This window comes from Sarcophilus harrisii, chromosome 4, assembly GCF_902635505.1.
Source record: "Sarcophilus harrisii chromosome 4, mSarHar1.11, whole genome shotgun sequence".
In the NCBI taxonomy this organism is placed as follows: domain Eukaryota; kingdom Metazoa; phylum Chordata; class Mammalia; order Dasyuromorphia; family Dasyuridae; genus Sarcophilus; species Sarcophilus harrisii.
In genome coordinates this window covers 345973666-346117844 of record NC_045429.1, presented here as the reverse complement: position 1 = coordinate 346117844, position 144179 = coordinate 345973666, and the positions used below count along the sequence as shown (strand labels likewise).

The 144179-nt window shown below is 35.0% G+C and overlaps 2 protein-coding genes across 3 annotated transcripts in view; one reads left to right on the top strand and one right to left on the bottom strand.

Moving 5' to 3' along the window:
* Window positions 1-52546: 52546 nt before the first annotated feature.
* PCTP (phosphatidylcholine transfer protein) lies at window positions 52547-102234 on the bottom strand. The gene is made up of 6 exons (XM_003767967.4): window positions 102048-102234; window positions 77465-77582; window positions 65511-65590; window positions 61618-61789; window positions 57178-57245; window positions 52547-53794 (listed from the first exon to the last, which is right to left on the bottom strand). The coding sequence occupies exons 1-6, from the start codon at window positions 102183-102185 to the stop codon at window positions 53729-53731; spliced, it is 642 nt and encodes a 213-aa protein (XP_003768015.1). The 5' UTR covers window positions 102186-102234; the 3' UTR covers window positions 52547-53728.
* A 35643-nt stretch (window positions 102235-137877) lies between these two features.
* The window catches only part of TMEM100 (transmembrane protein 100), a 6900-nt gene continuing 598 nt past the window's right edge, over window positions 137878-144179 (top strand). Inside the window, exons 1-3 of one of the 2 annotated variants that reach the window (XM_031966440.1) lie at window positions 137878-137962; window positions 141221-141378; window positions 143977-144179. The exon at window positions 143977-144179 is cut by the window's right edge and continues 598 nt beyond it. In XM_031966440.1, the coding sequence (XP_031822300.1) occupies window positions 144044-144179 (136 nt within the window). In that variant the 5' untranslated portion in view covers window positions 137878-137962; window positions 141221-141378; window positions 143977-144043. Of the gene's footprint in view, window positions 137963-141024; window positions 141379-143976 lie in introns of those variants that run through there. The other variant, XM_003767968.3, reaches the window with a different exon arrangement.

Here is a 144179-nt window from a genome sequence, read left to right as displayed (position 1 = left end):
AGGAAATTATTTATAGACAAATGAAAAAATGTTCTAAATTACTACTAATTAGAGAAATACTAATTAAAAGAATGCTGAGGTACCACTTCGCACTCATATCAGATTAACTAATATGACAGAAAAACAAATTAACAAATGTTGAAGCAGGTATGCAAAAATAGGGACACATGTACTGTTCTGAACAGATCTAACCATAGGGAAGACCAATTTGGAACTATGCATACCCTTTGACCTAGCAGTACCTGGATGCTAGAGACTTGGTATTACTAAATCTGTATTGTAAAGAGATCAAATAAAAAAGAAAGGGGCCTATAAAAATATTGTAGGATGATTTTTTTTTTGTGGTGGAAAACAATTGGAAATTGAGGGAATGCCTGTCAATTTGGGAATGCCTGAATAAGTTGTGATATATGTTAATAATGGAATACTTTGTACTATAAGAAATAATTATCAGGATGCTCTCAAAAAATCTATGAAGGCTTATATGAACTGATATAAAATAAAAAAAGCAGAATCAGGAAAACACTGTAATAGCAACATTTTAAGAGTGATCAGCTATGACTGACTCAGCTATTCTCCTCAATACAATGTCCAAAACAATTCTGAAGTATTTATGATGAACATCTCCAGAACAATAACAGCTAAAATTTGAATTCAAATTAAAGCATTTTTTTACTTCCTTTAACATTCTAGAGGGGGTTGCCTATGTTTTCTTTTACAACATGGCTAATACTGGAAATGTTTTGCACTGTTACATATGTATAACCTATGTCAATTACTTGCTTTCCCAAGGTGGGGAAGTGGTAGAGTTTGGAATGAAAGGAGAGAGACATTTAGAACTTAGTCATTTTTAATGAACTTAATTGTTTTAAATTTCAAAACTTTAAGTTTAAAGAATTTTAAAATTTAAAATTTAGAATTTTTGTTCGTATATAATTGAAAACAAATAAAATAAAAATCAAATGTAAAGAACAAAATATAAAGTATTTCAAAAGGTATATGTTGCTTACATTCTCCTCTCCCCCATATATTCATGAAATTTACCAACACCTCATTGTAAACAATGCATACACATAAAAACAAAACATATACAAAGCAAATGTAGAGAAATTTCAAGAAGGATACTAATAATTCCAAAATATATACAAAGCAAATGTAGAGAAATTTCAAGAAGGATACTAATAATTCTTAGTGGAAGTATCAGGCAATATTTCCTGTATAAAAGAGTGCTTTGGATGAGCTTTGAATGAAGCCAGGGGTATTAAGAGGCAGAACAGAGGAGAGTGCCCTATGCAAAGGTACAGCAACAAGAAATGAAATGTTCATCTGTGAAGAAATAAACAAAATGGGTTCAGTTTTTATTCTTGCAATCTGGTACATTATGACCTCACCCAGGAGTTCTAGGAAAAATCTTTTAAAGCTTAAGTATGACTTATTCCCAGGTTATATATTTTATTTTGTAAAAGAATAACAGTTATAGATAGCTATTTCTTACACAAATGCTTAAACACACAAAAAAACAAAAAAAAATGAACAAATACTTTTAAAATACAAAAAATAACTCTCTACCAATTATACTCTTTTGAGACGTAAACTTTTCAGACTGCTCAACAACTATTAGGTTTCTGCAGTTGCCTTCTTATTGGCAACCAAATAAATAATTTCCAGCCTCTAGAAAAAGTTAACTTCTCAGAATCCCTAGGTTCAGGGAAGCAAACAAGCAAGCAAAAAAAAAAAAAATCAGCTATATTCTTTAGGTCCAAGCAGGTATTCTCCTTGCCATGTGCATGCAGAAAGGAAGGAAGGACAACCCCCAACACTATTCTGTTAGTGATCTTCCCCTATTCTTTTGTATTTTTAGGCCTATTTGACTATTTATCAGCTTATCTTACATCATTCATCTCTTATAGATCACCTATCTGCTATATGCATGGATTTTGCCAATTCCAAGTTGTTTTGCTGTCTAATATTTTAATGTCTTGATTTCTGTTGCTTATATGATTCATCCTTGTCAAGGTTCTTGCATTTCGTGAATATTTGGTCTCTTGATTCTATTGCCATACACAACTTGACAACTCCTTACCATGTCAACAGCGACCACTATGAATTAAGCTCTTTATATATGATCCAGGAAGAAATTGAAGCTCTGATATATGATATAGATGGGATAAGAAAAGAAAATTGACTATTGGGGTCAGAATACCCAATTTGGAACTCCAGCTTTGCCACTTAAAAGTTAATGTTTTTGAGCAAATCATTCACTTCTCTGGACTTGTTTCTTTATCTGGAATATGAGAAAATTAGTCTATATGATTTCTAATATTCCCCTACTCAGAGGATATAATACATAAGAAAACTAGGATTATAAAATCTAGAGTCAATAAAATGGATACCCCATTTGCAATGACTATATACCATGCTTGGAATGTTTTCCCTTCTTACCTCTAGCTCCTGAATTCCCTAGATTCCTCCTACCTTCTGCAGGAGAGTTTTCTTAGTCTTCCCACCTTCCCTTATCAACCAGTTTTTTTGCTCTGAGATTACCTTCAAGTTATACTGTTTCATCTTATAGAGAGGTATTTATTTGCAAGTTGTCTCATCCATTTGATTGTGAGTTCTTGATAGAATAGATTATGCTTTTTATTTTTGGGGGGAGGGGGATCAGTATTCTCAGCATTTAGAATAGTGCTTGGTACACAGTAAGTAATTGAAAAATGCTTGTTGACGTCATAACAAGTAAAAGGGAAGGAAATGACAACTGATGCCAGTTATTCTCTTGCTGACATTCCAAACCAAGTCACATTCTATTGGATTTAAGACTTTGAAAATTTACCTTTCTTTTTGCAAAATAGCCTTTTTGTTTATAGTGGGAGCAGCAGCAACACAGAATTGAATTTTCCCTTCATTCTTGGTTTGGGAGTTGATAAGGTCACAAACCTTGCACAGATCTCACACAATATGCAAGAGAGGGCGACTTCTTTCTTTTTTTAAAATTTAGTATTTAATTTTTCCCCAGTTAGATGCAAAACAAATTTTAACATTTGTTTTTTAAAACTTTAAGTTCCATATTTTCTCCTTTCCATTCTCCCCATTCCCATTCATTGAGAATACAAGCAATTCAATAGAGGCTGTACATGTGTACCCATGCAAAATGTTTCCATAATAGTCATCTTCTGAAAGAAAACATAAACAAAAGAACAAGAAAGCCCTCAAGAAAAGTAAAAGAAGTTTTAAAAAGTAAGCTTCAATTTATATTTAGATACTATCTGTTCTTTCTCAGGGTATGGATAGCATTTTTCATCATAAATCCTTCAGTGTTGTCTTGAATCATTATATTGTTGAGATAGTTATACCATTCACAGATTCACATCTTATGATATTGCTGTTACTTTGTACACAGTACATTTTACTTTGCGTCAGTTCACGGAAGTCTTTTCAGGTTTTTCTTAGAGGATCCTGCTCACCATTTCTTATAGCACAACAACATTCCATCATAATCACATACCATGATTTATTCAGCCATTCCCCAATTGATTGGGATTACCCCAATTTCCAGTTCTTTGCTCCCTCTTCCCCCCCACAAAAAAGATGCTCTAAGTATTTTTGTGCATATAGAAGCTTTTCCTTTTGGGTTTTTTATCTCTTTTGGGATACAGACCTAGGAATAGCGTTGCTAGTTCCAAGGCAATGCATGATTTTATAGCCCTTTGGGCATAGTTCCAAATTGTTCTACAGATTCAGTTCACAACCTCACCAAAAATGTTTTAATATCTCATTTTTCCCAGATCCCAAAGGAAGTTACTTCTTAAACAGCCATAAGACAACCTAACAATAGCATTGCAGAAATCAAGACATAGTTCCTTTTCTATTCATCTGCCCTCAAATGTTATACATTATGTAGTCAATAACTTGCGTGCTAGGCAAATACTGGGGAGCATAACCCAAGGTCTCATGTTCTTGATGCACAAGTGTGGGAGGATGTGGTTTGGGTTTATTGATATATTCCATGTTATTTGTCATTTTATATTTTGTTGATTTCACAATGATTTCTATTTTAAGTGATTTTAAATAATAATAACTATGAAGTTAAATAGCAATTTCTAAGTTATCTAAAAAGAGAAGATTTGCTGAGATTGGAAACTCATGAACATTAACTAAAATAATTTGAAATTGAAATAAGTTTTAAGAGCTTGAGAGATAAGGAGGCCATACTTGCCATAACCAGGACTGGCCTAAAGAAATCACAGACTATTTCCAAAATACAGGAGAGGAGACCGGAGAAGAGCAGAGAATTAAACTTTCATATTTCTCTTCAACCATAAAACCCCAAAACTTATATGACAACTTCTGGCTACGTGACAGGTTAGTGAAGTGAATCCATATGGGCAGAAGAGAGACTCATTGGGACCTTTGTTATAAACCCAACAGTCTAGTTTCAGCCTAAAGCCTGTGTGTTTCCTGCCCTATTAGAGGTCTGTAAAATCAAATGCCTGATGATAATGCTGACAGCTCCTGAAAGCAGTTCCCTCACGGAAGAATATTGCCAAGCCTGCTCCAAGCACCATGAATTTTCTGAGTAGGCCCCTATGTGTTATTTTCATTTCAAGATGAACACTAAATGACTGGATAATTTTTTGCTGGGCATTCTGATAAGTCCATCTTTAAAATGTGGTTTAGAAAAGTTACTCTAGGTCACTTGTCCAACAGTGTACTTACCTTCTTGTTCTCCAATCTTCTGCAGCTTTCTCATTCTGTTAAAATTCGATCTTTTACCAGGAAATTCACTCAGACAGGGAAGTTCATTTGAGGTTAAAACTGTAAAGTGGCCAATTATCTTTCATTCATTGGTTGCATATGATCTTTAGTCCAAACTCTGGAAATAAGGACAGCATTTTGCAAAGTCTCTGCTCCAAAGCTAATGTTTTGGAAAGAAAAACAGCATATTGGGAATAAATTACATGGTCTTTAATCCATTTTAGTATTATTGCCTGTTAACACACAGTGTCGCTTGCCAACACATGAGAAAGCTACAGTCTTCTTAGCAACCAGCTTTCTGATTTGCTGAATTTATAGCATCTATGTCATATCCTTGAACTGACCAGGGCTAGAGAGCACAGCAGCCTAGGGCATGCAGCCTCCCTGGTAAGATGACCCAAAGGAAATCATAAATCACATGGCTACAATTCTAGTTTGGTCACATCATAGACCTTAACAGAAGGGTCAGGTGATGTATATAATGACCACAGATTATGAGCTAAAAAGGATTTTCAAGGTCATTCAGTTCAAGCCTTTCATTTTGCAAATGAGGAAACTGAGGCTTAAATAAGGTAAGTGACTTGTTCAAGGTTATACAATCATAGAATTAGAGTAGAAAACTAAAATTTTTAAAATTAAATAATATCATTTTAATTGAAGTTTTTTTTATTATTTTCAGAACATATACAGGGATAATTTTTTCAATATTGACCTTGAAAAATCTTGTGTTCCAATTCCCCCCCCCCTTCCCTGCAACCCTTCCTCTAGATGTTATGTAATACAATAAATTTAACTACCATTCATTAAGCACTTACTGTATATATCAGAAACTGTGCTGAGTTATGGGATTACAAAAAAAAAAAGAAAGAAAGAAAAAGAAAAGAAACAGGCAAAAGACTGTCCTTGCCCTCAAGGAGCTCACAGTCTAGTGGGAAAGGCATCGAGAAAACAATGTTACAAACAAGCAATAAACCAGATAGCAAATAAACATATGGAAAGCACTAGAATTAAGAAGGTTTGAGAAAGGCTTACTGTAGAGGATGGGACTTTAATTATTAATTAGAAAAATGCAAATTAAAAATACTCTGAGGTATAATCTTACAACTATCATCTAATATGACAAAAAAGGAAAATGCTGGATGTTGGAAGGGATATCGGAAAAGCAGGATACTAAAGCATTATTGGTGGAACTATGAACTGATACAATTATTCTGGAGAGCAATTTGGAGGAAGAGATACAATGAGATGAGAAGTCACTGGAGTTATTAAATGGGAACAGGAGGAAGCAGTGATGGTGATGGTGGGGGGAACTGACATGATTAGAACTGTGCTTTAGGAAAATCCTGTTAATGAAAAATGGAACATATATTGGAATGAGAAGTGATTTGAGGCAGGTAGACCCAGCAATCAGCTATTGCTGTAGCCCAGATATGAGGGAGTGAGGGCTTGTACCAGAGTGGTGGCAGAGTCAGAGAAGAGAATGGGACATATTTGAGAAACTGCAAAGGTAAAATGTAAAATCAAGAGTTTGGGGTTGTTGGGTTTTTTGTTTGTTTTTTTTGCTTTGTTTTTTGGTTTTTTGGGGGTTTTTTTAGATGTGGGTAGTGAGAGATAGTCAGAATTTGAGGATTACACCTAGCTTGTGAACTTGGGGAAACAATAAAGATGGTGATGTCATTGACAGTTTTGGAAAAGTTTGAAAGGGGAGAGGTTTTAGGTAGAAAGATAACTTTAGTATTGGACATGTAGAATATAAGATGCTTCTTAAATAGACATACAGTTTGAGATGTTTGAAGGACAGATGTGAGATTGAGGGACTGGAAAAACAAGTTTATCTATTTTATCTCTTTCTTCCTACAGATGAGGAAAGTGAGGCTCGAGTTAAGTGGCTTGCCTAAAGTTACCAAAGTAGTAACAGAAGAAGGCTTTGAATTTAGATGCTCTACTTCCAAATCCAGGGCTCTTTCACTGAGCCATGCTGCCCCCTCTTGAAGAGCAAAGCCCTGGCTCAGAAATGCCTATTTTGTTCCTGAGGTGTTAAATGTATTTGTAATGTCTCCCCTCCCTTCCTCCTTCAGCTTCTGCCACTTCCCCCACCCTTCTTTGAATGGAGTGGAAGGGAAATAGGAAAGGGGTGGAGAGGGAAGGAGATCTTTAGTAAAGTTAATAAAAGTGAAAATTAAGGGGCGGGAGGCATTTCTTAAGGCAGGAAATACATCAGAGTCAAGTTCACATTTAGTCCTTCTACATATGCATACAAGGGTAGATTCCAGAATGAAGTGTGAGAGATTGCTGTTTGAGAATAAAATTGTTATGAATTATATGAAATCATCTGCAGGCTCTCTTGTTCATTCATCATTGCCTCAGGAAAAAGGTCATTAATAAAGGACAAGTGGACAAAATTGTTCAGTTGTTTTAATCACCTTTGATGCTTCATGATCCTGTATGGTTTGTGTTTTTGTTGTTGTTGTCGTTTGGTTTGTGTGGCAAAATTACTGGAATGATTTACCATTTCCTTCTCCAATGCATTAAGGCAAACACACAGTCACACAGTTAATGAGTGTCTGAGGCAGCATTTGAACACAGTTCTTCCTGACTCTAAAGTCCAGCACTCTATATACCAAGCCATTCAGCTGCTTCCAAATGGACGATACAAAAGAGAAATTTAAAAAAAAAAAACACGACAATGTTCAATTGTGCTTAAGTCTTTTTTTTAATATAGATTTTAACAATAAAACAAACACATGATATGGGCAAATGAAGCAATAGAACGAATGCTGGATTTGAAATCAAAGTATTTAGATTCAATATTGCCTCTGCCACTTATTATCTTCATGATAATGGACAAGTTATTCAACTGTTCTGGACTCTAATTATCGAATATGTAAAATGAGAGGTGACCTCTAACCTTTCTTTTAGCTCTAAATGTATGATCTATTATCTTATGGATTATGTTGTACTTCATTACAGAAATCATATTTTAGCACTGAGTTCTTCATGAGTTTGTTTAAAGGGGTCTCCGATATGTTACTGAACACTTGAGTAAAGAAAGTGTTAGGAAGTTTTCCTGCAACCTCAAAATAAAGCATGGGAGTGTATAAAGGCCATATTGCTTTAAAAAGTTAGAACTCCTTTGAGTTTGAAAAAAGCATTTTGACCATAGGGCTTGACATAAAATACATGCTTAATAAATGTTGACTAAGTTTAATTAAACTGCATTGTATCTGTATAAGGGAAATAATAATATTTTGAAAATGTAATAGACCTGGAGTCAAAGGTCTTGGTTTGAATTCTGGCTTTTATTATTATGTATGAAATCCTGGATTCATTATTTCCTTCTCTCAGACAGTTTCCTTATCTGTAGAAGTGTAAGAATTGGTTGAGAGTCTGTTAATGTACTTTCCAGTTTTAGGACTTCACAGAGTTATGGCGAGAGAACTCCATAAAAAGCATTATAAATTGAAATTACCATCTAGATCATAAACTTTAAAGAGAAGGAATCTTTAAAAATCATCTAACTTTCCTACACAAGTAAAGGGACTTACCTAGAGTCATACTACCATTAAGTCACAGAGATTCAAGTGCAGGACCTCTGATTCCAGATACTGCATTCTTTTATAATGCTAGGTTGATGAGCAAAGAATATAGTATAAAATAATTCCTAAAGTTACTTTCAACATTGTAGACCTAAGTCTGACCTTCCATTCTTTACAATTTTCATGAGCTAGTCGTCCTTACTCCTTCTGCATATATCACATTTTTGGGAAGATAACTTCATACAAGTTTGGTCAATAACCTATGGCCTAAAGTCAACAGGTTATCAGGTATTATCTTGGCTCTCCAGAACTAATCAGAGCCAGGGTGGGAGGGCCCTTTTCCCAGGACAAGCCCCCACTTACTTCCCTTCTGTTGCAGAAGCAGGGAGAACTGGCTTTGGAAGGATGCCTAATCTCCAGTGTGGGACTTGAACCTTTGGCCTTGAGACCAGAGGCAACAGAACTACCAGCTGGGTGACACTGACCTATTTCCTGATTTGGCAACTAAATGGAGGCAAAAGTATGTGAGGCATTTCATTTCTCTCCACCTAGCCTGCCTCAGTAGGACCAGGAAAATCAAAAACGGACTTCCCCAAAGGACAATTTCAGAGCTGGCTCCCAAAGAAAGTGGTGTGTCTTATTTGTTTGTTTTGGATTGCACAGCATTCAGTGCAGTACTTCTCAAATACAAAAACATATATATACACATTCACACACACACATATATATATATGTGTGTGTGTGTGTGTGTGTGTGTGTGTGTGTGTAGAGAGAGAGAAAGAGACAGAGACAAAGAAAAAAAGAGAGGAGGAGAAAGAGAGACCTAGAAGCACAGAGAGAGAAAAAAGATTAGTTGTTATAAGTAATAAGGACTTAAACCCAGTTTCACTAAACTATAAATTCATCACTCTTTTCACTAAAAAAAATTATAAACTTACTAATATTCTCCTAGATGCTACACTATATTGGTTACAATTACATTGTATACTACATTGGTTACAAATCCTTGCAAATTTCTGGAGTAAGATTTTTACTTGGTAGTGCTCATAGAGAGGAAAACATCTAGTATATATCCTCTTGAAAGTCTATTTAAATTGGCAGTGTTCTTGCACCCTGTTTGTAGCTTTTCTTTCTCTCCTGTTCAATATTCCCTTTGAAATTGTTGGCTACAAGTTTAGTTATGAAAATAAGTCCACACAGGGAAGTTGAAACTATTTAGTAAAATGAAATATTTCATCCTAATCATTCTGAACCCAAGGTAGCTGGAAGTGACACCATATTGAGTAGATCTAAAGCAGGTCATAACTTTTGCATTCTAATATATGTTGATCCTTTCCATTCATTATTAAAACCTTATTTAAAAAATACATAAAAATAAGAGTCTGGGGGTGGTGACTCTGAAATAAAATGTACATCAAAAGTATTTAATGTATACCCACAGATCTCTTGTAGCCCTCCAACAATGAAAAGTGCTGCTAAAAACAGATTAACATATAATTGGGAATTTTTTTAACAAATTAGCAAAAATAAAATAAAACAGATAATTTAAAATTTTGAAACTTAAAGCAACATACATCCTGAAAGGATCGTTTTAAATGAATTAATCGCCCCCATTTCTGTTTGAATTTGGCACTACTGATCTACATTTGTATCACTGTTTGAGTGTTATTAATTCATTATAACTATTATATAACTCCCAATTTATCATTATCCCTACATTCTCTCCTTTAAACATCATCCCAAGGCCATAAAAATTAGATTATAGTAGTCCATATTGCACTATGGAAACAATCTCCCATGGGACTCCATTGAAAGAGCTTATTTTATACAAAAAGGTGAGACTCAGAGAGTTTTAAATAACCTGCCCAAGATTAAATCTAGTTATAACAGAACAAAGACTTGAACAGAAGCCTTGAATCAGGCAAGTGTTCTTTTTTGTGGCAATTGGGGTTAAGTGACATGCTTAGAGTAATACATCTAGTAAATATCTGAGAGTGGATTGGAACTCAAGTTCTCCTAACTTCAGGACTGGTACTCTTCATTGTGTCATCTAGCTGCTTAGATTAAGTCAAGTATTCTAAGATAGTCCCACTAAAACAATTTGAGCTGTTGTAAAAATAGCTTATGTTTATAAAATGCTCTAAGTTTTCCAAATGTTTTTCTCACAACATCCCTGTGAGGTATGTGTTTCAGGTATTATTATCTCAGTTTTACAGCTACCAAACTTTAAGCCTAGAACAGCTAAATGACTTACTTATAGTTATATAGTTTGGCATCAGAGCTGGTAGCAGAGCCCAACTCTCCTAAATCAAAACCCTAGCTCCCTGGAGGTCAGTTATACATTTCCTTCATGATGAAAGCTATTTTCCCTGATTCCTTTAGGACTCTGGTTTTTGGCTATTCAGCTTATCACTTAGCCCTAGACCCCAACATAAAACATAAAGCACCCTTAACACCCTAAACAACCTCATTTCTAGCAAAGAGTATTGGGATTTTGAGCCAAAACATTACCTAGTTCTTGGCAGACTCTGGAGAGGACTTGTGGTCACAAGACCACCATGCAGGACTCTCACAGCTGAATGTGAACATTCTGCTTATTCAAACTGCAATACCATCCAATAACATTTTGGAGCCATTCTACTCATGTTCCAGCTGGATCAGGGAAGTCAAGCTGTCTGTCCAGCTGGGTTTTCATTATTTTTATTTGAAAGTCTGAATCATCAACCGGCATCACTCTCCAGCCAGGTGGCCTGTTAGGATTCAACGTCAATGTCTGGCTCTTTGAGAGTGAGTCAAAGGTACCTCTGAGAAATTCTAGTAGAGCTGACTATTTCCTCAGTTTTCAGTCAGTCCGCATCTTGAGTTATGTCATCCTCACATGGCAAAGTGGAGGAAGATATTTCCCACCAATAACTGATTGAAAACACTGTTGAAGCCAATTAAAGATTCTGGAAACCATCTATATATCCAGCAATTGAAAAAAAAATAACTGAATAAGCTATATTATACTGATGCAATAGAAGGTAATGATGCCATAAAGAATGATATAGGCATACAAAGAAGTATGAAAAGATCTATATGAAGTGAGGCAAAAAAAAAATACCCAGTAGAATTAGAATTGTAGACATCTTGACAAAAAGAAAGAAATATGGAAAGAAAGAAGAGAGAAAAAGAAAGAAAAAAAAAGAAAGAGGAAGAAAGAATAAAAAGAGATAAGAGGGGAAGAGAAATAGAGGAAGAAGAAGAACTAAGCAAAGAAAAGAAGAGAGACAAAGACACAAAGACAGACAGACAGACAGAGACAGAGAAGAGAGACAGAGACAGAGAGAAAGACAGAGATAGAGAGACAGGCAGAAAGAGACAGACAGAGACAGAGAGAGCAAGACAGAGAGACAGACAGAGAGAGAAAGAAAGAGACAGAGACAAACAGAGAGACAGACAAAAAGAGAGAGAGAAAGAGAAAGACAGAGAGAGACAGACACAGAGAGAGATAGAGAGAGAGGCAGTGAAAGAGAAAGAGACAGAGAGATAGAGAGATAGAAACAGAGAGGCCAATGGGTAGTAGAACTTCAGACAAAATAACATGGAACAAAAATATCTTTTTTGCTTACTGCTTATTTGTTTATTAACTCATTCATTTCAATTTGTTAAATTCCAGGAGTTTTCTGTTATTTCTATGTATTTGGTTGAATTTTTGTTGATGTCTGTTAAACTTATGCTGTTTTTTTAAAGAAGAAGAAATCATTCAGAGGGCGATGAGAAATACCAGGCACAAGCTAAAGAGACTGAGCTCATCATCAGTCAACATTTGGGGACACAAACATGTAAGAATTCCTAGAGACAGAGAGAATTCTAAAGCTTAATTCATGCCTTTATAGAGTCTATTATCCAGTTGGAGAGATAAGACAAAGATGTGAAAAAAGAAAAATCATGATGTCAATCAGTATATGTTAAGTGTTAAATGAGGAATACTTAGATATTGAGAATTCAATTAAGGAAGAGATCAGCATTGGCTAAAAAAGTCAGGGAAAACTTTGGGCAGGAAGAGAGATTTGAGCTAGTAACTGTAGGAAAGACAGGCAAAGAAGAGGAAGGAGTGTCTTCAAGGGAGGTAAACTTGAACAAAGCTTTAAAGTAAAGATTATGTTTACTTACTCTCTGAGGTTGATGAATAGGCCTATTTGGCTGGAATGGGTGATTTGTGGTGACTGCAATAGAATAGTGATGAATAATTTACTCACTGTAGTCCTAGCCAAATATTGTACTTTTTGATAGAGAATAGCATTCACAAGCTCTCATGTGCATAAAAAAGCCTATGCAGAGATCAATCAAGACTCAATCTAGTCCTCTAATGTTGGAATCGTAGTGTTAACTCAACTTAAAGGGAGATGTTAGAATCTAGTGTTAACTCAATGGAATTGATACAATGCTTGTGTTCACACCTTTAGAGAGCTCATATAAGCAAGAAGTATTTAAGTATGCATTGGAGTTCACATGTTTAGGAGATTTCAGTGTTTAGTATGAGATATCTAAATTCACACCTTCCTTGAAGCTCTTAGGGCCAGAGAGCACTCTGGGAGAAACCCATAATCCCACTCTCTCAGAGGAAATCATATATAAGAAGCAGACAGAGGCTTTCTCAGGGAGTTCAATTGAAAAGATTGAGAGTGGAGGAGCGTCAGTTGGAAGATTGCCAGGAGTCAGAGTTGAAGCCGAGGCAGAAGCAAAGGGCTAGCAACAAGAGCTCTTGGAACCAAGCAGAGACATAGGCTTCTAAGAATCTAGCTATCCAGGCCCAAGGAAAGAGATAAGACTTGGAAGGAGGAAATAAATGTTTGCATTTTATCAGCTGGCTGTATTTTGGGTGATTATTACTTTTAACTGAAACTAAGGCTGCCTCCAGAAAACCTCCCCAAGAAACCCTCTCCCAGAGAATCATTTATTATTATAAAGAAAAAAAAAAAAAAAAACACCACACTCTAAGAAAAGAAGAGTGATAGAAATTAAATGTAATGAAAAAAATTATCCAATGAGGTTCCTGTCCCAGAATCATATAAGAGATTCCTTGACTGTTGACAACCCTCATGAAAGGACTGATGAGCCTGATTCTGAATGTGTGCATTGATATGGAATGGGCAAAGCCTTGTCCCATTTCAGAGCATGGGTAGGTATTCTGTGACTATTTTCCATTTATTTTGTGTAATAACAATGGCCTTTTGGTTGGCCACAGAGCTGAAACAGTGCATAAAAATGCTCCAGAAGTGAGATTCTTCTTCTATCCATGAGGTATAAGTGGATTCTCAATTTGTCACCTTTATGTAGATAATTCTCAGATCTTCTTATCCAACTCTAACCTCTTTTTTGACCTTCAGCCTCACATCCCCAACTTTTTTCTGGACTTCTCAAACTGAACATTCTGAAGATATCTTATACTCAACTTGTCCACAACTAGATCTCCAAGCCCTCTCTCTTTTGAACTTTTCTATAATAATGAGGAGAACCATTGTACATATTCATAACATCTCTTACATGTGGCTCCTTCTCTGACATTGTCAATACCTGGTTCAGGCTCTCATCATGTCATGCTTGGACTATTGCTATTTCCTAGAGACCTTATTTGTTTTCCACAAGTTTCTTCTACTCCAATCCATCCTCCACATATCTATAAAAGTGATCTTCCTAAAAACACAGGTCACCACCTACTCAATAAGTTTCAGTGGCTCCCTATTACCTACAGAATCAAATAAAAAAATCTTTAGTTTGGTATTCAAAATCACTCATAATTTTACCTCTTCTCACCTTGCAGGACTTACAACTTATTCTCCTCAAACTATAAAATCCAGTAACTCACTCCTTGTTGTTCCTCAAATAAAATTATCCTCCAACTCCATCTTTTTGTGCTGGCTGCCTCTCAGACCTGGAATTCTCTTTCCTCTTCTCTTTTTCCTGGCTTTCCTGGATTTTTCCAAGTATCAGATGAAAATCTGCTTTCTACAAATAGCTTTTCCCAGTCTTTCTTAATACTAGTGTCTTTCCTTTGTGATTACTTCCCATCTATTCTGTATATCTGCATAAATTCCTTATTGTTTCCTCTACATAGAAACTATTTTTGCTCTTTCATCTTTCTTTATATCTCCACTGTTTAGCAGTACTTGACATATGTGCTGTATTAATAACAGTGTATTTAAAATGTTAGTTGAATGACTAATTAGAGAAATATTCTCTCTACTCATCATCAGTCTGACTCACATGCTCATGGTCTCTTAGACCAGGCAGACAAATTGAACTAAACTTCAGTTTGTGCCTTCATTCCTTTGGTACAAGACATTGTAAGGTCTTGAAAGTTAGAAGAGCCACCAGAGATGTAATTACTGAGTTTAGGAAGGAACCATGCTTGAGGAATGACTACCTACTTCACCCAGCTCAGCAGCCAAGATGCCATGTCCTGAAAACTAAAAGTGCACCTGCATCCATCTGGTTCTTCTGTGCTTGGAAGTGAACTTGGTAGGGGTAAATGGTTGTAGCAGCCCCTTAAATTTGAAGCTACTGTTAGCTGTCACTAGATAGGCAGGAACTGAAAATAGAAACACATATTAGAGTTTCATATTTTCCCATCATGCCTGCAACTGCAGGGTTCTCTTGCTCCCCAAAGTCTGCACCTTCCCATTCACTATGAGATTTGAGAAATTGATATTTGTAGTCTGGGAAGCCTAAGTATAGAGTGATACATCAACTTTTCCATTAAAAGTGATGAGGAGGTTTAAGTTTGTTATAAATGTAGAATACATTCCGATCTAGACAGAATTAGAGAGGAAAATTAAGGAGACTTATGATGTTAAAAGGAAATAGATTAGAAAACAAGGAAAACCATGGTTGTACTCTGCCCTGCTTGACTAAGTCACATACATTGGGGTAAGAGACATGTAAAACTGTGGTATTCTTGATTCTACTTAGAGGAAATTTGTATCCTCTAAAAAATGCTGAAATCTCAGAGCTGAATTCATTGGTTCATTTATTGGTTGATCACCAATTTTGTGTAAGGCACTGTCATAGATGAATATGTGTACGAAGAATAGAATTTAATTGAACAGATGTTAGGCAGCTACCACATACAGGTTATTTATTATGTGTGCTCAATGCTGAGAATCCAAACAAAGTCATGACATAGTTTGTTCTCAGGGCTTGCAGCTTAATGGAGTTAAGACATATACAACTATGATACTGGGGAAAGTAATTTAATTGCAATGGAGAAATCCAAGAAAAATGCCATGAAAATTTTAGGACATGGATCGTTTTCAGAAGAATGGGGGAAATTTTTAAAGAACAATCATAGGATCATAGATTTAAAGTTGGAAAGATCCATAGATATCTTAAAGGTTAAGAATCTCATTTTATAGTAAATGGAGGCACAGAATCATACAGCTAGTAATTATTTAAGGTGGAATTTGAACTCAGAACTACTTCAGCTTATTCACTTGCAGGTGAGGAAACTGAGGCCTAGGGATGTTAATTAACTTGTCAAAAGTAATTCAGGACCTACATGAGTCAACATTTGAACTTCAGGCCCCTGACTCAAAAAGATCTTTATGGAGTAGATGGCATCAGAATTGAGTCTTGAAGAAAAGTAGGAGACTTCAATTGAAAAGGATGAGAATCCACTCCAAGAATGGAGAAAAAAACCAACAATTCTATGAAGATGAAAGAAAACAGGACAAGAAATAGAGGTAGACAAAGAGTAATCCAAGTTAGATACAGTCCTTCTTCTCAAAGTAAATACAATCTAAAAGCATAGAACAATAGAATGTCAGGGTTAAAAAGGCCTTGATAAATAGTTCAGACTTCCTCATTTTATAGGAAAGAAATTCTGGTCTAGAAAGGGAAAATAATGCCCAAATCTAATCATTTAATAGAAGAGTTATGACTAGGATGGCATTCTCCTGATGGCATTTTAACTGTGGAGCCAGCTAGTTCCACACACAGAGTGTAGAGCCCTGATCCTGGAGCTAATAAGATCTGAGTTCACATCTAGCCTTAGATTCTAAGTAGCCACAAATTCAATAAACATTTGTTAGACATCTAATGTGTACCAGTTATTAGGAATACAACTAAGATAAAGAAAGACTGGCTATATCTTCAAGGAGTTTACAATCTAATTGGGGAATACAACATACATAAGGAAGTTAGAAAGGAGAAAGAGAAACCATCAAGAAGTAGCAGGAATCATGTTTCTTAGAGTCCAAGCAAAGCTGTGGATGAAAAGTAAAAGGTTAGCTGCAGAATCCAGGGTCCAGGGTCATCTTCTATAAGGAAAGTTTGAGGAGATCAGTATTCTACCCTCTAGTCTTTTAATCATAGAGTAGAGGAAGCTTGGGAATTGGAAAAATATTGGACATCTCTGAGTACTTCAGTTTCCCAATTGTAAAGTGGGGACAATAATAGTAGTTACCTCAGAGTTGTTACAATAATATTAAGTTGTATTTATGTGGTAATTCAAGGCAATTCCAATAGACTTGGGATGAATAGTACTGAGAATTATAAAGACTAAATGTGGATCAAAGTATAGTATTTTCATCTTCTGGTTTGTTTGTTTGCTTGGTATTTTTTCTTTCTCCTGGTTTTTCCCCTTTTGATCTGATTTTTCTTACACAGCATGAGGAATACAGAAATGTGTTTAGAAGCATTGCATGTGTTTAACCTATATTGGATTGCTTGCTGTCTTGAGGAGGGAGGAGGCAGGGAAGGGAGGAAGAAAATTTTGGAACACAAAAGTTTTACAAGAGTAATACTAAAAACTATCTTGGAATATATTTGGGAAAATAGAATACTATTAAAAATGAAATAAAGAAATTCAAATAGATGAAAAAATTAATTTGTATTAAATATTTGCAGAGCACTTAGTATAATTCCTGACGCATAGTAGAAATTTAATAAATATTTGTTCCCATCCCTTTCCCATTTTGTCACATCAAGGGGATATAATTCTGCTCATCCCATGATTTTTAAGTGGTGGTAATACTAGAGATTGTTGTCTTGTTTATTGGTGGGGCAAGTTTATCCCTAGCAATTCATTTCAGAGACAAAATTTAGCTCTACCCTTTGTGAGAAGGGAGTTTCTATAAAAGTCTCAGTCAAACATAGAAACAGGCAAATCTACTGACTTCCTTCACACAATATCTGGTACCACTTCTAAACTTTAACCTAATCACAAGGGCAGAATGATGTGATAGTGAATGTTGTGTTCAGTTGTATTTGATTCTTTGTGACCTCATTTGTGGTTTTCTTGGCAAAGTTATTGGAGTGGCTTGTCATTTCCTTCAACATCTTCTTCTATACTTAAGGAAACTGAGGCGAACAATGTTAAGTAATCTGCCCAGGATCACACATTTAGTGTCTGAGGCTATATTTGAATTCATGAAAACAATTCTTCCTGATTCCACGTCCTGTGCTCTATCCACTGTACTTCCTAGTTTTCTGATGTATAAGAAAAGTATTATATGAAAAAGAACAAAAGAGGAGTTGTATAAAAGAATAACTATGTTGAAACATTACTTTTAGCAAACAAACAAAAAAAAAAAGACTTCTGATGTCACAAGATCCCACTACTATGAGGAATATTCCTATTGCAGCAGGATTTCCAAATAATGGTAACATGATAAAATGGAGACAGCCTGACTTACAGTAAGGGGACCCAGGTCTGTTACCAGCTCTGCCACAAATTAGTTTGGTGATTTGGGACATGTTACTTCATTTTGGATGTCAGTGTTCTTTTTTGGAGATTTTTTAAATAACTTTTTATTGGCGGAACCCATGCCAGTGTAATTTTTTACAACATTATCCCTTGCACTCACTTCTGTTCCGATTTTCCCCCTCTCTCCTTCCACCCCCTCCCCTAGATGGAAAGCAGTCCTATATATGTTAAATATGTCACAGTATATCCTAGATACAATATATGTATGCAGAACCAAACAGTTCTCTTGTTGCACAGGAAGAATTGGATTCAGAAGGTAGAAATAACCCAAGAAGAAAAACAAAAATGCAAACAGTTTACATTCATTTCCCAGTGTTCTTTCTTTGGGTGTTGCTGCTTCTGTCCATCATTGATCAATTGAAACTGAATTAGATCTTCTCTTTGTCAAAGAGACCCACTTCTATCAGAATACATCCTCATACAGTATCATTGTTGAAGTATATAATGATCTCCTGGTTCTGCTCATTTCACTCAGCATCAGTTCATGTAAGTCTCTCCAAGCCTCTCTGTATTCATCCTGCTGGTCATTTCTTACAGAACAATAATATTCCATAACATTCATATGCCACAATTTACTCAACCATTCTCCAATTGATGGGTATCCATTCATTTTCCAGCTTCTAGCCACTACAAACAGGGCTGCCACAAACATTTTGGCACATACAGGTCCCTTTCCCTTCTTTAAACTCTCTTTGGGATGTAAGTCCAGTAGTAGCACTGCTGAATCAAAGGGTATGCACAATTTGATAACTTTTTGGGCATAATTCCAGATTGCTCACCAGAATGGTTGGATTCATTCACTACTCCACCAACAATGCTTCAGTGTCCCAGTTTTCCCGCATTCCCTCCAACATTCATCATTATTTTTTCCTATCATCTTGGCCAATCTGACAGATATGTAGTGGTATCTCAGAGTTGTCTTAATTCGCATTTCTCTGATCAATAGTGATTTGGAACACTCTTTCATATGAGTGGAAATAGTTTCAATTTCATTATTTGAAAATTGTCTACTCATATCATTTGACCATTTATCAATTGGAGAATGGCTTGATTTATTATAAATTAGAGACAATTCTCTATATATTTTGGGAATGAGGCCTTTATCAGAACCTTTAACTGTGAACATGTTTTCCCAGTTTGTTACTTCCCTTCTAATCTTGTTTGCATTAGTTTTGTTTGTACAAAGGCTTTTTAATTTGATGTAATCAAAATTTTCTATTTTACGATCAATAATGGTCTCTAGTTCATCTTTGGTCACAAATTTCTTCCTCCTCCACAAGTCTGAGAGATAAACTATCCTATGTTCCTCTAATTTATTTATAATCTCATTCTTTATGCCTAAATTGTGAACCTATTTTGATCTTATCTTGGTATATGGTGTTAAGTGTGGGCCCATGCCTAATTTCTGCCATACTAATTTCCAGTTTTCCCAGAAGTTTTTGTCAAATAATGAATTTTTATCCCCAAAGTTAGGATCTTTGGGTTTGCCCTTTTTTGGAGATTAACCAGAGCCAAGAGCAAAATGGTTAGAAATTGCCAAGAAATAGTAGTTCTGTTTTACGCATAGGCCAATTGGTCTCTGATAAATACCCTACTCCCTAATCCAGGAAGGCAAGAAATTAATCACAGAAAGTAAGCAACTGATAAAGTGTTAAACAACTGAAAAAAAAAATTTATTCTAGTGACCTTTTTTTATGAAGCATGAAGTTCCTTGAGTGAATTACAAAGCAAACTTGTCCACTATTTTGTCAGTAGTTAGTTATGCACCCAGATGGCCATTTAAAGATAATCAGTGATGTTCAAGACAGACTTTGCAATACCATGACTAGGCATGTATACAAAAAGAGATTAAACAAAAAACAAAAAACAAAATAAAAGGAAAAGAATCTATATGTACAAAAATATTTATAGCAGGTTTTTTTCCTCAGGACAAACATTTGGAAATTGAGGAGATGTTTATCAACTGGAGATTAACTGGATAAATTGTCATATGTGATTACAATGGAATACCATTTTTCTATAAGATATGATAGTCAGTATGCTCTCAGGAAAACTTTGAAAAAGTCCTTCATGAGCTCATGAAAAGTGAAATGTACTGTGTCCAAAGTAATAACAATGTTGTGGGATTATTAGTTGTGAATGACTTTGTTATTCTCAGCAATACAATGATCAAGACTACTCTAAAGGATTTATGATGAAAAATGCTATCCAAACCCAAAGAACTGATTGTGTCTGAATAAAAATTGAAGCATATTTCTCCCTTTATTTTTCTTGAGAGCCTTTTTCTTTTGCAGGGAGAGGCAATCTATATTTTCTTTTACAACATGACTGATGGAAATGTTTTGCATAACTTCACATGTGCCTTCTTAATGTAGGGGAGATAGGAAGAGAGGAAGAAAGAGAATGTGTAACTCAAAGTTTTAAAAAGAAATGTAAAAATTGTTTTACATTTAACTGATTAAAAAATAAAATATTAAATTAAACAGAAAGAGGGAGAGTCATTACCAGGAGCAAATTATGGAGTGTGACCCAAAACTATATATTAATCAAAAGGATAGATTTTTTTTTCTCTCTTCTCCCCTCTTCTACTTGCTTAATAGGAAACATCTCATTCATTAGTTTAAAAATTTGACAGTTCAGGAGTGTCTAGGCATGAACCCACAGCTGTGTAAAGGCTTATACTTTTCAGATAGACGTAGACCCAAGAAAGGTAGTCATTTGAGAGGGGTAACATGACCTTTAAGAAACACGACCCTTGGAAAAAGAAAAAAAAGAGTTAATGATGGAGTCATGGGAGACCTAGCTTTGATAACTCAGAGAATAGCTGAGTCAGAAAAAGAAAAAAAAGAGTTAATGATGGAGTCATGGGAGACCTATCTTTGATAACTCAGAGAATAGCTGAGTCAGAACTCTAGAAAGAAAGAAAAGATCATTTAGATCCTGTGTGCCAGAACCACACATTGCCTTGCTTGTATTTCCCATGTATGCCTGCTCTCCCCACAGACACTGTGTCTATATGTGGGAGACTGTATCTTCAGTTTCCAGTGAAGGCGTATTTTGTAAACATGTTTGTTATTCTTCCATCACAGGAAATCCTTTTGCTTTGAGTTAATTGTATCTACTGGTTACTATAAATATGAAACATACAGAAGGCAGTTTTAACAATAGGAATGCCCATAGATTATCCCTCGAAAATCGATATGGTAGCTGTCCACTGGAGAAGTAAGTCAGAGGCAATGCTGGATAAGGAAAAACTCTAGCAATTAGAGTTTTTGTTGTTGTTGTTTTGTTTTGTTTTTTTTTTTTTACTGGAGGTTGTCAAGAAAAAAAATGATAACCACTTGTTAGGGGAATGATAGAAAAGATTCTTTGTCAGACAGTTGGATGTTTGGTCTCTGCAGATTCTATTACGCTAAGATTCTATAGCTAGAAGACATCCAAGATATTTAAGAGTCTCAGTTTCTATGACATTAGAGACAGTCTATTTGACTTGGGCATATCCTTGAAGAGAATCATGGAATGTTGACCTCAAAGGTAAGACTCCATCATTACTGATATGGAAAATGATGTCTACATCTTATATAACTTTATGCTAAGGTAATGCTTAATTAAAGTAGAATAATAGATTTTGAACTGGGAATGATCACAAAAACATTCTAGTCCAACTCATTTATCTTACAGAGGACCTGGGGCTTAGAGGAATTAAGGGATTCACCCAAGATCACATAGATAAAAATAAATAGCAAAGCCAGGAGTTAGATCTTGGCTCTCTGATTCCAAATCCTATCAATCATGGTCTCTATTCTATCTCATTCCCTCCTAAATAAACCTAGCTTTACCTCCATTACTAATTAACCTACTACCACTATTTTGCAAATAGAGTTCCCCCTTTACATTGTGCATGATTCAACAAATTAATTGATGTGTTATCTGAATATCTGAAAATGCATACTTCCATCTGAATTTCTTGTCCATCACAGCTTTGCCAAAGAGTAGATGGTATGTTTATCCTCTGTCTTTTGAAATCACTATTTCAGATGAGAGTACTGGGATCCTTCAAAGTTATTTTCCTTCACATATTTATGGGTCATCTTTCAAATTTTCTCCAGGCTTTGTGTACATGTCCGTGTGTTTATTATGTATATACAAGTGCATGCATGTGCTGTGCCTATATAACACTCTATGTGCATGTGTGTTGATACGTATTTGCAGATATGCTCATATATGTACATCTAAAATAAAAATGATATATACATAAATGTGTTTATATGTTACACATCCTTGTGTATTCATAGCATGTGTTCCACATCTAACAAAATGGTAAGAAAATTGTTCTTGCCACACACACAGATATAGTTTATAGTCTATGCATAATGTTATTATATATGATGTGATTATAATAGAACAGAAAATAGTATAATGTATGCATATGACATATACATATATGTATATACACAATTCTTAAAAGAGAGACAGATATTTATATAGAAAGAGAGATGTGACATATATAGCAAATATCAAGCAAATATTTGTCAAATTCCAAATTCCAGCTTTGTAATCCCAGGCAAGTCATTTAAAATGTCAATATTCTAGTAAATTCTTTAAGACCAGGAGTTGAAGAAAAAATGCAAATATTCATTGATAGATGAAGTTTCTTTATCCAGGATTTCACTATGCTATATGAAATCATAGGTCCATTCCCTATCTTTATATACTTATTAAAAAAAAAGACTATAGATAACAGAAACTCACAGTTTCTTATGCAATCCTTTTTCTTTGCAAAACAAAATGTTTGTTGGTAATTAAATTCCCATTTAAAAAAGAAAAATAAATGACCTCTCAATCTCATTGGGAATTTCTTTCCTAGAACACACTTTCAGTTCATGGATACAGCTCCCTCAAAGAGTTGCTATCCTCTTTAGCAATTTTGTACATGTGACTTGTCAGACCTTAGCTTGAGCTCTCAGATGATCCTTTCTTCTCTCTCAATTTCATGCTCTTTTTGGTCTTGCAGACTATGTATCACTGAATACTCCACGAGTTACTCCACAATAGCTGGGTCACTTTGATAAATATTGACCTTGTATAAATTTCATGAGTGAGGTAGATGATGGCTCTCAGGGCAGCTTGCACAAAAATCCCCCTTTATGCAAAGTCATAAATCACTTATGAATAGAGCCCCACATGTTTGATGAATAAGTCTCTTGGATTCAAATGATGACTGATTCTCCAGTATTTTTTTTTCCTAAGCTGCAGTGCAAACTTTAATTCAAGCAGGCAGTCACCCTCCCTGAAGCTACAATGTCTTTTTGTTGCTGAGTAAGGTGAGAAGCCCATAATAGGATTTCAAATGTAAACATATCATGTCTTAAAACAAACAACACTCAGTGTCATTGCATATTTATACCTCGAATTAGCCTGACCTAGAGGAAAACCTCCAGAAACTTCTTATGTTATGTTCACTTAACTTGAGGGTTTAGGTGCTTGGTAGTGGAGAGAAGTAAGGTTATTAGAGACTAGAAGTGTGGAATCCATTTTCTCTAACCACATTTTAATCAACTCTTTGGTTTCATTTGGAAAATTGTTTATTCCACAAAGAAGGGTCTGTGTAGGGGGCAGAGATTTAAACAAGGAGACTATTGGGGGTGAGGGTGCTGACCAGTGGACAATGAAAGCTTTTAACCTTTTATGGTTTCACAGAATCTCAGAGCTGGAAGGAATTTTTTTGTTTTATTAATGTTTTAGTCTTTTTCCTACATCACAATTTTATTCTTCAACTGCTTATAACACATAAGTACAACTAGGCAAGGGAAATCATTATATTGGTCATGTTTAAAAAATATGTACCCAAATTCACATCTGGAGACAACCGCTTCCCTATTGAAAGAAAGGAGACATAATTTATTGTTAGTCTTCTGAGGACATTACTAGTCACTTCAGTGATCATTGATGTTCCAATGTCATTTTTCTTTAAGTTATTATGGTTTAAATTATTATTTAAATAATTATTAAATTATATTTAAATTATTTATATTAAATACTTTTCAATTATTCTGTTAAATTATTTAAGTTAAATAATAGTAAATTATTACATTATCAGAATCTCCTAATTCTGATCATTTTTTCTATATCAATTTATGATGTAAATTTCCAGCTTTCTTTGAATTCTTTGAGAGTAACATTGGTTAGAGTGTTAAGTATGGAGTTAGGAAGACAAATTTGACCTCAAACACTTACTAACTATGTGAACCTTGGGAATGTCACTTTAACCTCTGCTTGCCTCATCTGTAAAAAAGGGGATAATAATAGAACCTACCTCCCATATCTGTTGGCACCAAAAGAGATAATTGTAAAGTGCTGATAGTGCCTAGCACATAAGAAGCCCTATATAAATGTTAATTATTACTATTATTTTTAGAGCAATGATATCTTTTCATTACATTCATTTACCACAATTTATAATGCAATTAAGTCATTCCATAATTGATTGGGAATCTACTTTGTTTCCATATCTTTGCCTCCAGACACCCCAAAAAATGCTGCTATAAACATGCCTTCTTTGGGATATAGGCTTACTAATAGTACCATGGGAGACTTCAAAAGATATATAGAACAAATCATAACTAAGGAATCATTCCATAAGAATCTCATCTTTGGAAGGCTCCTCAGAGACCATTTGTTCTAATTTATATATCTGAACAATATCTAGTAAATAAACTTGAAAAATCATCATCCAGCTTCCTTTGGAGAGCTTCAATAATGGAAAATCCATTGCCTCTCATGATACTGTCCATTCTAATTTGGCATGATTCTCAAGTTTAGGAAGTATTTCCTTATATCAATCTGCGTACTTCTATGCCAACTTCACCAATTGCTCCTGGTTCTGTCCTTTGTGGGAAAGAAGAACAAGTCCAAATATCTTCTATGTGAAGATCTAAAGACAAAGTCATCTTTCTTCACAAACAAAGCTAAAAAGATGGGTGCAAGAGAAATTCAAAAGATGTTATAGTTTGGTTGTTTTTTATTGGATGTGGAAACTGGATTATAAAAGAGAAAATAAAACTTGGGATCCATCTGAGAAAACAATAGATCATTTCTTGTGCTTTCCTATCTAAAGATATTTCCATATTTGTCATGCTGTGCAAGAAATTTAAAATCAAATTCGGGGGGGGGGGGAACCATGAGAAAGAAAGAAAAACAAACAAACATCAATGATACAAAAAAGGTGAAAATGCTATACTTTTCTCCACATTCAGTCCCCATATTTTTCTCTCTGGATGTGGATGGCTCTAAGAATTGGAAAATGAATAAATGCCCATCAGTTAGGGAATCCAGGCTAATAAATTATGGTTCATGAAAGTAATAGAAAATTATTGTTCTATAAAAATGATGAACAAGCTGATTTTAGAAAGGCCTGGAAAGGTTTACACAAACTGATGTTGAACAAAACAAAAAGAAGCAGTAATACATTGTACACAATAACAACACAATCGTGTGATGATCAACTATGAAAAACTTGGTTCTTCTCAGAAGTTCAATGATCCAAAGCAATGCCCAACTTTAGACAGAAAATATCATCTGCATCCAGAGAAAAAACTATAGAGAATGAATATAAATCAACACATGCTGTGTTCACTTTTTTCTTTTTCTTCTTTTTTTTCCTTTTGTAGTTTTTCTCTTTTATTTTGATTTTTCTCTCCCAACATGATTCATAAAAAAATCTGTATTAAGAATAAAATTATGCATATTTATATTGAAAAACAATAAAATACGCATTTAAAAAAGAAGCACTATGACAAACATTGTTGGCTTCACTGTAATGTGAAGAATCTGTGATTTTTATCACAAAGAAATTACCTGCAGAAACACCTTCTGTCAACACAGATTGCAACCTATCAAAACAGATGGCAATCTATGACTTGTTATATGTGTCCCAGGAGAATTGCCAGAAACATTTAAATTACAAGGCAATTCAGTGGATGCAGTGCTGGGCCTGGAATCAGGAAGACTTATCTTGCTAAGTTTGAATCTGGCCTCAGATACTTACCAACTGTGTAACCCTGAGCAAGTCGCTTAATCCTGTTTGTCTCAGATTCCTCATCTATAAAATGAACTGAAGAAGGAAATGGAACTGATCAATAGCTTTACCAAGAACACTAACAAAGTGGGGTCATTACTGAAATTACTCAATAACAACAAATACAAAGTGATCATTTTCAAATGTTGTTTAATCATTAAGTCCAACATGACTAAACAACAGAAAGAGAAAGAGAAGCTTCTTAAAGGTAGGGACTTTTTTCATTTTTGTCTTTATATTCCTAAATCTAGCAAGTTACATGTAGTAGATCCTCAACAAATTCTTGTTAATCAGTTCATTAACTTAATACAAATAATCAGCATTTACATAAATTTTTTTAAGATTTGTGAAGCATTTTATGTACATTATCTCACTTGACTCTAACAACTTTGTGAATTGGGTGCTACTATTATCCCTGTTTTGCCTTTGTTTTGTAGCTTCAGTCAGGTCTGACTCTGAGGTTTTCTTGGCAAAAATATGGGAGTGATTTATCATTTCATTCTCTAGCTCAAAATAGGAAACTGAGACTGAAAGAAATTGAGTGACTTCCTCAGAATTAGCTAGTAAGTATGGAAGGCAGGATTTGAATTTAGTTCTTCCTGGTTCTAATCTAAAAATAGATTTCTTGAATACTATTCAAAACTAAGAACAGGACATTTTTGGATGAAACTTCACTAAATGGCAGAAGAGTTTGAGTAAATAAAATCATATTTTTAAATAGACACCTACCTATAACAGATCAAAATAAGTTTTAAGATAATTTGCAAAACTGTCTTATATTTTGCTAACATTCTCTATCAGTCTTTGTTAGTTACTTAGATTTAAATCTGAGCAAATCTACCTTGCCCTAGTCAGATCCTCCTCCTGAAAATTAGGAAACAGAAATTTGTAAACTTGCTATATCTTGGATGCAATAACAACGTTATCATATCTTGGGTACAAACCAACAAGGAAAGTAGAAGAAAAATAGTCATAAGGGTGCAGCTTACATTTATCATACAATTTGGTTGCCCAGCCAGCATTATTCAAGTCCCTGACATCACCTCTTTCCTGGACTATTGCATTAGCCTTTTAATTCATGTACTTCATCTCCCCTCTTCTCTACATTTCATTCTCTATACAACTACAAAATAATTTCCCAGAAGTGCAGGTCTTATAATGATCATCTCCTACTAGAAAATGGCTCTTGGTATTATAAATTTGTAAATATTTTCCGTTTTCTTAAATAAAACCTTTTTATCAGTCATATCTGATTTGATTATTTTTTCTACTTCACAGGTTTTTTTTTTTTAAATTCTACCTTCAGTAGTTTTATCCCTGAAAAATATTAATTTTGTGATCAAAATGTGTCTTTAATTCTTTTTTTTTTTGGTTAAAAATTCTTCCCCTAACACTAATAAATTGTTGGTGAAGTTGTAAACTAATCCAGCCATTCTGGAGAACAATATGGAATTATGCCCAAAGGGCTATCAAACTATGTATATCTTTTGATCCAGCACTCTTTCTACTGGGCCTATATCCCAAAGAGATAATAAAAAAATGAAAAGGACTCACTTGTGCAAAAATGTTTGTAGCAGCCCTTTTGGTAATGGCAAGGAACTGGAAACTGAGTGGATGCCCATCAGTTAGGGAATGGCCAAACAAGTTGTAGTATAGGAATATTATGGAATATTATTGTTCTATAAGAAACTATCAGCAAAATGATTTTAGCAAAATGAACTAAGGCTAAATAAAGTGAGTTAGAACCAAGAGAGCATTCAACATAATAGCAAAATTATACAACGATAAACTCTTTTTTTCCCCCTGAGGCAATTAGGGTTAAGTGACTTGCCCAGGGTCACACAGCTAGGGAGTGATATGTGTCTGAGGCCAGATTTGAACTCTGTTATCCTGACATTAGGGCTGGTGCACTATTCACTGTGTCACATAGTTGCTCCCAGGATGATCAAGCATTATGGATGTGACTCTTTTTTTTTAAACAATTATAACTTTTTATTGACAGAACCCTTGCCTGGTAATTTTTTTTACAACATTATGCCTTGCACTCACTTCTGTTCTGACTTTTACCCTCCCTCTTTTCACCCCCTCCCCCAGATAGCAAGCAGTCCTATACATGTTAAATATGTCACAGTATACAATATATGTGTGCAGAACCGAACAGTTCTCTTGTTGCATAGGGAGAATTGGATTCAGAAGGTAAAAATAACCCAGGAAGAAAAACAAAAATGCAAAGAGTTTGCATTCATTTCCCAATGTTCTTTCTTTGGGGGTAGCTGCTTCTGTCCATCATTGATCAATTGAAACTGAATTAAATCTTCTCTTTGTCAAAGAGATCCACTTCTATCAGAATACATCCTCATACAGTATTATTGTTGAAGTATATAATGATCTCCTGGTTCTGCTCATTTCACTCAGCATCAGTTCATGTAAGTCTCTCCAAGCCTCTCTGTATTCATCCTGCTGGTCATTTCTTACAGAACAATAATATTCCATAACATTCATATGCCACAATTTACTCAACCATTCTCCAACTGATGGGCATCCATTCATTTTCCAGTTTCTAGTCACTACAAACAGGACTGCCACAAACATTTTGGCACATACAGGTCCCTTTCCCTTCTTTAAGCTCTCTTTGGGATGTAAGTCCAGTAGTAGCACTGCTGAATCAAAGGGTATGCACAATTTGATAACTTTTTGGGCATAATTCCAGATGGCTCACCAGAATGGTTGGATTCGTTCACAACTCCACCAACAATGCATCAGTGTCCCAGTTTTCCTGCATCCCCTCCAACATTCATCATTATTTTTTCCTGTCATCTTAGCCAATCTGACAGGTGTGTAGTGGTATCTCAGAGCTGTCTTAATTTGCATTTCTCTGATCAATAGTGATTTGGAACACTCTTTCATATGAGTGGTAATAGTTTCAATTTCATTATCTAAAAATTTTCTGTTCATATCCTTTTATCATTTATCAGGAGAATGGCTTGATTTCTTATAAATTAGAGTCAATTCTCTATATATTTTGGAAATGAGGTCTTTATCAGAACCTTTAACTGTGAAAATGTTTTCCCATTTTGTTGCTTCTCTTCTAATCTTGTTTGCATTAGTTTTGTTTGTATAAAGGCTTTTTAATTTGATATAATCAAAATTTTCTATATTGTGGTCAGTAATGATCTCTAGTTCATCTTTGGTCACAAATTTCTTCCTCCTCCACAAGTCTATGAGGTAAACTATCCTATGTTCCTCTAACTTATTTATAATCTCATTCTTTATGCCTAAATCATGACCCATTTTGATCTTATCTTGGTATATGGTGTTAAGTGTGGGTCCATGCCTAATTTCTGCCATACTAATTTCCAGTTTTCCCAGCAGCTTTTGTCAAATAATGAATTCTTATCCCAAAAGTTAGGATCTTTGGGTTTGTCAAACACTAGATTGCTATAGTTGACTATTTTGTATTGTGAACCTAACCTATTTCACTGATTAACTAATCTATTTCTTAGCCAATACCAAATAGTTTTGATGACTGCTGCTTTATAATATAGTGTTAGATCAGGTACAGCTAGGTCACTTTCATTTGTTTTTTTTTTTTTTCATTAATTCACTTGAGATTCGCGAGCTTTTGTTGCTCCATATGAATTTTGTTGTTATTTTTTCAAGATCATTAAAATATTTTCTTGGGAGACTGACTGGTATAGCACTAAATAAATAGATTAGTTTAGGGAGTATTATCATCTTCATTATATTCGCTTGACCTATCCAAGAGCACTTAATATTTTTCCAATTATTTAAATCTGACTTTATTTGTGTGGAAAGTTTTTTGTAATTTTGCTCATGTAACTCCTGACTTTCCTTTGGTAGATAGATTCCCAAATATTTTATGCTATTGACAGTTATTTTAAATGGAATTTCTCTTTTTTATCTCTTGCTGTTGGATTTTGTTGGTGATGTATAAAAATGCTGATGATTTATGGAGATTTATTTTGTATCCTGCAACTTTGCTAAAGTTATGAATTATTTCTAATAGCTTTTTAGTAGAATCTCTGGGATTCTCTAAGTATACCATCATATCATCTTCAAAGAGTGATAGTTTGGTTTCCTCATTACCTACTCTAATTCCTTTAATCTCTTTCTCAGTTCTTATTGCCGAGGCTAGAGTTTTTAATACAATATTGAATAATAATGGTGATAGTGACCTTGCTTCACTCCAGATCTTACTGGGAAAGGTTCCAGTTTTTCCCCATTGCATATGATGCTTCTAATGGTTTTAAATATATGGTCCGGACTATTTTAAGAAAAAGTCCATTTATTCCTATACTCTCAAGTGTTTTTATTAGGAATGGATGCTGGATTTTATCAAATGCTTTTTCTGCATCTATTGAGATGATCATATGGTTTTTGTTAGTTTGGTTATTGATATAGTTGATTATGCTAATAGTTTTCCTAATATTGAACCAGCCCTGCATTCCTGGTATAAATCCTACTTGGTCATAGTGTATTATCCTGGGGATGATTTTCTGTAATCTTTTTGCTAATATTTTATTTAAGATTTTGGCATCAATATTCATTAGGGAGATTGGTCTATAATTTTCTTTCTCTCTTTTCAGCCTATCTGGTTTAGGTATCAGTACCATGTCTGTGTCGTAAAAAGAGTTTGGTAGGACTCCTTCAATCCCTATTTTTTCAAATAGTTTATATAGCATTGGAGTTAATTGTTCTTTAAATGTTTGGTAGAATTCACATGTAAATCCATCTGGTCCTGGGGATTTTTTCTTAGGGAGTTGGTTAATAGCTTGTTCTATTTCTTTTTCTAAGATGGGACTGTTTAAGATATTTACTTCTTCCTCTGTTAATCTGGGCAAGCTATATTTTTGAAGGTATTCTTCCATTTCATTTAAGTTGTCAAATTTATTGGCATAAAGTTGGGCAAAGTAATTCCTAATTATTGCTCTAATTTCCTCTTCGTTAGTGGTGAGTTCTCCCTTTTCATTTTTAAGACTAACAATTTGATTTTCCTCTTTCCTTTTTTAAATCAGATTTACTAAGGGTTTGTCTATTTTGTTGGTTTTTTCATAGAACCAACTCTTAGTTTTATTAATTAATTCAATAGTTTTTTTACTTTCAATTTTATTGATCTCTCCTTTTATTTTTAGAATTTCAAGTTTAGTGTTTGACTGGGGGTTTTTAATTTGTTCCTTTTCTAGCATTTTTAATTGCAAGCCCAATTCATTGACCTTCTCTTTCTCTATTTTATGCAAGTAGGCCTCTAGAGATATGAAATTTCCCCTTATTACCACTTTGGCTGCATCCCACACATTTTGGTATGATGTCTCATTATTGTCATTTTCTTGGGTGAAGTTATTAATTATATCTATGATTTGCTGTTTCACCCAATCATTCTTTAGTATGAGATTATTTAGTTTCCAATTATTTTTTGGTCTATTTTCCCCTGACTTTTTGTTGAATGTAATTTTCATTGCATTGTGGTCTGAAAAGGATGCATTTACTATTTCTGCCTTACTGCATTTGAGTTTGAGGTTTTTATGTCCTAATATATGGTCAATATTTGTATAGGTTCCATGAACTGCTGAGAAGAAAGTGTACTCCTTTCTGTCTCCATTTAGTTTTCTCCAAAGATCCATCATATCTAACTTTTCTAGTGTTCTATTTACCTCTTTGACTGCTTTCTTATTTATTTTGTGGTTTGATTTATCTAATTCTGAGAGTGCAAGGTTGAGATCTCCCATTATTATAGTTTGGCTGTCTATTTCTTCTTGCAGCTCTCTTAATTTCTCTTTTAAGAATTTAGATGCTACACCACTTGATGCATATATGTTTAATATTGCTATTGCTTCATTATCTATGCTACCCTTTAGCAAGATATAGTGCCCTTTCTTATCTCTTTTAATAGATCATTTTTTTGCTTTTGCTTGATCTGAGTTGAGGTTGGCTATCCCTGCTTTTTTGACTTCACCTGAAGTATAGTAGATTCTGCTCCATCCTTTTACCTTTATGTATCTCCCTGCTTCAGGTGTATTTCTGTAAACAACATATTGTAGGATTCTGGCTTTTAATCCAGTCTATTAACCACTTCCCTTTTTATGGGGGAGTTTACCCCATTCACATTTATGGTTAAAATTACAAATTCTGTATTACTTGCCATCTTGTTAACCCCTGTTTACACTTTTCTCCCTTCCTTCCCTTTTACTCCTCTCCTTAGTATTAAACTTGTGAGCACCACTTGCTTCTCACAGCCCACCCTTTTTAGTATCCTTCTCCCCACCTTAGAGTTCCTCCCCCTATTTTACTCCTTTTCCTCACAGTTTCTGCATTCCCTTCCGCTTAGCTTATTCTTTCCCTTTTCACTTTCCCCTTCCCACTTTTCAATGAGGTGGGAGAAATTTCACCATAAATCAAATATGTCTAAAATTTTTCTCTTTAAGCCATTTCTGATGGCAGTAAGATACACACTATATTCATCCCCCTCCATTATTCCTCTCAGATATAATAGGTTTCCTTTGACTCTTCATGAGAAGTAGTACCCCCACTTTACCCTTTTTCTGGTACAATTTCCTTTCCACCTCTGCTTTCTAGAACAAAGTATACATGTATTCTTTATATATCTTTATAGCAGAAATGTAGTTCCCAAGATTTCTTTTTTACCTTTTTAGGTTTCTCTTGAGTTCTATATTTATAGATCAAACTTTTTGTTAAGTTCTGGTTTTTTCATCAAAAATAGGTGAAATTCGCTTATTTTGTTGAATGTCCATCTTCTTCCCTGGAAAAAGATGCTCATTCTGGCTGGTAAGTTATTTTTGGTTGCATACCAAATTCCTTAGCCTTTCGGAATATCATATTCCAGGCCCTTTGATCTTTTAATGTAGATGCTGCTAGATCCTGAGTGATCCTTATTGTAGCTCCTCTATATTTGAATTGATTTTTTCTAGCAGCTAACAGTATTTTTTTCCTTCGTCTGATAGTTCTGGCATTTGGCCACTATATTTCTTGGTGTTTTGATTTTAGGATCCCTTTTAGTAGGTGATTGATGAATTCTTTCAATGTCTATTTTACCCTCTGCTTCTATTACTTCTGGGCAGTTCTCTTCGATAATTTCCTGCAAAACAGTGTCCAGGCTCTTTTTTTCATCATATTTTTCTGGGAATCCAATAATTCTCAGATTGTCTCTCCTAAATCTATTTTCCAGGTCTATTGTTTTCCCAAGGAGGTAGCTGACATTTTTTTCCCATTGTTTTATTTTTTTGGTTTTGCTTGACTAATTCTTGGTGTCTCCTTGAGTCATTCAATTCCATTTGTTCAATTCTGATTTTCAATGAAGTATTTTCTTCACTCACTTTTTAAATATCTTTTTCTAATTGTCCAATTGAGTTTTTAAGTGAGTTGTTTTGTTCTATGGAATTTTTTTTTTCCATTTTGCCAATTTTATTTTTTAAAGAGCTATTTTCTATTTCCAGTTCACTAATTCTATTTTTCAAGGATTTGATTTCTTTATCCACACTATCTTTAAATTAGTGGGATGACTTCTCCAGACTCTCTTGCCAAATCTCCCTTTCCTTTTCCTATTTTTTTTCTAGCTCTCTTGTGAGAGCCTTTTTAATTTCTTCTATGAGAGTCATCTGGATTGAGGACCAGATGATATCCTCCTTTGGGGATTCACCTGGGACAGTCTGTTTTTAGTCTCCTCAGAGTTTAAAGTCTGCTCTCCTCAGAGTTTAAAGTCTGCTCTCTATCCGTATAGAAGCTATCAATGGTTAAGGTCTGTTTAAATTTTTTGCTCATTTTGTCAGAGAAGAATCAAAGAAGGCAAACTAGCAAAGAAAAAAAACCCAAATGGAATCTGCTTTTTTGGGGGACTGGTGGTGTTACCAAGCTTCCTCTACAGACTGCAGGGGGAGCAACAGCAAGGTACTAGCAGGACAGCAATGCTTGTGCTGTACTTGTGCTCTGAGACTCCGAGAGGGGGCTGAGACACTGTGGGGAAAGGGGTGGCCAGGTCCCGAGGGACCCTAGCTGTTCGGGGTTGTATTCTTCACCCCCTGTGTTTTTAGCTTCTCTGCTTGTCTACTGGCTTGCTGCCAGGGCAAAGTATCCAATATTGTAGTAAAGCTCTCCTCGCAGAGATGGCTGAGATCACACCCCACCCCCCTCCTGTCTGCTTGGCTGTGAACTGCCTGCCTCGTTCTCACTGCCACTGCCTGGCTTCAGCCTGTGCCTGATCTAAAACTGTCCCCACCCTTGAGCAAAAACAGATCTTTCCTGGTGAATTTCAAGGATGTCTTCTCTTAGTAATTATTTGTGGGTTTTTTTTTTCAGTCAAGCATTAATTCAGAGGCTTGTCATGAAATGAATTCTGAGAGAAAACAATGGATCTTATGTAGATGTGTGCCCCCCTCTGCCATCTTGGCCAGACAGTGACATGATTCAGGATAATTCCAATGATCTTGTGATGGAGAGAGCCATTTGCATCCAGAGAAAGGATTATGGGGACTGAGTGTGGATCACAACATAGCATTTTCACTTTTTTGTGGTGGTTGTTTCCTTGCATTTTTTTCTTTCTCATTTTTTCTTTGATCTGATTTTTCTTGTGCAGTATGATAATTGTGGAAATATGTATAGAAGAATTGCAAATGCTTAACACATATTGGATTACTTGAAGTCTAGGGGAAAGGAAAGGGGAAGAGAAGGAGAAAAAATTTGGAACACAAGGTTTTTCAAGAGTGAATGTTGAAAATTATGCGTGTGTTTGAAAATTAAAAAAAACTTTATGAAAGAAAGAAAGAAGGAAGGAAGGAAAGAAAGGAGGAAGGAAAGGAAGAAAGAAAGAGTGGGAAAGAGGGAGGGGGAGGAAGGAAGGAAGGAAGGGACGGAGGGAGGGAGGGAGAACAAAGGAAGGAAGAAAGGAAGGAAGGAAGGAAGGAAGGAAGGAAGGAAGGAAGGAAGGAAGGAAGGAAGGAAGGAAGAAAAAATTATCCACCTACTTTTAGCTGTATAAAAAACTGCCCTCATTTTCTTTTGATTTTTTATTGATATGCATTCTTATTCAGGTTGTCTATTTTGAAACTATTCCTTGGTATAGATACTTATCAAGCAATTTATATGTTTTAAACCTAATTTGTGCCAAACTATTTTTTCCCAATAATTCCTGTCAAAAAAGGGAACCTTTCCCCAAATGTTTTGTTCTTTGGACTTTTTCTGGTTTTTGCCTCTCTCATCTGTACTACTAATGTGCTTTAATTTTTTTTATCCAATATGAAATAATTTTGATGATTGCAATTATGAAAGCTAGATATTGCACCTACTGAATTGTACTTACAGAGCAACAAACATCCCCACAAAGACTTGTGGGTAGACTGGCAATGTTAACATGAACAAACTATGACAAAAGGTTTTGTCTTGGAGGCTACCTTTGGTCAGAACAATGGGAAGCACATAATTAACTTACAATATTTATTCCTATAATGTTGCAATTTGGTCACTCTATATACATCCCCTTCTAAATCTTTACTAATATCTATTGTATTTCCCTCTCCCAACACCATGGTATGCCCATTTATTTTTCAATTTTGTGCCACCCCTAATTTATTCTTTGACTTCTCAAAAAATTGAAATAAAAAACAACTCAATAATATTCATACAACCAAATGATAAGAAATCAGTAGCATAGACATTTTAATAGTATTTTATTTTTCCAAATACATATAAAGATACTTTTCTTTTTTTATAGCCTTTTATTTACAGGTTATATGCATGGGTAACTTTACAACATTAACAACTGGCAAACCTCTTGTTCCAATTTTTCACCTCTTACCCCCAACCCCCTCCCCCAGATGGCAGGATGACCAGTAGATGTTAAATATATTAAAATATAAATTAGATACACAATAAGTATACATGACCAAACCATTATTTTGCTGTACAAAAAGAATCAGACTCTGAAATATTGTACAATTAGCTTGTGAAGGAAATCAAAAATGCAGGTGGACATAAATATAGGGATTGGGAGTTCAATGTAATGGTTTTTAGTCATCACCCAGAGTTCTTTCTCTGGGCGTAGCTGGTTCAGTTCATTACTGCTCCATTGGAAATGATTTGGTTGATCTCCTTGCTGAGGATGGCCAGGTCCATCAAAACTGGTCATCATATAGTATTGTTGTTGAAGATATAATGATCTCCTGGTCCTGCTCATTTCACTCAGCATCAGTTCGTGTAAGTCTCTCCAGGCCTTTCTGAAATCATCCTGTTGGTCATTTCTTACAGAACAATAATATTCAACATATATTTTTATAATATGTATTCCTCCCTCTCTTACCTCCTCTTCCCCAAGACTGCAAATAATCTGAAATGGGTAAGATATGTGCTATCCTTTTCAATATATTTCCATATTTATCATGTACAAAAAAAATCAGACCAAAAAGAAAAAAAAAAAGAACAGGTGAAAGAAAACAAAGAAAAAGGTGAAAATTCCAAGTTTCAATTCATATTCAGATTCCATAGTTCTCTCTCTGGATGTGATTGGCATTTTTCATTCCAAGTTATTGGAATTGCATTGAATCATGGCATTGTTGAGAAGAACTAAGTATCATTAGTTGGTTATCACATAATCTTGTTGTTCCTGTGAACAATCGTGCTTTTTTTTTCCCCCAGAAAGCCTACTTTTAGAAAGTTATTTTCTCATACTGTTTTCTAGTTTCCTATTAGATTTATTAATTTTTTAAATCTAATTACATTATCAAATGACAACATTTGGAAGCAAAAAGGAAAAAATGTTTCATATTTTAAGAAAAATTAATAAAAAGAGCACTGGATTACCCTGCATTTATAGTAAATAAAAAGAAAATACAATATTATATTCTGAGAAACAAAAAAATATTGGGAGTCACCCAGAGTAGCACATCCTATAACTTAGAGCCTAAGTATTAACGAAACTAATTGGGTGCAGCTAGATGGCACAGTGGATAGAGCGCGGGCCCTGAAGTTATGAGGACCTGAGTTCAAATGTGGCCTCAGACACTTAATACTTCCTGGTTGTGTGACCCTGGGCAAGTCACTTAACCCCAATTGCCTCAGGGAAAAAATTATTGCTTAACAAACAATAAGATTCAAATCATTGTTCTATAAGAATTCAGAACTTACCAGTATATTCAGCATATAAAGTAAGCAAACAGAATAAAGATAAGTACTTTAAATAGAAATTAAAGCACAAGAAATAAAATGTGCATCTTCATGTGCTCAGGAATAAAAAAGACAAGGAATGTGGGATGAAGGGGTGTTTATATTTGTTTAATTTTCTTGGGGAAGAAAAAATATTACATAGTTTTAAGTGACATGAAAAGGCAAAGAAAACATCATTATGCTAAAGACTCTAAAGAGCAAAAGTCATGATGGTAAATATTAGAAGGAAATTTAATGGAAAAAATAAATCAGTACTTTAGGGGTAAAATCTCATTCTTTCATTGGTAAAGCAGTATTATAGGATATATTAGGTATAATATAGATCATCTCAAATACGAAGTCGGGTGAGGAAAGGATAGGTTGAGTGGGAAGTGAAGTGAAGTGAAGACTTAAGGTGAGAGTTCAAGGATAGGCTTTGAGATTTCCCTCCCATATCTTTGTGCTGGTGAAAGAGTAAAGATGAAACATCAATTTCCAGAGATAGGACTGGGAAATATATAATACCATTTCATCAGATGAAAGATCAGATTCCAGAAGTAGGATTGGGAAATATGTAAACCAGCAGAAAAGGAGTAACATGACAGTATTGTAAAACAAAGTCAGAGAGGAAGAATGGGGTAAAACAGAAATCTTGTCATAAACTCTGCTGAGAGGTAACAGTGTAGATAGGTCACTTCAGGAAACCAGCTTCTACAGACAGATTCATAAATCTTGCCAAGTCCTGTCAGGAGGAAGGAGGAGTTAAGACCCCTAGCAAACTCAGAGAAGTTTGAATGGGAATCATAGGCTCAAAAAGTATAACATGGGGGAAAAGAGGGATGCATGATGAGAGGAAAGGCAAAGAATTAGATCCTCAGTCCCTTTAATCTCTCCCCCTCCCCATTAGAGTTATAAAACTTTTCCTACTGCACCCTGCTGCTTTTGTAGAGAACTAATATTTCTGAAAATAACTTCTAGAGTCACTTAGAAGGTTAAAAAAGAAAGGAATCTTCATGAAAATTATTCCAAACAATTTCATTGAATGAGAAAAATAGATGAACTGGGGGAGCCAGGAGGAGAAAGGAAGTTATAACACTTTATCTGAAATCAAAAAAAGGAAGGATAAAATGAACTAGGAGCTTAAAATTGCAGTCATCATGAAGGATTCAGGACCCACCTGGTATTTCCTGGGAGCTGGAGAAGAAGATATACTGGGACACAAAAGGTTTTAACCTATCCTGATAGCAGGCTTCCTTTTGGTACACTTTCAAGAGGTTAACCTGGTTCTTAAATTCCAAAGATTCTTAGATTTCAGAAGTTCTATAGTTATGGATAGGGAAAATTATACATATTTTTATTAACTTCTAACTGAAATTTAGCTGTTCCTTCAATTATGCAATAAATATTCTGAGAAGGAGTCCACAGCCTTCACCAGAATGCCAAAGGGGCCTATAATATAAAAAAGAATTAAGCACTCTTTTGCTGTTATTCAGTCATGTTTGATTCTGTATGTCCCCATTTGAGATTTTCTTGGCAAAGATACTGGAGGTTTGCCATTTGTTTCTCCATTCTGTTATACAGATAAGGAAACTGAGTCAAACTGAGTTAAGTGACTTGTCATACAGCTCATAAGTGTCTACAAATTTGATTTCAGGTCTGGTACTCTATGGACTGCAGCACCCTAGCTGTCCCTTCTTAAGCACTCCTAGGTTAACAAAAAGCTGGTGCTTATAACTGCAGTAGGCATGAGGGATAAAGGTCCAACTCTCGTCAGCATGTCCAATGGAGAAGGAAAGGAAGGAGCACCAGGAGTAATAGGTTGCTAAATGGGCAATCATTTCTTTTTTTGAATTACAATATGGCATGTTATCTCAAATTTTCCTTTTCCTGGGTATCATTTATTTGCTGATATTGAATTTGATGGCTCTCTTTAATTTGTGGATTTGGGGGTGGAAGTAAGGTGGGGGGGGAGTTTTGTATCAGATTATCTTTTACAATGCCATCTTCATAGTACCTTCACTTCAGGCTTATTCCTGTTATTTTTGAAGTTTATCATTTTCACTTTTTGTTTGATTATTATCATAGAACCATTATTTATTTATGTGTGAAAGAGAAAAAAAAGAGAGACAGACAGACAGACAGAGAGAGAGAGAGACAGAGAGAGAGAGGAGAAAGGAAAGAGGAAAGAGAGAGAAAGCGGAGAGAGTGAGAAGGAAAAAAATTAGGGAACCAGTGGTCTGATTAGTATCCAAAGCTACTGTTCTATAACTGTGTAAGGAATCATGATGGGTGGTCCTGGAATGCCAAAATGACTCATTAAAAGAAACCCACAAACAGCTCAACTTGTCACTTGACAACTTGTCTCAATAGTGACCCATCTTGCAATTCCTGGTTAGTGGCCACATAACCACCAAACCACTGTCTTGGGTTTTGTTTTTCCCTTTCATCTGCCCACTCAGCATATGTCAATTTGACTTGGATCAGAATCATATATCCTGATTAAGCCCCTTGGATTTGTTGCCTCAATTTCCCCCTGAGTTTGATACTCTCCACCAGACATCCTAGTAATGAAACAGCTAGTAAACTTGTTCCTCTGTGGTTTCAGCACCAGCACCAGCTGTTAGGAATGCTTACCCAGCTGGCCTCAATTACCATCTTGCCATGGCTCTCATTCCTCTAAATCCTCTGCCCTCTAATTGTCAGAATCACCCTTTCACTTCCCACCACCACTCACTAGGTTTTGATAAAATCAAAAGAAATCTGGAGTACATCTCTAGAAATTCTAAAGTGGCAGGTAAAAAATGAGTGTTGTATTTCCCTCTCTATAAAAGATACATTTGGACTAGAAGATGATAGATTTAGGAGTTTGAAGCCATAAAAACCCATCTAGTCCAATTCTCATATTTTAAAGATGTGGAAATGGCCCAGAGTGTGTGATTGTCAAGCCCAAGGTCACATAGTGTGAGAACTGGAAGATTGTAAGTGATCAGCTAGTCCATAGGACTAACTTCACTGGCAAGAAAACTAAGCTATTTGCCTGAGCCACACAAATAATAAGTGATAAGAGTTCAGTTTTAAACCCAAGCCTTATGAAAGCACAGAACTTTTATTATACCATAGAACCTTCTATTGGTAATGTCATAAAGATCTCCTTCCAGTTCTAACATTTTGTGGTTCCATGATTTGGGAAAGTAGGTAACATTGTGACCTCAAAAGAGGCATGTGACAAGAGAATGGTTTGTTCCATAGATGGTTGGCAGTGAGAATGATTTGTCTTCCTGTATTATGGACCATGTATATAAAATAACAGATTCTTGACAGAGGACCAGAATTTCTCCCAGGAAGAAAGAAAAGAATATGTTAGGCTGCAGATTTATGGATCTTACCAAGATAGTCTTACTCTGACTTTTAGACAGTTCTGTGATACAGTGGATAGAATCCTAGGCCTGGAATCAGGAGTCATTGCTATTCAGTCATATCTAATTCTCCATAATCCCATTTAGGGTTTTCTTGGCAAAGATACTGAGGTGGTTTGCCATTTCCATCTCCAGCTTATTTTATGGAAAAGGAAAACAGGGTTAAGTGACTTACACAAGGTCACACAGTGATTATGTGGCCAGATTTGAATTCAGGAAAATGAGTCTACCTGAATCCAAAACCAGAGACCTATCTACTGTACCAACTATATGCCTTAGAGATTTATGTTTAAATCTGGCCTCCTAATCTCTCTATCTTTCTTGTCTTGTCTTGTCTTTCTGTCTCCCTCTCTCTTCCTCCCTTCTCTTTGTTTCTCTCATCTCCCCCTATTCCCTCTCTATCTGTCTCAATTTCTTTATATGTAAAATGGGTGTAATTATAGCACCTATTTACCAGGGTTGATGTAAGGATAAAATGAGATAATATTTGTAAGGTGTTTTGCAAATCTTGAAGAGTTATATAAATGTGGTGGTGATGATGATGATGGTAGTGGTGGTGGTGGTAGTAGTGATGAAAAATATGGACAGAGAAAACTGCAAAACAATATATTCTAGAGAATGTGTGAAACTTAGAAAGAAAAATCAGAGAGCAAAAAGTGTCCTATTATTCTCAAATACAGATTGAGAAACTGAGTCAGGAACAATCTCAAGAAGAATTTCTTACTCTTTTCTATGCCATAGACCATTTTGGCAGTCTAATAAATCTTTTGGACCCCTTCTCAGAATAATGTTTTTAAATGTATAAAATAATATGCATAAGATTACAAAGGAAAATAATTATGTTAAAATCTAGTTATGAAAAAAATTGTTGAGCTCCAGTTTGGAACCCCCAGTCTATGATCTCATGTGTCTATCATTATACAAACATGGAGAACATAGATAATAAACAAATAGCAATATATCAAGGATCTTGGATTTTGTAGGCATGGGAATTCATTTCGTCAATGCGGTTATTAATCTGCTTGTAACTACTAAGATAAATATAGTTTCTTGGGATTTAGAGATGTTAGTTGACTTTTTCAGGGCTACGGATCAAATTTGGTTTCACTGAGAAGATATGGCAAATGAAACATTCCGCTTTTTAAAAGATTTTACTCTCAGGGAATGTCATAGGGTCTGATGCATAAATGTGGAAATATTTTTATTCTGACTTTTCAGTTTTAAAATCAAGAGTTCACAGACACACACCCACATACATTTCAGTAATCAGAAATCTCTAGATGGATGATTAGAAATATTCTATTAGAGCTTTTTAAAATTTGAAGAAGGCAACAATGGAAAGAGTTTAATATAAAAGATTTTGGATCTGGCTTCATCTTTGCCAACCCTCTCTTTCCCCCATACACATGTACTGCTCTCTCCAAGCTCCTCTTTCTGTAATTCATTGAGCACGGTTTGGTTTTCATTTTAAACCCAACTTTAGCAAAGGAAAGATGAGAAGAGGAAATGGTCAATGGTGATGCTTCCCTTATCAAGCATAACATCCACCATTCATAATTATTAAACTCATTTACCTACAATCTGAATTCAAATCCCCTCTCTGCTTTACATAGGTGAAAACATAAATGGAATGTTGACAAAAATCTGTAGGTGAATCAAAGCTGGGAGGCTAATTATGTACATACTAAAGCAAAATTTAGAATTATGTCTAGAAATTGAAACTTGGAACTCAATCCATTTAAGAGATAGATATAAATTTGAAGTCTAATATTTGAGGCATATTTAAGGAAATAGCTGATATGAAAAAGACTTGGAAGGGGATCAGTAGACTACATAAAACAGGAGGCAAGAATGTGACCCATCTACTCATATGTGTCAACAATGTGATATGGTTACTAAAATAAATAAGGCTCTCAAGTTAAATTAATTAAGTTAAAATAAGCTTAGTGCCCATTATCATGAGAATGAGCATCCCTCTCTATCTGTACTGGTAAGATCATGTCTAGAGTATATACTCAATTCTAAGAGTTACATTCTAAGAGTACCATAGAGCATATCCATGTAGATACCTGAAAAGTTGTTGTTTGTCCTTCCTTTGGAAGAAGACCAATCGGATTTAAGTGATGTAGAGTTCCACAAAGTCATTAGCTTCATTCTCTCTTTCAGAGCCATCAAAGACTAGTGGCAAGACAAAAGTCAAAATTACTGGCAATGACTGTGGATACAATGGATGACTTTGGCATCTTTGATGTTTCCATAAGTGTTCCATAATGCCTACCTCAACTGCCCATGTGGAAATAAAAATAAATTGTTCTCATCAGTCCATTCTTTTAGGTAAGTCTTTGTATGCTTGGAGTAGACATCCCCCTAAGTAACTGATGAGTTTGAGGCCTGTTGATTTACCACAACATGGTTTATCCCATTTGCTAAGACAGCTTTTAGCAGTATTTAGCCACTATGCATGCTATAGCTTCTTGGAACACTAGGTGAGAACTGGGTGATAGGTGGACATCAAAGGTGAAAAAGAAGCCCTGAAAAGTGCTCAACAACTGTCACATCAAAGATAATATTCCTCCCTGAATAAGTAAAAATACATAAATAACTATGGTACACATGTAAAGGAGATGTTTAAGCAAAGTCCTAAGAGGAAATGAGAGAGATCATTTTTACCTAGAGGAGGAGGCTTTAGAAAAGACTTCATGGGTAAGGAGGCATCTGAGCTGACCTGAGATTTTTAGATTTCCATGATCTTTCAACTAATTCAGCCCTTTCATCTGGATACTGATAAAAGGCATAAGATACTAGAGGGGACAGGGGAACAATATAGCTGATAAACTGAATTGGCAGCATACCTGCCTATACATGCAGAGACCCTCAATGCTTTAAAATATCCTTTTACGCCCCAAATATTTGAATGGCTGCAGATGACATTGTAATCACCCTTGTGACTAACACTCCAAATAGGAGAAGTTACTTGTTCTTTCTGTAGAGTTTATTTGGCTCCTTTAATTACAATGCATCAGCCTAGGCTTCCTTGGGCCAAGTAGCTCTGCTTTCAAAACTCTTCCCCAGGCTACCTCACCCAATGATGTCAGATAGCCCAGTATATTGGCTCAGCCCTCCCCTCTCACAAGATGATGATGCGCAAGGGGAAACGAAAGCTATCCTCACTCAGGAAACATCTGGTTGCTCTTCTAGTCCTCAAGCAGGGTCAATAACTGGCTGTTTTATAAGTTAGTGGAACAGAAAACTATGGGAAGACATGGAGGTGCTGGGATTACTCAATCAAGCAGACAAGCCATAAAATGAACAGCAGTGTGAGGAAATAGCCTCTCTGGCCAGCCATCTCCAGGGACCTGGGCATGATTGCAATGCAGTCACATTTCCTAGTCTGTAATGGAAAATGAATGCTGTTTACAAAGCTTAAAGTAACTGAAATGGGAAAATGAGCCAGGCCTTGGCAGGAGGAGGGGGAGAAAGAATCCCACTTGAAGACTTTCGGCAGCTTAGTAATTATTCAACATCAGGATTATGATACAGGCTCCTAGTGATGGATATTATTTATGTCCCTCCACCATGAAATGCTATATTCATGGGTAAGCTGAGTCTCCAGTCATTTAAAAACAGACCTCATTTTTCAGAAGCTATTTGAGACAAAATAAAAATTGCCATCTCTCTTCCAACAGGGAAAATGTCCCAAGCACCATGAGAAGAGAGCTTTTCTACAACTGGCAGTGGTGATGGCAATTTTTAAAAGGCAGGAAGACATGGGTCCAAATTCTGACTCTGCCACTTGTTAGCTGTGTGTGCATGGGCAAAATGCTTTTGCCTTAATTTCCTCATATGCAAAATGGGAGGTTGGATTAGATTGCCACTAAGATAGGCTATTGACCCAAGGTCTTCTGATCCCTGATGGATTGGTCTGTGGATAGATTTCAGGAGACAGATAAAGGAGCTTGTGCAGGACAAAAAAAAATACATCATTATTTTTATATTACCTTAAGCTAAAATTTAGCATTTCTTTCCATTATGAAGGTAATTCCTTCATTCTCTTCTAGACTTTCCTTCTGACTCTCCAGATTTCTTTCTCCACTATACTCTTTGCAGCTCCTAATGTGGGAAGATGCCTTTGCTTCCATATATGGTGGCCTTTTCTCCCCAGAAGATCCCTCCACTTTGAAATCTTCTCATCTTGAAAGATCTCTTAACCCTTGAAGTCACTGCCTCTCCTTGGTTCTTTCCTCCCAGAACTTCCATTCTTCAGTAAGGTATCAGGCCAGTCTTGTTTATTCATTTATTCTTCAGTTTCTACTCCTAGATGTCCAGACCTCTGCCGATGCCATCCTTTCTCTCACCTAATTTTTAACTTCCTTTGTGTACTATTCTCCTTGAGGGCAGGGGTTGTCCTTTTTTTTTGCTTCTATTTGTATTTCCAGCATAGTACCTGGTACTTAATAAATGCTTGTTGACTTGGCTTGTTGGTTTAAGATTGAGGCAAAGAAGCATTCTTCTGATAATATATATGGAAGCTTCACCAGCCTGCCAAAGGTGGCATTACAAATAAAACTTCTTGATCTTTTCCAGTTCTAAGCCTGTGATGCTGTGATTTTCTAAGGCTTGCTAAGGACTCTTTAAATCCTATGATTAATGTTGCAAAGGAGAAAAGAGCTCAACCGTCAATCCTTCTGCCTTACAGCTTGTGTGGGAGTAGGAGTGAAAGTTGTTAATCATTTTAAGTGCTGGTTCTAAGCCTAAAACCCCCCAAAATTAGCATTAAAGTTGAATGCCTCTGCTTTAGTTTTGATCTCATAATTCACTCTCAATAATACAAGATGGATGGATAATGTCATCACTTGCAACAAAGGATTTACAATTTATAAGTTGAAATAAAATGCCAGAATGAATATTTTCACCTGGTATTGCTTTGTGGTTTACATTGCACGTGTAGAGAAAGATAGCAAGACAAATACCATGTATTTTTTGAATCTTCTTGATGCTTTCATAGCCTCTGATTCAGGTTTCTGAAAGCCCTTTGTGCATCCATATCCTTGAGGAAAATGGCAGATAACGATCCTCAGAAACCCTCCAGTCTAATTCTCCTGTTTCAGTAATAATGAAATGAAGATTCAGACATGTGAGACAGAATGCTGTAGAGCAGAGATTTTTCACTTTTTAATGTGTCATGGACCCCTTTGGTAGTCTGGTGAAGCCTATGGATATTGCAAAATAATGTTTTTAGTGCATAAAATAAAATACATAGGATTACACAGGAAATGTGTTGTATTGAAATATTTTTATCTATCTCTATGTATGCATGTATGCACAGATATATAAAGGATTCTTACACCCTCCAGTTGTATATAGTAGAATGTTGATCTTAGACTCAGGAATACCTAGGCTAATGTCTCATCTCTGATACTAGCCAAGTAGTATAGTAGATAAAATGTTGACCTGGAGTCAGGAGGACCTGAGTTCAAATCCGACTTCAGACACTTACTAGCTGTATGACCCTGGACAAGTTACTTAACCTTGTTTGTCTCATTTTTCTGGTCTGTAATAAAATGAGCTGGAAAAGGAAATGATAAATCACTCCAGTGTCTTGCCAAGAAAATCCCAAACAGGACCAAATACGTTGTCAGCAATATGTGGTCATATAGCTAGTATTGTTGTTGTTGTTGTTGTCATCGAGACATTTCCATTGTGGTAGAGACTCTATAACTCCATTTAGGCTTTTCTTGGCAAAGATATTGGAGTGATTTGCCAGCTCAATTTATAGATGAGGAAAATGAGGCAGACAGGATTAAGTGACTTAACCAGGGTCACACAATTAACAAGTTTCTGAGGTCACATTTGAACTCAGGTCCTCCTGATTCCACTCCAACATTCTATCCATGCATCATCTGGTAGCCTATATAAACATAAGGATCATTTAATCTCTGTAATACTCAGTTCTCTCATCTGTAAATCAGAAGTAACTATGATTCTAATACCAAGTTCACATGGTTGTTGTGAAATTCTAAAGGTGAAAAATCAGACCTATTATTTTACTGATTTCAGGAATTCCCAAGTAAAGAAACTGCAGAACAGGGGTGTCAAGCTCATTGCCCTCCCAAGATTAAAATGCTATTGGGAAATGTCTAACAAAATAAATAACAATACAATGCATCAGAATGTTAATTTGTGGTTTTCTAATTCAATTTTCAAGAGACAGGTGTTCCATTTCTATTTGAGTTTCATGCTTTTGGCCTACAGAGCTAAGCAGTTAGATGACTTGACCAGGTTCAAACAGAAAACCCCTCAGGAGGACTTGATCTAAGACTTTCCTGACTCCAAGAATCCTTCTCTATCTATTGTCATAGATTACTTCAAAGTTTTACCACAAAAGATTAATGATTATAAATTCCCAAGGGTGTGCTGGAGCCAATTATTAACATTTTAGAGGGAGCATTAGAGAGCAGAAATCAACAAATGTTACATTTCAAGACATTATTTTGTTGATTGTCTAGGCTGAAGATGATGAAGAAGATAATTCTGATTAAACTTTAAAAAGTGTCTTGCATGGATTTTTTTTCATACAGCAGTTGTTAAGTATTCACCAGCATTTACCTAAACTTGTTCAAAGTTATACAGTAGTAGATCCAGGTTCTATGATCCCCAAATCTAGCACATATTCCACTTGGGCATACTTCCTAATGGCATAGGAAAAAAATTAAATCTTTTCTCTCTGTCATCCTGACTTCTCATTCATGCCTGAGAAAACCTCTACATGAGTCAAAGGAAGACACCATTTTTGCAAACCATGATATATTGCTTTTCTCATTAATACTCATTCCAGCAACATGGCTGAACTAAACACGGTTTAACATTGTCAACATAAATATTACCTAAGAAAGAAGAAAGAGGAATCACTTTGAAGCAACTCACTGGATTCAAGGCAGCTATTAACTATAGTATTTCATTTGTCTTGACTGGTAAAAGTACTGATGGGAAAGGAGAACTAAATCATCTATCCATTTGAAATTTCATCCACTATTAGGTTTAATAATTTTTATATATTGTATAATATATTTTTATTATAAACATAAAAGTATTACTTCCTTTAATAGGGAATAGAATCAACATACTTACTTTAGGGGGAAAGTTCCTGAAATGAAGTAATAGATAATAAAGGAAAGAATAGAGAGAGGAAAGTTAGTTGCATATTTCATGCCAACAACTTCTTTGCTATTCCAGAAGCTAACAATATCCTTACTTACAAACAAGAACCTGACTTTACTAGAGTCTAGAACCAATATATAGAACACTTATTACATTTATATTCACTTCCCATTACTGACTAGATGTTTAATTAATAAAAGATGAATGGAACTTCATCCTAAGGCTCAAAGATGAAAAGGGGCATGTTTCCTTCCCTGAGCACCCAACTCAAAAGTCCCTGACTCATTATGTATAGTGTAGGCCAGTGGTTCTCAAACTCTTTTTCTCAGTATCTTTATGGGTATTAACAACTATTGAGAATATATCCAAAGAGTTTTTGTTTATATGGGTTGCATAATAGATATTTGTCATAAGTAGAAAAAAAACTAATTTTGAATTTGTAGACCCTCTGAAAGAATTTCAGAGACCTTCTAGGATTCACTGCACCACACTTTGAGAACTACTGGTGCAGACTCTAGTAAATACCAACAGTTCACATTAGACATCTAGGTAAATCAATACACAGAATCTTGAACTAGGATATAAACAGAGTCCTTGGTTTAAATCCAAACTCAGACAGGTACTAGCTTAATCAAATAGCCTAGCTTCTGTCTGTGCCAGTATCTTCAATTGTAAAACAGGAATGACAACATCAACCTCCCATGATAATTTTGAGGATAAAATGAAATATTTATAGAATACTCTGGAAACTTCAGCATTTCCTAAAGGCAGCTAGAATGACACAGGGAATAATGGAGCCAGGAAGACCTGAATTCAAATACAACCTCAGACACTAACTGTGTGACCTTGAACAAGTCACTTAACTGCTGAATGCCTAAGTTTCCTCCAACTATAAAATGGGACTCATAGCACCTGCCTCATAAGGTTGGTATGATGATCAAGTGAGATAGTTGTAAAACATGTTGTATAAAACCTGGAACAAAATAAGAGCTTAATAAATATTCATTTCCTTTCTTCTTACCCCACATTCCTACTTTCCCTTTTTACTTCTCACTTCAAAGGTCCTTGACTTCTGAGTGTGAATGGCTGATCCTTATGGAAGTTATGACTCTTTCTGATTCCCTGCCGTGAGAAACTTAAAGACTCCACCTGCATTTTATCACTTATACTTATATTCATATATATGAATATGTTCCTATAACATATATATTATACATATATAACACTTATAGTGTTGTTCCTATTTCCCATTTCCAGCCATAATTTTAATGTCTTGGAGTCTAAGCTGTAAGTTCTGCCTGATTCTATCTTCTGAAGAAGCATTGGGATTGCTATTCTGTTTCGCACATAGCTCTATGATAACAAGCAGTTTTAACAAGAATACAAAATGGAGCCAACATCAATGATTCATAGAAAACCATTAGTTAGCATTTTTGCATAAGGCACATTTTCTTTTTGTTGCCATAACATATCTCTTGCATCTATCCTCTCTTTCTATTCCCATGATCACCATTTTAGTTGAGGCACACATCACACCTTCCCTGATGTATTGCAACAAACTTCTAATTGGTCTCCTAGCATCTAGCCTTTCTTCTCTCCAATCCAAAACAAACACTACAACAATAATTTTTATAAGTCATAGAAAGAGAGTGATTGAACATAGAGAGTGCTAACAAGAGAATATGTACAAAACTCATTTTATTCCCCTTCCCTGGGAAGTAGACACATATAGTGTATAACAAATATTAAAGCACTAGATAAATACCAGCTAGCAACAGCAGCAGCAGCAAAAACAGTCAACTCAGGTTATTGACAAAAATATTGAGCAGAATCAGAGAAAGGAAAACATTTTCTAAATTGATTTTAGTTCTCTTGTCGGCATTCTCTATGCTCAATCATTGGAGCAGATAAGTAACAAGGCAGATAGAATATTGGGTGTGCATGCAGGAAGGCTCATATTCTTGAGTTTAAAACTAATTTCAAATGTGACCCTAAGCAATCTCTTAGCTCTATTTGCCTCAGTTTCCTCATCTGTAGAGTGATCCAGAGAAGGAAATGGTGAACTATTCTAGTATCTTTGTGAAGAAAACTTCAAACTGGGTCACAAAGAGTCAGACATGACTGAGACAAGTTCAATCATTAACCCAGATATTTTGTCAAATGCCTTGTGGGAATCCAAGTGTTCAAAATTTCCTGGATCTACCAGACCTATTTGTAGTGCACAATGGCTCAGTGATCAAACCTCTATTTTGTGGACATTGTGAACTTCCAGAAATTGACAGCAAATTCACTGGTCCATAATCAAAATTATCCATCTTTTCCCTCTACTGAAAAAGCAAGCTATTTGCCTGTCTCCAATTCCCTGGCACTTTAAACTCTTTGTTGATTTACACAGTAGCTGGTCTATCTCTTCTCTCTATTCATATGGTCACAATCCTAGTTCAGACACACATCACCCTTTTCCTGATCTATTATAATACCTGATCCACTGTAACAAATTCTAATTATTCTCTCAGTATCCAACTTTTCTTCTATCCAATCTATCCTCTATAAGATCTCTAGTCTTTTTGATCTATAACTATATCTTGTATATATCTATATATTGAGCCACTGAACTCAGATGGCTCTGGAGGGGAAAGAGAGGCAGGTGACCTTGCACAGTTCTCCCTCACTTGCATGTCATAACATCATCTTCCTGATGTCATGGTCCTCTTCCAGAATGAAGGACAAACAACAACAACAGCAAACAATATATCTTCTACAATAAATACAATGACAAAAATATTTTATGATTTATCAGAATCTCCTACAGAATGTTGAAAAACTGGAAGTAAAAAATTATCTATTGCCTAGAAGTTGATGCTTATATCTGCTATCTATCTCCCTAACCCATGACATTCCTCAATCTAAGGCAAACCTTTGTAGATTTAGGAATAAAGCATGGAAAAACATGCAATAGAGAGTTTTTTGTTTGTTTGTTTGTGTTTTTGCTGAGGCATTGGCGTTACATGACTTGCCCAGGGTCACACAGCTAGGAAGAAGTACTAAATGTCTTTGAACAGATTTGAACTCAGGTCCTCCTGACTTAGAGTGTGTGCTCTATCCACTGTGACACCTAGCTGCCCTGAAATGGAGGGTTTTAGTATATGAAGTCAGCCTACATAAGTACTTATACATGGTATATCTATAATAATCTCCACTTTTTCTAATTCTTTTTATATCACAAACCTAGCAAACATCAATAAAAATAATTTTTAGCCATAAGAATTACACTTGCAATCTGGATCTTTACTTTTGCTGGAACAATGAGAGAATTCCAGGTTTTTGGTTTGTTCTTCTGGTCTGGGAACCAAAGAAAGAGAGAGATTCATAGGCCAGAACTCCTGCTGTGGGATAGGAACATTTGAAAAGGAAGTGAGCTTCTCCTGGAACTCCATAGTTCCAAGGCAGTAATAAATGTTGGCTGGTTGTGCTGTGTGAATAATGTAAGGGGCAAGAAGAATTTTTAGTCCCACCGGTCATGTCATGATAAAATTTGTCATCAAACCATGGAACCAGCCCTGATATAGGGTTGATTGGCCCCAACATTGCCTGTCCCAATTCCCACGAAAGCAAAACAGAAGCTATGGTATAGTTCCCAGATGCTTTTTGGAAATATTATTTAATATCTACTGATTCTAAGACCCTACAGACAATAAATGGGATTATAAATGGGAGATAAATAGGAGCCTGAAGCACTCAGAATCTATAATAAATGATTTATAATAAGGACAATATGACATGAGCCTACAGGGCATAAACACAGATAAGAGTGATGGAATGGAATGAACACTGGATTGGAAGTTAAAAGACCTTCTACTCATGATCTGTGAGTTTTGTCATGTCATTTAAATTCTCTCTGAGGCTCAGTTTCCTCATTTGTCAAACCATGGGATCAGACAACAATGTCTATATGGTTTCAGCTAATTATAGATCCTATTGGGCTATTGATCTTATTGACCCACTTGAATTGGTTTAATTTCTTAGATAACTGTGATTTGTGCATTTCTTTTAAATATTTATGAAGAATCACCTCTAGAAATATGAAATCCCAACAAACCAGATTAAAAAGAAGGTGTAATACAGTGAGAAAACTGGGTTCAAATCCTATCTATTTCTTTGTACGGCCTTGGACAAGTCACTTAATTTTTCTGAGCCTAATGATCTGATCCACAAAATGAAGATAGGCAGCTAAGGTGCACCATGGTGCACAGAGTACTGAAGCTGGAGTCAGAAAGATCCATCTTTGTGAGACCAATTATGGCCTTGGACACTTACTAATTGTGTGGCCCTGGATAAGTCACTTAACTCTATTTCCTTTAGTTTCGTCATCTGAAAAATACTAAATATTGAGCTAAGGGCTGGACAAGCTTTTGGTTCTGTTTGTAAGAAACTTGCTCATGAGTGGAATCAAATTCTAAGAATTATAGTGTGTGAATAATGAACCTTATAGATAAAATCAACTTCATCCAAGGTGCACAGATGCCAGGCTTTCAAATCATTGATTCAAAGTAAATTTTTTAGGATGCAATTAACTCTATTCCCTTTCTGGGTCCTGCAGCCTCACCTAATGGCCAAATTATTGGATGAATCATTTCATCCATGTAGATATAAGCAAAAGCAATAAGTTACTCCCAGAAAAAAGGGCAAGTGTTTTTGTTTGTTTTTATTTAAGCTTCAAAGGATCAATTCCCTTTTTACACAGAAGAAATAAACAAGCTGAGGTATTGTGGCAGTCTGCATCCTGTAATTTTGAACACGAACAACCCTGGATTTCTATGCACAATAATAAGAGATCTGTACCATCATATACTGGGTAGATATTGCCCCTGAGAAAATCACCAGGGCTGCTGCTATCTTTCCTCCTCACTTTCCAATAACTGGTTCTGATGAGAACAAACTTTGAGGCACAGGTTAGTAAATTCAGAGTTCATAAGGTTTTCTGGTGAGAGGAAGAGCAGCCAATGCTGGTAGGTTCCCTGAGATCAAAAGCTTAAAGGTCTAACTGGTCCTTAAGGTAAGCTAAATAGTCATCCCCCTTGACTCCTTAAGGATATTAAGACTACTGCTACCTGTAAGGACACTTCAACAGAAAATAGAATGCAATATCAGGAACAGACTTATGAGATCCCCAACTAGGGAGCATCTGCTATGGGATACTAGCACTGGCAATACACTCTGGAAGACGAGGCAGAATTTCTATAGATGAATGCTAGAGAAGTAAAAGGGTGGGTGTAGTGAGAGAAATCCATAAAACATGGAGAGTTGCTATATTGCTTTGACACTATGAGAAATCTCACACTTCCTCAAGAGGGAATAAGACTGTATGAGAAAGAGTGGACTGACGATCTGAAATCCTCTCCTAAGCCAATTTACAGAGCAATAAGTGTCCTGGTTCGGGTTGGCCAATTTCCAGTGCAAGGAAAGCCAATTTTGAATGCAATGAATCTTATGTGCTCAGCAAGAAGGTACGTCTTGAGACAGGGTTTGGTGTGGATACTGGGTTTTTTTTTTTTTTTTTTCTGATTTGTTTTCTTCCTTTTTAAAGGGCACAATGGACCAATTGTGTTCCCTAGTAAGGACTTTCCTTTTGAAATATAAACAAGCAGAGTTTTCCTGATTTGACCTAGATTCAACTGTGGGAGAGTGGAATTGTTGCTAGGGTGGGGAGAATGGGAAAGGAAGTTAGTATTGTAAGTCAGGCATAAGACTAGCATGAATAGGGAAGATATGCTGGAGAGTGCTTTCAGTTCTCTGGAAGAGAAGGAAAATAGCCAAGTTTGACTTGGTGTCACCAAGTTCATGGAAATGGGACCAAAACTGTCTCCTTCTATCTGTTCCTGTGATAGTTTTGACAAGCCTTCTCAATATCTTTCAAGAAGCCTGGAACTCCATTCTGTAAAAAAAAAAAAAAATTAAAACATTAATTTTGCATTTTCATGCAACAAGCCTAATTTTCCATGCTATTCTTCTGATTATTACCAGAGACCCAAAGGCTATAAAAAGCAAAAATTCTTCTGATTTCAACAAAACATGACTGCAGAATATGGTAAAAATACAATGGAGTCAGAAGACCTGGATTGGAATAACTGCTCTATAATATATAAACACGCACACACACACACACACATACACACATATGTATATATATATATATATATATATATATACACATATACATATAAAACTTAAATCTATTGTATGAAGTAAGAACATGCTCAGATGTCAAAAACTCTAATATGCATAAAATATACATTTTTGTATATGTATACATATATATGTATATAAAACTGACATCTATTGTATAATGTTAGAAAGTCAAAAACTCTCAGATCTTCCATTTTCTCATCTTTAAAATGGTAGAGATGGGCTAGACAGCTTATAAGATCCCTTCCAGTTTTAAGTTTATCACCTTATAAGCCCAAGAATAAGACTCAATAGGGAAAGCTACAGAAGGGAGCAACATTCGCTGAAACTCTGGAAAACTGGCCAATTAGTGAAGTGTGATGGGGACTGTTCAGTCTGTTTTGTTGGCATTAATCTACTAACTAAAGGAGTCATCTGATTGCTTCTAATAAGTATATTTTGAAAAGAATGACTACTTCTACCAAATTGTTATTATTTTGATTATTACTATTTTAAATTGGATTACTTACACTAGTTATTTTCTTAATGCTGAACAGTATTTGCATACTTGGTTTAAGTCTAATTTTATTATAGGGAGCTTTTTTATTTTGTTTTGAGGAATTTGCTTGTATCCTGTTATCTTCTTGCTACAATTTTATTAAATACTGCAAAAAAAAATAATTCATTAGTGATACTGACCTATAAGAAGTGATTCTTTAAAAGGCCCCAAAAGCCTTTCAGGATGAGTGTCAAGTCAAAACTACTTTAATAATAATAAAAAATTATTTTAATTTATAATATAATAATAATACCAATGAATATAACCCATATGAACAAAAGCTTTTAGGATCCTCAAAAATGTTTAAGAACGTAAGAGGATCCAGAGTCCAAAAGTTTAAGAACTACTGGTCTCTAGTATTCTCTCTGCTTTATCTCTCCCAAGTTTAGGTATTAATGCTATAATTGTTTCATAAAAAGAAGTCTATGGATATCACCAGTTAGTGGTCATTAGTACTTTTTTGGTTAAGAATGTTTATAATATGCATATTGATGATTATTTAAATATATCGTAGAATTTGCTTGTTAAAATATCTGTACAATAGTTCCACTCTACCCTCCCTCTGCACCTTCTGGGTAGTTAATTATGGCTAACTCAATTTCACTTTCCAAAACTGAGCTATTTAAACTCTCAGTTTCTGATTTTGGTCACCTGAATGTTACATTTTTGTCATTGATTTCTTTCCTTTAAATTCTTGGGTTTTTAAAATTTTTAATTGTGATTTTACTTAATTAATTTTTATTTTATTCTAAGATTTTCTTTTCTTTTTGGAATTAGATGAGCTAAATATTTGTTTATTTTGTTAGTATGGGTGTATGTATATAGATATATACACAAATATACATACGTACATATATGCATATGTATGTGTTTTGTAAGTCTTTAAAATCAAAGCTATTTTAATTTTATGGAAAAAAAATTATATTTCATTGTTACATTGCTTAACTTTCTCCCCATATCACTTTCCTTCCCTATTCCTAAGAATCATCCCATGTAATAAACTTTTAAATTAAAAAAAGAAAAAAATCAGAAAAACTAATCAATGCATCAAAATATTCTAAAAAAAAAATAAGTTCTACCATAAATATTTCCACATATATGGAAACTTTATTGGTATTTTTTACCTCCTGGGGTATATGGTATATTTATTGGTATTTATATGGTATATATAGGATACCTATGGTGTATATTTATTAGGATAAAGGAATATCTAGGTCCAAATATGTGAGCATTTTAATCATTTTTTTGCATGATGCAATATTATTTTCCAAAATGATTATACTTATTAACAACTTCAACACTAACACATCAGTCCATCCCATCCATCACTGATTATGCCCATCTTATGTGATTTTGACAATTACTAGGTATTTTTTCATTTTCAGTTCTTTTATTATTAATTATGTGGATCATTCTTTCACATGGTCTTTGAGAGCTTGAAATTCTTTTGAGAACTTTTTATAACTTTTGATTACTTATCTATTGGGGAATGGTCTTTGGATGCACATACATGAATATACATGCACACACATATGTGTATGCATATAGGTATATATTTTATGTCCATTCAAAATGTATACATAACCTTAATATTAAAGATAATGCCATAAAATAAATAGAAGTAAAGCAGATCACATGCTTTTCACAGTTAAGAGTGGGAGATGTACTCTTAAACAAACAAAAAACAAAAGCAGCTTTCTTGCTAAGTCTCCATGTTGATCTATGTGTTTTATTCATGTTTCCTAGACAAATTCATATTTTTATAAAGGATTTGATTGTTATTCCTGCTTTTTATATTTATTTGAAGTATTTATATATAGTGAGTTTTGTGTAAATGTTCCAAGCGGTATTGAGAAAAAACATATTCTTGCCATCTCATTATCTCATTTAGAAGATGCCATGTTATTAAGCTTAATTTCTCCATAAATTTTGTTTAATCCTAAATTTTCCTTTTTGGTTAGATTGCCCAAATTTGAAAGGGGGGAAGAAAAGAAGAAAGACAGAGAAAAAGAGAGAGAGAGAGACAGACAGAGACAGAGAGACAGAGACAGAGAGAGACAGAGAGACAGAGACAGAGACAGAGACAGAGGAGGAGGAAATGAATTATTAAAGTCTCCTCACATTATTGTATTATTGTTTATGTCCTCTTGCAATTCAAAGAATTGTTACATCCCATCCTCTAAGCTTGAATATATGTCTATGTCCTAATGAGTTTGGCCCTGATTCTGGTCTCACAAAAGCATCAGTAAGAACAGAAACTATATTTTTCTTATTTTTATCCCCAGCACTTAGCATAATGCCTGCCACATAGTAGCACATAAATTTTTTAATTGAACTGTATGTGCCATAGTGAAAATATGCACATGCACACACACACACACACACACACACACACACACACACAAAATACTAATACTTACACAGAGACACCAGACATATACTCCAGAAATCACCAAATTGTATTCTGCTCCTAGCTACTCAAAAGGGATATTCTACATAAAGGTCTTCCTGAGTCAAAAATAACCACTTATCTCAGGTTTCAAAGATTGCTAGTATTTGTTAAACATTTTTCCTCCAGCGTCTTAGAGGCTCACCTTTGCTGCCCAGTTGACAAGCCAGGATGGAATCATGCCTCCGGGGTTATCACGGTAGAACATGGAAACTAGGTGGGGAGGCAGGGAAAGGGTAAGTAAAAAGAATAATTCAGAAAAACAAAGAAAATATAGTGAGGTACATAATAAAAAAACTATGCTATGACTATTCAGAATGGGTGCCAATATTGCAAAGGAAGGAAGCATCTAGGTCAACTAGATTGCTTTTCAATAGTTCTCCCGCAAAATTACTCTTTATAAATGGTCTCAGAGTGAGCAAGAGATGGATTCAAGTCTCATCTTTGACCCCTAGCATGTGCCCCTAGACAAATCACTTCATTTTTCCATGCTACCAGGTAATTCTCTAAGACTTTAAGTTGCAAAACATGAAACCTGTCTATTTTGATAGAGGGAGATTCCAAGAAGAGCTCCCTCTACCAATTAAACCATATATTCAATCATCTCCCCTTACCTTAGCCCCCCCCCCCCAAAAAAAATACAAAAACTAAAACAAAACAGTCATTAGTTCAATCTGGTTGACTTGTGATTTCATTAATGTGATTTCATTATGTCTAAGCACCTGTCAACAAGACTAATCAAGATAAACCAGAAACACAGTTCTAGAGAGATGCCTCTAAGAAACCTGCCCAGGTCAGTATGATTCAGATATAGGACTTAAACCCAAATCTCTCTAGTATTAAGCCAGCCCTCAAGTCCTCAAATCATGCATAAATCTATACATGTAAAAAAATTACATAGGTAGATACATTTAGGTATTCACAGATGAATATATATATGTGTGTATATATACACACATATATATAAAGAGAGAGAGAAAAATGGATAGATAACTGTTCCTGACTGCATTTGAGGTTTTCTTGGCCAAGATACTAGAGTATCAAGCTCATTTTACAGATGAGGAAACTGAGGCAAACAGGGTTAAGTGACTTGCCCAAGATCACTCAGCTAGTAAGTGTCTGAAGCTAGATTTGAATTCAGAGTCTTCCTGACTGCAGGCTCAGAGCTCTATCCACCTAGCTGCCTAAGAGATATACATAAAAAACAATATTTTGATATAATTTATTTCCTATATAATTCTATATATTTTATTTTTTGCATTTAGAAACACCATACCAAAAAAGGGTCTACAACAGGGTGGGGAACCATTTCTCTGCAAAAGGCTATTTGGATATTAATAATATCATTTGCAGGCCATACAAAATTATCAACTCAAAAACTCAAACAGTGAGAGATTTTTGAACCTTGTTTTCAGCTCATTATTGCCTGTGGTTGCCTTGACATGGCCAGACCAAATGGTTTCACTGGCCTTATAAGGCCTGTGAGGCAGATGTTTCCCACTCCTGGCCTAAAGGCTTCATCAGACAACCAAAATGGCCCACGACACACACAAAAAAAATTAAGAATCCCTATATTATAGCATACTGTAATCAATATTATAATTAATCAATAACACTCTGAAAAATTCAGCATAATCCTAATTTACAATCCTCTTAAATATCTTATCTTCACTCTTGGACCCATGACTAATGAGGCCAGTAGAAATAGAAAAAGTCCTCACATAGTCTTTAGGGTGGCCCATGCTAGAGCTAAAAAGAAAGAAAGAAAGAAAGAAAGAAAGAAAGAAAGAAAGAAAGAAAGAAAGAAAGAAAGAAAGAAAGAAAGAAAGAAAGAAAGAAAGAAAGAAAGAAGAAAGAGAGAAAGAAAGAAAGAAAGGAAGGAAGGAAGGAAGGAAGGAAGGAAGGAAGGAAGGAAGGAAGGAAGGAAGGAAGGAAGAAGAAAAGAAAGAAAGAAAGAAAGAAAGAAAGAAAGAAAGAAAGAAAGAAAGAAAGAAAGAAAGAAAGAAAGAAAGAAAGAAAGAAAGAAAGAAAGAAAGAAAGAAAGAAAAAAAGAAAGAAAAAAGGAAAGGAAAGGAAAAGGAAAAGGAAAAGGAAAAGGAAAAGGAAAAGGAAAAGGAAAAGGAAAAGGAAAAGGAAAAGGAAAAGGAAAAGGAAAAGGAAAAGGAAAAGGAAAGGAAAGGAAAGGAAAGGAAAGGAAAGGAAAGGAAAGGAAAGGAAAGAAGGAAAGGAAAGGAAAGGAAAGGAAAGGAAAGGAAAGGAAAGGAAAATAGAATAAATAAGAGAAAAGAAAGAAAAGAAAAAGAAAAAGAAAAAAAGTACACCCTGAGTCAGAGACTTGAGTCAAAGACCTGAGTTGGAATACCAGTCACCTTATTTTCTATGAAACTTTGATAAATAATTTTACCTTTGTAGGTCCCAGCTTCCTACTTTGTGGAAAGAAGTTAAGCTAAATGAAATCTATCTAGAGCACCTCTATCCACTACACTCCCTACCTCCCCCAAGATTCATCTTCCTGAGTTCAAATCTGGCCTCAGACATTTAATAGATGTATGACCCTGACCAAGCCATTTAACCCTGTTGGACTCAGTTTCCTTCTCTGTAAAATGAGCTAAAGAAGGAAAAGACAAAGTACTCCAGTATCTTCGCCAGGAAAACCCCAAATGGGAGCACAGAGTCAAACAAGATGGAAATAAATGAATAACAACTGTAGCAAAATTTTAAAGTAAATTTTAGTTGTCAACATTTTTTTAGTTATCAACTTTTTAAAATTAAATTTAAGGGGGCAGCTAGGTGGAGCAGTGGATAGAGCACCATCCCTGAAGTCAGCAGGACCTGAATTCAACTCTGTTCTTATACAATTAAGACTTCCTAGCTGTGTGATCCTGGGCAAGTCACTTTGCCTCAGCAAAAAAAACAATAAATTAATAAAATAAAATAAAATTAAAAAATTAAATTAAGTTTAAGTATGTTTAATGAAAAAAAGTTATATCTTTGATGGTAGAGTATTCCATAAATGTTGATACTAAAAAAATAATAAAACTCCCTGAATATACATCCCAGTGATATATATTATGCAAATTTATAAATATGCCTCTTGGCATATTGGGGGCAAGGGGAGACATTAAAGGAGGATTGAGGAACATCAATAAAACATATAAAGCATATTATTAAAAACAAAGGAATACCAAAGGGGTTATAAACATTAATTTTGTTACTGTATGTTAAATTTAATATGCATTTAAAACAAATAGGTAACAGAAGTCCACAATTTTATCATAATCTGTGTTGGTTTTATCATAAATTGAAATATTCATGTGTGTTGATTAAGTTAATTTTTAAAAAGAAAAGAAAATTTCAAAAAGAATAAAAATGATCAGCTCTAGTGCAAAAGTCAGAAAATTATAACCTTCTGAAGCCAGAAGACAACATGTCATAGGGCTTAAAGCGCTATCCTAAAGACAGTTGAACTTAGGTTCAAATAAAAATGAGACAACATATGTGCAATGCTTTGTAAACCACAGAGAGCTATATAAGATCTAGCTTATTAACTTTTTAATAAAGTCTCTCAGGTATCTCTAAGACATATCTACTAAAGTAGGAATGTGTGGAAATCTGCATTGTGAGGATTTCTCACACAGAGGAAAAATCACGGCTCATTGATATATTCACCTTTATAAGAAGAGAATTTAGTATTCCCATGGGTTCAGAAACATTCTTGAATTTCTTAAGGATTACTATTTGTATGTGAAATGACATAATATAGTGCAAAGCTTCTTAAACTGTGGGTCACAACCCTATATGGGGTCATGTAACTGAATGTGGGAGTTGTAAAAAATTTGGAAATGGTAAAAGGTATCAAATATTCCTTTAAAATTTAATTCTTTTATGTAAAAATAAGCAAATATTCCATCTCATTACCATGTCTATTTTTATTTATCTTTAATAAATCATAAAATTATATATAGTATATACATACCCCAAAGAATATTTAAAAATAAATTTCTTTATAATGTATTATCAGTAAATGTTTGATTTATGTACTTTTTTTATATACTTATATACCTAGGGTCATACAAAAATTTCTCAAGTGACAAGGGGCCATGAGTGGGAAAAGTTTAAGAAGCCCATATAGCATATGGGAGGCTGCCTTCAAAGTCAAAAATAGCTAGATTTAAGCCCTGCCAGTGACACATTGATTAATAAGCATTTAAAAAGTGACTAATGTATGATGTCAGTATGTGAATATAACTTCTCAATACTCCCAGTGCAATCTCTAGGACTCCAAGTTATAAATGACTTGCTTATCTGTATCACTAAAGAAAATTCACTACACTGATGAAACCATAGTTCTAGAACAAACAAAAAAATATTTGGATAGTACTGGAGTGTTACAAGAGTTTTGTTTTTCTTTCTTTTTTCAATAAGGATGTAGATGGGAATAAGAGAAAGTAGATTTTTTTGTTAAGTGAAAAAAATACTTTTAATAGAAAGCCCTATAAGCTTTGCTCTATTTTCAGTTCATCACAAGGGTATAACTAAGAAATAAATGCCTCATTCTAACACTGACAAAGACATCTGGTTTTACCTTTGCACCCCTTCTTGCCATCACTTTCAATCACAAGGCTTTGCCTGTAATCTTTGACTCGTATGATACCATTCTTCGTTGGAATTTCAGGTGTGATGAAGCTCTTAGCCAATATTACATGTACTTTCCGCCCATTTAAATCCAGGTCTCTCCTATCCCGAATATACACATACTGTGTTGCAAGTTAAGGAGAAAGATCCTGTCCAGTTTTGCATATATATGAGAATGGAAAGTCAGTAGACAAGATCTAGGACCCCTAAAGTTTTACATATCTAATCCAAAAAGGCAAAAGATCATGTTACTTTACTTGTAATTATTCTCTGTACCACTTATTTGGTTCTTGGCACAAAGACTTCAAGACCAAAAAAAAAAAAAAAAAAAAAAAAAAAAAAAGACCTTAGAAGCCAATTTAGTGCATCCACATTATTTTTTCATATGAATTAGCAGAGGCTTAGAGGGGGAAATACTTTGCCCAAGGACATACTAGAGATAAGGACAGAGCTGGGATTTGAATCAAAGTCTTTGGATTCCAATTCCTCATATTAATTATTGTTTTACATTGATAGCTTGTCTCCTCAAACAGAATGTAAGCTATTCCAGGGCAAAGATGGTATCTCATTTTTTCTTTCTCCTTCTTTTCCTCCTCCTCCTTCTCCCCCTTCTTTCTCTCTTTCTCCTCCCCTTTCTTCTCCTTCTCCCCTTTCTATCCTTTTTCCTCTTCCTCCTTCTCCTCCTCCTCATCCTCCTCTTTGTCGTTGTCGTCGTCCTCCTCCTCCTCCTCCTCCTCCTCCTCCTCCTCCTCCTCCTCCTCCTCCTCTTCCTCTTCCTCCTCCTCCTCCTCCTCCTCCTTCTCTTCCTCCTTCTTCTTCAAGCTCCTGCCCAGTGCTATATACATAGCTGGTTTGTAGTTGTTAAGTCATTTCTTAGTCACGTCTAATTTTTTGTGACCCAATTTAAGGATTTCTTGAGAAAGATACTGGAGTGGTTTGCCATGTCCTTCTCCAACTCATTTTGCAGACAAGGAAACAGAGGCAAACAAGCTTAAGTGCTTTGTCTACCATCACACAATTAACTAAGGCCTGATTTGAATTCAGGAAGAAGAATCTGTAGGCCCAACACTCTATCCAACGTACCATATACCTGCCCTAGTGATCATAATAGCACTCCCCCAAGAGAGTTATTGTGAGAATCAAACAAAATAATATTTGTAAAAGAGCACAATCTCTGGAATTTATTAGATATGTAATAAATGTTTACTCCCCTCCTCTGTATCTTTGTATCAAAGCCCCATCAATGAATGATTAGGTCCTATATACAGAGAAAAGTTAATGAATGGAAAAAAAAACTGATTTTTCTATATTTATTCTCTTTTTATTCATCAAGAATGAGAAAGCCTTTTGTTGGGTAGCTTGCCACTGATTATACAGCATCTCAGTGCACCCTCTTTTGTCCATTCATTCATTCACAAAGCCTTTTATTGAAAAACTGCCCTACCCATAAGCCTTTTGTTAAGGTGCCAAGAGGTAGCTGACAATCAGTAATACCTGCCTCACAAAGTCATTGTGAGGACTGGCTGAAATAAAAAAATGTGAAATCTTCATAAATTATCAAGAACTATTTCATACCAGTAGGTCAGGGGGCCATTTAGATCTTGTCTTTTTATTCCTAGTATCTGGCATAGAGCCTTGTACATTGTGTTATCAACTGTTTGCTAAATAGAATTATGATGATGATACATGCTCTCAAGAAGTTTATAGTTTATGCTGTGGAGACACACATACACACATTTGCACACACAATTAATAAGAAATAATTTCATCCAGTGACTGGAGGAACACTAGATCTGAAATCAGTATATCTGGGTTTGAAAGTCCCTCTGACCCCTTTTTTGCTATGTGTCCTCAGAAATGTCACCTTACCTCCAAGTGTTTCAGTTTCCTTATCTATAAAATGAAAATACCCAACTCATAAGGCTATTGTGAGGATCAAATAGAGATAGTATATGCAAAGAGCTGTATAAACTGATGTTAGAATAAATGCCAGCATTCATTGTCAGCATTTAAAACAATCATAACCTGGTTTCAATCTACACTCCCAGTCTTATTAGATATTACTTCCCTCCACTCCCAGCCAAACTAGTCTGCTAGCTGTTCCTCACACAGGATTTTCAATCTCCCATTTCTATGATTTTGCATAGGCTGTCCTCCCATGGCCAAAATGGGCTCCCTCCTTTCCTGTCTCCACAGATTCCTTTAAGTACCACCTTTTAAAACAAAATCTTTCCTTATCCCTTTAGCTGCTGATGTCTTACCCAAGCCAGAATAGCTTATAATTATTTTGTATGCATTTAAATACTAATAAATATATACACACATATGTGCAGATATATACACACATACATACACACAGATGCACACACATAGATATATATACACACACACACATATATATACATACATATGTATGTACACACACACACACAAAGACTCTGAGCTCCTTGAGGAAAGGGACTGCTTCATTTTTTTTTTTTAAATTTCTAGTAACTACCATAGAATCTAACACAGAAGAGGTACTTAAAACTTGCTTGCTAATTCATTAATCATTAACATTATAATTCAGGACAATATCTGATTCATCATCTGATCACTTACCATAAACAAGGTACCATTCCCAATAGTAAAGATACAAAGACAAAACTAAATAGTCTTTACCCTCAAGAAACATTCATTCTGACTTGTACCTGTGAGAACAAACAGAATCTTTTGCACATTCTTAGGAGTTTAAGACATGATTATTGAATATTTGAACAAATAAGGGAATGAATAAGTGCTGAAAGACCACAAAGGAAAGCAATTAAGCAGAGTGGAAGGAGCATGAGTCCTCTGAGAACACTTCCTAGATAACAATCTTAATTATTACCCAGAGGGCTTGGAACTATACATCTTTTAGGTTGGTAGCAGGACACATCCTGAAGTTTCTAGGCACGTGACTTATAACAATTTCAGCAGAAGTACCCTCAATATAATATATTGTAATAAATGACCAACATTTATTAAATCCTTGTTATGTGAAATAAGGGGTAGCTAGGTGGATTAGCAGATAGAGCATGAGGTTTGGAATCAGAAAGACCTGAGTTCAAGTCCAATCCCAGGCACTTACTAGACCTGGGCAAGCCATTTAACCTCTATTTACCTGGGAGGCAACTAGGTGGCTCAGCAAAAGAAATGCTTGGTCTAGAGGCAGGAAGACCTGAATCCAAATCTGACCTCATTTACTACTTGCAAGTCACTTAACCTCTATTTGCTTTAATCCACTGGAAAAGGAAATGGTAAACCATTCCAGTACCTTTGCCAAGAAAACCCCATGGACAATATTGGCATGGTATAGTCCACAGGTTCGTGGAGAATCAGACAATGCTGAATGACTGGACAAAAGTAACAAATATGAAAGGAACCATATTAGTTGCTAGAAGGTTGGGGGGGGGGGTTGTTTGGGTGTGTCTTTTGGGACCTTACCTGGCCATAGAAAACTCCTAGTTAAAGACTTTTTTCCCCAAAGCAAATCAGCAGTTGTTCAGGAACTAGAGTCTCGGGGGAGTGTCTGGGAATACAAAGAGATTTAAATGACTTGCCCAATGATACCAGCCAGGATGGGGGGGAGACACACTTGAATCAAAGTCAGCTCTCCATACACTAAGTCATCTCGCTAGGTTATAGAAAGACAAATATCAAAGTTCCTGTCTCCTTTAGAGTCTGCCTTTCAAAGAAGGATGTTAAGAAATGTCATCTTTTAGGTGAGAATTCCCCAAAGTCACAACTACATTTGATGATTCCAAAAGAACTCATAAATAGCTCATAAATGAGGTTGTTTGGTACTTCTGTTTAAAAGGATACATCTCTGTTTGACATGGGAAAGGGATATTTCACTTCCCAGTAGACGACCATCTTCCCACAAATCTCCGTTTCATAGAGTGCTGTGAAATAGGAAAGGAAGAAAATAAGTTAAAAATAATCTTTGGTCTTATTTTCCAATTGACAAATGTATAAAAGTTATGAGATCATAAGCCATAAGAACACAGAGACCTTAGAATCACATAGTTCAACTCCTTGAAAGAGAAGGAAAGTGATGTTGAAAGGAAGAAAGGGACTTGTTCACAGTTATACAATTATTGTGTGATAAGGGCCCAGATTCAAACACATGTCTTCTGACTCCCAATATAATAATAAAAGAGAGAAACATTCAAATGCTGGGCCCACCTCCTTCAGAAGGCAGTATCAGAAACTATTAAGATGAGGGCATGTTCTAGAGATTCAACAGGTCTCTTCCAATCATTAATCATTAATAATAATCTATGACTATGGAACCCTAGAAAGCACTGAATCGATTATACCATAAGAAAAGTAGTCCATATAGAAAACAGGTAGCAATGGGAATAGGATAGGGGAAGAAGAAATTAAACCCAAAACAAAGTATACACAAGTAAATTAATTTCTCATGCCCAATATAGTATCCCTAAGACTATTTATGATAGATGAATTTTTGATGTGGCTTATAGTAGATGTTTAATAAATGCTTATTGATTGGTTGGCAGAAGGAATGTCTCCACTGGGATTTCCCTACATGAAATCAGTTACAGGCCATCTCTCCCCCTCTCTTTCAACCTTCTACCTCTTCCCACAAAAAGCAACAATAAGACTTGACCATCTTGGATGCTACAGACACATTTTTCAATTGGGGATACTGTTTCAGCTATTGAAAATTAAAACTGTATTTTGTTAAGATTTTTTTTCCTACTTTTTTTTTGAAGTCATGATTTCCACCAGAGGTCACCAGAGCATCGATATTTTTACTTTGGGGAGTTTTTCATCCCTTCAGTTTCAAACATTTTTTAATAGTCTTTCACTTGTGTATAAAAACCTGTCAACCCCTGGGGGAGGACAATTAATGAATATGTTCAAATGGGCATATTCATGGGCAGCGTAGTTGTGCTTACAAAATAATGATTCTCTAGTAGTTGAAAGTCTGAATATCAATCAGAGTCCCCCAAAGTTTTTGAGAAATGAAACAAGACAGATGTTGAGCTGAAAAAAATTGCAGTCTCCCTTGTAGCAAACCTCACGAGAACTAGAATCACTGCCCCATGTTTCAAAAGACTCCAAATAGGGCTACAAAAGCTGAAGTTCAGAGGACTATGGAGAGAGAAAATATAGTTTTTGGTGTTTATATTTATGTTTTCCTTTTCTCAAAGCTGAGTTATAAGTCACTTTCCAAGTCAGGTTTGAGATATTACCCAGTCCACAATCATTTAAGAATACAAAGCATTAATAATAATAACTAATATTCTATGGCACTTAATATTTAGTGAGCACTTTGCTAAGCATTTTATATATCTCATTTGTTCCTCATAACAAATCTGAATGAAAGGTAGTATTATTAATCTCATTTTACAAATGAGGAAACTGAGGCAGAGATTAAAGTAATTTGCCCAGAGTAACATATATAATAAGAGTATTCACTAGAAAGATTATATACAGCCAACACAGTTTGATTACTCATTCAGTAACTATTTATTAAGTATCTACTATATGTAGAATATTGTGTTAGTAGCTTTGGTAAGAGAAAGAGTAGATAAAGAGATAGACATTGTATTACTATCTTCAGGGATCTTAAGTTCAGGAACTAACAGTTTGTTAAAGGGGTATAATACAAGCTGAAAGTTCTAATAAACATTGTTACATGGTAAGAAGATAATAGTTATATGTAGGTTATTGTAGAGTTGAGCATCTTGTTTGCTTTTGTTTTTGTTTGGACAAAATTTGTAATTTTATTTGTATACAGAACTATCCTTAAGAAACTCCTCTCTGCCAATGTAGATCAACATCAGCTTTGCAATTTATAATCTTTAGAGAATTTTCTAGGAACACACAAAGGCTAAATGATCTACCTAGGGTCACACAGCCAGAATGTGTTGGAAGCAGAATTTGAATGTAGTCTTCCTAGTTTCTCCACCTATTATGCCAACCTGTCCCAAAATTTGCCATCTATTAAAAAAAGCTTCCTGATAGGGGCCTAGGGAAACTTGGGAATTGTTTTAAGGAAAAGATAAAAACATTGTTTTTGGCATTGAATGAGAGATACAAGCTACTGGAAAATAAATGAGGATACATTGAGATCATTTAGAATTTTGATTAGGAAAGAAAGGAGGAGAAAGCAAAGTAGAGGAAGAGACCTGCTCTCACAAAGAGCAAAGGACCTAAAAAGACCCTTCAAAAGGAAAGATCATCTTTGAAGAAGGTAGAACATCAACAAATAAAAGGGAAGGGGGGAAAGGTACATGCAGTATAATTTATATATAAATATACACATATAGATACAGATACCTATATATTTATATCTATATATCTCCATCCATCTATCTATCTATCTATCTATCTATCTATCTGTCGAGTGTGTGTATGTTTTGGAAACAGCCTAGTTCTCTCTGTGTGTCTGTCTCTCTCTGTCTCTCTGCCTCTCTGTCTCTGCCTCTATCACTCTCTGTCTTTCTATCTGTGTCTCTCTGTCTATCTATTATGTATGTATTATATACATGTCTTTTTAGAGTATTAACTTCTTAAAAAGAAGGTCCAAGTTGTCAACAGAGTCAAAGACCTAGAGCTAGATCTCAGAGGCAATACAGTTACAGGATCAGACACTCGGAGCTTGGAGAGACCAGAGAGATACCTAGCCTGCCACCCCTCCCCCAAAACCTACACACACTCACACACACACACACACACACACACACACAAAATTCATTTTACTGATGAGGAAACTGAATAAATGACTTGGCCAAGATCACACATCTAATGTTTGAAATGGGCTGACATATATCCCACCTAGTAAGCTAAAAGTTAAATTTGGAATATGCAAATTACTCAGATAGTTTGATTTCCCAACACCAGGTGAAAGTAGTTGCATTCTGACTAAAAATATCTAGTCCATTGAGGCTATTTGCATTTTGTTCCATTCACTTCCTTATTTCAGTACTTCATTATTTCATTATTTCAGCAAGTTACACCACTACAAATCCCATACTCTCAGAACTTGAGTAGCATCATGAATTTTTAATTTTAAATAGAATTTGCTAGAGGACATTTGTTTTATGTGATGCATAGTCGAAAATGAGAGAAATTATAAGAATTCCATTATTACTTACATGGTGTTCTTTGTTCATTGATTTAATTAAAATTAATGACTTTTAAAGAACTGTTATGGGAGAAAAGGAAGGAAAAACAAGACGATTCTGGTTATTATACTTTCCAGGCAAAAGAAACTGGTTGTTCCCTAAATTCAAATGAATAAACATTTATTGAATCTTTATTTTGTACAGATCACACACAGATCTCAGAAATCCTAATAACCACCCTGACAAGTTTCTAAGATTTTAAGTCACAGAAAAAAAAAAAAAAAACTCATTTTGGTAGAAGGATTTAAGGATTCAATGATTGTAATTTCTAAATTAGTAATTCAGACAATCACTTATTAAGCACCTACTATGAGGTACCACTATGTTAAATAGTTTATAAATATCTTATTTCATCCTCAAAATAACCCTAGGAGGAAGGTGCTATATTATCCTCTTTTTACAAGTGAGGAAACCGATGCAAAGATCTTTCCACTAATTAAAGCACAGATCCTATCCCTGTCTATGTTTCTTTGTGACAGGTACCACTCTTCATACTAGAGACACAGTGTTGCTCTGCTTTCAAAAACCTTTCATTCTGAGAGATGTGATGTGCCACAATGATAATTGTGTGAATACTTATCTGAGAAGAATGAGGAAACTAACAGCTACTGGGGTGTCAAAAAGCTGCCACAGAAAGAGTCTCCTGAGCTGAATCTAGAGGGATTCTCAGAGGCAGAGGTAAGAAGAGAATGTATTACAGTCATAGAGTAGGCTACAAAGTCCATGTAAATGCATGCAGGAAAGAGATATAAGACTAGGTTCTAGCAATTAGGCTGGTATATATAGTGTATAAAGGGGGATATCTATCCATTATGTTTTACTCTCACTCCATAGTATCGTTCATCAGTTCATAACTGATACATCTCCTTTTCTAATCAGATACTTCATAGATAATAGTAACCTTGTAAAGTCTGTGTAAAATCTAAGAGCACTAATATATATTATAAGCTATTATTATTGCTAATAATTGCTGCCTTGATTTCTAAAGTACTTAAAGAATAAATATTTATTCTATTGAGGAAGTTAAGTGATAATAGGGACAACACTGTGCTTGGAGTCAGGAAGACCTGAATTCAAATCCAACCTCAGACACTTACTAGCTGTGTGGCCTTGGGCAAGTCACTTAATCCTATTTGCTTCAGTTTCCTTACCTGTAAAATTAGGATGATATAGTACCTACCTCATAGGATTGTATTGAGAATGAAATGAGATGATATTTATAAAACTACTTAACATAGTGCTGATTCATAATAGGCATTCAGTAAATGATTATCTGAATCGCTGATTTAGAATCACTGAATTCTCAAAGTAGGAAGGAACTTTAAGGGTCATTTGGTCCAATCTAGTCCATTGCATGAGGCAGTGTGGTCCAATGGAAAAATTAGGAGTATTAAGTCATTGAATGCCCTTTGAAGATTTGCTCCCCCTGTAAATTTATCTTCAAAAGGATGTTATATTCAGAAAAACTGGATCAGGTTCCTTTTTCTGCTCTTATTACCTGTCACCTCTCTAGACCTCATTCTTCTTATATAATACAAACTAGATGAGCTCAAACTTCCCAACAGCTCTATTTCCTCTAAAATATCTTTTTCTGGTATTATTGGCTGTCTTTTTATGCATATGTTGAAGGCAGAGGGGTATGGTGGAAAAGAATTGGATTCAAAGTCATAAGATACCACAATTAAAATATACTGCTATACTATATAATGCCTAGTTACCTAGGGAACTCAGACAAGCCACTTAATTAGCCCTTACTCCAGTAAGGTAATCCTTTTACTCCTCTGAATTAATATAATCCTCTTAATTGATTCTCTATACCATTCATTCACATCAGCTGTTTTGAAACTTCTCACTTCCAGCACCCTCCTTCACTCTCAGCTAAAGGCCTTATCTCATATTTTACTAAGAAAATTAAGGTTATATACCATAAGATCCCTATTTACTTCCTCTCATCTCATATTCATCTGAAATCAATATACTTTTCCTTTGACTTTCCTTTGCCGAGTCAAACCCCTCTATATGAATGTTGATCCTATCTCCTCCAACTATCATCCTAGTCACTCATTAATCTCCAATCTCTATTAATTAGTTCTTTTCCTGATGCCTACAAACACACCTATCTTCAAAAAAAAAAATACCCACTAGATCCTACCATCTCCATAAATTATTATCCTATATCTCCTATTTACTCTCTCAGCTTAAATGTCTGTAAACAGTCACCTACACTCAGTGTTTCTACTTCTCTGTATTTCTTCTAAATCCTCTGCACTCTGCTTCTAACCTCTTTACTTTAATGGAATTCATTATCTCAAAAGTTATCAGTGAACTCTTCATTGCCTAATTTATTGGTTAATCTATCTTGAGCCTCATCTTTTTGGAACTTTCTGCTCTACTTGACATTGTTGATTATCTTCTTCTAGATACACTCTCCATTTTAGATTTTTATGATGTGTCTCTCTCCTAGTTCTCTTCCTATCCATCTGTTGTTGTTCCTTCTCAAGCTCCTTTGCTGGTTTTCCATTCATTATTCTCACTAACTATGGCTCAACCCCAAAGTTCTGTCCTTACTCCCCTTCTTTTTTCCTTCTATGTTGTCTCATTTGGTTATCACATCAACTCCCATGGGGTCAATCATCATTTCTATTAGTTCTGTTTCACACATTTACTTCTAACTTCTCTCTTAAATTTCAGTTTGAAGCCATGAATTTCAGATAGGCATCTCATAAGAGAATTCATTATTTTCTTCCCTCAAGCCTTCCTTTCTTTTTATAAGTAAATTCTATTTCTTTTAATCAATTAAAAATTGTCTTTTCCCCCTCCTTAAGAAAGAAAGAAGAATTCATCTCTGTCACAAACATTTATAATCAAACAAAACAAATTCCCACACTGATTATATCCAAACAGGTCTCAATCTGCACTCAGAATCCATCACCCCTCTCCTAGGAAGTAGGTAACCTGTTTTATCATGAATTCTCTAGGAATTATGGTTGGTCATCACAATATTTGGAGAAACTCTCCCCTCTTCCAATATATCCATTTCTGTTGAAGGTAACAGCATACTTTTAAATCTCAAGGTTCACAACCTTGGCAGTATCTTTGATTTCCAATTCTTTCTCTCCCCACATATTCAATGACTTGCCAAAATCTCAAAACTTATATCTCTATCTCATCTCTTGTAAATGGACTCCTCTCTTCTCACACCTGTCACTTCCTGCATGGACTATTACAATAATACCCTACTTGGTCTCTCTGCCTTATCGTTCCTTCCCCTAATCCATTTTTCACACTAAAGCCAATTTTCCTAAAATTCTAATCTAATCATGTCACTCCCCTGCTTAATAAACTCCAAGAATTTCCCAGATCAAATTTAAATTTCTCACTTTGGCATTTAAAGCCTTTTACAACTTGAATCTATCTTTCCAATCTTTTGCCACATTCTTACCCTCCAAGTACTATATATTCCAGTCTTCTTGGCCTCCATGCTGTTCCTACGTATATTTTGTCTCCCTGACCTTTTACTGATTATCAATTGAGAGCCCTGAGCTGAAAATCCTCACTCCTCTGAAAGATGTCTCTCAAAATCCCTGGCTTTCTTCAAGAGTCAGCTCAAACACAAATTTTTATAGGAGGCCTTTTCAGATCACTGCTGAGGCTTGTACTTTCCCTTCTAAAATAACCTTGTATCTATTCTCCCTCCCTCCCTCCCTGTATCTCTATCTGTCCCCGCCCCCATCTCTTTCCATATATACACACTTTACATTTTGTTTCTCTTGTTATAATGTAAGTCCTTTTGTGGAAGGAACTGTTTCCATCTTTTGTCTTTGTATCTCCAGCACTTAACATACTATCTGGTATATCATAAGTGTTTAATAAATGCTTGTTGATTAATTAATTGATTGAAATAAATTTTCAAGATGTGATAGGGAAAGTCTTTGCTTAATTTTTGAAAAAGAGTCACTTATCCTCTGGAAAAAAGTCAGTGGAGGTGGAACTAAGATGGTGTGTAGGTAGCAATTAGTTCAAAAACAGAATAACATACACACTCAGTTGGATATAGAAATTCATCTTAGCCAATAAGGAAGTAGGAGAGAAATGAATAAATGAATGGGATATAAGGTGATAGAAAGGAGGGCAAATCAAGGGAGGCAGTAGTCAGAAGCAAAACGAATTTTTGAGGAAGGACAGGATAAACTGAAAGAGGAAAAGGAGAGAGAAGAAGAAAGAAAGGACAAAAAAAAGGATACATAGGATAGAAGAAAATACAAAGTAATTATAACTGCAAATGTGAATGGTCTGAATTTAACCATAAAATATACAGCTGAATGGATTAAAAACCAGAATACAACCATAGGTTATTTATAAGAAACACACTTGAAACAGAGACACCCATAGAGAAAAAATAAGGGGCTAGAGCAAAATCAATCATGCCTCAGTTTAGGCAAAAAAAAAAAAAAAAAAAAAAAAAAAAAAAAGACGGGAAGTAATCACGACCTACAAGAAGAAAATAGACCTAATTAACTACATTTTGCTACAAGGTACTATAGGCAATGAAGTAATATCAATAACAAACATATATGTACTGAATAAAATAGCATCCAATTCTTAAAGGAAAAGTTAAATATATTATGGGAGGGAATAGATAACAATAGAAAACAAAACTTTACTAGTAGAGGATCTCAACTTTCACCTCTCAGTATTGAATAAATCTAACAATAAATAAATAAATAAAAGAAGTAGATGAAATAGAAATTTAGAAAAGTCAGATATGATGGATTTTTGGTGAAAGTTGAACAGAAATAAAAAGGAAAAGCCTTTTTCTCAACTATAGATGACATTTTCACAAAAACTGATTGTGTATTAGAACTTTAAAACCTCACAAACAAATGCAGAAAAAAGCAGAAATACTAAATGCATCTTTTTCAGATCATGATGCAATAAAAATTAAATTGAATAAAGAAGTAGGAGAGAAAGGGGATAAGAGAGTAGCATGTAAGATAATAGAATGGGAAGGAAAATCAAGGGAGGCAGTGGCCAGAAGCAAAACAGATTTTTGAGAAGGACTATTGTAAAATAGAGAAAAAGGAGAGAAAAGGAGAGATAGAAAGGAAAAAAGAAATGATGCATAGGGGGAAATAGGATAGAGGTAATCAAACTGTAAATGTGAATGGTCTGAATTTTTGAAATGAAGAATAAAATTTATTGAAAACTAAATAATCTGATTCTAAAGAATAAGTGGCTCAAGGAACAAATCATAGAAACAATCAATAATTTCATTAAGAGAATAGTAAAAATGATACACCATACCAAAATTTGTGAGATGCAGCCAAAACAGTACTTTGGGAGAAATTTATAATTCTAAATACTTACATAAATAAAATAGATAAAGAGTAGATCAATGAATTGGATGTGCAATTAAAAAAAAACTAGGAAAATCTATAATTAAACAACAAATTGGAAATACTAAAAAAAAATGAAAATAACTAAATAACTAAAACTAGGAGCTGGCTTCATAGGGGAAAAAACAATAAAATAAAAAAGGATTGAAATTGCAGATGACCCAATGGGCATTGAATACAGATATGTTACAGACATTCATTACCAAAAAGTATTTGTACAAAAGGTTTTATCAAAGATTCTGACCAGAAAAAGGGGGGATAATCTAGCTGTTCAGGAAAAATGAAAGATAGGAGATAGATAGCCAGGGTTATCTATACAGCCTATATACTCTGTGGAAAACATGTGGAAGGACATGGACAAGAGTCATCTAGAATGAAAGGGTTGAGATAAGGTGAAATGGGCTCTGATAGAGGCAATACTCACCTTACTGAGATCACAGATAAAAGTAGTTTCATAAAATCACAGGACTACACATTTAGAGTTATAAGGGATCCTCCACACTTAATACAAGTCAAGACATATAGAAAGTGTTTGCTGATAATTGTATAAGTCTGGAAAGGAACTTAAAATTATGCTAGGAAGGTCATCCAGTCCAATCCTCTCATTTGACAGATGGGAAAACTAAGGCACATAGTATCGAATGTGAGATTTGAGTTCAAGTTTTCATAATTCCAATTCCAGTGCTTTATCTCCAGGTTTCTTTCCTATTTTCTTCTTTAAATGTGTCTGCATGCAAAACACAGAAAGATAGAGGAAGGAAGAAAGAAAGGAGAGAGAAGAGAAAGAGAGACAGAGACAGGAGGGAAGAGAGAGAATAAGAAAAGGAAGGAGGAGAGAGAGAGAGAGAGAGAGAGAGAGAGAGAGAGAGAACACACAGGGAAGAAAGGAAGGATGGAGGAGGAAGGGAGAGAAAAGACAACAATTTGCAAGTCTTAAATGATGACCTAGTGAAAGGTATCTTTCAGTCCATCTTATCTCCAATTCAAGAATTTGAGGGGAAAAAAAATTTAAGAGTTCCTAAATAACATGATTTAAATGGTAGAAATAATGTGCCTCTCAGCTATTATATTAGCAAATCAGCTTATCTGATCTAATGTTTCAAAATTGTTACCCCATCTTATAGTAACTCTTACAGCCAGAGAGCCATAAAACAAGATTGTACTTTCAAACCTTGCCATGTTTAGAAACACATAAATCATGGAAAAGGGCCCTCATAACCATCATACCTTTGACTCTTTATTGGGAAAGATTCACTTATATGCTTACAAAACAATGAACAATACAATACTCACTCCAGGCCAACATCAAGCAAATGAAAGGATCTTTGGTCAGGAATATGGACAGTGTACAAGTATTCCCTCTCTCTTTAGCAAATTTGCCACATGAAAATCCAGATTTGGGGAATATGAATCAGAGGGAAATCTAGTTGGTTTATAGGAAGCTTCACGATGGCTTTCCTTTATGTAGGAAACTACCCAGAGGTCCTAAAATTTAATTCACCTCATACTAAAAATACATAAAAGGAGGTATACCTATATCATAAGTTTTTTTTTTTAAGAAAAGGAAGGGGAGGGAAAGGAAAAAAGGAAAAAAAAAAGAGAAAGAAAAAGAGAAGAGACATTATGAATGTGGGCACTTTTTCTGTTTTCTTTTGTCTTTCAGTTCCCAGTCCCAGACCTTGAAGGAGTTAAAAAATGTTTATTGAATTGAACTCAATACATGCAAGTTCTCCAAAGGAATTTTTAAATACAGATTACAGCATGAGATATTCCTTTTTCCTCTCTAGCTCCTACTGTTCTCTCCTCTCTCTTCCTATCCCCTAATAATCAATATGCTCTCAGAGATGGCATAGGCATTTTTTAATATAAATTTGAGTCAAATAAAGATAAATCTATACTATACCTCACCTCTCAAAAATCAAATATACTGATCAATTATAATGAATTTGGCTCTTTTCAACAAGGAGGTGATTCAGGCAATTCCAATAGATTTGTGATGAAAAAAGTTATCCATATCCAGAAAGAGAACTATGGAGACTGACTATGGATCAAAGTGTTTTCACCTTTTTGTTGTTGCTGTTTACTTCTTTCTCATGACTTTTTTCCTTTTGATCTGATTTTTCTTGCACACCATGACAAATATGGAAATATGTTTAGAAGAATTGTACATATTTAAGCTATATTGGATTACTTGCTGTCTAGGATATGGGGAACAGAAGTAGGAAAATCTGAAACATGAGGTTTTGCAAAGGTGAATGTTGAAAACAACCTTTGCATACATTTAGAAAAATAAAATACTATTTCATAACAATAATAGCTTTTTATTTTTCAAAATACATGCAAAGATAATTTTTAACATTTGCCCTTGCAAAATATTGTGTTCTAAAATTTTCTTCCCCTTTCCAATATAGGTTAAACATTTGCAATTATTCTAAACATATTTCCACATTTATCATGCTGTGCAAGAAAAATCAGATCAAAAGGAAGAAAAAATGAGAAAAAAAAACAAGCAAACAAACAACAACAACAAAAAGTAAAAATACTATGTTATGATCTACATTCAGTTTCCATAATCCTCTGTCTGGATGCAGATGACTCTTTCCACCACAAGGCTATTGGAATTGCCTTGAATTACCTCACTGTTGAAAAAGAGTCAAGTCCATCACAGTTGATCATCATGTAATCTTGTTGTTGTGCACAATGTTCTCTTGATTCTACTCACTTCACTTAGCATCAGTTCAGGTAAGTCTTTCCAGGCTTTTCTGAAATCAGCCTGCTCATCATTTCTTAGAAAATTATATTCCATTAAATTAACATATCATAACTTGTTGCCATTCTCCAACTGACGGGCATTAACTCAGTTTCCAGTTCCTTGCCACTACAAAAAGGGCTGCTACAAACATTTTTACACATGTGAGTTCTTCCCTTTTTTATGATCTCTTTGACATAGAGACCCAACAGAGACACTGCTGAATTGAAGGATATGCAGTTTTATAGCCCTTTGGGCAAAGCACCAAATTATTCTCCAGAATGGTTGGATCAGTTCACAAAAATACTATTTTTAAAAATCAAATATACTGTATTCCCTGGACAAACATAAATAGTTCTTGGATTTATCTGCCATTGGGGATTATATAAAGAAAATCTTGCTTCCATTAATATGGGTAATTGAGAGTAAACTATCTTTGGAGTAGTTTTAAAGTAAACTTAATACTCCACTCACCTTTAACATAGGAGTCCCATTGTTTTCTATATCTTAAATCCATATAGACATCTGCACACAGAGCTGGAGGGCAATTCTTGAAATCACCAAAGGCTTTATATTCAAAAAGTCCTGTTTGCTGTTAAAAAATAAACAAAATAAATAAGTAGACTACTACTATCAGAATGCCTCCTGCCAGGCATGATGCCACACAACTGTGATCTCTGATACTGGAGAGTCTGAGGCTGTTAGATCACTTGAGTTCAGAAGTTTGAGTTATAGTATAGATCTGGTATCCAGACTAAATCCATTAAAGTGATCCTCAAAAGCAGTGGTTGGGAAAGGAACATTGCTTCCAGGTTAACTAAGGAGGAGCATTCATCAGAAACAAATCAGGTCAGGTCCTCCATGCCAATAACCAGGCCTGTGAATTGTCACAGAACATCCAGACTAGGGAAAAAAAGAACTCAATCTAGTTTCACAACCCAATGAAATAGCCTCCTAAATGGATGGAAAGTAACCAGAAGGAAAATCATTACAGGCAAATGAGAAGCAAATGAGGCCACAACTTTATTTTACATTACCCCAAACCTCACCATTCTACATCAATTTCTCTGGATTTCTAGCTTTACTTTTTGGCATGGAAGTCCAAAATGTTGACTTCAAATCTCACAAATTAATTTTATTATTGAGAGATCTTAGAGTTTCAATATTTTATATGCTTTGGGGCAACAATCAATATATCAATCAATAAACTTTAAGTGCCTACTATGTGCCAACCATTATTGTAAGTGCTGGGGGTCATGCTGGAGATCCAAAAAAAGGAAAAGACAGTTCCTGCCATAAAATTGCTTATTATCTAAAACAGGGAGAAACAGCTAGAATTTATTTAGCTTACTATGTGCCAGGCACTGAACTAAAACACTTTACATATAATCTCATTTAATTCTCAGAACAACCTGGAAGGTAGGTTCTATCATTATCTTCACTGTACAGTTGACAAGGCAAATAAAGGTTGTGACTTTTCCAGAATCACACAGCTGTATCTAAAGCCAAATTTGAACTCAAGGTTTCCTGACTTCAATCCCAAAGCTTTATCCACTATACCACCTAGGTATTCTGAAAAAGAAAAAAAAAAAAAAAAACAAAAGAAAAAGAGTCTTCAAGATTCCTATATTTAGCCATGGTGTTTTATGGGCTGTCTCTGTCAATATGTTAATCCTGAGTCAGTTGTTCAGAATATTGTACTGTCTATTCAACATCCTACAATTCCCAATTTCTTCCTTGCTGGTAGTCTCATGGGTTCACACTTCTAACAAATAGAAAACTAATCTCCATGCAAAAGCACATATTAATAGACCATGTTGTTTGAATATGGTGACAGTTAGTGGATGAGGTAGGGGAAAACACTGCAATTGAATTCTTCAATAAGAAGGCAGGATAAAGGTACTGGAAGCAACAATAGAATGGGAAGCAAAAGAGCTGGATTGTATCAAATAGCTTTGGAGCTTAGGATAAGTCAATTCCCTCTTGAAGTCCCAGTTTCATAATTTTTTTTTAAATGAGGGGTTTGGACTAGTGAAGTAATTATCAGTCTGCAGATAGTGAACTCCTGTGGGATCTCAGAATTATTACAAAAGGCCCTTAAATTTAAATGTAGCATCCTTGCTCTGAACTATCTTCTCAACCTTGCAATCACAGGTTATCTCACATAAGGGAATGTATAGTATACCCTAGAGTCAGGGTACTCTCTGCTCCTTTAAATATAAAATTATACTACTTAAGCCCTATGAACATATAGTTCAATAGTCAAGAAGATGTAATTAGTTCAAATGAGCATGAATTTCTAGAAATAAAGTAGTAAGAATAATAGCTAAGAACATTTTCTCCATGAATCTAGAGTGCATGTAGCCTCAAATCTAAGCTAATGATTGATTTTAATTGATTTTTATCAATTATTTGATTGATCTTTATTGATAGAAGAAATAATTAATTTCCCAGTTAGAATGTAAATTTCATGGGAATAGGGCTTGTTTCTTTCATTTTATTTGGAAAATAGTGTCTAGCACACTGCTTGGAACATAGACATTTAATAAATATTTGCTGTTTGATTTATTGATGGATTGAGAGCTCCCCATATGAATCACAGCTCTGGTGTCACCTTTCTCCCCCAAAATTAAAGTTTTACTTAGTATTTTATGTGAATCATTTTGTTTAACCTTCACAAGACCCTTGTAAAGTAGGTATTACTATTATCACCATTTGATCTATGAGAAAACTGAGACTAAAAAATTCAGCAAACAGACCAGGACCTAGAGTTGGTTAGTGTCTCAGCTAAGAGTTTCCAAATTGCAAATCTAGCTCTTTAATCTGTCTGGCAAACAACTTCTTAAGACATATAGTCCCTCCCTATAATAATATAAAATTCAATCAAGAGACAGATATATGTACAGGAAAATACTTAAGAATTTAGACATGTGTATACATGTGCACGCATATGTGTATAAGTATGTATGCATACATATCTATCTGCATGTGTATGTGTGTTTGTATTATATGCATGTAAGTCTAGAGCAATATATTGATAAATAAACATACACATGTATCATAGGCTATAAAATTCACGTTTCTTTTTTTTTTAAATAACTTTTTATTGACAGAACCCATGCCAGGGTAATTTTTTACATTATCCCTTGCACTCACTTCTGTTCCGATTTTTCCCCTCCCTCCCTCCACCCCCCTCCCCCAGATGGCAAGCAGTCCTATACATGTTAAATAGGTTACAGTAGATCTTGGATACAATATATGTGTGCAGAACTGAACAGTTCTCTTGTTGCTCAGGGAGAATTGGATTCAGAAGATATAAATAACCCGGGAAGAAGAACAAAAATGCAAGCAGTTTACATTCATTTCTTAGTGTTCTTTCTTTGGGTGTAGCTGCTTCTGTCCATCTTTGATCAATTGAAACTGAGCTAGATCTTCTCTTTGTCGAAGAAATCCACTTCCATCAGAATACATCCTCATATAGAATCGTTGTTGAGGTATATAATGATCTCCTGGTTCTGCTCATTTCACTCAGCATCAGTTCATGTAAGTCTCACCAATCCTCTCTGTATTCATCCTGCTGGTCATTTCTTATAGAACAATAATATTCCATAACATTCATATACCACAATTTACTCAACCATTCTCCAATTGATGGGCATCCATTCATTTTCCAGCTTCTTGCCACTACAAACAGGGCTGCCACAAACATTTTGGCACATACAGGCTCCTTTCCCTTCTTTAGTATCTCTTTGGGGTATAAGCCCAGGAGAAACACTGCTGGATTTCAAAGAGTATGCACAGTTTGATAACTTTTTGAACATAATTCCAAGTTGCTCTCCAGAAGCTGGAAGTGTTCACAATTCCACCAACAATGTATCAGTGTCCCTGTTTTCCCACATCCCCTCCAACATTCTGCGTTTTATCTTTCCGCTGTCATTCTAGCCAATCTGACAGGTGTGTAGTGGTATCTCAGAATTGTCTTAATTTGCATTTCTCTGATCAATAGTGATTTGGAACACTTTCATATGAGTGGTAATAGTTTCAATTTCATCTCACAAGAGTTTCAATTATACCACTACCAAGTCAATGAAAGCTCTTTAGAGCAATGGCTCCCACCCTTTGGGGTTCTGATCACTCTCCATCAGCACACACACACACACACACACACACACACACATACACACCCCTCAGATTTCTTGTGAGGGGTCAGGGAAACCATCTGTTCACCCAGTATTTGTCACTACATCTCTTTAATCAATGGAGACCAATTGTACAATTAATGGGGAGGAGGAGAGAAGAAATGGAAATCTTTGAAATTTTTGCTATTAAAAGATATATTTATTCTTCAAAGACCTCTGCTCCAACAAGTATGTTCTTAAAAGGAGAACAATGTTCACGTTAACATTTAATACCTCCCAGTTATGTCTCTGACTTTCTAGATTTCAAGCCTTGCCTCAACTGCAAGCTAACTCTGGAATATACATCTCCCTTTTCCTTCATTGTTGAATTCTTCCCTGGGTGCATTTTGGGGAGGGGCCCAAAGTGGTTGGCCAACCTTCATTCCGCTCTGGGCAGATTTTTCAGATTTAAAAACCATGTATTACTCCCAATTATTTCACCCTCTAGCTCCCCCCACTTCACCACCATTCTTTGTACAGTTTCTTTTCATATATTGCGTTCCTCATTAGAATGCAAGCTCCTCGAGGATAGGGACTTTCTTTTTGCTTATATTTTTTTTCTCCAACACTTAGCACAATGCTTGGCTCCTTGCTTGTTGCCTGACTTTAATACACGCAAAGTACTCAAACACAGTCTTCACAATATGGAAGTATGTTGGAAGCAGATAATTGGAAGAGTAGATGCAAACAGGAAAAAATAAATGCACTCAAATCCCAAAAGGGAATTTTTGGTGTTGAGAAGATGTGAAGAATATGTGACTCACAGAGGGCTTTGCCATTTCTCTCTCTTCCAATTATCAACAAATAAGTGCTTCCCAAAAGTTCTGATCCACTGTAACTTGTTTTGACCTGCCAAGGAAGATAAATAATAACTAGCATGAACATAGCAATTTAGGGTCTTAAAGGCACATTACACAGATTATCTCATTTGGTTCTTATAACAATCCTGAGCTTAATACTATTCTTAATTTTATTTTGTAGCGGAGGAAACAGAGGCTGATAGTCATTAAGTGACATATATAGAATTACACATAAATATCTAAGGGAAGATTTTAACTCAGGTCTTTCTGACTTCAAGTATAGTGGGTTATCAATTTTGCCAATCAGATACTTCTATTTTTTTCTTGAATTCATTTATTGTTTATCATTCTCAAAAAAGACCATGATATCAGGAAGGTGATGCTATGACATGCAAGTGAACTGGATTTGAATGAAGGAGGGCTATTCAAGGTCATCAGCCTCATTTTCTCCTCCAAAGCCATCTGGGTCAAGTGGCTAGATATAGATTAGGATGACAGGAGATGAACCTAAGTGTAATGGGAGAACTTGGCCTAAAACAACTAAGTAAAGCCTTTAATAGCGAGGTAGCCCCTCTTTTTGCCACTCCCTTCAGTGAGTAAGGCTCGGTAAGAAAGAAATGAGGCAAAGAATAGCCTTTTAAAATTGATAGATTTTAAATAGGTAGATATATAGGCAGACAGACAGACAGACAGATAGATAAAAGATAGACAGATAGATAGATGTATATGTGCATACACACATATATGTATGTATGTATTTATAAAAGAATCTATATTGGAGGGGAAAACTCTAAGGATTTCTGGCCAAAATAACAATCACTATTTACATTCACTCTGGGTGATGGCCTGGGACCAAATCATAAGTGAATGATTATGAAATACAGATTTTATAGGCTACATCTCTTTTTTTTTTTTTTTGGAGACTTGGGGCGGGGGGGGGGGGGAGGACAGAGGCAGTTTCAGGAAAGCAATCAGGATTAGGTGATTTGCCTAGGGTCACATAGCTATTAAATTAAAGTTAAAACACTGTACTGTGCTTGTTTCCACTCAGGTTTCTAACCAGCATGAAAAATAAGAAATGAATTTTAAATTTCACTTAAGACATACAAAGGTCAAAACTTGCATCCTGGTAGCTGGCATCAGATTCCACTATCCTAAGCATGAATGGTACAAGAGTTCTAAAACTATAGAAGGGGCTAATTCGAGACTTGAGGCTCTTGTGGCTGAAATTCTATGGAATCTCATGTTTTTCAGTTCAAAGCAAGTGGAAAATAAGCTTGTTGGGAGCTGAAATGATTTTTTACCTTCATCTTTGTATTCACAGAAGTCTAACAAGTAGTACTTTAAAGTACATAGTAGATACTTCATAGTCATGTATTGAGTCTCAGTTTCTTCATCTGCTAAATAGAGATAATACACTACATACTTCACAAGATTGTTTAGGGGCCCAAATTAAAAATATATAGGATAGTGTTTTCCCCTTTGTTTAATAATTTTTTAGTCATGTACCCCATTTGAGGTTTTCTTGGAAGGGTTGTGGAATGGTTTTCCTTTTTCCTTCTCTGGCTTTTACAGATGAGGAAATTGAGGCAAATAATGTTATGTGACTTACCTAGGGTCCACAGCTAGTAAGTGTCTGAAGCTAGATTTGATCTCAGGAAAATGAGTCTTCTTGATCCCAAGCTCCTGTACTCTATCCACCATGCCAACTAAAAACTCACAGCTTTCTCTAGGTGCTCATAATTTTAAACTTGGAGATAGAGTCAAGATCTGTGATTGAATTAATCTAAGGAAGAGCATGATGAGAAAATACCCTTTACAAATGTAAACATCAGCATCCTCTTTCACTTATAATCTTAGAGAGTTGCCTGGAACAGAGATTAAGTAAATTTAAGAGAAGCAAGACAGATAATGGCTAGAGAGCAAAAGTGGGAGTTAGGAAAGCCTAGGTTCAAAAACATTAATTAAGTGACTTGCTGAGTCATACAGCCAGTACTGGATATGTTATGCACAATGATATCTGTCACAAAAGTAACACATTTAAAAAAATCAACAAAAGTAGTTAGGTGGCACACTAGATAAAACAACAGTCCTGGAGTCAAGAGGACCTGAGTTCAAATTCAGCATCAGATACTTACTAGTTCAGTGATCATATTCAAGTCACTTAACTATAATTGCCTTCAAAACAAACAAAAGACATTATTTCAGGTGAAGTAAAATACACATATCCTTAATTAAACCATTAAAAAACATTACTGTGTGTTTCATTTATAATGATGACTTAGCAATTACTTAGAGAAAGCTTATTGCTAGGTTTATACATAATAGTTCTAAAAGGAAGCCAATCCAAAAAAAAAAAAAAAGACACTTTCTTATAAATTAGATTTCTATACTCACAGCTTTTATCCCCCTAAATAATCCTCTGCAGCTCCCAGAAACAAGAAAGTTTCTGCTGATTTCCTTCCATTTCAATGGTTTATGTACATTTATGTTAATAATGAATCATACTTCTCAAAACCTGCTAATGGTCTGGGAAACCTTAATTTGTTTCAGAACAACTCATTTCTATTCCACTAGCAGGACAAGAGTCATCCTTATTATTCTTCTCTGGAGCTTTTCCAAGTTTCTAGAGACTTGGACAAGTAATAGATACACAGAAGAGAAAGTTAAGTGTCTCTGGGCTTAAAAGAAGCAGCTTTTTCTGCTTCATCCAGTCTCTGCCACTGAGCAGTGAGACCCAAACTGCATTGTCTAATTAAACCCAATTCAGTGCTTGGGATATACAAATATATTTGTTTTTGTTTTGTCTCTAAGGAGTGTCAGCCAAAAAGGATCTTCACCTCAATATTCCTGTTCCTCCATAACCCTTCTACAACCAGGACCACAATTTTATAAAACCACAGAAAAGAATTGGAAATTGGAAGGATACCCATCAATTAGAAAACAGCATATGATTGTGCTGGCATACTACTATGCTATAAGAATTAATGATCAGGAATTTTTTTTTAGAAAAACCCTTGAAATACTTGCATGAAATAATGAAGAATGAAATGAGCAGAACCAAGAGAATGTTGTACACAGTAACAATAATATTGTTCTAAGAATGACTTTGAATGAATGTCATTTTGATTATTATAAATACCCAAATTAGCTATAAAATATATGAAGATGCTCTCTTTATTCAGAAAAAACTGATAAACAGAAATATTTATAAAATAATTTTACTATATATATATGCATACACATGTATGTATGTATATATGTATATACACCTAGTTGTATCTAATAATAGCCATCTCTGGGGGGAGAGGAGGAGTGGGAAAAATTTACATGATTACTATATATTTTTTCTAGTAAATGTATTTATTTTTAATATACATTGTTATGAATCAATAGAGATCTGTGAGAGAGAAAAATCAGAGCAAAAGGGGGAAACCATGGGAGAAATTTAAAAAAATAGAAAAAAGAAGTGAACATAGCATTTATTGATTTGCTTTCAGTCTTCTTGGTTCTCTTTCTGATGCAGATGGCATTTTTCTGTCCAAAGTATAATAGGATTGCTTTGGATCACTGAACAGAGAAAAACCAAGTCTTTCATAATTGGCCATCACACATTCTTGCTGTAATTGTGTACAATGTATTCCTGGTTCTGCTAGTTTTATTCATCATCAGTTCAGGTAAATCTTTCCAGACCTTTCTTAAATTAATCTGTTCATCATTTTTTGTAGAACAATAATATTCCATTATCTTCACATATCACAATTTATTCAGCCATTCTCCAATTAATGGACATCTATTCATTTCCAGTTCTTTGCTACCACAAAAAGAGCTGCTACAAACATTTTTGCACAAGTGGGTCTTTTTCTCTCCTTTATGATTTCCTTGGGATACAGTTTTATAGCCCTTTGGGCATAGTTCCAAATTGCTCTCCAGAATGGTTGATCATTTCACAACTTCACCAACAAGGCATTAGTGACCCAATTTTCCCACATTCATTCCAATATTTATAATTATCTTTTGCTGTCATCTTAGTCAATTTAAGAGGTGTGAGATGGTAATTTAGAGTTGTTCTAATTTGCATTTCTCTAATCAATAGTGATTTAGAGCATATTTTCATATAACTAAAGATGGCTTTAATTTCATCATCTAAAAATTGTTCACATCCTTTGTCCAATTTTAATTGGGGAATGATTTGTATTATAAATTTGACACAGTTCTTTATATATTTTAGAAATGAGACCTTTATTAGAAATACTGACTATAAAGATTTTTCCTTGCTTTGTACTTTCCTTTTAATTTCGTTTCTTTTGGTTTTGTTTGTGAAAAATTTTTTTTAATTTAATGTGATCAAAGTTGTCCCATTTTGCCTTTCAGAATGTTCTCTAGCTCTTATTTAGTCATAAATTCCTCCTTTCTCCAAAGATCTGATAGGTAAACCATCCCTTCTTGTCTTAATTTGTTTATGTTATCACTCTTTATGTACAAATTATGTACCAATTTTGACCTTATTTTGGTATGGAGTGTGAGATTTAGGTCTATCTTGAATTTCTGACATATTACTTTTTGATTTTCCCAGCAATTTTTGTCAAACAGTGAGTTCTTATTCCAGAACCTGGATTTTGAGAGATTATCAAATACTAGATTATTATAGATCTTGATTATTGTGTCTATTCCACTAATCCACTCCTGATTTATTCTATAGTTTTAGGTTTGGTACTGCTAAGCCACCATCCTTTATATTTGTATTTTTTTGGTATTTGTACAATCTAACCAAAATGGATGAATATTTACAAAAGTATAAATTGCCCATTTTAACAGAAGAGGCAATAAATTACTTTAAAAGTCCCATTTTGGAAAAAAGAAATTGAATAAGCCATTAATGAAGTCCCTAAGAAAAATATCCAGGGCCAGATATATTTATAAGTGAAATCTAACAAACATTTAAAGAACAATTAATTCCAATACAATGAAAATCATATGGAAAAATAGGTAAAGAAGGAGTACTACCACATTTGTTCTATGACACAAATTTGGTATTGATACCTAAATCAGGAAAAGTCAAAACAGAGGGAAAATGTTACAGACCAATCTCCCTAATGAATATTGATGCAAAAAATTTAAATAAAATATTAGTAAAGAAATTATAGCAACTTATCAGGATGATCAAGTGGGACTTATACCAGAAATGCAGGGCTGCTTCAATATCAGGAAAACTATTACCATCACTGAACATACCAATAACAAAATCACCAGAAATCATATGATAATCTCAAAAATGCAGAAAAATTCAATAAAATCCAGTACCCATTCTTATTAAGTACACTAGAGAGCATAGGACTAAAGGGATCTTTCCTTAATAAGCAGCATCTATCCAAAACCAACAGCAAGCCTTATTTGTATTAGAGAAAAGCTGGATGTATTTCCAATAAAATCAGGGGTGAAACAAGGATACCCATTATCACCACTATTATTCAACATTGTACTATAAATGTTGGCTACAGCAATAAGAAAAGAAAAAGAAATTAAATCAATTAGAATAGGCAATAAAGAAATAAACTGGAAATAATTCACAGCTTTAGCAAAGTTGCAGGATATAAAATGAACCCACACAAATCATCAGCATTTCTATATATTACTGACAAAGCCCATCAGGAAGAGATAGAAAGAGATAGATTTAAAATTACTGTAAACAAAATAAAATACTTGGGGGTCTATGTGCCAAGACAAACTCAAGAACTATATGAACACAATCATGAAACACTTCTCACACAAATAAAGTCAGATCTAAACAGTTGGAAAAATATCAATTTCTCATGGATAAGATGAGCTAATACAATAAAAATGACAATTTTGCCTAAATTGGTCTACTTGTTCAATGCCATACTAATCAAACTGCCAAGTTTATAGAACTAGGAAAAAATAATAACAAAATTCATCTGGAAGAACAAAAAGTCAAAAATGTCAATTGGTTATTATTATATATTTAAAAAGGAAAAGCAAGTTGTACATAATAAATTTGAAGTACAATCCTATGTATTATGTTATGTTATAGAAACTGTTGTTTATTTCATAAATTTAATAATTAATTTATTAGTTAGAAATTGAATAAAACCATGGATGAGAGCATTTAGGCAACTTATAATTGTGAAAAGATCATTACTTATTTATCTTTCTTACCTTACCCAATACCTAACTCTGAAAATCAAGGGTAACTAATAGGTCTTTGTTGAATGGATAAATAAATGAACAAATGAACATAACAGTGACATAGTTAATCCACAAAGAGAAGAAGGTATTATGGTCCAGTGGAAAATGTGCTGCCGTTAGAATCAGAGGACCCGAGTTCATATTCTCACTCTCTCACTTACTATCTGAGTTACCATGAGCAAGTTATTCAATCTCTCCTTGAAACTTGGGAATTGATGCTGAACTTGCTGCAAAACCCACCATTTCTGAGTTCTGGAGATGACTTTTTGAAACCCACAAGCTGAAAATCCACAGACAACTATACTTCACCTAAATCAACATATAAATAAATATATATGTATATATATATTTACATATAGAGCTTTTTCCATATTTTTTAATCTCTTTGGTATACAATCTTAGTAGTAATATTGCCTAGGTTAAAAGGTATGCACAGTTTTATAGCCCTTTGGGTGTAATTTCAATTTGTTCTTCAAAATGGTTAGATCAAATCACAACTTCAACATGAGTGCATCAGTGTGACAATTTTTCATATCCCCTCCAACATTTGTCATTTTCCTTTTCTCTCACATTAGTCAATCTGATAGGCTTGAGATGGTACCTCAGTGAAAAACAAAAATAAAACTCAAAACACAATTGTATCCCCCAGGTTGTTCTGAAGATTGATTAAAATAGCCTAAGTAAAGAGGCTTTGCAAACCCTAATGAACTCACTAAATTCTATTAAGTTAGAATTGTTATTCAAATGGCTAAGAAGATATTTTCCAAGACTTTCCTTTCCTTAATCTAACATATTCCCATTTTGTGCCATTTCTGTGAAAAGAGGGAGGGGAAACATTCTAATGCAATGATTATTCCCAATGACTGGAAGGACTGAACAATCTGAACCTTCAATCATCAATAAAGTGATTGGTTGGCCAAGAACACCCACATTGATCCCCTTCCACATACCCATTGCTCCCACTAGGTCACTTCCATCACTACCCCCAGCCTGCTTTATGAGTACTGATCTTTATCATGTTTTGCCTTTATGGCAGTCTTTTCAAATATACATCAGCAAAGTGACTAACATCCAATCCTTCTGCAAAACACACACACGACCACCCTGATGAATGTATTGATGGTCATAAAGGGTTTGGCTTATTTCTCGTGGGGTAAAGATCTTTCATATCCACCCTACATTATCTCAATGACACCTTACCCAAGAATCTGAGTGATCAAACTGTCTTTTTAAATTTTTTTATTCCTCTCAGGAAAGAAAATTTTGGAGGAAATGGAACCTCTCCATTTGATGAGATTAAGGTTAGGGTTCCTGGTGGTCAGGGAGTTAAAAGATGAGGTTGGTGGCAGGTTTGGAGTTCAGGGAACCAAATGAAGAGGTTTGGCTCCCCTAAATCCCCTTTAGGATTTGATGCAGGGTAGGGAGTTGTGGGAACCCCCTTTTTGCAGTGCAGAGGTCCTTTGTAAAGGAATTTATGAACCCAAAAAGGTAGACTGATAAAAAGAAGTTTATTGTTGGCATTGGGAAGTCAGCCTTTGCTATGCATGAATAGAAAGGCTGAATTTCTTAGTGGCAAGGCCCCAACAGAGAAATATAAAGTCTTGGTAGAGAAATAAGTGAGGGAGATAAAGAGAGAGTAAACTGAAAGAGAATATTATTTCAGTGGGCAGAGGTTTCCTTGGCATAGCATGGCATGGCATGGCACGTTAGGTCCTCTGCAAGGACTGGGTTTAAAATGGCTCTTTTTATAATACAAGTCTTGGTTACAAGCTGAGGTTTGCTCGTGATGGGGGCTGGTTAGCTTACCTGGAATTTGAATAGAATTGAATAAATGTCTCTAGGTTTGATCTTTAATTCAATGGGAAGCATAATCAGTTGTATTATCAATGGGGGCGGTGCCCATCTCTTAGGAAAACAGAATGAAGCTGTTAGGATGTTTCCCTCAGGCGGGGACCCCTACAGAAGCAGGATTCAAGAAGACTTTCTCCTTGAAGGAGTTTCTGAGTGCTCTACCTCATGGCTCATTCCCAAAGTCAGATAAAGAGAGAGAGAAAGAGAGAGAGAGGAGAAAGGAGAGAGAGAGAGAGAGAGAGAGAGAGAGAGAGAGAGAGAGAGAGAGAGAGAGAGAGAGTGAGTGTTTTGTGGCTCTCCTCATCACATTGATTAAGAGAATTTCTCTATCTGAGAATTCCCTATACAATAAACTTGGAGGTTTAGCCTCTTAGCCTATTCCTATCTCTGAGAAACAATCAAGGCAAGAGAACCCTTCTGTACATGTGGTACAGAAGAAGGAAGCTAGGCTGAGCTTAAATACAATCATTAAGTGGCTAATTCATATTGAAGATTTTGAGAGTTGCTCAACACCAGATATCCTCAAGCTTAATGATGAATAGAATGATAGTTTCACCTGGAAAAAAAGAAAACTGTAGTTTTTCACAACTTTTTCTACCCTGGGCTCTGCAACCCTCAAATTCATCTTTTCAAGAGCCTCATCATTTGAGTTACTAACAAGACAGTCTCTATAAATGCAAATGGTTTTCCTTCTGAATATTTTCCTCTTCAGTGGCCTTGAATTTTAAGGCCAAGTAATGGGAGAGATAGAATCATTCCCTGGGGAAAATGTCATTTTTTCCCCTTGTGTTTTGGATTAAAGTGATGAAAGAAGGATGGAAACAAGATTTAGCCAGTGTTTGCATGATACCAGACATCTGGATTTTTTTTTAAAAGGCAAATATCCAAACTTTATTTACATATTTCAACAAAAGACAACATCCAATATTTCCTAAACAAAAGAGGCAAATTACTGGACTGAATTTTTAACTTTTCATGGAAATAACTGTTATAATATTAATACGGCCCAAGTCTATAGTCAATGTTTATGCTGCAGCTCTCTATAGAGACTGTTTTAATTTACTCTTTTTCTTCTCTGCCATGAAAATTCTCACCTCCACTCAACTGTTCACCCTGAAATAACAACTAATCGAGAACATTAGGGAGCAAGACTTGAAAGAAAAAGGTACTTGTAATTTCAAATGCTGTTATTTCTTCAAATTCCTCTTCTTTCTTGCCTTTTAATTTTTTTCAATTAAGCATTTATTTTTCTCTTTCTCCCACCTTCCCCTAACATTAAAAAAACTGTTACTCTCTTAAAAGATCTCTGCTTCCTTTTCAGTCTTAGAATTCAGCTCTATAGAATCCCCAAAAGGAGCTGTTTTTCATATCCTGAACCAGCTAGATTCAGTATTGAATTTGGCCAAATAATTAGCAACTGTTTCAACAATGACAATCAAATACTCTCAGACTTTCAGTCAGAGAGTAATTGGTGGTCTGAGAATACAACAAGAATTTTAGAAGTTGTAAATCAGAGAAAACGATACTGAAATAAATACCCTTTTAATCCAAAGACCTCTAATAAGAAAGAAGAATTCCAAAAGATTTTCATTGATGATTTTCATACTTTGAGAAGATAAAGTTTCTATTATACATGCACACATTTTATTCATATGTACATATGTATAAACATAGGCATGCATGATATATATATATATATCAATGTGGCTACATATATGTATGTGGAATGGAGGCTAGACATAAGATTAGTATGTATGTGGATATGCATATACAGATATGAGTATCCAATATAGCTGTCCTATTCCCAAGTCTAGTGCTGTTCCACATATACACCATATATGTGTGTTTATAGGTGTACACATACATATACATACTCATACATATAGAATAGAGAATGGACCTGGTATTTCATTGATAGAGGGAGCTCCCCAATGAGGAAACTTCTTCTACCAAGGAAGTATGTATGTATAATGTGGGTATATAGATAAATAGGAATATATGTATGTTTATGCATACATAAAATTGGAAAACACAAACAGATATAACAGAGTCTGGCACATTTCCCAAGTTCCTGGGATTATATGTTCCTTAGGAAGAACTGAGAAACTTATATCAAGAAGTAACTATGTGAAATGGAAATACTTTGGAGAAATCCAAGCATGGCCAGACATTCTATAACAGTTTCTAGTGGGTCATTTGTTCTATGAAAGCTCTTTGGTTCACTGTGGAAGCATTTAAAAGCCTTTAGTAGACGTCCGTCATCTCTCTTCACCTCATTCATTTCAGCACATTCTTGGGGTAACTCCCTTGCTTATAGAATTCAATATGGGATAATATTATGGAGAGGGCACATAGTCCTGCAAAAAGGGCTTCAGTCCTTTTACTCTGCATTTATTGTTTTCTCCTTTAGCTAAAGGAAATTAAACTGGAGGCCCAGAGAATAAGGCAGAACTTCTGGAAACTGGAGTCCTGGCCAAGTTTAGCAGCCAGTTTATCTCTGACATTCCAAAGAGAAAGGAGTGTTGTTTGGGATCCAGGTCAATGGAAGCTGAGAAAAGAACTCATCTGGAAGTCAGGTCATATCTGAAAATTAACTTGAACATCTAGGACTGCTGTTACATAATAACTGAACTATGATTAAATTTCAGAGGTGGCCGTCTCCAGTCATCTTGATCTATATCTGGCCACTGGACTCAGATTCAGAAGAGAAAGTAAGATTGGTAACTTTGCATAGCTCTTGCTCATTTCAATCTGATTCACTTCCTGATGTCATGATTCTCTTCAAGAATGGACAAACAACCACAACCAAGAGATATTGAGGAAAATATTCATAAGTTTGTACTTAACATATATTTGACATAATATTCCTTTATAAAAACTAATTTATCTCAAATGCTTAAATGTAATTGAGACTCTAGTCACTAGCCCCTAATAGTTTGTCTGAAAGGTAGGGAGAACACAGGCAGCAGGGGCTTGAATGATAGGAGTAAAGAAGAGAGTCAAACACAAATTCCTCAGGGTACTCAAGAGCCCTCCAAGGGGGAGTGTAGCTTACCTGACTCTCAAAGAATGAGACAAAGATACTCATACCACATACGAATACATATATGCACACACACATACACATATAAATGCATGCATAACTATGAGGTACCTCCTCTCAGCCATCAAATTAGCCAAGATGCTAAAAGATAGGGAGAAAAATCATTGTTGAAGAATCCATGGGAAGCTAAACTTGCTAATTCATTGCTGATGGAGTTGTGAATAGGTCCAACTATCCTGGAAATCAATTTCTAATTACACAAAAATTTCCTGAATTTCACTATTTAGCTAAATACAACAAGAAGATAATTGATAGAGCAAGACCCACACATACAAAAATGTCCATAGCAGCAGTTTGCAATAACAAAATTTAAGATACAAAAATATATGATTATTAATTGAGGATTGGTGAACAGATACTCTTATAGGGATGTAATTACAATATAAGAAAGAAGGTAGGGATAGGGAATTCAGAGAAACATTACCAACTTGTAGAAAGTGATATAGAGCCCCAAATGACTGGTAACAATTTAAATAAATAAACATGTGAAAACAAAAATACCCCCCAAAAACCTTCTAATAAATCTGAATATTGTTTTGTATCCTATGCCAAAGTTCAAAGATCTCTCTCTCTCTCCTTTCTGTTAATAGTAATTTCACTGATTTGATTGGGGTTGGGGGAGAGTTGCTTTGTAATTTGCTAAACTTGGGTATTTGTTGGGAAAATCTGTTGTGCCAAGACAAAAATATCCAAAAAAAAATTTAATGAGATACACAACAAAGAAAATATGTAATATTTAAATAAATGCCATCTATTCTTAACACATTTCAATTAATCAGTCAATAAACATTAAGTGCCTACTATGTACCCAGAACTGTACTTAGTGTTGGGGATACAAGAAAAAGTAAAAATTAGTCCCTTCCCTCAAGGAATCTACAGTCTAATGGAGTAGAAATTGTGGAAATATGTAAAATAGGAAATAATTAAAAGAGAGCACTGGAATTAAGAAAGTTTCCAAAAGAGGGTAGAATTTTAGTTGGAATTTATATTCCCCCTGTGAGGGCTCTTGAGTACCTTCAGCAGTTCCTGTGTGACTTTCTCTACTGCTATCAGTTCATACCCTACAGCCTATGTTCCTCCTATCTTTCACACACAGACTATTAGGGATTAGTGACTAGAGTCCCAGTTCCATTTAAGCTTTTGAGATGAATTCACTTTTATAAAGAAATATTATTTAAAAGATATGTTAAGCTCAGGAGGTCAGTAATCTGTACTGGGGAAGGAGAGCCTTCTAGGCATGGGGAATGGACAGAGAAAATACTAAGAGCCAAGAGACTGAGAATTTTGTTTTCAGAACAGTAAGGAAGAGTATGTATTGGGGAATAAAGTGTAAGAAGACTGGAAAAGTAAGAGTGGACTAGGTTATGAAGAGCTTTGAAAGCCAAACAGAGCATCTTCTATTTGCTCCAGAAGGCAATAAGCAGACACTAGAGTTTTGTTGCTTTGTTCTGTTTTGTTTTGTTTGGAAAGAGACAGGCTGACATAATTGGATCTGTATTTTGGGGAAAATTACTTTAGTGCTATCTGGAAAATGGATGAGAACAGGGAAAAGCTTGAAGCAGGCAGACCCACCAGCAGATTATTACAATAATCAAGGCAAGAGATATGATAAGGACATACAGTAAAGTGGTAACAGTGTCAGAGGGGAAAGGGAGGCATATTCAATACATATTACAAAAGTGAAAACCAAAGGCCTTGGCAACAGTTGAATATGGAGGGAAATTGCAAGCTTGAGTTGATAGAAAGATGCTGCTACAGTAAATGGAATGGTATACGGGAAAAGGTACTAAGTTCTGTTTTGGACAGTTAAAAATGTCTACTGGACATCCAATTTAAGATGTCTGGAAGGCAACTAAAGATGTGACATTAGAGATCAACAGAGAGATTGGGGCAGGCAAAGTAGATTTGAGAATCATCAACAAAGACATGGTAATTAAATCCATGAGAGCCAATAAGATCACCAAGTGAAAATAGTATAAAGAGGGAAGAAAAAAAAAAACCCAGAATAGAACTTTAATAAACTCTTTCATGTATATCTGATGGGTTAGAGAACACTGATGCAATTTGTGTTTAATTTTTTTCAAAGGATGAAATATTACTTTTAATTTTGAAATCAAAACAAGTCCTTAGACCAAGGACAGTACTTAAAGCTTTGAAAAGAGCCCCATGTAGCCACATGTCATATGTTCAGCTGTTGGAGAAAGCTTTTAAAGTGAATTGTTATTTTCACCTATGGCAAGTACATCCTAATGATAACTGAAATTCTGCCAGAACTTAACTGTTCTTTCTATTGCAATTAATCAACCTATGTTTTTCATATACTTCCCCTGGACAAAGCACAGTGTTAAACACTGGAAAAGATGCAAAGATTAGTAAAACATTGTTAATTGTTAAGGCATGTATAAGTTGGTTGAGAAGGGAAAACATAAACAGGCTATTCTAACTTTATAGATGGGCAGGATTTTAAAAGTTCATTTGCAAATTGGTTATTTGGAACAGAGAAAAAAACTTCTTTCTAAAGAAACAGTACTTGGGTAGTCAGGCTAACCCTTACAACAGAGATAAAAGCATTGTAAAAGAAAAAAAAAAGAAAAAATAACAACAAAGTTCATATGGAAAAACAAAAGGTCAAGAATTTCAAGGGAATTAATGAAAAAAAAATCAAATGATGGTGGCTTAGCTGTGCCAGATCTAAAATTATATTATAGAGCAGCAGTTACCAAAACTATTTGGTATTGGCTAAGGAATAGATTAGTTGATCAGTGGAATAGATTAGGTTCAAGGGACAAAACAGTCAACAAATATAGCAACCTAGTCTTTGACAAACCCAAAGATCCCAGCTTTTGGGATAAGAACTTACTGTTTGATTAAAAATTGCTGGGAAAATTGGAAACTAATATGGCAGAAACTAGGCATTGATCCATACTTAACGCCGTACACCAAGATAAGGTCAAAATGGGTTCATGACCTAGGCATAAAGAATGAAATTATTAATAAATTAGAGGAACATAGGATAGTTTACCTCTCAGACCTGTGGAAGGGGAAGGTCTTTATGACCAAAGCAGAACTAGAGATCATTACTGATCACAAAATAGAAAATTTCGATTATACCAAACTGAAAAGTTTTTGTACAAACAAAACTAATGCAGACAAGATTAGAAGGGAAGCAATAAACTGGGAAAATATTTTTACAGTCAAAGGTTCTGATAAAGGCCTCATTTCCAAAATATATAGAGAATTAACTCTAATTTATAAAAAATCAAGCCATTCTCCAATTGAAAAATGGTCAAAGGATATGAACAGACAATTCTCAGATGAAGAAATTGAAACTATTTCTAGTCATATGAAAAGATGCTCCAAGTCATTATTAATCAGAGAAATGCAAATTAAGACAACTCTAAGATACCACTACACACCTGTCAGATTGGCTAAGATGACAGGAAAAAATAATGATGATTGTTGGAGGGGATGCGGGAAAACTGGGACATTGATGCATTGTTGGTGGAGTTGTGAACGAATCCAACCATTTTGGAGAGTAGTTTGGAACTATGCTCAAAAAGTTATCAAACTGTGCATACCCTTTGATCCAGCAGTGTTACTACTGGGATTATATCCCAAAGAGATTATAAAGAAGGGAAAGGGACCTGTATGTGCACGAATGTTTGTGGCAGCCCTTTTTGTAGTGGCTAGAAACTGGAAACTGAATGGATGTCCATCAGTTGGAGAATGGCTGAATAAATTGTGGTATATGAAAATTATGGAATATTACTGTTCTGTAAGAAATGACCAACAGGATGATTTCAGAAAGGCCTGGAGAGACTTACACGAACTGATGCTGAGTGAAATGAGCAGGACCAGGAGATCATTATATACTTCAACAACAATACTAGATGATGACCAGTTCTGATGGATCAGGCCATCCTCAGCAACGAGATCAACCAAATCATTTCTAATGGAGCAGTAATGAACTGAACTAGCTATACCCAGAAAAAGAACTCTGGGAGATGACTAAAAACCATTACATTGAATTCCCAATCCCTATATTTATGCACACCTGCATTTTTGATTTCCTTCACAAAGCTAATTGTACAATAATTCAGAGTCTGATTCTTTTTGTACAGCAAAATAATGTTTTGGTCATGTATACTTATTGTGTATCTAAGTTATATTTTAATATATTTAACATCTACTGGTCATCCTGCCATCTAGGGGAGGGGGGGGGTAAGAGGTGAAAAATTGGAACAAGAGGTTTGGCAATTGTTAATGCTGTAAAGTTACCCATGTATAAATCCTGTAAATAAAAGGCTATTAAATTAAAAAAAAAAGAGGAAATAATTCGATTTGGCAAATATATATCAAGTACCTACTAAGTGAGCTGGAAATAGGGATAGAGATTGATCTGTGATTTTACAAACATAGGAACCACAGACTACCAATGCAGATCAGCACCTTCTCTGTAATTTGTCTTATGAGCTGACTGGTAGATTTCAGAAAAACTTGAAAAGATTTAAATTAACTGATGCAAACTGATATGAGCAGAATCAAGAAAACATTGTATATAATATTAGCAACATCGTTCCATGATCTACTATGACTTAGCTCTTCTCAACAATACACAAAACAACTTATATGGAAATATGCTTTCCATGATTGCACATACATAACCTATATCAAATTGTTCACACTCTTAGAGAGAGGGTAGCAGAGGGAGAGAGAAAATTTGAAACTTTAAAATTTTATTTTAAGAAATGAATGTTAAAAATTACCTTTACATGTAATTGGGGAAATTAAATCCTATTTTAAAAGATTTAAAAAGTTCTATGAGGACTGAGACAAACCCAAAGATGCACAGCTGATATGTTTTAAGAGATGGACCTTGAACTAAGGTTCCATCCTCCCCACTTCCCAGCTTTAAGGTCAACTCTCTATCTCCTATACTATTTTGCTTCACTGGTACTGAGGATACAAAGATAAAACATACAAACAAACGATGCAGTTTACCCCAAACAGTCTTAGCTAACAAGGAGTTTACATTATACAAGGAAGACTATGTACACAAAAGTAAGCCTTACTCTAGAGAACTTTTAAGTTCTTAGCTGAGGATTTTGCCTTTTTCTGAGAGGCAATTGAGGTCATCGAAGAAAGTTTTTGAATAGAACAGAGAGATGAAGTCACTTCAGTCTAATAAGTGTAAAACCAAAGAATATTACTGTCTCGGGTATCATGAAGGGCACATAGAGATTCAGAAACTATTATGTCTAGAAAAGACCATAAGTCATCAGGTGGTCCAACTCCTCAATTTTACTAACAGAATAAGAAGGTATCAGAGAAGTGAGGTAATTTGCTCCTTTGAACTAGAATCCATGCAGTCTGAGGGCCAATATAATGTTCTATGCATTCCATCATAATTTCTACCCCTCAAAAAGAGGTAGACCATAGAGAATGAAGATAATCTAGTCACACTTTATTAGGAAGATATAGCTGACTGTAAGTGATGGTATTTTATTTGAAGGGGCTGCTAGGTGGCCCAGTAGATGAAATCCTGAATGTGTAGTCAGGAAGACATAATATCAAACCTGGCCTGAGACACTTACTAGCTGTATGGCCCTAGACAAGTCCCTTAACTTTCGTTGCCTCAGTTTCCTCATCTGTAAAATGAGATACAGAAGGAAAAGACAAACTAAAACAGTATCTTTGCCAAGAAAACTCCAAACAGGGTCATGAAATCAAATACAATGGAGCAACAAATTTTATTCGAAAGGAGATTTTTCTTTTGAAAATAGATTTTAATTGATTGCTTCAATCTTCCTGTAGGTGCCATCTTCCCACCCTCCCAGGGAGCAAAGAATTTTATAAATTTATTACAGTAAAGGATTTTAAAGAAAAATCATAAGAAGATGTAAAAATCACCAAAATATAAATACTTTAGAAAAAAATGAAATTAAATTCAATGTTCCATACTACCTCTGAAAATGAAGGGGAAGTTGGGTCTTCTCTGATCTATTCTGGGGCCATACAGCTAGTCTTAAATTCTTAAATTCATACAGCTAGTCTTAAATTCTTAAATAATAACATATACTGTAAGCCAAAAATTATATTCCAAAAGCATAGTTATCTCTGACACCAGGAACTTATAAGAGGGTGTAATGCAGCCTTATCACATTATTCACATATTACACACTTTACTTTCTCTAACCAAACAAAACAGGCCTAGGGATGTTTAGCATGTTATTGACAGCACCAAAGTAGATGATACAAAGCTAAGTGGGATATCTAATACATCAGATGAGAGTCAGGAGTCAAGATCCAAAAGCATCCGAAATAGGTCACCAAAGCATTGATAAAAAATCTAGTATGGTGAAATTTAACAGGGGAAAATCTAAAGTCTTACTCTCAGGTTTAAAAAAAAATGAATTTCACAAGTACAAGATGAAGAAGGTATACAGCAATTAGCTGAAAAGGAGCTGACAGGTTAAGCAGACTACAAGCTCAATATGAATCCACGGTGTTCATGCAGTCTTACACTGTACTAGGCAAGATATGGCTCCAGACAAATTTTGCTGTAGCCAGATCTCATCTGGCTAGTGTAAGCTAGTGTAAGATCTCATCATACATAGTGTAACCATTTACAAGTATAGCACAAGTCTCAAAGAAAATGTATGGAGTTTATCTATATTGAGGGAGCACTGTCATTTCATAACTAAGGAAACAAAAACCTGGAGGGATGAAGTCATTTGCCCAACATCAAACAGGTAGCAAGTAGCAGAGCTGGGAATTGAACTGATGTCACTTCTTACACACACACACACACACATGTTTATACACACATATATACTTATAAAAATATGCATATGTGTATGTAAGCACATGTATGTACATATATGTATAATGTATATGCATGTTTTTAACAGAAATTTGATAATTTCTGGTTCATTTGTTTTTTTCATTTCTGATTTGTTTTTGTTTATTTGGCTCAGCTGGGAAGAAGTGGAGTTCTTTTTTCTCATTTTTCTTCTCTGATTAAACTGGCATAGTCTTGATCTGCTTAAGTACAGAAAAGAACTAAGAAAAAACTCCCCAACCAATAACTTTCATTTTTTTAATAATGTTAATGGCATCTTTTGTTCTAAAGCTATTGTCTGGTTCTCATCAACTGGCAAAAATGAAGATAAGTTAGATTGTTTAAAATTCAGAAGCTAAAAGCTCTTCTGTTAAAATTACTCAACAAGGTACCTTAGATCTATAATTGATAATTATGCACTTTCCCTAAAACTATCCTGTGAGGAAAGTAGAGCAACCATTATTGCCTCTTATTTTGCAGATGTAGAAACTAAGGCCCATAGTCACAGAGCTAGTGTCAGGATTTGAATATCTTTTTTAAAAAATTTATTGACATGTTTCATTTTTACATTACATTTTAATTTACATTATATACTTTACATATATAATTTATATTACAATATAAACATTCACAAATTACCCCTATTCTATGAGAGGTCTCTTCAACCAAGCAAAGCAATTAAGTAAAACTAATAATTTAGTGATCTCATGTAACTTTTCACATCTACAGCAACCCTCTCCCCACTACTTCTTTTTAATAAACAGAAACCTATCTAATTAATTAATTGTCATGTCTAATTATTAACTGTTAACCTTTCCCATATTTTACATATATACAAATATGTTATAGACATTAAAATAAATTATACATATAGATGTACATTATATATACACATATAAATTTGTGTTTCATTCTGCATTCTAATTCTAGCATCTCTCTATCAGGTAGACAGTATGTTTTATTATCAATCTTTTGAAATCATGGTCATTCTGTTAATTATAGTTCTTGCAGATTTCAAATAACTTTGAATTTCAAAGTTTTTGTCTTTACAGTGTTGACTCATAAATTGTCCTTCTGGTTCTATTCATTTCAATTTTTTATCAATTTATAAAAAGTCTCCAAAATTGTTCACTTTTATTATTAATATTATCATAGAAATTGCTCTTATGGTTCTGGTTACTTCACTCTGCATCAGTTCATACATTTCATTTCATGTGTTTTTGAAATCATCTATTTCTTCCTTTCGTATAGCACAATGATATTTCATCACATCCACAGATCATAACTTATTTAGCCATTCCTCAGTTGACAGGTTTCCTCACTTAAATCCAATTCACTTACATGTCATTTATTAACTCCCTGATGCCATGGTCCTCTTTGACAACAAAGGACAAACAACAACAATAATATTTAGTGCTTGGATTTTTGTCACCACAAACTCAAAATAACTTGACTCCATAATATAATGTTCAGTCTACTATACCAGGATAGCAATGGCTAAGTGATACCTAAGAGGGGTATATCACCTGTCTATCTTTTACAATTACAGAGTGGCAGAGAATTACAACACCTTGGCTTGAATATAATGTCTTTCTTAATTAATCATAAGATGATAACGATGATTAATTATGCATACTTAAACATAAGATCACATTAGTATCATAGCTCCAGAACCAATTTAGGATTTCAGAGGTGATCGCTTATAGATGAAAATCTAAGTCTCTGAAAGTGTCTTGCTCTTGGTCCCGTAAGTAGAAAGTGCCAGAAGCCAGATTCCTGTGACTCAAAATGTCCCCTTCTACATTCAGTCACTGCGTTCCTCTCCGTCCTCCCTTCCTCCCCCGTAGAGTCATAGAGGACTCTGACTCGATCTCTTTCTCTTACGCAATATATGCCCTCTCTCTATAGAAATGACATATCTCCCTGCACAGTCAGTTCCTGTCGGTCCTTTATCAAGCACATTGCTTGGGTGAAGCCAACCCCACTCAGGGTAGCAGCTGACCAATCAGCGCCCGCCCTCCACTTTCCTACCCGGTCCACTGTTAGGGTCTTAAACTCACCCCGCCCCGACCCCTACCTCATCTAGCAGCCGGTAGATATGGAAGCCCTCTGTTTCCACCAAACACTCCCAGTCTTTGCCTGCGGGAGCAGGGGCCTCCAGCTCAGCGCAGGCCTGCCGGAACTCCTGTTCCGAGAAGCCGTCCGCCTTTGCCATCCTGTCAGTGTGCAACTAAACTCCCAGGTGGGAGGGAAGCACAAGGGAGATAGCCTGAGTGGGAGTGAGCCTGAAATGCTGAGGGGCGGGACTGAGAACGGGACAGCAGAAATGAGTGAAAGGGGCAGGACCCGGGAGGGACCGACCCGGAGCAGGGTTAAAGAAAATGAGGAAGAAGGGCCTGGGATAAAATGAAGTGAGTGGGAGAGAGAAGGAATTTACCTCGAGGGAGAGGTAATAATAATAATGATAATGATAATAACAACAATAACAATAAGCATTTATAAAGTCCTTTAAGATTTGCAAAGCATCTTACAAATATCTCATTTTATCCTTACAATCCCCTTGGAGGTAAGCATTATAATTATGTCCATTTGGCAGATGAGGAAACTGAGGTAAGGGACTGAGTTGCTTAGTCACACTCAGCTAGAGTTTGAGGCTATATTTAAACTCAGGTCTAAGTGATTTTAGATCTAATGCTCTCTATGCTCTATGAATAGGAGGAAAGAATAGTGAGAAAGAGAAAAGAAGATTAGAGGGAAGAATTAAAAAACCGAGAGAGAAAGAAATATGGGACGAAAGAAATATGAGGGGAGGGGCTGAGAAGGGGACAGCAGAAATGAGTGAAAGGGGGAGGACCTGAAAAGGAACTTAGGAGGGACTGGCCAGGAAGAGGGTTAAAGAAAATGAGGAAGAAGGGCCTAGGATAAAAAAGAGTGGGACAAAGGAAAAGGAAATTACCTGGAGGGAGGGGTAATAATAATGATGAAAATAATAATAACAATAACAACAAGCATTTATAAAGTCCTTTAAGGTTTGCAAAGCATCTTACAAATATTATCACATTTTATCCTCACAATCCTCTTGGAGGTATGCATTATAATTATGTCCATTTGGCAGATGAGGAAACTGAGGTCAGAGACTGAGATGCTTAGTCACATTTAGCTAGAGTTTGAGGCTATATTTGAACTCAGGTCTTCCTGATTCTAGTTCTAATGCTCTATGCTCTATGGATAGAAGGAAAGAATGGAGAGACAGAGAAAAGAAGAAGACTAGAAGAAAGAATTTTAAAAAGAGAAAGAAATATGAGACAGAAAAAGAGTGGACAGAGAAAGGAGATAGAGAATGAAGATGGGGATAGGAAAGAAAACATGAGTCAAGATATCACCAATGAAAGTTTCTCTGAAGTGTCAAAATATTCATTATAGAGAATCAGTGATTAATGCAGGGTTTAGAGAGACATTCAAAAACTTAAATGAATTTTTATAAGAGATATATGTATACATTGGCAGATAGGACACTTCATTGATTAACTTTTTCTTTGTTAAAATGAAGAATTCAATTGTGAGAGATGAGTATGTGGAAATAATGAATGTAAAAACAAACAGCACTATTATATTTTTAAAATTAAATCATTGTTACAAAGCATAAATCATGAAGTTCTTTGTCTTTCATTTTAGAAAAGGACTAATGTCATCACCAGGTCATATTGACTTATTGTGAAGTGTATTTAAGTGAAGCAGAGTTGCATAAAGTCATCAACCTCACTCTTTCTTCCTCAGTCATCAAAGTTCCGTGGTTGAACAATTGCTAAGATGATCGGTAATGGCCGGGGGTACTAGGTATGATCTTGGTGTTTTCAATGTCTGACCAATCTCTAAGTGCTCCATAAAACCTGCTTTGACCATCTTAGGCAGATGGAACAAATTGTTCTTATTCACCCATTAATCTGGGGGAAGTCTTCTTATGCTTGAGGTATACATAACTCCATAACTCACCAATAGATGTTGACCATTGATTCCACTCCAGTTTAGCCTTTTTATATAGTGGTTTACTAGGTTATGGCCACTGAATATATTACAGCCTCTTAGATGAATCAGGTAGACACCAAAGGTAAATGGGTGAGCAACCCAGAAAAGGGTCTGGCAAGTCCTTACAACAAAATCCCTGGTCCTTCGGAACATCCCATAACCCCAGATCACTAAATACCAAAGGAAAGATAGATATATTTGGAAATGAAATAAGAAAAAAATTTTAATAAGAAAAAGTTTCAGTACAATATTTTACATGACAAGAAGCCCATGCTTTTGGGGAGGTGGAAATACTGAAGATCTCTGAGCTCTGCCAGAAGGGAGCCACAAGATAAGGAAAAGGGTAAAGGAATTAGAGAAGTAAAAAGTATCTGATTATTTGGTCATAGTGTTCTGCCTTGTTTGCAAAGTCTTTCTCTGCCTAGTTATTGTTACATTCCTATGTTTCATGCTACTTATTTCCTGAGAACTCATGACTTCTTCAATGAAGAGCTTTATATAAATCAAAGAAATGAGCATAGAACCTTTTTAAAAAAAATAAAAATAAAAAGCCAAAGATCAAAAGAACCAGATAGTTCCAAATTTGTTCTATACTTAAACACATCAAAAAGTAAAGAGTGACTAAATCTAACTTTACAATGTTTACCAAAAGAAAATGTAGGCCTTTGTGGAGAGCCCTTAGGCAACAACAGCCCTGGGAGAATTTTTTTGGGATATTGGTAACTCTCCCAAACTTTATTAACAATATTTCAGTAATCATTCCAACCTAGAAACTCACTCTATCTTTCTGTCCTATACAATCTCTCCTTTTGATTGTCTGGTTCCTTCCAGAACTTCCATTTTAAGGAACCCAAGCCAACCAAGTCTTCACTCCCCTCCTGGCTTCACTACTGACTCCAGGATTTTCTCTACAGTGCTTCTCCATGACATTTCAGCTTTTTTATATGTGTTGTCTTGTCTTCCTTCATTAGAATGTAAACTCTTTGTGGGAAAGTATTTTTTTCTTTCTGTTTGCATTTGTATTGCCACTACTAACAGGGACCTAACACATTTCAGTTATCTTTTTCAGGCATGCCCTACTCTTCATAACTCCATTTAGGGTTTCCTTTGCAAAGATAATGGAGTGGTTTGCCACTTCCTTCTCCAGCACATTTTACAAATGAGGAAACTGAGGTAAACAAAGTTAAATGAGTTGCTCAGGGTTAAGTCTGAGGCCAGATTTGAACTCAGGAAGATGTCTTGCTGATTACAGTCCTGGCACTCTTATCCACTCTTCCCCCAAGTAGCCAATTTGTTTAGCAACTGGATAAGGCTCAGAGATGTTTTGGATGGGGACATACAAAAATCCACAAACTCCTTACATAATAGTAGTGCTATGACTCAGAGAATGGAGGAGGTGAGGGACTGAATAATTTATCTCTTAAACAACACATATACCCTAGGGGATATGAACAAATCACCAGAGCCAAAGAGGCTTCCCTCTGAGTAGGTATCAGCACCACCTAGTGGTTTAATGAGCAAGAATGTCGAGTGATGCAACTTGTTCCTCCAATGACATGCTTACTTGTTGATTATTGGACAAGATATTCACATTTTACTACACTACACTACACTACACTACACTACAAATACATAATTTAGTTAATGTTTATAGATGATCTTAAACCCATGTGATTCTTCATACCCTCTGCCCCCATTTTCCCACCACTCTACTACTATCACTATAGAAGCAGAAAGAGATCAAACAAGACTTAAGAGCTATTTTCTACCTTTTTTTTTTTTGGCTTTATGAGTTGCTGTGGTCAAAATATTTGTTATCCAAATGGTTAGATTAGTGGTGATGAGTTTCCAGTGATAGATTTCTCTATTCTTCACTAGGCTGATCAAAAAAAAAAAAAAAGACTAGTGTTTTAACAGACCTGTGTACAAAGTTTCTCTAGTATGATAGAACTTACACTCCATTTATATAGCTTTCAAGAGTCAATCTTAACACCACAATGAGGCCTAAAATGTAGAACTTTGTCGTTTCCTCCATCTATCCATTTACCATTGCTTGGCAACAATAGCTTCTTTAAATAGATTAGATTGGAGTGTTTGATTGTATGCCTAAACTGCAATGGACAATGAGAGCATGAAGAGGTTGTGATACATTACAAATAAGGAATTACTAAGGAGAATGCATGTGAAGAATGTCATCCAAGGAATGTCCTATTAGAAAGAAAAAAGAATGGGTTGATCACATGATGAGTGAGGAACGATCAATGAATAGCTTCACAATCTCCATTGATATCTTCACAGTCTTTAAGGATCCTATCAGCTCCTCTCTCTGCTCCCCTCCCAACTTCCCACTCTCTCAGCTAAGAACCTTGCCTCATATTTTACCAAAAAAAAATGAGACCATTCACTATGAACTCTCTCTTCTCTTCTTCATCTCCTATCTTCTTCTGCCACTTTCTCACATGAAGTGTGGGATGAAGTGGCCTACTCCTCATTAAGGTTAAACTCTTTACTTGTTCAAGTCATTCTATCACCATCTCTTCCAATAATTTGTCCCCTCTGTCATCTTTCCCTATCTACTGGCTCATTTCTTACAGCTAACAAACATGTTGAAAAACATCTTGAAAAACAAAAACTTTTACTTAATCTTTCTCTTCAATGCTTTGTAGATAAAGCCATCTGCAATGCCTCCAACGTCTTTCTTCTTGCTCTTCTTAACCCTTTAATAGCTGACTTCCAACCTCATTATTCCATTGAAATTCTCTCTAAAGTTACTAATGAACTCTTAGTGGCCAAATCCACTGACCTTTTCTTAATTCTCTTTCTTCTTGACCTCTGCATAGCCTCTGGCATTATTCATAACTCTTTCCTCCTTGATTCTCTCTTCTTTCAAGGTTTTTGAGAAATCGTTCTTTCTTGATTTTTTTTCTATCTCACAGCTTTTTCTCTATTTCTTTTGCTGGATCCTCTTCCAAATTCTCTCTAACTTTAGATGTCTCTCAGGGTTCTATCCTGGGTCATCTTCATTTCTCCTTCTTTACTACTTCATTCAATCAGCTCCTATGAATTTAATTACCATTTCTATGTTGATAATTTTCAAGTCTGCTTTGCCTGTCTCGGTCTTTCTCTGACATCCAATCTCACATCTCCAACTGTCTTTCAGATATCTTAAACTGAATGTCCAGTAGATATTTTAAACTGTCCAAAGCAGAACTCAGTGCCTTCTCTCCTTCCCCAGTCTCTTCTCTTATACTTAGAAAGTAGCAACATCTTCACAATCCCTCAGGCTTGCACTGGATCTCTCACCATCTCTCAGCCCCACTATATCCAAGCTCTCCTCTGGCATTGTCATCATTCTAGTGCAGGTCCTCATCACCTATTGCCTTGATTATTGCAAAAACCTGTGGGTGAGTCTGTTTGTTTCAAGGCTCTCCACTCCAATCCAACTTCCATTTAGTTACTAAAGTGATTTTCCTAACACTCAGACTTTATCATGTCACTCTCCCACTTCCACCTCTTTCATTCAATAAACTACTGTGTCTTCCTATTGCCTTTAGGAACAAATACAAGATGTTCTGTTCTTCATTCAAAGCCATTCCTAAACTAGCCCATTCTATCTTTCATTATTCTTATACTTTACTCACCAACACATTGTAGTCTTTGATCCAGTGACATTGTAAATTCTTTGAGAATAGGGACTTTATTTTGCCCTTTTCTATATCTGTAGCATTTAGCATTGTGCCTGGTAAACAGTAGGCACTTAATAAATATCCACTGATTGATTGGCACATTGGGTGAGGCATTCTGCCAAATATATAAAAACATGGACAGTAGTGCCCCAGGATGAACAGATATTTGTGAGTTATAAGATATACCATTGGAGGAAATGTATCCATTTATGAGATCACAGATTTTATAAGAACATTTTTCAAAGGACATCATATTTTCATTTTAAAATCTAAAATGTTTTAAAGGTGACTTCATGAGCTCATATTTTAGAGTATTTAAAGAGAGAGTGATTAATGATTACATTTTATACTTTTTTTTTGATTTATGATATAATCTACCTTATAGACTGTGGCTCACATTACCTTTTTATCCTATCTGATTGTTGCCCACACCCTCCCATAAATTCTTCTTGTAGGATCCATAAAATACACTTGAGTTCTTTAATTTTTATTATACTTTATGGACACAAATGCAATAAAGCTGCCTGTCGGTTGTTCTTCTTGCTATCTGCTTCTTGATTGGGTTAGATAATAGCTTACAGAATCTCTGAATTGCCACCCAATGCAGTGGCATATTTACGTCTCTTCAATTTACCTTTCTAGTGTAAACCCTTAATTTTAATCAGCCTTGCTGCTTAGTTTTATCTCTTAGGAACATCTTGCCTCTTTCAAGATAAGCTGATCACCTGAAATTTCAACACTATGTAAAATAATTCAGTTTTTAATACTCAAAACTTTAATTTCCTCAATTGCCTCTCTCCTCTGATCAGAGGGAAAACCCCTCCCCAAACCTTCCCTTATAGAGGACTCAGAATTTTGAGCTAGGTAGCATAATGGGTATAATACCAATCTGGAGTCAGGAAGATTCATCAAATCCAGCCTTTTACTAATTTCTTGTCCCTAGGCAAGTCACTTAATCTTGTTTGCCTCAGTTACCTCATTTTTTAAAATGAGCTGAAAAAGGAAATGTTAAACCACTCCAGTATCTTTGCAAAGGAAACCCCAAATTGGATCACTAAGAGCTGGACATGAGTGAAAATTGACTGAACAACAAAACATTCCAGGTAACTCTCCATTGTCTATCAGTAGTCCTGTTTAATTTTGACTCCACAGAACATTGTGCTTCTACATCATGTACTCTCTGATATCCCCTTCTCCTACCCCAACTGCTTTTCAGCTTCCTTGGTATATTGTCTTCCCTTATTAGATTGTAAGCTTCTTGAGGGCAGAGATTGTCTTTCTTTTTCTTATTTGTGTCCCCAGAATTTAACAAGAGACTGGTAATGTGTTTACTGAATCAAATAGCATTATTATATATTCCTTCATTTCATATAATCTATGGTTCAACAAGACTATCCCATTTTGTCCCATTTTGTAATTCATCTCACACACATCATTTTGCATTGAACTAGCTAATCTCCATCCCAGGAATTCACTCTGTTCTCACCTCTAACTCTTAGAATCCCCAGTTTTCTAAAAATTCAAATTTAAGTACCAACTTTTTCATGAAGTCTTTTCACATCCTTCAAAATTATCTCCTACTTATTTTGTATGAATCTTGTGCATAGTTAGATAAGCACTGGTCTCATCTAAAGGAATAGAAGCCACTGGAGAGCAAGGCCTATTTAATTGTTTTCTTCTTCATCAGGAGTTATAGCAAAGAAGTAGGGAACTGAAGGGAATGATTGAAAGGATTTATCACATATCGAATATGCAATTGATAGAGAGTATCACGATGCATTTCTTCATTCCTTTCTCTCTCTCTTTCCCCCTTCCTCTTTCTCCCCCTTCTCTTTCTCCTCTCCTTCCCCTTCTCTTTCCCTTCTCTCCTTTCTATCCCTCCTTCCCCTCCTCCTCTTCTCCCACTGCTGCTAATGCTTCTTTTTCTTCTTCTTCTTCTTCTTCTTCTTCTTCTTCTTCTTCTTCTTCTTCTTCTTCTTCTTCTTCTTCTTCTTCTTCTTCTTCTTCTCTTCTCTCTTTCTCTGTCTCTGTGTGTTTGTGTCTATCTGTCTCTGTCTTTGTCTCTCTCTCAGAAAACTGGGAGCCAACATCCTCCAATGAAAAGAAGGGAAATGGTGGTCTATAAGAGATTTGAAGTGGGGTGAGAAGTCTCTGACTTGCACTTGTAAAGGGAATCAGTAGTTTTCTATACCAATCAAATCACAATCATCCAGGCTCAATCCTTATATGTTAAAAAACAACATTAAAAACTTAAAAAGGAAAAACAAAAAAGCAGGGTAACTTTGAAAACTATGTATAGAATTTATTACATAGTTTTTTTAAGTAAACAATGTGAAATAGAAATTCATGGTTTTATACTGAATCCTCTTTTTATGTTGTGTTGTATGAATGCTGTTTTTGTTTCTTTTTAAGTTCAAAATTGAATAAAAAAAATTAAAGTTAATTGCAATTGTAAAATAAGAACCCCTTAGACTAGATTGGTAAAAGAAAACACAAAGCCCATGATAAATATGGAAATATATTTTGCATGACATCATGTGTCATGAAAAAGTCTATAGATATACCTCAAATATTATGTCCCTCAAAACAATGCAGGTATCTAGTCTCTGTGTCCCTGTCAGTCACTACCAGTAGGAACAAGTAAATTTTCCCTCTTTTTTACCACTCAAAAGCACTGATTTTCTACTATTAATTCTGTTTTGGAAACATCCTCCACACCTAGTCTCTATTGGCTAAGTTGTCTGGGACTCTACTTTATTGTCATTACCAATAAAGCAGTGGAGGACAGAGGAGGGCCTGGCATGGAGACAGTCGCTTTCAGACTCAGTTCCTTCTTTCTACTAAATCCTACCATTCCCTGTGGGGTTTAGACCCCATGTCATTTTCTCCATCCCTTTGGCTTTTTTTTTATTTTAGTGAAAGTTTTATGGGAACTGTCAACCAGAAACATGAGATCACCAAATGAGGACAAGGATAGAAAACTTATTAAATGTTTTTAAGTCCAATATGAATAACTGAATTATTTAAAATAGTTCTGTCTAATTTAAGCCCTCTAAACCATAGGTGATTTGACTAAAAAATGTTAATATCTGAAACTTGTACAGTGTGTTAAAGTTTGGGAAGCAATTTACAAATATTTTCCCATTTAATTCTCACAACAACTTTGTGAAGATAGATATTATTATCTCCATTTTATGGATGAGGCAACCAAAACAGACATAGGTTAACTGATTTATTCAGATTCCCATATATCACTAGTAAATGTCTGGAGGCAAGATTATGAACTCAAGTCTTTCAAATTACAAGTCCAAGTACTCTTATCTGAACTACCTATTTATTGTATTCTTAGTAGGAAAAAGAACTGTCATATTATCAAATATTGTCTATATTAGATTTTAAGAGTAGATTTTATTCCAAAATATTTATTTTATTCATTTCCTAAGATTAAGGACCCCCCCCAAAAAAAAAGAAAATCCTGGGAACAAAATATGTCAAAAAATGTAAAAATAGCTGAACAAATGATGGTTTGTGAATGTCATGGAATATTGTTGGACTATAAGTCTCTATTTTTTTTTGATGGGAACATAATAAAGTCTCAAGGCAAGATTCATTTTGATTCACTTAAATTCTCATTCTACTCAATTGAGAATCTATACTGTATTCAGTACTTGACTAGAATGTGAGTGATGAAAGGAGAAAAAGACTGAGTCACCATCTATTACTTCCAAGGAGTTTCCATCTACAGATAAAGAGACAAATAATACATTCAAGAAGAATAATTCCATAGTAACATAGGATCATATCTATTTATGGGTAAGGGAACAAACCATTGACTCAAGGAACACAAGATCATAGATTTAAAGTTGGTAGGGATGTTGGAGGCCAATTAGCCAAATCTCATTTTACAAATGAGGAAATTAAGGTCTCCAAAGTAAGTAACATAGCTGTGTTCACACTGATCTTAGGTGACAGAGCTAGGATCTGAAGCAAAGTCCACTAACTTCAAATTGATTCCTTTTTCTCTCTGTTAGATAATACTTAGCACTCTTAGAAATAGGACAGAAATATATTGGAATCTTAAGATTATAAGAATTAGAAGTAGTGACATTGTTCAGCCCCCTCATTTAACTTAGGCAAATAAAAATAACCCCTTGATTACATATTAAATTCAAAGAATATCCAGGCTATTGAAGAACCATGCTAATTGAGAATCCCTGGTACTATCTTAAAAAGTATTAAATATTCATTATAGGGCGAAACAAGAGCATTGGTTATGAAACCTCAATGCCAGGAAAGGATGCATCAATGACTCTGCATGTTCCAAAGTATATTTTGTGGTAAGTCAACTATATATAAAACAGGAGATCAAAAGATTGAATTGCAACTTTGTTTGATTCCTGGAAGAGAGTGACAAATAAGAGCCATCCATTTCCAGTCAGGGAATTCCAATGATGAGCTAAAAGGTATTATATTACCCAACCCCTTCTGCTTCAGTAACCAACCGCCTCATGGGATGGGAATTCAGAGAAGGGGGGGGGGAGGGTTGGGGTTACACCCTGGTGGTGATACCTGGCCTAGAGCAACTTGCCCTTTCATTTTAATAAGCATAAATGGTAGCAGCCTTCAGTCATCTTAGAAGACTAGGGTAAAGGCCAGAATTCCTAAGTGGCTTTCTCATGAATGTGAAATATGCCCTGTGTGTCTTGAATGAACATAACTCAGGGCTACTGCACTCCCCCCAAAAAGAATTTCCCCAGTTTCCTGGCCAAATCTCATTAGTATCATGTCTTTCTAGCCAGGATTTATATGGAGCTGTATAAATTCCAGATACCTTAAGTAGCTATCATTTCATGTTCTCTCTCCCCCAGTAGAGTTCACAACCCTTTTTAATGGTCTTCAAGAATTGCCATAACTGAAAAAAATACTAATACTCTGACAATGTGGTGAGGAATCTATCTAAACTTAGTCATGCTGAACCTGAGGTGAAGGACACATATATGGATCTGTCATAGTTTATGCTCTGCAGGCCTTGACCCTAGAGAAGCCTCTATTCAGTAATGAGGAATCAAAAGAGGATTCCAGTAGGGAGTAAGTCTTAAATCACTAAATATATGCTCAGTGTTATCATTGGTGTCAGAAATGTGGAAAATCCCAGTAATAGCCAAAAGTTACTTAACACTTTAATATGACAAAGAATTTTACATTTATCTCATTGGATCCTCACAAAGACAGCCCTGCAAAATAAGTTGACCTCTTCTTCTCAGGCCATATTCTGGCCTTGATTAATAGGTGATTCTATGAAAAAGATAAGGTGTGTCCTCTCAGATTGGCTAAGATGACAGGAAAAGATAATGATGAATGTTGGAGGGAATGTGAGAAAACTGGGACACTAATGTATTATTGATGGAACACTGAGCAAATCCAGCCATTCTGGAAAGCAATTTGGAGCTATGTTCAAAAAGTTAGCAAACTGTGCATACCCTTTGACCCAGCAGTGTTACTGCTGGGCTTATATCCCAAAGAGATCTTAAAGGAGGGAAAGGGACCCACATGTGCAAAAATGTTTGTAGCAGCCCTTTTCATAGGGGCTAGAGACTGGAAGTTGAATGGATGTCCATCAATTGGAGAATGGCTGAATAAATTATGGTATATGAATGTTATTGTTCTGTAAGAGATAACCAACAGGATGATTTCAGAGAGGCCTGGAGAGACTTACATGAACTGATGCTAGGTGAAATGAGCAGAACCAGAAGATAATTGTACATGGCAACAACAAGACTATACAATGATCAATTCTGACGGATGTGGCTATCTTCAACAATGAATTGATTCAGATCAGTTCCAATTGTTCAGTAACGAGAGAACTATCTACACCCAGAGAGAGGACTATGGGAACTGAGTATGGACCACAACATAGCATTTTCACTCTTTCTGTTATTTGCTTGCAGTTTTGCTTTCCTTCTCGTTTTTTTTTTGTTTGTTTCTAGATTCTATTTTTCTTGTACAGCAAGATAATGTATAGATATGTATACATATATTGGATTTAACATATATTGGAATACCTGTCACCTAGGGGAGGGAGTGGGAGAAAGCAGGGGAAATTTTGGAATAGGAGGTTTTGCAAGTGTTGAAAAATTACCCATGCATATGTTTTGTAAATAAAAAAAACTATAATAAAAATAAAATAAACTACTAAAAAGAAAAAAAGACAAGGTGTGTGCAGCCAACTTGTATAGCACTAAATGTGTTTTCTCTCATACCTACCTGACATATCAAGGCTAGAGAGAGAGAGAGAGAGGCAGAATATGTACTTCTCCCCATTTTTAAACTTGTAATTTCTTACCATCATTCATCAAATCCATCTATTTGTGGTTTTAATCTATCCAAATTTACAATGTACAAAATCTGATGATTTTATATATTATTTTAATAAGTATAAAAATTAATGTCCAGCTTCTACAGGTATCGCTGTTGAAAACCATCATCAGTTTTAAAATTCCTGGATCATTCTCACTTCCTTTCTCAAGAAATTTAGTACCTGGCTCAGTCTTCTTTTCTTTCTAAATTGTGGAGCTTATATTAAGAAAATTCAACTCACAGTTTTAAAAGAGAAAACAAGAAAGCCTTTATAACAAATATGCACAATCCAGCAAAATAAATATCCACATCAGTCATATCCAAAAATGTACATCTCATTTTGCATTTTAAGTCTATCATTTCTCTGACAGGAGGCAGATAATATGTTTTATCTTCAATCTAGTTTATCATTGCAATGATCAGAATTTTAAAGTCTTTCAATGTTGCTTTTGTTGCTATCATATAAATTGTTCTCTAGGTTCTATTCACTTCATTCAACATTAGTTTTCCCAGTTTCCTCTGAAATAGTTCATTTTATCATTTATTATACTATAAAATTATTCCATTACATCCCTGTACCATATTTGCTTAGGAATTTCCCAGCAGGAAAGTATCCTCTTTAGTGTTAGAGTTTTGATTACTCTGAAAAGACTTACTATAGTTTTATACATATAGGATCATTTTGTCTTTCATTTATCTCTTGGAGTATAAATCGTTATTCTCTGGCTAGACCGAAGAGTAAACAGATTAGTAACTTTGTGAATATAGCTCCATGTTGCTTTTTGAAGTGGCTATACAAAATAGATATATAAATTCTTTTTCTGGTGTTTGTAACAATTCATAACTTAGCCAATAGAGTGCATCAATGTCATGGAACAATTTGAAAGTGTAAATTGTTGTATCTATGTCACATTGTATTAAAAAGCTCTCTGGCTAAGAAGTTAGATAAAACTGAATTCAGTTAAGTCCCTATTCTGCCACTTAGTAGCTCTATGACTCTTGGCAACTCACTTAGCCTATCTGACCTTTCATTTAGACACCTGTAAAAAGAGGATACATATCCTTTGTACTACTTCCCTCTTAGCATTGTTATGTGATGTAATCATGTAATAAAATGAATGACAAAACAAAAAGGACTCTGATAAACAGGAAGGGAAATGAATGTTGGCTAGAAATTTCAAGGAAAACTTCATGGAGGAGACAAAGTTTGGAATGAGAATACAGCAAGACTCCCAGATATTGCTTAAGTCTCTTCAATACAAAAGTCACACAGAAGATTGAAAGAATGGAAGATTAATTGAAAGTGTTGGTTGCCAAGCTCTTTGTGTATAATAGTGTCCTAATACCTAAACTAGGAAAAAGTTAAAGGAAGAAAAAAGGAACTACAAAGCAATATCATTAATGAATACTAGTTCAAGGATTTTAAATAAAATCTTGGCAAAGACTATAGAAATTATTCATTATAGCCACATTACATTTTTACCCAAGATGAATAAAGATGACTAAATTTAGGGGCAAGAATCCACAAAGTAGGCTCTTAGGTTTTTCAGTGAATAAGGCACTGAACAAGGAATAAGACCTTAGTCCAAATTTTCCATCAGACACTTCATATCTCTATGATCCTGGACAAATCATTTAATTTCTTTCTTTCTCAATTTCCTCACCTGCAAGATGGATATAGAAATAATATCTATAGGAAAATGAGATAATATTTGTGAAGTGTTTTGAAAACCTTAAAATGTTATATAAATGTTAGCCATAACTAATTAATCATATTAAACACAAAAAACACAGGATTATCTCACTGAAAAAAAGAAAAAAAATTAACAAAGTACAACACTTGATAGGGCTAAAGACAAAAAAATTAAGCCCTAAAATGTGTAAACACAGATGAATTTTTTAATATGATAAAACATTACCTTAAACTATATGAAAACATTATATGCAATGAGCATATACTAAACATGTTCTCATCAAATACAAGAGTAAAACAAGAATGCCCCTAATCTTTATTATTATTTGATATAGTTCTAGAAATACTAGTGATAGTAATAAGACAAAAATAAAAAAGAGATTAAAGGCATTAAAGATAAATAAAAATCAAAGCTATCACTATTTGCAAAAGGCTTTAGAAATTTCTAAGGGTAAAACAAAGAAACTCACTGACACAATTAACCCCTGCTATGCTAATTGTGCTAACAAACTTGAGTGTCTATTATTTTTCTTGCAGGCAATAAAATAAACTTATCCAAATCAATCACATTTCTATATTTTAAATTAAAAATCCAGAAGACAGTAATACATATATACATAAAGAAGCAATCTACTGAAATATGTTTAATGTTTGTATAGATTCTATTATTAAATACTTCTTAATGATATAAGAAATAATTTAAATATCTGGAGAATTATGCAGTACTAATAGCTGGGATATTAACATATCCATGTAATAAATGACATTATTACCAAAATTAATTTGTAAATTGATGTGACTTGATGTTACACAAATAAACTACAAAAGGGATACTTTACAGAAATACACAAGATAATGTGAAAATTTGTTTGAAGGAACAAAAGCTCTAAAACTTTAAGGGAGATTATGAGGGGAAAAGATAGGAATAAGTGGGAAATAGCCCAATATTTGATAAATTCCAAAACATAATTCACATAGCTCTATAGTTAAATTAAAAAAAAAAACTAGCTGAGAAACCTGTAAAGCATATTAGCAGAAATTACTTGGACCAATAATTTATACCATATTACTCAAAAAATTCAAAATGGGCATATAAATTGACTGTTAAAGATCATAAAACCAAAAATTAAAGGAGAAATACTTTTTCATATCTTTGGGCAAGAGATGGATTTTTAACCATATTAGAGACAGAAGCAATTACAAAAGATAAAGTAGATAATTTTATGTAAAATTGAAAAGCTTTTGTACAAAGAAAATTTTGTATCTAAGATAAGAAAGGAAGCAATCAGCCAGGGGAAAATAATCTTTGTATTAAATATCCTGATATCATTGAATTCTAGTATATACAGTCAATAATAGATGGGTGAATACATAAATATAGCCAAAATCCATTTACCATAACATGGTTAAAAGATATGAACAAAAAGTTCTAAAAGAATAATTGCAAGCTATTAACTATATGAATGAAGGTTCCAAATTGCTAATTGCTGATAAGAGAAAAGCAAATGAAGAAAAATATTAATATTTCACCTTATCTCACCCCTAGCAAATGGCTAAATTGCCAAAAAGACAAGAATAGTCAATGTTGCAAGTGTTGTGTGTTGTAGAAAGTCAAGTATATTGAGGCATTGGTGAAAATGTGAATTGGTTAACCATTCTGGAAAGCCATTTCAAATTATGCATATAAAGTAACTACAACATCCAATCCCTTTAAACCAATAATTCTATGGCTAGATGTATTCATAAGGAGGTAGTTGACAAAAAGAAAGACTCTCTGTGTGTAAATATATACATATTTATATGTGACATGCATACTTATATGTGTGTACATGTATGTGTGTGTGCTATATATCACTACTTTTATATAGTGGCAAAGAACTACAAATAAAGGAAATATATTGATTTGAGAATGACTAAATAGATTGTGGTACTTGAATATAATGGAATATTACTTCACTATGAGAAATGACAAACATGATGACAATAGATGACAACAAACAAGAAAGTCTTGCATGAACTGATGTAAAATGAAGCTGTCAAGAAACAATATATACACTAATTACAACATAAATGTAAAGATTAGAAATAATAAAACAACCAAAATAGAATGTTGTGAAATTAAAAGAACAAACTTTAGCCCCAAAAAGAGATAGGAGAATGCACTTCCCTTAGCTCTGTTGCAGAAGTCAAAATCTATTAGTGTAAAACATTACATATAATGTCAAACTTTAATGTTGACTGGTTTTGCTAAATTCTTTCTCTTCTTCCCCCCTTTTCTTTCCTTTAAAAAAAACTATTTATTATAACAGAAGCCTTTAAAAGAGAAGAAACTGGATGGGATAGAAGAAAAATATTAAATTATATAAAAATAAAATATAATTTTAGGTTATATATATTCAGTCATGTTAACCATATTTCTATATTAGTCATGTTGTGAAAGAAGAATCTGAACAAAAGGAAAAACTCCAAGAAAGAAAAAATAAAGCCAAAAAATTGAATATGGTATGCTTCAATTGTTCTTAAGACTACACCTTTTCTTGAAGATGGATAGCATTTTCCAAAAGGGTTTTTTTTTTTTAATTGTCTTGAATCATTGTATTGCTGAGAAGAGCTAAGTCTATCATAGTTAATCATTGCACAATATTGCTGTTGCTGTGTACAATATTTTCCTGATCCTTCCCCCTTCACTCAGCATCAGTTCCTATAAGTCGTTCAAGGTTTTTTGGAAATCTACCTGGTCATCATTTCATACAAAAGATCACAAAAATAGCTATTATATGATGAATGTTGAAGGGGATGTGGGAAAACTGGGACACTAAGACATTGTTGATGGAATTGTGAACGGATCCAGCCATTCTGGAGAACAATTTGGAACTATGCTCAAAAAGTTATCAAACTGTGCATACCCTTTGCTCCAGCAGTATTTCTACTGAGCTTATAATCCAAAGAAATCTTAAAAGGAGGGAAAGGGACCCACATGTGCAAAAGTGTTTGTAGCAGACCTTTTTGTAGTGACAAGAAACTGGAAACTGAGTGGATGCCCATTACTTGGGAAATGGCTGAATAAGTTATGGTATAATGAATGTTATGGAATATTATTGTTCTGTAAGAAACGATCAGCAGGATGATTTTAGAGAGGCCTGGAGAGACTTATATGAATTGATATTAAGTGAAATTATTGTACATAGCAACAGCATTATGCAACAACTAATTATGATGGATATGATTCTTTCCAAAAATGAGATGATTGAGACCAGCTCCAATGATCTTGTGATGAAGAGAGCCATCTACACCCAGAGAGAGGACTGTGGAAACCAAGTGTGGATCACAACATAATATTCTCACTCTTTTTGTTATTGTTTGCTTTCATTTTAGATCACAACATAACATTCTTACTCTTTTTGTTATTGTTTGCTTGCATTTTGTTTTTTAACTCGTTTTCTTTCCTTTTTGATCTGATTTTTTCTTATGCAATAAGAATTGTATAAATGTTATATATATATATATATATATATACATACATATATATATAATTTAACATATATTGGATTGCTTGCCATCTAGGGAAGGGAATGGGAGGAAGGAGGGGCAAATTTGGATCACAAAGGTATGCAAAGATCAATGTTGCATAAGTTTTGAAAATAAAAAGCTTTCAAAAAAGAGCTATTATAAATATTTTTGTGCAAATGAGTCTTTCTCCCTTTTTTATGAACTCTGAGATAAAAACCTAGTAGTGGTATTGCTGGATCAAAGGATATCCACAGTTTGATAGCCCTTTGGGCATAGTTTCAAATTGCTTTTCAGAATGGTTGAATCTGTTCACAGCTCCATCAACAATGCATTAATGTTCCATTTTTCTTTTACAGCTTCTCTAGCATTTATCATTTCCCCATTCTTTCCATATATTCCCTTTCCATATATTACATGATATGATAACTGTGAGGTGGTACTTCAGAATTGTTTTAGTTTTCATTTCTCTAATCAATAATAATTTAGTTTTTTAAATTTCCAATAACATTTTATTTTCCAGATACATGTAAAGATAATTTTCAACATTTGTTTTTAGAAGACTTTGTGTTCCAAATTTTTCTCCTGTCTCTCTTACCTCCCCCCTCACCAAGATAAAATTAATCTGATATAGGTTAAATATGAGCAATTCTTTTAAACATATTTCCATATTTATCAATATGGAAAAATCAGACCAAAGGGAATAAATCATGGGAAAGAAAAAAATAAATGAAAAGTAGAAATACTATTCTTCAATCCATATTTGATATCCATAGTTCTCTCTCTGGATACAGATGGCATTTTCCACCCCATTTCTATTGCAATTGCCCTGAATTACTGCATTGTTGAGAAGAGCCAAGTCTATCACAGTTGATCATCACAAAATCTTGTTATTACTATAAACACTTCATTCAGCCTCAGTTTATGTAAGAATTTTGAGGCTTTTCTGAAATCAGCCTGATAAAAACATCATTTCTTATAAAAAAATAATATTCCATTACATTCTTATACCATAACTTACTCAGCCATTCCCCAACTGAAGGTCATCCACTCAGTTTCACTTCTTTGCCAATAAAAAAGGACTGCTACAAACATTTTGGCACATTTTTCCTCCTTTATGATCTCTTTGGGATATAGACCTAGTAGTGACACTGCTAGATTAAAGGGTATTCACAGTTTTGTAACTCTTTGGACATAATTCTAAATTGTTCTCCATAATGATTGACTCAGTTCACAACTCCACCAATGATATATTAATGTCCCAGTTTTCCCACATCCCCTCCAATATTTATCATTATCTTTTCCTGTCATCTTAGCCAATCTGAGAGGTGTGAAGTAGTACCTCAGAGTTGTCTTAATTTGCATTTCTATAATCAATAATGATTTAGAGCATTTTTCATATGACTAGAATTTTTTTCATCTGAGTTGTCTGTTGATATCCTTTGGCCATTAATCAATTGGAAATGACTTGTTTTCTTAAAAATTCAAGTCAGTTCTTTATATTTTAGAAATGAAGATTTTTTTCAGAAATACTGACTGAAAAAATTTCATTGTGCAAAAATGTTTTCAATTTAATCTAATTTAAAATAATAAAAATTATCCATTTTGCATTGCACACTGTTCTCTATCTCTTGCTTTTCATGAATTATTTCCTTCTCCATATAGTAGTCTATTCCTTGCTTTCCTATTTGCTTATACTATCATCTTTTATGTCTAAATCATGTTTCCATTTTTATCTTATTTTTGGCATATGTTGTGAGATGTTGGTCTATATCTAGTTTTTGTCATACAATTTTCCAGTTTTCTCAGCAATTTTTGTCAAATAGTGAGTTCTTATCCCAGAAACTGGAGTCTTTGGGTTTACCAAACCAATTATCAGTTATTTATTAATGTGTCTTGTGTACCTAATTTATTCCACTGATTCAGTCTAATTCTCAGAAAGTACCAAATACTTCTAGTGTATATGTACCTAAATATATGTAGATATATGATATGTTTAATCATCTACACAGAATCTATGTGTATACAGCATTCCATACAGAATATACCTGCACATAGATCCTGGTCAACAGATGAAAGAGACCTCAGAGACCATCTTCTTCCACTCCCACATTTTATAGGGGAGAAAATTAATCATCAAAGTTAAACGATTTATTTAGGTCACAGAAGTTTTGCAAAGAGCAGAAATCACACTCAGGTTATCTGATTTTCAAGAGGGAGTCCCAGAGATTCAGCCTTCAGAGAAGAGGCCCAAACAGACAGTACTGAATTATATACCCATTTCATCTCATTGAAGCATAGGAACTCTGAGCTGGGCCCTGCCCCCACAACTTCCAGTACTCCCAGTATGGAAGATCTTAGTGCTTATACCTATCCTGAAAGAGTGACAGACACTCTCAACAAAGCCTTTCCTAGCAAGGAACAAGAGTGAGAGTGGAGCTCTCAGGTGGACATTCTCCAGTAATGGCCAAGAGACCAAGGTATGAGAGTGGGGAGGAATTACAGGCTTCTCAGCAGCACCAATGGACCCAAGCATCCCCTTTTAGTCTTGTGGACCATGGAAAATGGTTGGAAAAATCACCACCATTCTCACATTAATATCATCAATTAATATCATTATTTTAAAGACCATTATTAATATCATCCTCATGTACATAGGAACATATATTTAGAGACAGAAAGAATCTTAGATAATTAGCCCCCTCATTTTGCAGACAAGGAGACCAAGTCCATTCATTAAATGAATGTCCTGGATTCAAATGAGTGGCTAAGGTAGAATTTGAACTTCAGTCCTCAGACTTCAACTCCAGCATTCTTTCCATAATGGTCAATATAACGGTACTTATTAATATTACTTTTATTGTTGATATTATTAGCACCACTGCTAACATTATTGATATTGGCAAGATTTATGGAGATGGTCATTATCATTATTGGTATTACAGACTATTATTCCTAGTTTCCTCAGGGTGGAGGGCTCCTAGACTTCCCATCAGTACAGATGTGCAGGTCCCAACCTGTCTATGATTTAGGGAGGTTCTAGAGAGTTGTGGAAGGGGGCATTTCTTAACACTTTCTATGTTCCAGGTATGTAATTCAGAATTTAATAAATGTTTATTGCCATAATATACAAATAAATAAACAATCCTGGGGAGAAAAAGAATTGCAGATTTTATTTTCTCATGCAATAGAATATAACAGACAGTAGAGGGAGTAACAAGGGAAGGAAGTGGAGCTGGGTAGAAATACTGCTATACAACAACGCTATACAATGTTCCTAACAACAACAACAACAAAAAGGATGTGTGATTTTTCTAATGACTCATCTTAACAAAAATAAAAAATTTCCTAGTAGTTGACTCCAAAGATTTCAAATAACTGGCAATCCAAAATTTAGAGAATCAAAAAGACTTTTCTAAATTTTGCTGCTTGGTTCTATTCAGATAGTGTGGCCCTATAAAAAGGCATCTTGAAAAATAAATTGGATAAAATTAATGGCTTTGAATTTGGGGTCATATCTCACTGAAGTGAGTGCTATGAGTCTAAAACTCTGTGCAATTGAAAGACTTAATCCCCTTTCCAAAGATGATTATTTCAATAAATATACTGATGGAATTCTAGATTCCAGACAATTAGGTCTGAGAGAAATCTTAGTGATTATCTACTTCAATAATATTATAGTTGAGGAAATCAAGGCTAATGAAGAAAAATCATGAGTTCAAGGCCACATAGCTAGTTAAAGTACAGAACTTGATTTGGAAATGAGTTTTCCTTAGTCCAAGTACTGTTTCCACTATGTGGTAGCTACCCCTTAGTATTATCCAAGAATTTAGAAGCCATCATAACAGGATTTGACTTGTATAAATTAAATCTCTGGACACTAAGTTCATTACGAGGATCATATGCCATACCACATAACTCCTATTTTAAAATATAGATTTAATCTATCATCACCAAATTTTTTCTTCATCAGCATTTGTCATCTCCTAGGTATAAATGAGAATGTTTCCTTTGAAATGCATCCCAGCAACTGTCCTGCAATTTACAGAATTTAAAAGTTGCTAGAACTTGACTTTTATAAAAATGTTTTACATTACTTAATTGTGGATAGGGATAAGGGAGGGAACTAAAACTCAAAAATTAAAAACAAATGTAAAAACAATTGTTTTGAATGTAACTAGGGGAAATAAATAAATTGATAATTAAAAAATCAAAATTTTAAAAAAAGGAAAAGTTGACCAGAGACACACATAAAGTAAAGCTGGAGACAAAGAAAAGTGATCTCAAACCATACTATAATGTTGGAATACAAGGGAGCTGTTTGAATACACAGGAGCCACCTGACAGTGGCTGCTGGAGATCCAACCCAAATCTGCAGAATGGATCTCCTCTTGTGAGAGGATGATACAAGGAGACTGAGAGGCAGTTGGTGTTCTCTGACTTTTCTGACTGAGAGGCTGTTGTGTTGTCTGACCGATCCCCTCTGCAACAGTTGTGTCAGCAAAGGCTTCCCTGCAACTCCTTCAGATGCTATGATCCACAGCTGTGGAGGCTCTCAGAGAATTGACCTGCTCCTTAACACTATAAGGCAGTAATCATCAAAACTTCTAGTAAGATATGGAGGGATGAATCAGTGGACTAGATCAGGTATACAAGACACAGTATCCAATGACCACAGTAACCTAGTGTTTCATAAACCCAAAGAACCCAGCCTTTGTGATAAGAGCTTATTATTTGATGAAAACTGCTGGGAAAACTGGAAAACAATAATACACAAATTATGTATAGACCAATATCTGACACTACATACCAAAATAAAATCAAAATAGGTGCATGGTTTAGATGTAAAGAATGAAACCATAAGCATATTAGAAGATCAAGGAATAGCCTACCTTTATATCTATAAGGAAGGGAAGAATTCATGGCAAAATAAGAAATAGAGAGTAAAATAGATAATTTTGATAAATAAAACCAAGTTTAGGAAAGTGGAAAGCTGGGGAACAATCTTTACAAGTAGCTCTGATAAAGGTCTCATTTTTCAAATATATAGAGAACTGAATTAAATTTATAAGAATATAAGTAAGCAGTAGTCTTTGGAAAAGGGGAGGGGAAGAAGGAAGAAAATTTGGAAATCAAAATCTTGTAAAAATGAATAGTAAAAATTGTTTTGACATATAGTTGGAAAAAAGAAAATACTCGAAAGAGTTGCTAGAAAGATTGAAAAGTTTAACAATTATCCTTAGGTAACAAAGCCAATATGTTTCCCCTCAAGGAACTACACCTCAGGCTGTCTCTCATTCCCACTCTAAACCCAGATAATATGCAATCCCAAAGTTTAGTGTTAGAGGGGACATAAGATGTTTTTCAAATCAAAAATCCACAAGTTCCTCCCAAAGGTAAATTATTAATATAGCTTTGAGTTTAACTGGAGTGTCCTGAGGAGATGAGTCAAGATGGTGAAGGTTTGGAATTCATACAAATTATATCAGCTGAAAGAAAAAGGAATTACACTAGTTCTATAAGATCCCCGAGGGCAAAATTTGGAGCAAATGATGGAAATCATAGAGAATAATTGAAACTTGACATAAGGTAAAATTTCCTGATATTTTGAACCACCCCAAAGAGTATCCCAATGGGATGCTTTACTAACTTTAGGCCTCTTTCAAAAGTTTCTAAGCAAAGACTGAATGACCATTTGTGTGTATGCAGTTGGAAGGGATTCTTTTTTGCATGTGGGTTGATATTAAAAAGAAGTAAATTTTCAACTGATTTTGAAAGAAGCAAAGTGATTTAAGACTTTGCATATCAAATCAAAGCACCCCCCCCAAAAATACAAGATGTCACTCATCACTACATCACTAGGGGATCATCTGTCATAACAGAGAACTCATTAACTTTCTGCTTGTAAAAGATTTCACCAGAATTGGCTTTGTAGTCATAGGAGATATAGTTTACCAGGGAGATCACCTACAGGTGTGTATATCTCTATGTGTGTATGTGTGTGTGTGTGAGTGTGTGTGTGTGTGTGTGTGTGTGTGTGTGAGAGAGAGAGAGAGAGAGAGAGAGAGAGAGAGAGAGAGAGAGAGAGAGAGAGACAGAGACAGAGACAGAGAGAGAGGGAGAGGGAGAGATAGTGAGTATAGTAATGGCCATTATTCAATCATATCCTACTCTTCATAACCCTATTTGGGGTTTTCTTGGCAAAGAGAAGTTTTTTGCCATTTCCTTTTCCAGATTATTTTACAGATGAAGAAAACAGGGTTAAGTGACTAGTCCAGGGTCATACAGGTAGTAAGTATCTGAGGCTAAATCTGAACTCAGGTCTTCCTGACTACAGGTCCAGTGCTCTATCTGGTGTTCTATCTAGTGATCATGCCTGCATTCCTATGTGCATGTGTGTGCATGCATGTGTGTGGCTTTATTAAAAATCATAGCAGCACAGATTCAGAGCAGTAAGGGAATTTCTTTTTTTTTCTTTTTTAAAGATCATATTTATTTATTTATTTGTTTGTTTGTTTGTTTTTATTAAAGCTTTTTATTTACAAAGCATATGCTTGAGTAATTTTTCCAACACTGATCCTTGCATAACCTTTTGGTTTAAATTTTCTCCTCCTTCCCCCAACTCTCTCTCCTAGCTAACAGATAGTCCAACACATGTTAAATATGTTTAAATACATGTTAGATCCAATATATTTATACATATTTATACAGTTGTCTTGTTGCATAAGAAAAATCAGATCAAGAAGGAAGAAAAAGAAAAACCAAGAAAGAAAACAAAATGTAAGCAAATAACAATAGAGAGTGAGAATGCTATGTTGTGGTCCTCACTCTGTTCCCATGTTTCTCTCTCTGGGTGTAGATGGCTCTCTTCATCACTGCACAAGTAGAATCAGTTGAATCATTTCAATGTTGAAGAGAGGCACATCTATCAGAATTGATTGCTGCATAGTCTTCTTATTGCCGTGTATAATGATCTCCTGGTTCTGCTCATTTCACTTAGCATCAGTTCATGGGTCTCTCTATGCCTCTCTGAAATCATCCCCCTAGTCGTTTCTTACAGAACAATAGTATTCAGTAGCATTCATACACGATAATTTAATCAGCTATTCTTCTATTGATGGGCATCCATTCAGTTTCCAGTTTCTTGCCACTACAAAAAGGGCTGCCACAAACATTTTTGCACGTGAGTCCCTTTCCCTCCTTTAAGATCTCTTTGGGATATAATCCCAGTAGAAATACTGCTGTATCAAAGGGTATGCACAGTTTGATAACTTTTTGAGCATAGTTCCAAATTATTCTCCAGAATGGTTGGATTTGTTCACAATTCCTCCAACAATGCATCAGTGTCCCAGTTTTCCCACATCCCCTCCAACATTCATCATTCTTTTCCTATCATCTTAGACAATCTGACAGGTATGTAGTAGTATCTCAGAGTTGTCTTAATTTGCATTTCTCTGATCAATAGTGATTTGGAGCTTTTCACGTGGCTACAAATAGTTTCAATTTCTTCATCTGAAAATTGTTCCTATCCTTTCACCATTTATTAATTGGAGAATGGCTTGAACTATTATAAATTTGAGTCAATTTACTATATATTTTAAAAATGAGGCCTTTATCAGATCCTTTGGATGTAAAAATATTCTATTTTGTTCTGTGAACCTAACCTATTCCACTGATCATCTTCTCTATTTCTTAGCCAGTACCAAATGATTTTGATGAGCACTGCTTTATAATATAGTTTTAGATCTGGTACAGCTAGACCACCTTCATTTGCTTTTCTCTTCATAAATTCCTTTGAAATTCTTGACCTTTTGTTCTTCCAGATGAATTTTGTTATTTTTTCTAGTTCAGTAAAATAGTTTCTTAGGAGTTTGATTGGTACAGCACTAAATAAATAAATTAATTTAAGGAGTATTGTCCTCTTTATTATATTCACTCAACCTATCCGGGAGCACTTGATATTTTGCAGGAAGAGAATTTAGAAAAATGAGTACAACCCTGAACCCTCCAACCACAAATGCAATGTTCTTTCCCCTAAACTGCAGCACTTGTGGAATCAGAAGTGATTGTTACAAGACAGAACAATTATTTAGGGATAGATGGCTATAAGAGGATCTAGTTTCCACATGACAAGAGCACACCCTTTTGGCAGCTTCCAATTCAGATAACGTGCCTCTCTATTTTTGTCCAAGCTCTCTTTCCCTGGTGCAACATCTGCACCCACTTCCTCATTCCCCAGACTTCTTAGGCTTTGGCTTCCCTAATATCAGGAAAGTTTCCCTCAGGTGGGAGGTTTATAGATTTTACCACCTATAAGCTAAAATCTTTGGTGGATTTCCCAAAGCTGCAGAGAGACTGATTATAGCAGCATGTTTAATCTGTCATATTCTGCCTTGCATCTAATGAGCGTAAAGTCACTGCAAAGACTGGTGGAGAGAGCAGAGAATGCTGTTATGTCAGAGGTAGGGAGTAGGTTTATGTTTCATTAATATGGGAAACTCAGAGATGAGGAAATTTCCCCTGTTGATGCAGGTCTAAAACGTAATAGTCTTAGAAAATTACCCAATGTCCTGAAATGGTAAAATGACTTGCCATAGACAGTGTGTGGAGATTATTTCATTGTGTGTGTGTGTGTGTGTGTATGCATATATATAGATATATATATAGATATATATATATATATAGATATGGATATGGATAACACATAGCAGACAATAAATATCTGCTGATTAATGTGCCTGGATTGGATTTGAAACCTCAACTTCCTAGCCCCAATGCAGTTTGTTTTTCAGTTGTATAGTATTTCTCAAACATTTTGTTTTAAGACCCTTTATATTCTTTTAAAAAAATACTATTCTCATTTATTCAATACTATTTCCTAAAACCTTTATATGCTTAAAAATAGTTGAGAGCATTCTTAAATATATGCTTTGCTTATATACATTATAATTATTAATATTTATTGTATTAGAAATTAAAATACTATACTATAATTGTGAAAATACTTGTGACTTTGTAGTATACTCTGCATGTGTTTTGGGACCCCAATCACACTCTGAGACCCTCTGTACAATGCGTGCTGCCACTGATAATGAAGAAATTATTGGGAAATGGATTCTCAAGTCAATCAACCGACAGATATTTAAGCATTAATTATTGCTGAGTACTGTGCAAAGCCCTGGAATTTAAAAAAAAATGAAAAATGCCTTAAAAGGCACTCGGGGACTTAATGGATAAACTCTGGGTCTGAAGTCAGCAAGAACTGAGTTCAAATATGGTCTCAGACACTTATTAGCTATGTGACCCTAGACAAATCAGCTAATCTCTGTTTGCCTCAATTCACTTACATAGAAAATCAAGACAATAATAGCCTTACCTTCTAGAGATGTTGTAAGGATCAAATGAGATAATAATTTTAGCATAATGCTGGACAGATAGTAAGCACTAAATAAATATTAGCAATTTTTATTAAAAACAATCTCAATCTTCAAGGAGATTATATTCTATCAAGGGAAATAACATGTACACAATATACAAATGTATAAAAATACATGGACACAAAATATAAACAAAGTGCATCCAAGATCATTTCTTGGGTGGGAGCAGGGAGGAACTCTCATTGGGAAAGATCAAACAATTGCTCATTCTGAGGCTATGAATAAACTCTGAAGATACAAAAGGAAGATCAGAAAGACCAGTGCTAATAATGTGCTTAAGAAAAGTTTCAGTTCTACACTTTTGAGTGATATCCAGATTATCTGTGACTATAATTGAGTAAAAATGAATGAATGTACAAATTAACATCTTGCATCACAGATGTTTATTCATCCATTGATTGTTTTCTTTTGTGTTTAACCAGACACAATTTCAGCGATCTAGAGAATTCCTGGTATGGAAATAGCTCCATCAATACATATCTAAACCTCTTCTCCAATTTAGAATCTTGAAGAGTTGTTGATATGTTGATATTTTCCTTTAAAGGAGTAAGTTATAACTCTCTAGGTAGTTGTTTGCTACTTTTTCAGGTTGGATTATTGGAATGTCCTGATAAGTTGAAGTTGAAGCAAAATTCATGAGTTCTTAGAGCTGGAAAGGACATTAAAAATGCTCAAGTCTAGTCCCCTTGTGCTGATTTTTCAGCAGAAGAATTGAATTGACTTTATCGAGGCCAACCAGAACATTTGTGACACAATTGAGATACCAACCCATTTTTCTTATTATCCCTGCTCCACTGATTCTACTTCTGGGGTTTTTAAGAAGAGAAGCATTCAGCTTTACTCTTGCAGGATGTCTAAATTTTAACACTATCTCTCCAGATTCATAATAATACCTAGCATTTACTTAATGCTTTAAGAGATGCAAAATACTTTGTGATATAATCTTATTGGATCTTTGGATCTTTGCTATTGATCTGGGAAATAGGATTTAACATTTTCCCATATTTCAGATGAGAGAATTGAGGCATAGATAGATATGTTCAATGTTTATGGGATGTGGGATGCACATCCATTTTTTTCTGGATCTTTGCTATTGATCTGGGAAATAGGATTTAACATTTTCCCATATTTCAGATGAGAGAATTGAGGCATAGATAGATATGTTCAATGGCTTGCCCAGAGTCATACAGCTAGTTCATGTCTGAGATGAGTTCAAATTCATTTTCCTAATTCCAACTGCAATGCTGTCTCTACTATACCATCTGAGAAAGGGAGCATGTTACAATTGAAAGAAGTCTTGACATTAGGGATCCTTGATTCAAGTCTCTGCTTTGCTATTTAATACCTCTGTGATCTCAAGCAAATTATAAAGTCATTAAGTCTCATTTTTTTATCTAGAAAATAAAAAGATCAAGTTCCCTTACATCTCTTAGTCTATAATTCTGTGAAATAACATTAAAGTAAGGAAAGATGATTTATTTGAACTATTTAGTTTGGAACTATATCCCTGGTGTATGAATATTTTTTGTTGCTGTTTGATTTTTTCCCATCATGTTTGACTCTCTGTGACCCCATTTGAAGTTTTCTTGGCAAAAAATAATGGAGTTGTTGGCCACTTTATTCTCCTCCTCCCCTTACAGATAAGAAAACTGAGGCAAATAGGGTTAAGTGACTTGCCCAGGATCACACTGCTAGTACATGTCTGAAGAGGAATTTGAACTCAGAAAGATGAGTATTCTTTATTCCAGGTCTGGCATTTTATCCACAATACCATCTAGTACATTAATACTTCTTAAGGAAATGGCAATTCTGTTCCATTCAAGAAACATTGTTCAGGGGTAGGAAGAAAATAATCCTCCAGAATTGTGTCCATTAAACTGGAAGCAGACCAGTCATTTTCTGGCAAATTTATTGATGGAATACAAATAGCCAATTGGCACTGGAACAGTTTTGAACTGACCTGATGTCCTTTAACTTATACTCATTTAGAAATAGCTCATTCTTTTCTTTTTTTTCCTATGGTCATGCATTATCTTGAGATCGACAATTTTTTAAAGTTTAAAAGAACAACAATGCCAGCTTCCTGTATAGTTTTCTTAAGTAAACAAAGGGGAGACAACAAGGTACAGTCTCCTTTTTGGAGGAGGACTTTAAAGATTCAATCTGAGAAAACCAATGTCCTGTTCCCTCAATTATTCCAAGGACTAAGTCCAGAAGATAAACATCTCCATACATAAATCTACATGGTACAACCAACATTTATTTTCCTATGAACTACTCTATGGCCATTGAAGTCTATGTAAATATGTGAAGCCATCCTTCTAAATGTTTTCTTAAACCACTGATGTTCTCAATAAATATCTGTGCCCAAAAGTTTCTGTGGGAAGGGCAATGCTTATTTTTCCTGCTAAAGTAGTCCTTTGGGATATAGAGTTTCTCTTATTTTGAGCATTTCATAAACTATGTGGAATTTTAACTGAGCAGTGCTCATTCGGTACCATATGCATTATTAGTGTGTGAAGCTTGTTTCTCTATTTTGCATGATCTACAACATTCTGATGATCTTGGAAAATGCTATCAAAAATCTAGGTTGTTGTCCTACCAGATTAAGTATCTGGTTAAATAACCAAAGTTTTTACTTTTCCTCTCCCATTTCTGGCTCATCATGGTACAGTGGGAATCTCAATGGACTTGGAGAAAGGACAGAAGAGGATTTGAATCCAGCCTCTAACACTTATAACATTTCAGGATGAATTTTAGCAACCATTGAGTCCAACTCAACCTGTCATTTACTAGCTATTTGATCAAAGCAAATATTTTATGTCGTAGGGCCTCAACTCTTCCCCAGTTATATAGCTCTCCAGAAGTAAAATGGGAATAATAATTTTAATGCCTACTATTCAGGGTGATTGCATCATATGAAATAACATATAAATAAGATTTTTTTTAAGTTTCATCATCATTATCATCACTGTCAAGAAAAAATTTTCAACATTCACAACCTAGAAAATAGGAGAGTTATATGGTAGGGAGAGAAGTGGGAAGGAATGTTAGTTATCTTTGAGTATTTGAAGGTAGTAATGTGGAAGAGTGGTGAGACTTGTTTTGTTTGTTTGTTTTAAGAAGGTAGAACTAGAGAGAATTGGGTATAAATTTCAGAGAATAAAATCTAGGGTTGATATAAGGAGAAGGGAGGATTCCTAAGCAGAGATATCCTAATATCTACTTTAAAAACAGAAAAGTAGGTCTATGGAAGAGGCTGAATGAACAAGAAACAGAAAAAATTGAAAACAGTAGGCCATAGTCTGATAAATATAAGGACATAAATTACTTTTGTTGATAAAAATTGCTGAGAAAATTGAGGAGGAGTTTGATAGAAATTGGGTTTATAGAAATGTCTTATGTTTTAAACTAAAATGTGCTCAAAATAGACATGTTACCTAAATAAAATAGGTTCCTTCATAGCAAAATTAAAAATTCATTCATTCTTTCTTTTCTTTTTTTCTCTCCTCTCCTTTCTTCTTTCCTTTCCTTTCTCTCTCTCCCTCTCTCCCTTCTTCCTATCCTCCTTCCTTCTTTCCTTCCTTTCTTCCAACACAGTAAAATTTCCAAATCCAGTATTCTGAATTCCATCTAGCCATCCAACCAAACATCAGAGCCTATGTGTCGGAAACATACAATTTGTGAACTACCCTCTGTTTTCTTACTTTTATTCTTGGAACAATTTTAATTATCACTTTTGTTGTTAGTTATGAAAATTAATAATAACAAGTAAAAAGATAAAACCATCCCTATTTGCTTATATGATGACTTACCTTGAAAATCCTATGAAATCTGCATAAAAACTACTCAAGACAATTAACAGACTTAACAGACAACAACTTAACAGAGTTGCAATTTGGAAAATAAATGATCAAAACAATACCATTCCAACTGGGGAAAGTATGGTTACTTGCCACACTGTTGCTTCACAGCAAGTCCCTATGTATGTCTAGACAAAGCTTTTCCCCCTCATTGTAACTCCACTTTGTATCTTGTATAGCCCTAAGCCATTCACTTAACCTCTGACTACCTCAGTTTTCACAACTGTAAAATGGGGATCATTGCACTTTTTTCATAAGATTATTAGGATCTGATCAGATAAGACAATATTTGTAAAGTAAGCTTAGTCCTGAGCCTGCCACACAGTCTGCCCTAAAGAAATATTTATTTTCCCTCCTCCATCCCCATAAAATGTGAGAGTTGGGGGCAAAGACTCTCTTAATTTTGTATTTGTATCCCTAGCTCCTAGTACACTGTCAGGTATATAATAGGCACTAAATAAATGTTTTTGAATGATCATTTGAATATAGATTTTATGTCAGATAATGTGCTAAATATTGAGGCTACAAAGACAAGAACTCAAAATCTCTGCTTTCATAGAACTCAAATGCTCCTGAGTCAATAAAATATGAACCCAGATAAATGCATACACATTTATTTGAGGAGAAAGAATGTTAAAAACTTAGGGGAGACCAATTATTTAAACAATCAAAAAGTATTTTTAAGCATTGGTCAAGTGTGGATGAATAAGCCTTTCAGATCAATACAATGATCCAATTCCAAAGGATTTAGGATGAAAAATTCAACCTCCAGAAAGAGAACTGATAGAGCCTGAATGCAAAATGAAGAATAATTTTTCTACTTTATTCTTCTTGCTTTTTTTGCTAAATAGTTAATATGGAATGTGTTTTGCATGATTTCACATGTATAATTAATTTCACATTCCTTGCCTTCTTAATGAATGGGGGAAGGGCAGAAAGGACAGAGAGAATTCAAAATTTAAATGAATAATAATTTAACAACTTAAAAAAGAAAAATAAATAGAAAAAGGAAATTGGGAAATATTTAGCAAAATAAATAAAAAGTACAAGCAAAAAAAAATGGGTTCAAGTTCTGGCAGAGCTATAACTAAGGAAGAATATCAATGCTTTGTCCCAGAGTGCCACAGCAGCAAAAATTTAAAACATATCTTCATTCAAAACCAGAAGCAACTGAGCTTAACAAATGGTCTACTTTGTCAAGAAAATCTGAATTCAAATTTCCCCTAATATACTTAGTAAATTTTGTAATTCTGGAAAACTCATCTAACCTCAGTTTCCCCAACAGACCTACCTTACAGGGTCATTTTGAGGATTAAATATTATATTGGTAAAATGCTTAGCACAGTATCTGGCACATACTAGGCACTTTATTATTATTATTAACTATCTGTGACCTACTGTAGTAACTAAATCTATATTTCATTCAATTGAATTTGCCTGAATTATAGCATATATTATTTTCATATCATTAATCACAAAATTGATCTCAAAACCTGCTTTATCATATTATACATACATGCCTATGTGCACCCATATGCCAACTACGTAGAGAAGAATAATGGAACAAAGTGGATAGAACACCTGTCTTGGAGTCAGGAGGACCTGAATTCAAATCTGGCCTCAGACATTTATTAACTATGTGACTCTGGGCAAGTCAGATAACTCCCGATTGCCCTTCTCTGACTCCTTGGGTTCAAGTTCTGGCTGTGAAATATATCAGCTATTTGACCAAGGACTAGTCATTTAATCTCTTAGTATTCTAGATAGCTCTCTAAGGTAAGAAATTATTTGTAAAACACTGCTCTATATGAGTGTAGGGAGTTCTACCACAGTAAATGCTTCTCTAAACAATAAAATCTTAATTGAACCTAAAGAAAGAAAAAAAAAATTGCACTGCCTAGCTTAAATGGCTAGTATTAGGAAAATGCATTTTAAACTTTCATAAAAATGCAAGTTCCTGCTATTAATTCTCAAAGTGTGTCTACTGTTCTTGATACTATGAAATAACTGTTCTTAGAAACATAAACATGAGAAGAAAATATCCTTTAAAAATAATAATAAATTGGCTGGTGGGCTAGAATGAAGATGTGAAGGCTCAAATGTATTACAAACCACCCTCTGAAACACATCTACCATCAGAGTACAAATTCAGATACACTCTTAAAAGAAACCTGGAAAGGGGAAATTGGCAATCCTCCAGGATCCAATGAAATCCATTTGAATTGGATGGAGACTGGACTAGAAATTGTATCATGTTTGCATGCCCTGGGGACTTTTTTGGAACTACAGAAATATTGCCAAGCTAACCACATTATATAAAGTGTACTGAAAGTAAATATGTATGGACAAGTAATCCAAGGCATATGGGGATGCTTTGGGTGAAATGCAAAATGTGTGTATTCATTAGGGAGAATGTTGCAACCCCCAAACTGTAGTAAACATAACCACAAAATCAAAACATGCCAGTCTCCCAACCTAGAACTAGAACTCACTGCCTCTTATAAAGGTAAACAGAAGACTTAGTATCACATGGGTTTTTCAATAGTTTTGTCTATTTCATTGAATGTTTTCCAAATACATGCAAAAAAATTAACATTCATTTGAAAAAAATGAGTGCCAAATTCTGCCCCTCCATCTTGCCCTTTCCCCATCCCTTGAGAAGGCAATCAATATGATATTGATTATACATGTGAACCTATGCAAAATACGTTTTCATATAAGCTATATTGCAAAAGAAAATACATACATAAAAAGAAAGCAGAAACATTTGCTTTAATCTTCATTCAGAATTCATCATTTGTCTCTCTGGATGTGAATAGTATTTTTCATGATAGATACTTTGAAATGTCTTAGATCATTGTATTGATCAGAGTAGCTAATTCTTTTACACTTTGATCATCCTTACAATATTACTATTACTGTGTACAATGTTCATTTTGCTTTGCATCCATTCATATATGTCTTCCCAGGTTTTTCTGAAAAAATTCTACCCATCATTTCTTATAATACTATAGTATTCCATAACAAGCCTATGCTATAACATTCAGCTCTTCTCCAATTGATGGGCATCCCCTCAAATTCCAATTTTTTGTTACACATGTATTTTTTCCAATACTGTGCTGAAAAAACACTCTCTCCCCCATGTCCTCCTATTCAAATTATGTTGGCTCCAATAAAACATAGCTTGTATCTACTCCCTGACAAAGAAGTGATAGAAGAAATATCCAGACCAAAACACACATCTTTTTGGACATGGCCAATGTATTTATTTGTTGTGTTGGATCATGCGTATATTAAAAGAGCTTTGTGTTTTTTCTTTTCTTTTTCTGGGGAAGGGGAGAAGTAGTATAGATAAAACTTGGTAACTGAAAAAATTTTTTAAAAATGAAAAATGTAGGGCGCTGTATAATGATTCTTGCTTTAACAACATTTCCAAGTTAATGGAGTTCCTGCAATAAGGAATGGAAGGGTGCCAAATAAATTCAGTTAAACTCAAATCAACAATCATATAGTAAGCACCTGCTCTGCAAAAGACATTGTCAGTTTAATGTATATAACTGTTCTGCTTTCACAGTGCCTTTGGGGAGAATCAGTTAAAGTTTTCCAGATCTTAGTTTCTCATCAATCTTTTTCTTCAATATTGTAAAAGTATATGATTCCATCATTGTGAATGAGAAGAACCCACAGAAGCAGATAGCAGCTTCTCCATACCTTTTCATTTGTAGGATTCTTGACTATATTTCCCTATAAATCTTCCTTGCTGCAGGGCTTCTTAAACTTTTTCACATGTGACCCTTTTTCTCCTCAGAAATTTTTAAGTGATCCATGGTATATAGATATATAAAATAGGTATACACATCAAACATTTACTGCTAATAAATCACAACTTCATGATGACCATATTCAGTTATGAGACACCATATGGGTTCATGACCCAGAGTTTAAAAAGCTGGGGCCTTCATGGATAGACTTAGCATCCCAGAGGGCTTTCTCTCCTCCTTTAAGATCTCAGCACTTCAACATGACAATAAGACCTGTCTTGTCTTATTGTCTCCTGTCTCTTGTCCTTTGTCTTTCTACATAGGTGATTGCCATCTTCTGTAGTCTTACTTATCCCTTGAAAGTATGTTATATGCAAGTTGTTGTACACATATATTTATTGGAAACATTCTATAGCATATTTAGATTCCATATTTATCTTTCTTATTTTTTTAGCTATTTGAAATTTTTATTTTTCTAAGATAGGGCAATTTCAAGATTTACAACCACATATTTGTATATTCCTTTTTTCCTTCCTGAGTTATTGTAGGGATCAATAGATTATTTGAATCAATAAGCATTTATTAATCACCTACTATTTATCAGACTCCAGTGATGCTAAGACATAAATGAAACAATTCCCACTCTCAAGGAGAGTTTTAATATTTATAAAGCACTTCACATATATTGACTCATATGATCCTCACAAGAACCTTCAGATGGGGGGATACTATCATTATTTCCAGCTGAGGAGAGATACAGAGTCCACAGAGAGAAGATGTCTAGAAAATGAGGCAGGATATAAACTCAGGTCTTCATGATTCCAGAACTTTGTTTAAAGTAGGAAAAGAGAAGGAAAGAAGATTTACTATCTTCTATCTAGTGAATGATCAAGTTGTTTTTAATAAAGCAACTAAAATTGAAGAAGTTAAATGAAACAACTAAGGTCATACATATCAGAAGGGAGCTTTGCACCATTTCCTCTGACTCCAGGGTCAATATTCTTTTCATCACACCATACTGCCACCCTATTGAAGTATAAGCTATTATTAAAAATCATTGTTATTTTTATTCTTGTCATTATTTACACATTTGTCATGTCATAATAACAATGACATATATATTTCTCACTTCGACCCTTTACCTTCAAGTATGAGATGGTCTTTTATTTTTCTTTGTATCCCTAATGCCTATTAGCACAGTTCTTGACACATAGTAGGTGCTTGATAAACATTTATTGACCAACAAGTGTTTATTGAGTAAAAAAAAGATAAGCATTAGTTTGAAGGCATTGAGTCCTCATTCAAAGAATCTGATATTCACGGAATCTGAGTTTCAGATTCTGAAGAGAAAACTTTGAAAATAAAAATCAGAGGGAAGATAGGAATTACTCAAAGGACAGCACAGTACAAAAGGAAGCAACTTTTCCAAATGCAGCTACTCTTTAAACAGAAGAACTGGGCTACATGACAGAGAGGCTGGGTGAAATTCAGCTGCGAGTCAATGGTTGGGGATTTCCTTTCACCACATTTTCTCTGGTCCCTTAATTGTTTTTAAATCTTGCTGAGTACTTTGTTTACAGTCCCTAGTACAGAGATTTGCATCTCCTGCTCCTGTTTGTGCTGTCCGAGAATTTGTCTCAGTTCCTTTCTGTCTGGAGCAAGGTAAGGATTTTCTTTCTGCTCTGTTCTCTGATCTGAAGCCCTGAGGCAGAAAAAGTGTGTGTGTGTGTGTGTGTGTGTGTGTGTGTGTGTGTGTGTGTGGCAAATGACTACGGGACCCACATACTTAACCTTATTGTTGATGGAGGATGGCTGTGAAGCGCTGGAGTGAATCACAAAAGTTTCTAAAAACCAAAGAATTCTCTTTGAACCATGTGCTTGAAGAATTTGTTCAGAGAGCTCAATCTTTGCCAGAGATTTCAGTCTCTTTTTCACAAAGGGAAGGATGCAGAATACTGATTTTTTTTAAAGCACAACCAAATATTAGAGGTAAAGGTGACTTTACTCATGCATGTCCTTTGTAAGATCTGTTTCATACCTTTAAAATTTTTGCTTTGCCATCCCAGGCTTGCTGGGAGGGGGAAACATTAAGAGACAGCTGACATTATTAACTAGAAATTCTTAATTTTGAGTTTGGAATCTGTAAATACTGAAAAAAAGAGTATGTTTTGTTTGTTGAGAGGTAGTTTTCCTTAAAAAAAATCTCTGGGATGATCATATTCCTTTGGGTCCCCCTTTTTTGGGGGGGGGTAGAGTTTCTGCTTGCTTTCTTCTAAGCCTGAACATTGGAGAAATCTACATTTTGTCTCCAGGAAAGATTTTTACAGCACCTCTCCCACCCTCAAATTTCTTATTGAGTTTGAGCTTGCAGTATACTTGGGGAAAGGGGGTAAGATCATCAGAGAGGAGGAAAATTGCCAGAGTGAAAGAAATCTAAAGGCTGAAGTGAGCCTTTGTAAGAGAAAGATCACAGATATCTCTCTCCTTCCTTAATCTTCTTCACCATAGGCCACCCACATATACACTATTGCCACTACCATCACCCTGACACACATTCATTCTGCTCATCTTAATTGGTTGCTTACTTTTCTACCCCTCTCATCTTATACATTATAGCTACTAGGAACCCAGAGCAATAGCAGCCTAGTGTCCAACCATGGTTAAGTAGAGGAAGTCTGATGTGAGTTAATGAATGATAGAAGAATTGTTGTGTCAGGTAAGCCAATAAAGCACTTCAAATAATGTCCCATCTTCCACTGAAGGACATTCACATTTTTTTTCTATGAATGGTTTTTCCTACTCATACTATCACTTCCCAAAATAAATGATGCTTTTGAGATTTAGTGACTATACACACATGTACATGTGTATATACACTATACATGCATGTACAGGTATATGTGTATATAGGTATTATGAGTATGTGTACATGTGTTTGTGTATGATATATGTATGTGTGGTATATGTCATATATATGAGACAGTTTATGGGGTTAGGGTAGAAAGCTGGACTTAGAGATAGTAAGACCTGTGTTCAAATCTCATCTCAGATATGTACTAGTTGTATTACCCTGGGCAAGTGTGTCAGTTTTATCAGGAAAATGAAGGTTGTATATAGGGCCCCTCTAAAAACCCCATTCTAGAAGAATGCCAAACTCCAAAAGTCTACATTGTTCATTGATCCCCTGAAGATACCTCCACTCAGAGTCCCCCACCAACCCTGTTAAAAAGCAGAAAAGGAGTGAGGGCAACAGAAGCTGAGCTATTCCAGGTATTCCCACATACTCCAGGTATTCCCACATATTCCAGGTGTGTAGCTGACTTCAGTTAAGCAGGGTGCTGTAGTCCTTCACATTTATTGTACACTTAGAGAATTCATATGATTTTTCAACTTCACTGTAAAAATAAAAGAGTAAATCTTCTTTCCTTCTCTTTTCCTACTTTAAACACACACACACACACACACACACACACACACACACACACATACATTTATTCATGCTTCTTTTTTGGCAAATGAGAAAAAAATTTGTTTAAAAGGGAGCAACAATGCTCTTTTTCAGGAGGTAACAAATATTTAACTTGAATTTTTACCCTGTCTCTGCCCAGCACTCCCCCACCTCCATGCCATGTTTACTAATGCAAATGAAAAAGGGAAAAATTCATTTTGCAATTTCATTACAACACGTGGATTTGTTGAATTGAGATGTTCAGCTCACTGGGTTACTAGAAAATGCTTGGGTTTCACTAAAATAACTGTCTTGGGATTTTAAAACTGGGAACAGATTAGGAAAAGTCTGTGCAATAAATTCCCTGGTATATTTGCCATTAAAAAATCATTCTGACAACCTAGCGTTTGTAATATTTCAAGATTCTTAAAGACAAAAATGCTAAATGACAGATTGATCTTGCACTTTGAAGTTTATGCATGCAGAAGAGTTTAGAAAGGATGAAAGAAAAGCTATCAGCATTCCCATATGAAAGCCATGAAATTTCTTATCTGCTATGTCAGGGTGCCCATAATTACCTGATCATTAATTCAGGCTGTGAGTAACCATATTTAATTGATAATGACTTAAGATCAACATTTTGCACCATTGGAAATCCATTGCCCCAGTCTTAATCTCCTCCTCCACTCCCAAGATTTACTTGCTTTGGATTCAGCTTTCTACAGAACTCCTGTGCTCCTGGCCTATTTACACCCATTCAGCAGAGTAAGGCTGGAAAAGCTTAGAAACATAAATCTTTCTTTTTTTCCCCTAGTTTGTAAAGTTAACCCAGCTGCCTGGTGGCTTCCCAGCTGTTCTGCTGTCGATAATAATTTCCATCCTTTGGCTGTCCTCTGGGAGCTTCCCCCAGAGCCGCCTTCAGCTAGGTCTATAGCAGCACTGACCCCAGGGTATTTCAACCTTTCAGTTCTCCTGAAAACTCTTGGGGCAAACAAAGAGGAGGCAGTGGGGGCCCTAAACTGGAAACCTAAGGGGGAAAACATGAGTAATGAAAGTCAGGATCCACATGTAGTTAACTTGATGAGAGAAATCAAAGTAAAAGCTGTGTCCTTTCTCTAGGGACTCAAGCGAATGATTCTGACACTTACCATGTCAGAGAGCAAAAGCTGGGAAGGGCTAAAACTTGGAATCTGCTGGCAAGGAAAAGGAAAAAAAATGACGGGGAGGGAAGAGGAGGAGGGGAGAGGGAGGGGATAAAAAGAGAGGGAGGAAGGGAGAGAAGAGCTTTTGCTCTTTTTGATGTTGGAGGCACACAGGGTGTTAGAAGCAGAGGGCAAGAGGAAAGAGCTTTAGAGTGGGAACTGAGTGGACTGAAAACAATCCACTTTGGGGGGGTTTTGTTTTTGTTTGTTTGTTTTGGGGGTTTTTGGCTTTCCTCCCTACAGTTTCTTTTCTCATTTATCTTTTCAAAGAGCAATCTTGGACAAGACATATTACCAGTGGGATTAGGAGAGCTGCTGCTGCCTTCTTTTTCTCAAGTTGACAGAAGAGGTTCAAAGAGATAAGACATATTCTTTCTTTCCTAAGAGATCACACTGAATTTGATTTCAATGGATTTTCTTTTTCTGAGGTAAGTATAAAGTAACTGGAGTATGGGTCTTGTCTGTAATTTTTGTTCCATCCCATTATTTCCACCATCCCCCATTCCATTATACATATCCCCCCTCAAAATCCCAGGTAACCTTAATTTTGATTGACAGTTTCTACTGGGTAACTTCAGGGTTTGAGAAATGTTCTTTGTTGTGCCTGAATTAGGTACAAATGGTCAATTAGATAGCTGTAACAAAATGTTGGGGAGACTTCCTTCCCAGAGGATGTCTGACTGTTAGGACCTGGGCAGAGACTGTGAAAACTGTTTTGTTTTGACTTTATTCTTTGTGGATATTGAAAATATCCAGGGCATCAGTCAATGTGAAATGTTTCTGTCAGTTAGCCATAAGTAGATTCTGCAAGGGGCTAAAATGCATGACTTAAGTCCTTCTGGCTGTCTGTTTCTCAAAACTGGGAGGAAGTGACTAACAAGCTTGAGTAACAGGCAAGAATTTCAACTCACTGACAAAAATTTAGATCAAACTGCTTTTGTGCATCTAAGTTAAGAAACTTTCAGTACATTTTCAGGCTTGACTTGATTTTCAAAAGAAGAATATTTCAATAAGGTTAAATCTGGAGAATTGGAATGCATCTGTAAATCTTACGAAAAATTAGCTCTGTGAATGTGTGTGTGATAAGCAGTCTAAAAGGATTTTCTCTTCCTTTCAAAGAAATTGTGATTTGTCAACTCAACACTATGTTACAATCAATGACCCAAAGAGCATTTATTAAACACCTGATACATGCATGACACTGTGCTAAATACTGGAATGGGAGAGGAGGTGTTACAAAAGAACAATCCCTTCCCTCAATTCTCTTATACAGGAATTAAACTCCTATTTTATGTCTGTGATGTATATTGAGGTTGCAAAGATGAAAATGAAATTCTTGCTCTCAAGAAGTTTACAGTCTATTGAGAGAAATGACATATACATACATAAATTTGCGTTAAATATATTCAAAACAATGGGGGGATGAGAAAGGTAGTAGATTAATAAAAGCTTTGTAGGAAGTAAACCAAAAGTTTGCATTCTGCAGGGTGATGAAACAGGTAAATGGATAAGCATAAGCAAGATAATTTAAAGGGATAAGGGAGCAAACTCTAACAATTAAGGGGAATAAGAATCAACTGAAAATAAGTTTTATTTTAAATTTTAAGAGAAAGTGAATATGGGACACTCTGTAATACCACTTTCTCCCCCACTACTCCCTTTTGTTTCTCTGTTTAAGGATTGAAAGCCTCCGGGTCAGTTTGGATTGTAAATATATATGCTCATTATAACTAAAATCTTGTAACACTTCTCTCCACAAAAAGCACGTGGAAGGTATCTTTATGTGGAAGAGTAAAGCAGTAACTATAGAAACATACATGCTTTTCCTCTGTTAACTAAATAACAGCCAATTGAGGAGTCATGGTCCAAGTTTCTCCTTGTTTTATTGGCCCTATCCCCATTGACAAGCACATTTGTCAATGGATCATCTTTTGGAAAGGATGGATATTATGTAGCCACAACATTGGCTTGAAATTACTGTCAGAGGTATCTGCTTAAAATGCTCACTCCCCTTGCACTGATGATATTATAAATCTGGATTCAGTTCTTTCTGTTCTATTTCAAGGAGGAAAGGAGCAATAGGCATAACAGAAGAGCTAGTAAAATGTTTGTAGACCTCCTGGGTCTATTAAACACTGTAGAATGCTTCCTGGTTTTTATAACCCCTCTTTCTTGGGTTTTGTTGGCTTCATCAGCTAGCTGATGGTGAAAAATATGAAGTTAATTTTCAAATGTCATTAAGAAGTTTGGATAAATCTATCAGAAAGAGATAAATAAGGAGAATCTGTAGAATAAAATATATAAATGAATACACCAGAGTAAATGAAAGGAGTAGAAGGAGCTTTTGATCCCAGAAGACATAATGAAACAGATCTGTCTCCATTATATATGTTTGAAGATCTCACTATCATTTTTGCTTAAATTTTCTTCTTGAAAACATTCATGGTGAAAAGAGAAAAGGGAGTTAGAAGGGTTCTATACTCAGAAATGACTTGTGCAAACAAAAAATGTTAATACAACTAATTTTCAAGGTGGATTGGCAGAGAGGCATTGTGGTGAGGAGACTGACTTTCTCCAGTCCTTTGCCTCTCAGGGAAGAGAGTAAATAATTAATTGGATCTGAGATCAGGAAGATCTGAGTTCAAATACAGCCTCAGACGTTTACTATAACAGCACAGGCTCAAGGGTGTTCAAAACTTTTTGACATTGTGTTGAGAGAGCAAAAGCTGCAAAGGGCTAAAACTTGGGATAAGATGACAAAGAAAAGGAAAAGAAAATGTTCATGGTAAGTGACTTCAGGCAATTTGCCTCAGTTTCTTGACCTGTAAAATGAGGATAATGATAACACCTACCTCCAAGGATTGTTGTGAAGATTAAATGAGATAATAATTGCAAAGTCTATACTTGGCACAGTAAAGATACTATTTAAATACTAGTTATTATTTTCATAATTGCAAATTGCATTTTCTTGGTACTACTTAGAATGGAAATTCTTCAGTTGAGTGCCTCTGTCTTTTTCCATACAGCATATGCCTTAATGAACAGTTCCAGAATTAGAGTAAAAAATTAGAATAAGAAATCCCTCAGCACAATATGACCGAAGAGAATTTTAAAGAGATTTTGGGAACACCAAAGGATCCAGAGCCTGTAAGAATGGAGAAGAGCAATAATAATGAGTGTGTGGTCACTGCGATTCCCCTGGTCAGTGAAGTTCAGCTGACAGCCGCCA

Bases quoted from the DNA above. Each gene is read 5' to 3' on its own strand.
- PCTP (XM_003767967.4), bottom strand. From the start codon at position 102,185: ATGGCAAAGGCGGACGGCTTCTCGGAACAGGAGTTCCGGCAGGCCTGC. The intron at 77,583-102,047 runs GTAGGGGTCGGG...ATTTTTTAACAG, and splicing joins TCTACCGGCTGCTAGATGAG to CAAACAGGACTTTTTGAATA. The intron at 65,591-77,464 runs GTGAGTGGAGTA...CCTATTTCACAG, and splicing joins ATGGGACTCCTATGTTAAAG to CACTCTATGAAACGGAGATT.